General features: G+C 36.0%; 1 protein-coding gene across 2 annotated transcripts; it reads right to left on the reverse strand.

Moving 5' to 3' along the window:
• Positions 1–36,524: 36,524 nt before the first annotated feature.
• On the reverse strand, positions 36,525–97,230 carry BCHE (butyrylcholinesterase). Of its 2 annotated transcripts, none has more exons than XM_027587489.2 (4): positions 97,093–97,230; positions 89,298–90,822; positions 44,182–44,348; positions 36,525–37,143 (listed from the first exon to the last, which is right to left on the reverse strand). In XM_027587489.2, exons 1-4 carry the CDS (start codon positions 97,205–97,207, stop codon positions 37,019–37,021), a joined length of 1,932 nt encoding a protein of 643 aa, XP_027443290.1. In that variant the 5' UTR covers positions 97,208–97,230; the 3' UTR covers positions 36,525–37,018. The 2 variants fall into 2 exon arrangements, with proteins under 2 accessions (XP_027443290.1, XP_027443291.1); XM_027587490.2 differs by lacking the exon at positions 97,093–97,230 and adding an exon at positions 96,896–97,023 and having other exon boundaries at positions 36,782–37,143.
• Positions 97,231–144,179: the final 46,949 nt, after the last annotated feature.

Here is a 144,179-nt window from a genome sequence, read left to right on the forward strand (position 1 = left end):
ATATTCACCACCATAATATTAGTCCAGAGCCCTAAGACACAAATTCTCTCTCCATTTAGATGCTATCCACTTGAATTCATTATGATGTAAACCAGATTATACCCCCCCCAACAAACATGGTTAAATAGTTACCTTATAATTTGAAAGAAATATAGAGGTTATAATTTTGAGGCCAAATATATTTATGGATACACCCTGTTCACCTTTTTATTTACTTACGTGTTTAGATAAATCTTCAGTTTCAGAAAAAGTAGACCCCTCCCAGTAAAACAAATTCACTATAGTCCTACTTTTCATGTTTTCCTTACTATCAAACTTTCTTTCATGTATTAATTTATTCATCTAGTCAACAAAATAGTGATCTCTAATAGATAACATTTTACTCTTTGCTACAGATACAGATATTATATATTATATGATAAAACATAATACTATATATATGATACATACTTTTATATATATTAAACATAATATATACATATATATATATTCCCTACTGACAAACTCCTCAGTGAAGGAGGTAGAGAGATAGCTACATGTCATTTAGGATTAAATGAAGTGTTTTATTCTCTTGTTATTATTTTTTTAATGGAAGAGTGTTAGGCATATTAACTGTTAAATGAAAGTGACTTGTAGAGAGAAAGTTTGAAAGAAAAAGCTTCATGCAAAGGAGCAATCTGGTGAGGCAATAATACACTATAGATTCCAGAGGTTAGGTGGAATTTCATTTATCCAAATTTTATTTATCCAAAATTTAATTTTGGATAGAATAAAGGACCCTTCTAGCACTGATATCAATCAACCATTAATATGGAAATATTTATTAAGGATTTTCTATTCTCAAGGCTTAAATATATGACACTATTTCTGTTCTTGCGGAACTTACAACTCTTTATTAGATGAGGCAGATGTTAATAAAATCACAAACATGTAACATTGCAATTACAACAGAGTAAGATCTATGAAGATAAAGCATGCACAGTGCTATGAGAAGGTAAAGCCCTATTATTGGAGACCAGGGAAGGGTTCCCTGGAGAAATTAAACTGTGATATGAAGGAATAATAACAAATAAACACATAGAGGAGGGGAAAATGAAGGAACATATAAAAGGCTCAATGGGGAAGGATGAGGTTCCATTAAGGAAAGGAAAGGCCAGTGTGGTAGAACATAGATGCTAAAAAAAATATAGCACTATGAGGGTTTATTCAATCTTTTTGTTAAAAATCTGAAGCTTTTTGAGTAAGGATTTTGACCTGATTAGACTTGCTTTGTGAACCGATTGCCTCAGTAGAAATCGGCAAGAGTGAATGCAGAGTGAGAAGTTAATAGAATTGCATTGCAATAACCCAGAGAGGAGATTATAGTAGCTTGTTTTGGGGAGGAGAATGTGGAGATCAAGCAAAGAGGATGGGTTCTGGAGATCTGTAAGAGATAAGCTCACCAGAATTGCTGACTGATGTAGAGAATGAGAGAATGTCGAAGTGTAAACAATGATTTCTAGTTTTCTGTCTTGAGAAAGTGAGTATATGCTAATACTATTCTGAATTGAGTACCACTTAAAGAGAATCAGGTTTCTGGGGGGAGGATAAGGAGTTACTATTCATTTAAAGATGAAATTTGATTTCCTCTCAATTATGAAGCATTTCTGACTCCTGGGATGAGATGGTTGGGAGCACTCAAGTCTGAGGCAACAGGAGATTGGTAATGGCTTGGAATAGGGGATGTGAAGTGCTTATTTTTCCACTTACAAATGGAGTTTTACATTGAAACATGGTGGAAAGATTTCACTCGTGATGGTACTCAGGAATCTCGGATTTATGTAGGGATAAACATGGAGGCATAGGACTTTTTCTACTTTTTGGTTCAACAGCATGGATTTGGAAGTGTAAGGAGAATATGAATTGTTGAAACAGATAAAAAAATAATGGGAAATTTTGGCCCAAATGTAGAATGCTAGATTTGAATTTCCACATTGCCGTTAGGGTAATGTTAAGGTTTAAGTGTTGGCTATAGATGGAAGTGAGCTGCACCTATTTTATTGATACCATCTCTGTCTTTTTCCATTGTGCGACGTTAGGCAACTCATGTAAATTATTGGCACTTATATTTCCAATTTGTCAAACGGGGATAATAACAGCCCTTTCACAGGCTAGCTTGTGTTTTAAATCAATTAGTAAGTAAAATGGTTAGCAAATATCAAAAATGTAATGAATTCCCCACAAATGTTATTTTTATTATATATAAATACATGGATTTCTTTTTTATCTCCGTAAATACTCTGTGATATATCTTGAATTCAGAAAACTTCTGACTCCTAGCACTTAGCAGAAGAAAATAATACAACCAATTTTAATACCTATTTCTTTTGTAAATCTTTCTCTGAGGGGACGCCTGGTGGCTCAGTTGGTTAAGCGACTGCCTTCGGCTCAGGTCATGATCCTAGAGTCCCGGGATCGAGTCCCGCATCGGGATCCCTGCTTGGCAGGGAGTCTGCTTCTCCCTCTGACCCTCCCCTCTCTCATGTGCTCTCTCTCTCTCTCTCATTCTCTCTCTCAAATAAATAAATAAAATCTTTAAAAAAATTTCTCTGAGGGATAAGAAAATAGTAATACTGTACTTGTCAACAAATTAATAGCAGTTTCTCAGTTCGACTAGAATTCTAATGACTATAAATAACAAAATTATTGTTTACCTGTTAGAAGCACTTCTTTTGTATATTTCCATATATACGCGTTATGGTCTCATGACTCTGCTAGTTTTTTCTTCTTATTATTTTAATTATTATTAAATTATTATTGCAAGTTTGATGCCCCTTCACATTTTCAATATGAAAAATTTCTTTTAAAAGTGAGATCACAATTAAACTGGCATTAAATAGCTTCTCCTCATATAAAGACAGTCCTCTGTAAATAAAAGAAATACCACTGCTGAACTACCTACCACTTCTAAATTACCTGTTACATGTATAATCTTATATATAATCCATGTAAGATACTTGTAAGCTAGGCAGTAAACTGAGGAAACCATGGCTGGAGACAGAAGTCATATATTTGACATTCTGTGATGACTAAGTAGTGGGCACAGCATTCAAATCCAAGTGCCTATCTGGTTTCGCATATGATTTCATTGTTACTAGATTTGTCTTTATCCCAAGAAGAATTTGAGCTATCTGTAGTGGAGGTTGGGAGTAATTTAGATAAGAGAAAATTTATTTCATTTTACAAAATATCTTCTAAGAGCATTCAGGTATCATCAAATGTTCTTTAGGAAAACAAAATGCGCTGTGTTGGTAACGCATGGCATACACACCCGCAGACTCTGTAGTAAATGCTGCCGAAATTAGGGAAGTTGCAAATGATATTTTTAGAAGTGTACAAGTGACAGATCAGATTCCTGTAGAATAGAAAGTGGTTGTCATAACACATTTATCGGAAAGGTATTACGTGATGACAAGTACAGGAACAGAAAATTGGTTGGTTTAACATAAATTATAGGGGAACCTATATTAGAAAACCAAGTGGAGAGAATAAATGCTCACAAAGACATGCCACACTCAAAATAAAAAATAAAGTTGCTTCGGTATTGCTTCAGTAACTTATTTGGGTTATTCATTTTAAGACACAGCTTTCAATCACCTGTGCGATAGACACTGACATTTAAGTTTATACTAGTTTCCTACCTAAAATCATGCATTTGTTTCCAATACAGCCAATGTGGTAATGATTCAAAATAAAGTGTATACAGATATCAGTAGTAATCTTCAAATTAAATGTATTACGATGACTTTGTGCTTGTTCTACTCGTAAATATGTTTGGCCATCCAATTATCTAACAAGGAAATGCTAGAGGTATCGGTTAATTACTGCTATCCATCCAACCATCCCAAACACAATGGCTTAACAAAAAATTACTTATTCTCATGCCTTTGTGGATTCTCAGAGTTTGTTGATATAGACTATGCTTTGCTTAAAACTGTGGGCCTGGTTAAGCTTAGCTAGGACAGCTCTACTTTAGGTGAATTTGTCTTAGGGCCTAAGTTATAGAGGTAATAGCTACCAGGTGTGCTGGTTAATTTTAGGTAAGCTTGACTGGGCCGCAGGGTACCCAAATATTTGGTCAATATTATTCTGGGTGTCTGTGAGGATGTTTTCAGGTAAGATTAATGTTTGAATTGATTGGGTAAAGTAGACTGTCTTCCCTAATGTGAGTGGTTTTCATCCAATCAGCTGGAGGTCTGAACAAAAAGCACCCTGGTAGGTCAGAAGAAACTCTTCTCCCTAACTGCCTTAACCTGGGACTTGGGTCTTTTCCTGTCTTTGGACTCTAACTGAAACACTGGCTCTTCTTGAGTCTTGAGTCTGCAGGTTTGATGATTGCAGATCTCAGGATTTCTCAGCCTTCAGAATCATATAAGTCTATATATATATATGTATATATACCCCTCCTATTGGTACTGTTTCTCTGGAAAGCCTTCACTAATATACTTGGGGAAACTCTTCTCAAGAAACCATACATTTTCTTAATGTGTAAACTCAGAACTGGCTCACTGCTACTTTCTTCTGGTTCCTATTAGCTAAACTAATCACATGTCTAAGCCTGAAGTCAGTGGGGGAGAAAAGGACACCATGCTCCTTAGGTGGTCACGATGAAGTGCTAGCGCACTTCTGCAGACTCTAAGCCAAGGGTGGCTGGTGGCCCAGCGAGACAGAAAAAATGACCTGGAGACAGCAATCAAGACTTAGGTTTATTGGAAGAACTTCTCTACAGTCAGTCCAGGAGTGGCAGACTGGACAAAGCATCTGCTGCCGGGATCTATCTGCAGCAAGCCTTCATAGTGTAGCAACTAGCTTAGCAACTCTCTGTAGCCTTTTCCCTCTTTGCATGACAGGTGTTCCAAGGAGATCAAGGCCTGCCATCTGGACATTCTTCATTACAAAGAAGATGCTCTGGGTTGGCGACCCCCAAAGTCCCTGACTTTGAACGCTGAACAACATGTTTCTCTATATATCCTGCTTGATGGGAATGTAGAGGGAAGACAGGATCTGTATATTCTCAAGATAGTGATTATCTGGGGCATTCAGGGTGTGCTTGCACAGACCGGCCATCCAGCACATTCAGCACATCCTGTACACAAGGGTGAAGATTTGGGGCCATTTATTCATTATACTTCAGTAAAGGTCATATGAGGATCCTCATGAGCTTTGATTTAATATCTCTTTGTTGGTTACTTTACTAATGAAGATAATAAAACTGATCACCTGTGGAGTACATTTTCTTTACATAAAATATAAGGATCAGACATGTAATTTAGGAAATTACACTGCAAATGTCATTAGAAGCAACTGTAAAAATTGTCCTGATAAAAACATAACTGTAAAATTAAGAGATATTAACTGCTTTAGTGGATTAGAATCCCTTACATTTGGTTTTGGTTTTAGTAGATATGGTCACTAGACCTAGAAAATTAAAGTTTGCACTAACTTTCACTCACTCCAAAAATCTCAAAATATACGTGAAGGAAATGCTCCAGTATGAAAAATAAAGACAATGAGAGAGAGAGAAAGAGAGAGAGAGGGAAAGATTGAGAGGGCAGAAATTTTTTTCAAAAATTATAGTTTATATTCTCAAAAAGAACAAATATATTGCATATGAAAAAAAAGATCATAATATTACAATAAATCACAATAAAAAGAGAACATTTAGAGAACAAGAAAGAGGTCTTAGGAGTTAAAATATTATGGAGAAATATAAAATTCAATGTAACCCAGGGAAAGTAATTTGAGGAAAGCTTCTGGAAAGTAGAACAACGACAAAAAAGAGATAGAAAGTAGAAAGTTAGAAAAATTAAATCATTGACCCAGGTTGTCCAATATCCAATTTCCAGAAGGCAAGAACATAGAAAACAGAAAGGAAGTCACTGTTCAATGAATTATACAAGAATACTGCCTTTCTTCTCTCCCAAATTCTCAGAACCAGAGAATGGGAATTTTATCAAACTTTTAAAATACTAACATCTGGGGCGCCTGGGTGGCTCAGTTGGTTAAGCGACTGCCTTTGGCTCAGGTCATGATCCTGGAGTCCCGGGATGGAGTCCCGCATTGGGCTCCCTGCTCAGCAGGGAGTCTGCTTCTCCCTCTGACCCTCTTGGATCTCGTGCTCTCTCTCTCTCTCTCTCTCTCTCTCTCTATCTCGTTCTCTCTCTCAAATAAATAAATAACAAATCTTTAAAAAAATAAAATACTAACATCTGATGCTATTTAAAATGTTTTACAATGTAGAAAATGAAAGAAAAATATTTTGAATATTTTTAGGAGAAAAAAACACATAAACCTAACCACGACTTAAAAAAAAAAAGGAAGCAAAAAAAAAAAAAAAGGAAGCCATTGATTTGCAATTGGCATAATTATTACGAGCTAATGAGGCTGAAGTTTGTGTAGAAGAATAGAATGTTAAAAGGCTCTGAGGTGAACAGAAGAATGTACTATCCGGTACTTTAAACAAGGACAGCGTTCAACTAGCAAAGACAGTAAAGTTAGAGAACCGATATGAAAAAAGGTTGGAAAAGTAGGCAGAGGTTGGAAAAGGGAAAGTCTTTTGGGCTTGTTGAGGAAGTTGACATTAACGTAAGTACGGTAGGATGGCATTGGAGACTTTTGAGCAAAGGAAAGAAGTGGTCAGATGTGTCTGATTATGAAATATGTTTGATTATGATGATTTCCTCAATTTGCAGTCTCAGAGAATGCTCTTGGTGTCTAATCATGGGTCACAGAGAAAATGTGTACTTGCTCATGAATCTGATAATGAATCATGAGATTCAAGTTACGTGTAGATAGAACAGGTGATTATCTACATTATATAATTTCACAGACAAATAGAAAGTAATGATAGCTTCTTATTCCTCTGATCCCCTACCCCAATGTGACTTAGAAGAGACAATACATTGTTCTCAATTTACACAAAAGAGCAAAAGACCGTAAAAAGCCTTCAGACTATCTTATCATGGTCACTTTTTAAAGTAAGTTTTTCAAACCCTTCTTTTAAAGATCTGATTCTTGTTTTCCAGGCTTATTTTTTGCCCTTTTATCCCTTATACACCAAGGTCTAGAGCTACTGAGATACTGGTTTTTCCCCTTCACTAGAATTTACATGCCAATTATTCTTTATATACTGTTAGTTGTCTGGGGCCAGAGATGATAACATTTTTATCCTATGATTATTTATGAAATGTATGCCCATCATATTTTTTTGTCAGATACTATGCAATACACCAGGGACAAAAAGATATTAAGATATAGTTTTGTCTTGATTCTAGTAATACTGGCTTATAGCACATGCTAAGTATGTATTTCTTGACTGTTACTATGCACCGAATTAATACCTTTTGAATACTCAGTTTGCTTTTTAACATTTAAAGTTTAATTTTAAGTAGATAAAACCTTATTCCCGGACAATCTCTAATACACTGAGCAGAGAATCCACCTATGCCATGCCTGACTACTAACCCTGTCAGATAACAAATGAATGTAGTCGTAAGCCGCTATATTTGTAACTTGTTATGCAGCGATACATATCTAACACACCAAATCAATCTTCATTACTATTGTGTTTTAGTTCATTACTTCATTTACTTCATTACTTCATTAGTTCACTTACTTCATTACTATTGTGGTTTTAGTTACCGATTTAGTTACCGTTTTAGTTACCGATACTATACTTCAATGTTAAGTGATTTAACCACATAGAAAAATGATACATTTAATTAATTAAATTTAATTGTATGTTTAATTTAAGGAATTATAATAATGACACTGTATTTACAATTAGTGAAAACATAATCAATGTAAGGGCAGTATGCAATTTGCATCAGTTTCTAAACAGGTTTTGTGTTACAATAGAAAAAGCACTGTAACAGCAACCAAAACAGCTGACTTCAAGTCCAACACCAGCCGCGTGTCAGTGAGCAAATCTGTTGTTTCCTCTGCATGCTATATTTCTTGTATTTTAAATGGGTGTCATACTGGCTCTCGTCTCCTCTCAAAGGGCTGTGAAATTCTAATGCGATAATATGTATAAATGCACTTTATAAAGTATAAGACATAATGTAAATGTGACACAATTATTACTAGACTGCTCCTAAATGAAATATTAATGTTTATATTTTCTCAGTTAATTCTGAATAGTTTCCATAATTCCACAGTAATTAAGTTTCATAAGTGATGTAGCTTCCTCAAAAAGGTAAATAGATTGATGGATGGGTAGGTAGATAGGGAGTTAAAGGGATATGTATTCAGATTTAAAAAAAAAAAAGATTGTTCTCAGGAAGATTTGAAATGTACTTAGAAAACCCCTTTTTCTGAATAAATAATTTTAGAGGTTTAATATCATTACAAATATCTCAAGTCATTAGATACCACTGTGTAATTTATATACTTTTTAAAAGCAAAGTTGCTTGAGCAGCACATTCAAAGTGACAAGACTCTCTATATCATATATGTGGCATTATTAATTTTACCACATCTCCAGGAGATGCTAAAAATAGTATGTCATTAAATTATAGATATACACAGAGTTCTCTAAGGTCTAGGTACTCACAAGTAAAAGATGAAGGCATTAAAAAGCTCATTAATATAAATAATAGTGTGAGCAAAACAGATACTGCCTTAGGCAGTACAATTACTGGTCAATAACTCCTTATCAGTTGTCTGTTATCATCTCTTTTATTTTTAGTACTTCACTTCTTACCCTTTGATCTGGTAATTCTTGTTTTACACCTCAGCCCTTTTGTTATTTTCTGGCAAACAAACTGACCTAGTAAAGATTCAACATAATCAATCTACATTTAAAAGTTTTCACTAGGGTGCCTGGGTAGCTCAGATGGTTAGGCGTCTGCCTTCGGCTCAGGTCATGATCCCAGGGTCCTGGGATCGAGTCCCGCATCGGGCTCCTTGTTAAGCAGGGAGTCTGCTTCTCCCTCTCCCTCTGCCTTTCCCCCTGCTTCTTCTCTGTCTCTCCCGCAAATGAATAAATAAAAATCTTAAAAAAAAAAAAGTTTTCACTAAATCTTTATTAATACTGTATGAGAAAGGTTCAAGATTTTTTTTTCTTTTTCAGTGATTATAAAGCTCTGACTGTGATGTACTTCGGTATGCTTTTCTATATTCTGATTGGACTTGTTGAACTTTTATCTGTGGGCTTATAGTTTTAGTCAAATTAGGATATTCCTTGGCCATTATGTTTTCAAATATTTTTTCTTTCCCTTTCAGATCATATGCTCTTTGTACTTCATTTTGTTACCATGTCTTCAAGCACACTGATCTTTTCTTTTGCAGCATCTAACCTGCTGTTCATACCATCCAGTGTATGTTTTGTTTGAAATATTCTTTACACCTCTAAAAGTTCTGTGTTCTTACTCTTTTTTTTTTTTTTACAAGTTTTCGTCCCATTGCTATCTTCTAGTCCATTCCTCATCCCATTCGTAGTATTGTTTATATTCTTGGGTATTTGGGGGTATATATTATAGCTATTTTAAGACACTTGTCTGGTAATTCCCTTATCTCTGTCATTTCTCTATCCCTTTCATTTGATTCATTTTTCTGCTGCTAATAGGCCATATTTTTGCATACCTAGTAATTTTGTATTGGGGACCTAGACCTTATATATTTTACATTGTTGAGTGATGGATTCTGTCTTATTTCATTTAAGAGGTTTGGACTTTTATGTGGCAGAGTAACTTGTAGTCAATTTGATCCTTTGGGGGCAGCTATTAAGCATGATGAGGATGGGTTCAAAGAAGTAATCCAGAACTAATTTGGCTCAACTTCTAAAGTGACACCCATTTGTGAACTATCCCTGAGCCCCCATAAATTTAAATGTATTTCTGCTTCTGACATTTTTTTCAACTCAAGGATTTGTTTGGATTGGTGTTACTCCACCCGCATGGAATTTCACCCTTTTCACCTACAGATGGATAATAAGATTAATATTCCAGGAGACCTCTCTGTAGCCCTCTCTCTGAGCTGTTGACTCTTTCTCCAGTGGTCTTCCCAGCACGGTTGAGCCTTCTTCACCTCCTTTAAATCTGACTCCTGGCTCTTCATTTTATTGAGATTGCTTGGTTTTCTTTGGTTTCTCTTTCCTTGGATGACAGCCTGGAAACTGCCCTCAGAAAATAACCTACTTTAATCATCATGTTGGTTTATTTGTTTCCTTTCTTTCAGGGATGACAGTCCTGTGTTGGCTGTTGTCTAATATCTGAAACCTGTTGTTATATATAGGTATGTATAAACAGGGTCATTCTCATACCAGTGAAATGCCCTTGAAGCTACGAAAAAAAAGTAATTTTCCTATTTCCTTTCACTGAAAAGGTCCAGAAATAATGATATATCATAGACATAAAGATACCCAGTACCTAGATCTTTGTTTTAAAATATGATTAAGGGGCGTCTGGGTGGCTCAGTCATTGAGCGTCTGCCTTCGGCTCGGGTCATGATCCCAGGGTCCTGGGATCGAGCCCCTCACGGGGCTCCCTGCTCGGCGGGGAGCCTGCTTCTCCCTCTTCCACTACCCTGCTGGCGTTCCCTCTCTCTGTGTCAAATAAATAAATAAAAATCTTAAAAAAATATGATTAACCACCAAAATAAACCAGAACTCCTTAAGGCAATGGGTGATTTTAAATATGGGACAAGGAAAGTCAAAAGATTAGCCTGGAAATTCTTGTTACATGAGAATGTAAAAAAATTGTTACAGAATTGGTGAAGGTGTGTCAAATTTTCATAGGTGCCTCGACAGCTCATATGGACATTTGGCAAACACTTCAGGAGTTCCAATGAAACACAGATGGGCCAATGTTTTAGGAGTAAGAATCTTTCTGAAAATAAAGAGCTACATTATAGGAATAATAGAATTAATATAGATTCATCCCTACAAAGACCAAAACAAAACCTTCACAGGATAAAGAAGATCCACCAACAATTTAACTGTCATGTAGAAAAATTCAACACTTTTTCAATGAAGATAACAAAATCAAGATTCCCTACAGCTTTTCATCTATAATGTTTCATACATGATTAAAACTTAATAGACATGTGAAGAAGGAGGAAAATATGATCCATAATCAAGAGAGAAAACAAGTGAAGAAAAAGAAATAGATGGTGGATTTGTTGGATTAGGAGACAAGGACTTCCAGATAACTACTAGAAATATGTTAAATAATTTACAGCAAATGATTAATAGAATGGTGAAGAGACAGGAGATTTCAGGAGAGATAGGAAATCTCTTTAAAACATACATTAAAAAATCTCAGAACTAAAAAGGTACAATACTTAAAATTATTGAATGAGACTGATGTCAGATAGAATGCTGCAGAGAAAGAATCATTATATGTGAATACCATCAAATAGAAACTAATTTGATGCACAAATTATCTAATCTGAAACACAGACAGAAAAAAATGATTGAAAGAAATCAACAGAGCCACAATGACCTAGGGGATAATAACAGGCAGTCTAAAATACTGGTGTCCTAGAAGGAGGAGGGAAAGTGGGGGGAGAAAATATTAGCGCTGCCCTCAAAAAACTATCTAGAACATCAACTCACACAGCCAAGAAGAAAGAAAACCCCAAGGTGGATATACACAGTGAAAACCAACCTAGATCACAACATAGCCCAACTACTTAATCTAAGATATAAAAAAACATCTTGAAAGCAACCAGTTAGAAAGAAAGAAAGAAAGAAAGAAAGAAAGAAAGAAAGAAAGAAAGAAAGAAAGAAAGAAAGAAAGAAAGAAAGAAAAGAAAAGAAAAAGAGAGAGAGCAACGTGTACAATGGAGACACAATAAACAGGATAACTAATTTATCAGCAGAAATAATGGAGGGCAGAAGGCAATAAAATGACATCTTAAAAGTGCTTTAAAAAACAAAACATTTACCGGGCGCCTGGGTGGCTCAGTTGGTTAAGCGACTGCCTTCGGCTCAGGTCATGATCCTGGAGTCCCGGGATCGAGTCCCGCATCGGGCTCCCTGCTCGGCAGGGAGTCTGCTTCTCCCTCTGACCCTCTTCCCTCTTGTGCTCTCTGTCTCTCATTCTCTCCTTCTCAAATAAATAAATAAAATCTTAAAAAAAAAATAAAAATAAAAAAATAAAAACCAAAACATTTACCTAGAATTTTACAGATAGTGAACGTATCCTTGAAAAAGGAAAGCAAAGTAAAGACACGTTCAGATGAACAAAACTCAAGAGAATAGGTTGCTAACTGAGCGTCACTGCAAGAGCCGTTATGGGAAGTGAATCAGCCTGAAGAGAATTGAGTGGAAATAATTCTTGCATTATATGTGAAGAAGTATGATATTAATTCAAGGTAGATGAAAAGTTAAGGAAGCATATTGTACTCCTTAAAATAAGCACCATGAAACTAATTGAAAGATTTAATAATAAAATTCCATATAGGAGATAAAATGGAATACTAAAAACAGTGATTTTAAAGGAAAGCAGCAGGGGGATGGAAACTGGAGACTTGGGGGCTCCCAGCTCAGTGCTTTGCTTTTTTAAGGTGAACTGGACCCTGCTAACAGCAGAAAATTACTAAAGAAATAGGTGACTTTTTAGTTAAATCGAGGGAGAAGATTAAAATTGGAATGCGAGACAGGTAGGACTTTGAGAAAGTGCAGGAGCAACTGGGAAATGTTAGGGTTGAATAGGATTATATTTTTTTTCCAGAAAATGGCTTGGTAGCACACAAAGATGGGAACCTCTGTGTAAACAGAATATTCAAAATCAGCTAGGTGAGGCAATCAACTACTGTCTGACCTACATTGCAGAAACTGAACTTCCAAAGAGGGGGTACTTTCATTGCAATTCTAAATGGGATATTAAATTCAATTCTAAGTGAGATGTCTCCTTTGGAGACACTAACCTGGGATGTCGAATTTCACCGAAAGATCCTTTTTTGTATTAGACCTGGTAGGGCTTCCCAAAGGCATTATTCACCTTAGTTTCTCAGGAATCAGGTAAGAGACTGGATAATTAATAAGAAACAGAGCTGCACTTTATTTCTCTGACAATCTTTTAATAAAGGTGTCCACCCAGACCCTCACCCAGACTTAGACTTAAGGGGTGGGAGCAGCTGTCATGTGACCTTCACTCCCCTTTCCATATTTGGCAAGTTCTTTGTGAAACTGGAAGAAACCTCAAGGCCCTCGTCCATAATACAGTTGAAGAGAGCTTTCCAACTAAAGGGTTCACGGGTCACTTTTCAGTAGTTGGAAATGTTGAGACCCACAAACCTTCCACAGATTCGTGTTGGGGCTAGTTCAATCCACAGGTGGCCTCTGCTGGGGGCTCACCTACCTTAATCCCCAGTCCAGGGGAGCCCCATGTTCTGCATCCAGGACCTCCCAGCGTCTAACCAGGTGCTTTCATCACAGATAAACCTGGTTCCTTCCAAACCTTCAGGCCACTCAGGCTTATCTCTCTCAGGATTGTGTTGTGGGAAAGCGAGAAGAAAAGCCAGCTTGTGGTGTCTGGCCCCCTCACCCACCCCCATTTACCACCCATAGGATGGACATAGCTCAGTGATTCCCAGGACACGACATTTAGTGGCCCTTTTCCTTGTTGAATTTTGCAAATGACACTGGACTGACTCTTCAAAATGAAAAGTAACAAAGCGATTTCCTAAAAAATAAAAAGGAAATTAAAAGAAGTCAGTAGGAACAATGGGACAAAGAACATGGTGAAAAATAGAAGACAAATAGTGAGAACACAAATATATCAATAATTATGTTAAATATACGTGGACTTAATGTGCCAGTGAAGAGTCAGAGATTGTCAATTAGATAAATAAGCAAGACTCATCTATATGTAGTTTACAAGAGATTATAAGAGATTTTAAACACAGGACTGGGTGTTGTATGCAAACCGTAAATCATGGAACGCTGCATTGAAAGCTAATGATGTACTGTATGGTGACTAATATGACAGAATAAAAAAAATAAATAAAAACTAAAAATTTTAAACACGGGAAAGTTGAAAGCAAAAACAACAGAAAAGATACACTATGTGAAGACAGAACATAATACAGGCTGATGTGACTAGTTACTAATATCAGATAAAGCAGACTTCTGGACATAGGGTGTTACCAGGTATAAGAAATATTCATAATGATAAAAGGGTCAATTTAACAAGAGGATCTAAAATATTAAACCTGTTTGTGCCTACTGGCATCTCAACAAAACACGAAGTACTAACTGTTAGAACAAAAGGGATAGCTAGAGAAATCCATCATTATTATTGGACATGTTGTATGATCTTATTTACATGTATTTCTAGAACATACAATGCTAATCTAATCTGAGAAAAATCTCAATTATGGTTGCTTTTGGTGAGGGTTTGACTGTAAAGGGCAAGAGGTATTTTCTCAGGATGATAAAAATATTTATTTTCTTGATTGGGAGGGTAGTTCTACAGAAGTACACATTTGTTAAACTCCTCTAGTTATATACTTAAATCTGTGCACTTTATTGCTTTTAAATTCCACCTCAACAAAACCTCAAAGCACTGCCTGGTATTCTACATAATGCTCTTTTGTCACTCGCCACATTTAATATTGAATTTTCTATATATTTATCCGTATTATTTTCCCTATGAGAAGCAGAGTCCTGCCTGAGTTATTTGTTGACCTTTGCAATTTTGCAATACTTTGCCCAATTTAGATAATCAATTAGTATCAGTCGAACACATAAAAATGAACTATAAATATTGAATCCAATATCTTCAAGAGGATTAACTTGATGGTGTGGTTGTAGAGCAGAAGTTGGCCAATGATGCCCCAAAGGCTACATTCGGCTCACCACTTGTTTTGTATGGTCCACAAGCTGAGAGTGGTTTTTACATTGTAAATGGTAGGGAAAACATGAAAAGAAGAAAATATTGTGTGATGAGTGAAAAGTTACATAAAATTCAAACTTCAGAAACCGTAAAGTTTTATTATAACACAGCAAAGTAAAAGGCTGAGAAGAGATACATCATGCATGGTAAAGCTGATAGGGTTTTCCTAGTATCAGAGAAAGTAGGCTTCATGGTGAGGGTTTTTGCCAGATACAAAGAAGGAGAATTCAGAAAGGTACAAGTTGAAAGTGTTGCAGGCACTGCTGAGCAAGAGCCCAGGAATCTGGAGGGCGGTAAGCCTTCAGACCCTCTGTAACAAAACCTGCTGTAGAGTTATTGTAACAAGATATTTCTTAATCATGAGCCATGCAAATAATCAGCTCTTTCACATGATACAAAGTGACAGATGGGGTCATGCAACAGATTTAGTAAGAGGACTGTAAATGATTACGTAGGCTATAGGAGTGGATAAAATTTGGAGGCTGTGAGATAAGGAGATAACTGGTTTCTGCCTACACAGTTTCAGCAGCTTTGCAAAGATGAGATTTATAAATACTTTATAAATTAAAGAAATTAACTACAGCATCACTAAACTGAAAGTACCACCTACACCACTTGCACAGTTTTCTATTAATAGTGAGTGAAGCATTAACTGCCAAGGCCTTGGAATAAATTATTATGGAATTAGACCTTGCAGAGATGAGTTATTGCCTCTCATATGCACATTACTTGTAGCAAGAAAATACCATATTTGGAGTCAATCTCTTATAGAGTCCAAAAGCTACACACAGTTACAATGACATAAGAGCTTAGACTTACAGCCTTATTAATGTTTTATAGAAATGAGGTGGAGAAGAGAAAATGGGTAATAATTTAAATGAAGATGAGATGGTTCTTCAAGACGTTTTGGCCCTTTTCTGGTTTCTCAGCTATTTCTAAGTACAAGCAGGCATTCCTCGTTTTAAGAAAAACTCACTATTCTATGGCACTAAATCATTAAGGAGAGAATAAATTCAGTTTTAGTTACATGGATGATTAGAGTTAGAAAATGCTGAGGGCCATGTTTAATTAATTGCGGTATATCTTTGCAACGTGGGTGAAAGGTTTCAGATCAGGATCATCTGCCTATAATTAACATAGTGATGATAACTCTTACTACAAAAAACAAACCTGTTGAGTATTGTTTATTGAAAAGGAAATGTATCAGTGGGATGGAATATCAAGGTAATTCACAGTTCATAAGGGCCTCATGTGGCCAGGCCTTATGAAAGAAACTGGAACAACCACGTGATTACTGTTAGGGCTTTCTCTCAATTTTCACTTTAGGCTGTTTCCTTGTTCAGTTGTGCCACTGATCAACATTCACTTGTTGCTGAAAATGGCAGCATTAGCTCTCAAGTTTAGAATCTTCTTTTGAAGAGGGGTGCCATAGTAGAAATTAAATGTCTACATTTCTTGCTAAGGAACTCTTTGGCCCTGCTGGTGTTAGTAAGGTACCACTCCTAGTCTGACCACAGCGGGTCCTGTGGCCCTACGACTGAGCCACCCAGGCGCCCCAACATTCTGAAGTCTTTCTATTCCTTCACACCCTCTATCATAACAGTAAAAAGTTTTGATTTCACTTTCAAAGCATGTTCCATCTTCATCACTATTATTCACTTTCAAGCCACAGTCATCTACTGTCTGGACTATTATAATAGCCTCCATATTGCTCTTCCTGCTTCTGTCTGGACTACCTTTCCTGGGAACCCATTTGTCACACAACAGAATGATCATTGTTCTAGTCTGACCAGTACTCACTAGTCAAACCAGAAAATTTTCTGGTAATAAGGCAGAAATAAACAATGTATCAGTTGTCTAAAGAACGGTCTCATCCATAAAACAAGAATGCTTTGCTTGCCCTGGTTAAGACTTTATAGAATTTTTGAGCAGAAAAATGAAATTTTGTATGTTAGTAATATTTGCAATTTGGGGGCAACAATCCTATGAGCTTCTTTGCTATATTTAAAGAATTTCTTTCTTTGTGGTTCTTGTTGGAAAGCTAAGCTCCCTAAACACACTATAGAAGTTAAATATGCTAGATTCTCACATCTCAAGTCTCTCTAACATCTCAGGCATGAACATGTGACCTACGTGGGCTACACAGGGGCATTCACCAGGGATTGCACATGGTGTGGCATAGTGTTGCCATGAGTAGGATTTTGTGTTGGGCCATGGCAGAACACTGGCCAGGTGAGATGATCCTGCTTGTTACTTTGACCCATGTTTCCATTAGTTTCAAAGCCTGGCTCTTCCAGCCTGCTAGTGCTTTTTTTCTATGCTCTTAATTGAAATATATAAAAGCAATAGATTTTCAATAAATTTCTTTTCTACTTAGGTGTAAAAGATCTAGATATACCTGAGTTGGTTTTTCTTGCTTACAACTTAAAACTCTCGTCAATCGTGAAAGTACTCATAAAATACAATTCATTAATGCTGAATGTTTGATTTCCGTTTGTAGCCCTCAATCCACCAACCTGGAAAGTTATTAAGAAAACAATAAGAAAATGAGCTTACCATGAGTCCATGTCCTTTTAAAATTGACATCTAAATGTACTTTTCAGATTTTATTGAAAGGGCACTAAGGATTTATGCATTTAATTGTAAATCAATTTCACCTCAAAAATAACAACAAAAAAAGCACTAAAACCAAATATTGAACTCTAGTTAATGATGTGCATGTTGAAGTTTTTGTGGGAATATACTGATTCTATGACTTTGTTTGAAATGCATCAAGAAATAAGATAGATGAATCAATGGTCACGGGGATGTGTAGATGAATATGGATGAATAGATATGTGATAAAGCAAATATAGTAACATTAATTTCAGCACTGACATCATGTATATACGAATTTTTACTGTGAAATTCTTTCAACTTTTCTGTATTTTTTTTTAATTTTCCTAATGAAATGTTGGAAAAATAAATTAGTGAATTAGTACCTCATAATATAAAAAATTAATTCTCAATTAATATTTCTATGCATTTGAGAATCTAGAAGAATCTCTATTCCTACTATTTCTATGATACTATTTTACATTACTTTAAACTCACCTCTGAAATTTCTAAGTTCAGTGTGTAGCAGGCTGTTTACAATGGGTCATCTTAATTATTCCTTTCAAGTTTTTAACTCCACAATGAATAATTATGTCTTTCAGAAATACATATGAGCAATATCTGAAAATATAAATTGTCTGTGTACTCACCATTCAGAGATATTTGGTGTACAGTCTTCTAGAATTTGCTTTAATAAATGCCCTTTAAAAAGTTGGAGACACTAAAGCAAACATAGGGAAGCATGTATTATCTTTGTCATTTAATAGATCTGGCCAGAAACCTGGCTTCTTAAAATCCAAATATATCATTTCCCACCTGCACCTTATCGTGACAAATATTTGTTTTTATCCTTCAGATTTCTCATTGACCTATTCCATGGGTATTTTATGTTCTATTGATTTTCTCAGCTAGTACAATATTGTACATGTATTTCATAATACAATATTATTGGATTGTACTGTCTCAATAGCTTAGGGACTGAGATGTTCATCAAGTACTGCCTAATAGGCACCACCATGAATAGTGCCACAAAAATAACATAAAGGAAATAAAACTCATTTTGAGAAATATTAAACAGATCATTTTGTTGAATGGTTAAGATAGATAACTTCTCTGAGCCTTACTTCTTGAACCTTAACAGCTTTAAAAGAAGTAATATAACATACTTGTACACCTCATCCAGTACATGTCAGAAGCTCAGTAAATGTAAGGGGTCATTTCTATTAGTATGTTACTTTTGATTTGTATACTGACGGCATATTGACAGAGTAAAATATGCAAAAATCATTTGTACTCAAAAGAAGTTTCAACATTTTCCCACAAATATTTTTCACATTATAGACATTTTTATTATGCTTTTTTCATTGATAATGCAGTCCTATCATTAGTTTAGACAAGTTCTGACACTACAAAGTCTAGATTTTTTGAGCCTCGGTAAATGAGGTTTCCTTATTTGAGAATCTAAGATAATGAACCTCACCTGGTATTTTGTAGTCTTTGGTTAAGACATCATTCTTCTACCACTATTCTGGACTCTGGTACTCCATTTGTGTCTAATGAGTCATTAAAGAGAGTAAAGGCTTTGTTCCTAAAATTATATAATATGTTTTTTCTTTTTGGGAATTAAAGTTTTCCCATTTGTCAGATAATAGCCATTACTAATCTTTCAAATCATTTATAAAATTCTCACTTTCCATCATTGCTATATTTTTTCATTCACAAAGAACAAATGATATATTAATTTTGCTGTCTTCCTTATCGAATGGAATTTCTTTTCCAACCCACCTTATGTGAGTCAACTGACATGTGGCAAGTACCAGTCTCACAGATGGATCAGTAATGACAATCACACAATTGCTGCATTTTGTAACACAGGTGCTTGGATTAGCTTTGCCTGCCAGCCAGCAATTTACAAATTTTTGGCAGATCCCCACGGTTGTAAAAAGAAGCAAAGAGAGAGCACATACTCGCTTGGCTGGCACTCATCCTTCTCTGCAATGGGCCCTATGGTTGAGCTAGACTCATGACTATCATTATTTCTTAGTCTCTGAATTACTGTCATATTTTTTGACCCCTATCTGCAACTTGCAAGGAAACCATTTTGGCTTAATTATAAATGTGCAAATTTACTATGGAAATAATGTGTTCCTTCATGCAATGTTTGCTACCAAACAAAAAAAGAGTAGAAACTATGACACTTGAAGACAGTAATTTTTCTTCCCAATCCAAAATGAAACATTTTTACAACAAACTTAAAAAATACACTTAAAAAGAGATTTTCTTTGATAAAAGTCATGTATTTGCTATTAATTTTCAAGTTTAATCTTTGATTTTCCAATCATACCTTTGACCTTCAAACTTGAAGATGTATTTAGAGAGAGTGACTATTTATATGTATGTGGGTGAGTATGAAAATAGTGCTTGTGAGCCATTTTTCAGCATGAGTGCATATGAAAATTTGTCTTTAGTGAGAATTTATGCACTGGGCTGGTTTCCAGGAATCTTATTATGAATTGGAGATAGACTCACCCTTGAGGAACTCATGGTGGAGTTGATGAGAATGTCAGTGTGACACCTTTCACTAAAAAGTATGAGCAAAGTGAAGTAATACTGCTGAGAGAGAGAGGGAGTTGTGCCTGAAGTGGGTCAAGGAAAGTAATAGAAAGAAACTAACATATACTTAGGGTTTATAGGGTATGTAGCACTTCATTAGGAAAGTATGCATATGTAAGTAGTTCAGACAAAGGGAAATGAAGGAGCAGGTTTGTTTTGGAAAATGGGATATCTGTATGTTTGTTGAGAATAACTAAAAATGTGGTTGGACAGTCTTGGACCAGGCATGATCTAGTGATTTATCCTAAGGAGTATGGGGTTTACTTAAATACAGGCCATGCAAATTGTAAGCATGTCGAGAATAGAATACTGAATCACACACTGTACTAATAAACTTGTTCCATTTACTGAGCTGCCCCATATCACTGCACCACAGAACATTGAGTGAGTCCAGTCAAAATCGTAAAGTCATTCTGAAGTTTTTCTTTTTCTCTCTTTTTTTTTAATATTTTATTTATTTATTTGATAGAGACACAGGGAGAGAGGGAACACAAGCAGGGAGAGTGGGAGAGGGAGAAGCAAGCTTTCTGCTGAGCAGGGAACCCGATTTGGGGCTCGATCCCAGGACCCGTGGATCATGACCTGAGCCGAAGGCACACGCTTAATGACTGAGCCACCCAGGCGCCCCAACATTCTGAAGTCTTTCTATTCCTTCACACCCTCTATCATAACAGTAAAAAGTTTTGATTTCACTTTCAAAGCATGTTCCATCTTCTTATCTGAACCTTCACCATTATTATTCACTTTCAAGCCACAGTCATCTACTGTCTGGACTATTATAATAGCCTCCATATTGCTCTTCCTGCTTCTGTCTGGACTACCTTTCCTGGGAATCCATTTGTCATACAACAAATGATCTTTTAAAACTTAAATCAAATCACATCATTCTGCTTATTACCCTCCTAAGAGCTCTCCATCTAAAAATCTAGAATAAAATGCAAAGTCCTAACGCTCTTAGGAAACCCTACATGGTTCAATTTGATCTCCTGTGACTCGTGCTACCTGTTCTAAACTCATTATCTTTTCATCAAACACAATAAGCTTATTTTTGCCTTGGGGTCTTTTCACTAGCCTAGAATGTTCTTTCACAGATATTTTCATGACAGTCCCATTCTTGCTATTTTATTTTCTTTCTTTCTTTCTTTCTTTTTTTAAGATTCTATCTATTCATTTTACAGAGAGAGACACAGAGAGAGAGGGAACACAAGCAGGCGGAGTGGGAGAGGGAGAAGCAGGCTTCCCATGCAGCAGGGAGCCCGATGTGGGACTTGATCCCAGGACCCTGGGATCATGACCTGAGCCGAAGGCAGATGCTTAATGACTGAGCCCCCCAGGAGCCCCACACCCCCATTCTTGCTATTTTCATCTCAGATTTAGGTATCACTGACTTAGGGGACCATTTTGAGCATGCAACCGTAGTCATCATCCAGATGTACCTTATCAGTGCTCTTCTAAGTAAAACCTTCTGAGTGGTTGGAAATGGGAATAAAGAAACTGCAACAGGACTGAAAACAATGTATTGCTTTCTTTATCAAGAAAGTTGTGTAACAAAAAAATGTCAACTATATTTTTTTGAGGAATTCCACATTCGCACATAAAAATTACCCTTCCTTTATATCTTATGTATAAGAGTCATACTTGCTTTATTCAGCCACTACAGCCAGTATGGTGGAAATTCTAGGAAGCAGTAGTTTTATCTTGATCTGAAAACAGACCTGATTGGGGTGGGGGATGCCTGGGTGGTTCAGTTAGTTAAGCAAAGGACTCTTGATTTAAGCTCAGGTCATGATCTTAGGGTTATGAGATCAGGCTCAGCGCTGGGTGTGAAGTCTGCTTAAGATTCTCTCTCTCCCTCTCCTTCTGCTCTCTCTCTTTCTCTCTCTAAAACGATAAAAGAAAAAAAAAACTGATGATCTGACAAAAATCCTGTCTGGGCATGTGTTCTGACTTTTCCCCTTTGCTACCCTCTCTTATTTCTTCTTTCTTTTTTTGAAAGGAGAAAAAAAAAATCTCATTTTTATTATTAGAAAATACAAGTAAAGAAAGCTTGCTATTCCTGATTTTTGTAAAGTCCCATTTACACATGAGGATACAAAAATTTATTTGAAATATTAGAAGTACACTCTCTTATTTCTTATCAACAGAAAACAGGAGGAAGGAAGTGTATATGCATAATATGAATATGAAAGAAATTCTGTCTGGGTGAGGTTATGACACCAAAATGTTGCTGCTACTTTTCCTTTATCTTGTGAGAGAAAGGGGAAATGGCCTGGGGCAGGCAGGTCCTCCCAACTATTTATTCCAGCAGCATATGATGTAGATACATTCTGATATTGATTGAAGGAAACTCTAAGTGCCTATTTAAACATTCCATTATAGAAATTAAAAACTATAAATTGTATTTTTATTTAAGGAGTTTATTGTTTTTTTTTGTTTTTTGTTTTTTGTTTTTTTCCTGTAAAAGAATCAATACCTAGGTTGAGATTCTGGAGTTCTGTGCCACAGATCATGGAAGAGCCATTCTGGCATGGAAATGTTAAAGGTAGTTGTTACTGGTGGTTAGTAGATATTGAGGAACTTTAGTAAATCTCTTGCCAAATGTAGAATTTTGAATAACACTGCCTTCATGGGTCCTCCAGGATTAGTCTGCAGCAAAAGGACGCTCTAAGTAGTTGAAGGTATTAACAGGTCGGATGGGATTATTTAGCATCTTCCGTTACATTGCTGAACAATGCCTGCCAAAAGCAACAGCATGGGTATTTGATTGTGGTTCCATTTTCTTCCCTGACAATAATTAAATGACAGGCTTGGCTATCTTTTTAAAAGTACATGTTATTGGGTACCTGGGTGGCTCAGTTGGTTAAGCGACTGCCTTTGGCTCAGGTCATGATCCTGGAGTCCCGGGATCGAGTCCCGCATCGGGCTCCCTCCTCAGCAGGGAGTTTGCTTCTCCCTCTGACCCTCTTCCCTCTCGTGCTCTCTATCTCTCATTCTCTCTTTCTCTCAAATAAATAAAAAAAGTCTTTAAAAAAAAGTACATGTTATTATTTGCTTTGAGTAGATTATATATGCACATGCTGCAAAGTATAAAAGGCACTCAAAGATAGAACATACAAACTAATTCTCAGTCCCACATTTTTATCACAGCCAGCTAGTTCCTTCCTCAGAGGCATTCACTGTTACACTGCTTAGATGTGTTTCCAGAGATAACCTAATGTACATTCAAGCAGACATCCCATGCATATTGGCTTTAAACAGGAATCATAATTCATCTATAATATTGTGCACCTTGATTTCTTCCAATTAAAAACAATCTTGGAGGGGCACTTGGGTGGCTCAGTCAGTTAGGCATATGCCCTTGGCTTGGGTAGTGACCCAGGGATCCTGGGATCGAGTCCGCCTCCAGCTCGCTGCTCAGCAGAGAGTCCCTCTCCCTCTGCCCCTCCCCCTCATGCTCATGCTCTCTCTCTCTCTCTCTCTCAAATAAACAAAATCTTGAAAAAAAATCTTGGAGATTTTTCCATATTTGCACGTGAAAATTACCCCTCTGACTGCTTCATGATATTCCATCTTATGGATAAACCAAATTAGCTTCAATACTTTCTTGTTATTGGACATTTAGGTTGTGTTCTTATCCATCTAATAATTTTTTAAAAGTTTTGTAGAATTCCTAGGATATGTGTACTACTCTTTTTCTTCCCCTGAGAAATAGTGTCCTTTCTCAATTTACACACAAAAGGTTGTATTTAACAAACGTCTTCTTGAATTACATTTTCTTTTATCTCCTATTTCAGTTCTCAAGCTTAGCAAGCTGATTGTGTTTGATCTCCTTTATAAATTTTTCCTATTAACTTTGTCTTTTATTTTTTAACTCTTATTTACCTTTATCTTATTTCACTTACTTTTCAATCCTATCATGTTTTCTTTGTGTTTTCAGCTGGGATAGTTCTTTTCTGTGTTGCTTCTAATATGGGCCTTATACCTGAGATTTTATTTTTTCCTCTTACTTCTTTCCTGTGCTTTGCTAACTTATATGCTGTCTTTCTCTGTTATCTACACATTTGTCCTGGATTCAGGTATCTCTGTTTTGAACTATAGATTATGCCATTTTTTGCTTCATTATTAAGATTTTTTAATAAATGGCAATATATTTGATCACAATTTTTATCTGTTCCATGAAATCTTTTTATTCCCTAGTGTTTTTTGTTCATTTCCCCACTTTCTTCTGTCTTCTTCTAGCATTTTCCTGTAAACGCTGGGCTGGTTTCTTAATTTCAAAAAGTTCAGTTCTGGGACCAACAATTTGCTGAAATTTTAGGTGAGGCAGGAGTTTTTCTTAAGACATTACATTAGAGCAATATTTCCTTAGTTTATCATTGAAATATTGTCAAATAATTGTCAAAATAAATTTTGACATTTACTGATGGCATTTAAAATCTCTTGGCTTAATGGTCCTCCCATGCTTATCTTGGCTTTTATCAACAAGGTTATCTTAAAACATTGAAAAGAAGCAGCACTGGATGCATTTAATATGTCTGGGCAACAAGAGTTGATTTGTTCCAACTTGAGGTTAGCAGCACCAAGCCTCTTGATGCTTAATTGAAAAAGACACCTTGGTGAAAAACAATTAGGAGTCTTCAAATGTTACTGAGCACAGAAGCATATTACATATTGTATTCTGAGAGTTATGGAGCCTTTTGCAAAGAAATAAAATCATTAGTAAAAGTGCTGCTCAAGTTGAAAATTGCAGTGCTGAGATTCAGTAAAAATAATTTTATATTCTTATCTGATGGTGTTGATATTCATTTCTTTAGTAGAACAATTAATATCAATATTGTGATCACCAGCTGATATCACTATACCCAAGTTACTTACTTTTCTCAGACTATATGCCTTCTTGAGATTCTGATGAAAGGTTTTGACACCCTGATCTCCCTATAGTTTTTGAGGATGTATCTCTTCTCTTCTTTTTCCAGCATAGGAAATTCTGCACTGGTGTCACACAGAATTCCAACCTAAACCTTTACATTTTTCAGGATTTTTAAGATCTTTACCTCTCTAGGTCAGCAGCTTTTGGACTCTATCATTTAGACTAATCATATTTTAAATATTGAAAACTGAGCCAGGCAAAGAGTAAACAGACCTCTGAAGGAAAATCCTGGTGCATCCCAAGCCGTGGAAAGCTAAAATAATGGAAAATAAAACAAACAAGTAAAATGAAAAATAAATTGGAATGGGACATTACTATGGCAATTTTCTATCACACCTATCTTGGAGAAAAAAAACTCTCCGTAATCCAGATAAATATCTTTTCTGCGGCAGGGCCCTCCACTAGAATTTCTTCTCAGGCCCTACCAGATGTCAGATTTCCACACTGATGAGTTAAAATTATGTTAAATATAATTTGGCTCCTCTTCCTTTGTCTGTGTCTGGAGGGTTAAACCAGGAATACCTACTTATTTCTGCCAAAATTTATCTCAACATTTATATCACATACTACTGTGTTGGCATAGATTAATAGAAAAATAATTCATCTAGGGGCACCTGGGTGGCTCAGTTGGTTAAGTGACTGCCTTCAGCTCAGGTCATGATCCCAGAGTCCCGTGATCGAGTCCCACATCGGGCTCCCTCCTCAGTGGAGAGTCTGCTTCTCCCCCTGACCCTCTCCCACTCATGCTCTCTCTCTCTCTCTCAAATAAATAAAAATCTTTAAAAAAATTAAAAGAAAAGAAAAAGAATTCATCTAAAAATGTCTATATTCAAAAATAACCTGCTTTTGAAATTCAGTTAGTAAAGAAATAAGAACTTTTAGAATATTTATGAATATAAAATAATCTGTTATTATTTTTTTAAAGATTTTATTTATTTGACAGAGAGAGACACAGCGAGAGAGGGAACACAAGCAGGGGGAGTGGGAGAGGGAGAAACAGGCTTCCAGTCAAGGAGGGAGCCTGATGTGGGGCTCGATCCCAGGACCACGGGATCATGACCTGAGCCAAAGGCAGAATCTTAATGGATGAGCCACCCGGGCGCCCCTAAAAGAATCAGGTTTTTAAAAAAACTAAAGGGATTTTTTTTTGCATTTGTGAAATTATAACAATGAAGAAAGAAAAAGGTGAAGAAAAACTATATGGGATGCAAAACAAAAGTTATAAAATGTAATGAAAATAATGGTGGCAATAAAAATAATGAATTAGCTACAGAAGACAAATCTGAGAGAAGGAACAAACACTGGAGGGAAAATATCCCAAATCAGAGTATTTCTGAGGAAAGGAATCAAGAAAAATGAAAGTGAGTCTGAAGTGGGGCAGATCAGGTAATCAGACTCATGTATAATATACCATGGAGGTGAGGACAGAGTGCACAGAGGACATGAGTCTGAAAACTTCCACCCGATAAAGATAGATTTCAACTAGCAGACTGATAATAGCTTTGGAAACCTAGGGGAAATTATGTTAGATAAATAGCAGTTAAATATATCATGGTGAAATTTTACGGATATGTACTTGTTTCCTATGGCTGCTGCAATCCGTTAACACTGATTTAATGGCTTAAACAATGGAGATGTATTCTCTTGCAGTTCACTAAATAGGAAATTTGAGATCAGTTTGACTGTGTCGAAACCAAGGTGACAGCGAAGCCACCTTCCCTCCATAGGCTCCAGGGAAGAACTCATTCTTTGTCTCTTCTAGCTTCTGGTGACTGTTGGCATTTTTTGGCATTTTTTGGTTTGTGGCTGAATCACTCCAATCTCTGCCTCTGTAGGCACACTGCCTTCTCCTCCTCCTCTTCTTCTTCTTCTTCTTCTTCTTCTTCTTTTTAAGATTTTATTTATTTATTTGAGAGAGAGAGAGAGAGCACAGTGGGAAAGTGAGAGGGAGTCTGCTTCACAGAGCAGAGAGCCCAGGGCAGGGCTCAATCCCAGGACCCAGAGATCGTGACCTGAACCTAAGGCAGACACTTAATGGACTCAGCCACCCAAGCGCCCCCCTACTCCTCTTCTTTGTGTCAACTTTCCCTTTGCCTCTCTCTTACAAGGATACATATAATTGCATTTAGTGCCCTCCTGGATTATCCATTATCTCTCCCTCTCAAGATCTTCAACTTAATCATTTTTGCAAAATTCCTTCATGCAATATAAGGCAACATTTATAAGGTCCAGGGATTAGAAAGTGGATGGCTTCTGGGGGGGGAGTCATTACTCAGCTTGTGATTTATATGTATGTATGCATGTATGCATGTATATGTAATCTTGCAAGCTTCCAAACACACACACAGACACACAAACACACACACACACACACACACACACACACGCACACAAAAGATACATATTACATGCATGGAAACAAAATTCTAGTTGTCCTTAGACTATTATTCTGTAGAGAATGCTTTGGAGTTGAGGAAAAATATATTTAAATGGTGATATTACAAATTCAATCAAATATTCATTTATTTGCAAAGGCAACCAAAAGATTTTCTCAGCTATGAAAAGTCTCGGTTTAGTTTTCCCGAAGAAAAATTTTGTTGAATTACAGATGGATGGGAGATGATTCAAGGTTAGAAAGTTAAAAAGAGGGAAGTTTTTTATAAAAGTCTGGCAATAAGCTCTGTAGCTTAACAGAGACATAAACATCAAATTATAGTCTCCATGCTGGAGTGCAGCTCTGCACGGGCCAGATTTACACTCAGTCTCTAGGTAGCCTCCTTCAGCCCTGTGACTTTGCATACCATCTGTATGCTGGAGACCACCTGATTTATATTTCTAATCCAGGCATCTCCCCTCAAGTCTCCTCTCACTTAACAATGTTTTCTCTCTTTCTTAGATACCGGATAGGCATCTGAAAGCTAACACACCCTGAACCGAACTCGTTCCTCTATTTAGACCTGCTGAGCCTGCAGCTTTCCCTGTCTCAGAATATGACAAATCCATTTAACCAATTATTTAAGCAGAAAGTCTTGTATTCATTGCTTAGTCCTCCCTGTCTTTAGGCAAATCCTGTTGGCTATTGCCTCGAGCTCCAAGAACTATGACACCTCTCACGTCTCTACAGCTCCCACCTGGCTGGAGCCATTCTTCTCCCGTGCCTTGAATAATTAAACAGTCCGCTCTGCACCCACTTTGGCCTTCTCGTGGTCTAGCCTCCAAGGAACAAGAGTGATCTTCTAAACTGAAGTATTATCATGACTATGTTATTTATCTGCTCGGAGCTCTGCAGTGGCTTCCAGTCTGCCCCTCTCCCTTCCTGACTTGTCTCCTACCACCCTTTCATATCCTCCAGCAGCTCAGGCCTCCTGGTTGCTGCCTAAACACAGAACTTAGGAGAAGGTCCTCCCAGGGCCTTGTCACTGTTCCCTCTGAATTGTTCTTCCCCCCGTACTTGCATGGCTGAATGCCTCACCTTCTTCAGGATTGCCTCACACATCCACTGTTGTCCTGGCCCCACCATAAATCTCTCTTTCCTTACCCTGCCATTTTTTATTCCTGGCTCTGACATTATGCAGTTGTGTGTTTATTTATTGTTTCATCGTGTATTTCACACCACTCGAATGTGAGCTTCAAGAGAGCAGAGGGATTTTCTGTTTTGATCATTGCTCTATCCCCTGGGGCCTGAAAGTATACATGACAAGTAATAATAACAACTGTTAATATTTTTGAATAAATACATTAAATGAATAAATAGTGAATAAAAATTATCCTGGTATATCCTGAGACACATTTTAAAAAATATGTGCATCATGTAATCATATATATGTTTTTTACATATGTAATATACAAAAATTCATGAATATATGCATATGAAAGTACACCAAAAAAAATTATCTTTGGTCAGTATGATTACAGCTTTTTTTTTACTCTTTCATGTTTTCTAAGATTTTTTTTTCAATGAATATATATTTTTAAAATTAGGACTTATACTATTAACATTTTTTTTACAGATGAATAAGACAGAAAAAGAGAAGATAATTAATTGAGATATGGGTATGCAATCATTAAACTGTTTTGAAGATGAAGATACCTGCCTTTTTATATGGCAAAGAGTCCTCCTCTAAAGCTACCTTTAAAATTTGTTTAGTGGTAGTACCTTAAATGGGAAAATGTCCCAAAATATTCCACCATGGAATTTCTTTACTTGAATCCAAGCCAGACTCACTTAAATTGACAATGAGGACGGTAATGTGATAAATCAAATACTTTGCATTAGGACATTAGCATGTAATAGTTATGATTTTGTTCTTTCAAGAGATAGTGTAAAAGGGTTAAAAAAGACATTATAGAAAAAGAATGTTTTTCAGGTAATGAAAAATGTATACAGAATAGTGGAATTCCATATAGCAGTGCCAAACAATGATTGAGAAGCTTTGGTGCTCTGGAATTTGATGCATTCCTTGGTACCCTTCAATCTACTCTAACATAAATAAATTTTTGCCTCTGTAACTGACGGTAATACCAGGTAAACAGAGAGAGGACATGATAGCCATTCTCCGCCTTTGAAAGCTTCAAAAATCTTAAAGAAGGAATGGTGTTCTATTAGAATTCTAACTTAATATTTTGCACATAACTTCAAAGGGACAACTCCAAGGGAGATTATTAAAATTTTATCTTTCATGGTTATGTGAAAATGTTAATTCGCTTACCAAAGAGAATATTATACACACATTTGGTTTAAAATTGAAATGCCACAGCAGATGTTAGCATTTGAGTTTTTCACTCACTTATTACCTTGCACAAAGATAGTAACTTCAAAATTAGCATATTACAATGTTGTAAAACAAAGATAACACATTTCAGCTAAAGAAAACCAGGGAAATATCTTTAAGAACAGTGGAAGAAGAGTTCTTTTGGACTAAAAATGTTTTGTGCCTGGGACTATAGACTAAAGGCTCATTTCTGTGGATGGTGAAAAACAAAAGCTAAACCAAATTTTGTTCCTCTCCAAACTCATATCTTTCTGGCAACCTTTTTTTAAAAAAATAATATGAGATTACAAATACGAAATTACATGTAGTGCCTTTAAAGGAGTCCTTGCAAGTGAAGATTGCTGAAGTTTAAGTTATATTGGCTTCATGATAAATATTTTTCTATGAAAATGTTGTTTGTTATCTGTTCCCCAAAGCCTAAGAGTATAATGGAAATTTCCATTACAGATGTAAATGTAATTCTTTATATCACCAGTGACTTCTAGACCACAGCACAAAGATCTGTAGTTAATTTTTGCATTAATGAACATTGGAAAAGATAAGAGGAAAGGAGAGAAGGAAAAAAAAGGAAAAGAAAATAAATCCTATATGCAAAATGGGGAAATCCATTTGTTCATGGCTATTCTAGCAGGAAAAGAGTATGACTATGAAAACTTAAATGTGATGTAGAAAGAAAGAAAAATAGCAGAACATTAAGGAATGCTAAAAATGAAAAATGCCAAAAACTGGACATTAACACAGGAATGCAAATTATTATCTTCCTAAGTTCTAGAGGAAAAAATCACCAAAAAGCAGGTATTCAACACCTCATGAAATCAAGTTTTGCCACCCTTTTCATTAGGGGTAGTCAGGGGAACCGCTCTTTCTGAAGGATATCTCTTATAAGAAAATATTTGCATTTTCCTGATGTGGTCATAGAAAATTGGTAGAAGTGTGAGTGTACCCCAGGCACTTTATAAACAGTGTTGGATTTTGGTTTAGCCTGTTAAAGTAAAAATTGCACTGGACAAAACATAACAGGCAAGCAAGACTTTAGTCAAGACTATTGCAATAGTGGAGAGAGACTGAACTCAATTCTGTTGAAACAAAAGAAGAAAGGGTTTTTAAGACCTGAGGTGAGCTGGCAGAAAAGTCCTGGGGGACATTCAGGGAGGGTGGACCAATGGGAGACATTCATCACACTGAATTATCCTTGAGTTTGCAAATGTTTTTATCTGTGGTTAGGGCAACTGTGTTTGGTACTTGGCTCTCACTGAAGTTTGAGAGACTGGGAGATGGAGACACTATGTATTTTACTGTTGAATTTTAAAGTACTAATTTCCCAGTCATTCAAAGAGGCATTTTCTGAGAAGCAAAACTGGCAAGAGGCAGGGTCACTTTGTCACATAAAATTGCAAGTTTTATAGTTACCTGCTTCTGAGTACTAAAAGAATATGAAGGGCGCCTGGGTGGCTCAGATGGTTAAGAGTCTGCCTTCGGCTCAGGTCATGATCCCAGGGTCCTGGGATCCAGTCCTGCATCGGGCTCCCTGCTCCTTGGGAGCCTGCTTCTCCCTCTGCTTCTCTCTCCCACTGCCCTCTGTCTCTCATGAATAAATAAATAAAATCTTAAAAAAAAAAAAAGAATATGAATATCCTCCCTGTTCTTTAAATTAACTGTCTGGAATGGGCCATTGGTTCCCAACCATTGCTGTATATTGGGACCAGTCAGGAATCATTATCAGGGGCACCTGGGTGGCACAGTTGGTTGGAAGTCCAACTCCTGGTTTCAGCTCAGGTCTTGATCTCAGGGTCATGAGATTGAGCCATGCATGGGGCTCTATACTCAGCTCAGAGTCTGCTCAGGCTTCTCTCTCCCTCTCCCTTCCCATTTGTGCTTTCTCTCTCTATTATAAATGAATAAATCTTAAAAAAGAAAGAAAGAAAGAAAAAATCTTTAAAGAAAAAGAAAGAAAGAAAGAAAGAAAAAAAGAAAAAGAAAGAAAGAAAAGAAAGAAAGAAATACTGGTCCCTGGGTGCCTGGGTGGCTCAGTTGGTTAAGCGACTGCCTTCGGCTCAGGTCATGATCCTGGAGTCCTGGGATCGAGTCCCGCATCGGGCTCCCTGCTCAGCGGGAAGTCTGCTTCTCCCTCTGACTCTCTTCCCTCTTGTGCTCTCTAACTCTCATTCTCTCTCTCTCAAATAAATAAATAAAATCTTTAAAAAAAAAAAAAGAAATACTGGTGCCTCCCTCCCACCCTCACATTGTGATTTAATTGGTATCGAGTGGGACATGGATATTGGGATTTTTTTTTTTAATAACTTCTGAGGCAAGTTTAATATGTAACAGAATTTGGGAATTACTGACCTAGGACATATGATTTTTTTTTTTTCTCTAGAGAAAGTATTGTCCTTAAATCTGTCAAGACAAACAATGCTATCATAGAAAAATAAATCAGTGTCTCAACCTGATAAAATCAGAATCACCTGAGAAATTCTAAAAAATATTGATGTCTAGACTCTACTCTGAGAGATTCTAGTTCACCGGGTCTGGTGTGTGCAGACTGCAGTTATTGCCAGGGATTCATAATGTGTAGCTGAGGATGAAAGTTGAAAATAACTGAATTAAATGCCCCATATACCAATGTAAAATTATCTAATAAATTATATCTATCTATCTGCAATTTCTTTTCTCGTCATCTCTTCTGCCTTGAAACTCTCAAAGTGCCCAGACAGATCATTTGGGTAAATTTGATTCCAGATGAAGGCTTTCTCCTCCTTCTCTGGCTCTTCTTTCTTGTCTTCTATTTTTCTATCTTCATGCTTTCTCTTGGCTTCCTCAAGATTCTCACTACAGGGCGCCTGGGTGGCTCAGTTGGTTAAGTGGCTGCCTTCGGCTCGGGTCATGATCCTGGAGTCCCACGATCAAGTCCTGCATGGGGCTCCCTACTCAGCAGGGTGTCTGCTTCTCCCTCTGACCCAATCTGCTCTTGTGCTCTCTCTCTCTCTCAAATAAATAAATAAAATCTTAAAAAAAAAAGATTCTCACTACAGTTTTGCTCCTATGTAGTGGAACTCAACCATGCTATATCTTATCCTCTCATTCATCCACTCAGTCAACAAGCACCAGATACCGTGTGGTGGCATTGTGCACGCAGTTCCTAGTTGGGAATCTCCACTGGCAGTTAATTGCCTTGGAAATTCAGAATTTTCTGTCTTTCAGGATAATTGTAAAGGGTTAAACTAGGCTGTGAAAATGGGCTATGCCTAGAGAAAACCCAGATTTTTTGGGTGAGGTAAATGAATTTTATGTTGTGTGTTATGGCTATTTGTGTTCTAACTCACCTCTAAAATCTCTATGCCACTTCTATTGCCTTATTTTCTCATCAGCTGGTAACTGTAATGGTGAGATTTTGGACCAGGGATAAGACAGAGCAAGGTAAGCTGAACTCATGGAAGCTAGGGCGTAAGTGAGGAAGGGATTTTCCTTCTTTCCTTCCTTCCTTCCTTCATTTTCTTTCCTTCTTTTCAGGAAAATTGGAATTTTAGATGTTGTTCATTTTTGGATATAATATTAGACTTATGGCTTGGCTATATAAAGGTTTTACTTTTTCTGTCCCCTACAACCTGCATTCCTCACTCAGTAATTGGTCTATTATGTGTCTTTTTAATCAATTTATAAGTAAAACATTTTCTAGTTACAGCAGCTTTTGTCAATGACATGTCAAAGTGATCGTTGTGTTTTATCAGAATTGGCCCTTCCATGACTTACCATGCCTGGGGAAACATCCCAGTAAACCCATCGTAAGTTGAAAATATCATAGGTCAAAAATGCATTTAATGCACTTAATTTACTGAACTTCATAGCTTAGCCTAGCCTATCTGAAATGTGCTCTGAACACTTACATTAGCTTGCAGTTGGGTATAATTGTCGAACAGAAAGTTCATTTTATAATAAGTATTGAATATCTCATGTAACTTATTGAATACTGTACTGGAAGTAAAAAATAGAATGGCTATAAATGGGAAGGATGTTTATCCTCATGATTGCAGCACTGACTGGGACCTGCAGGTTGCTGCCACTGCCCTGCATCATGAGAGAGCCTCATACCACATAGCGCTAGCCTGGGAAAAGATCAAAATTTAAAATTTGAGGTATGGTTTCTACTGAATCTCTACTGCTTTCGCACCATTGTAAAATCAAAGAATCCTAAGTCGAATCATTATAAATCAGGGACTGTCTATACTCCAACCCCCCTGTTTTTCCCCTATCTTGGACGTATTCAGTGAATTCTTCAATGTAATCACCTGCTGGACATTAATAGAGTAGTCCTGTATGTATAAATGTATGTATGTATGCAGGTACCTGAGTGTGTGTATTTTCAAATCTGGTGTTTACTTTATTCTTTAACAATCTAGTTTCCCCCAAGATCATATTGATAAACTGCACTGGGGGTTTACATTGACATTAAGTACATTTAGTTAAAAAATATATATACGTCTTACTTTTCTTACCATCCTAATTTTAAAACAAATTCTTTGTAAAGAGAACGCTTTTGTTGAAATCAGTAAGGCTGCAGACACAACAGGAAATTTTACTAGCTGTTGAGTTTGTCATCCTTCAGCAATGTCAGGGAGGCTCCATTTATTTGAATATTCTGCTAAAAATGTCACAGCTGCAATTATGTTAAGACTTATCCATGAAATTTAATTTCTGATTGACCAGAAATTACTTACCTTGCCTTCATGCTGATAATATTCAGCAGCCAATTTATTTGAAAAATAAAACCAGTTTTAATGGTAGTTTTTTAAAGGTATGTGACTTGTTACCTTAATCCCTATACGTATTACATGGATACCAAACCATAAATGATAATTTTCAATAAACCCTATAATGCAAAGTTTTATGGAGAGTGCCACACTGCAAGAAATGTTTTCACTTAAATAATTGATCAAGCTAAGTGTTGTGATACTGGTTGGACTAATTCCACTTGTTCTATTGTAACCTTAGACATAATTTTCCCTCATACTTTTGAGAGATGTACCTTAAAAATTTACCAGAATTGGGTGAAAGCCTCCATGGTTTTGTGTACGTATGCTATCATCTCCCTATACTCTGCTTTCTGGGAAGGGTTTTATGCCATTTTAGGTTTTAATGCTTCTATACCTCTAGTATCTCAGACAACTGAAAGTTCTTTCATCTGTGAGCCTGCTGAAAGACAAATCTCCAAGTATTCAGAGATACTAATTTCCATCATTTTATGCACAAGTTTCTCCCTTGGCTTGAGTTTCCTGAATTAAAATCCTACACTGCAACTGCCTTTTAAATGTCAATCATAGTAAGAGAAACTGTATAGACACTGTTATACAGTGTTTTCTTGAAAAGCCTTAACCTATCTTCCTGCAATGGTGCTGGACACAGTGGATTCATACTAATTTATTTACAGAACAAACGCAGAGGGGTTTATGTGCTGGCTGACACTTGCTGTATTTGGGTAAAAGCTTCAGAGTAAGTAAAGTGTTGTTGCAGTAAAATTCAAGAACAAACCAACTGGCTGTCCAAGGTGGGACAAAGTGGCCCATGGGATCTTTTCAGATGATTGGAGCCTGTCATTTAAGGCAGGTTACAGGTATTCTATAAACAAAATTATGTTTTCCTAATTATTGGTTTCATCAAGAGTGTCTCTAAAGGATCTTTAATGCTGTTGAAGAGGCATCATCCTGTTGTTTCACATTTCAGAGGGTTCTACATAAAAAGGAGGCTCAAATGATTCAGAAAACCATAATGGATCCTGGAAGAATGGCTCCTGAAACAAAAATGGTGGTGTAGAATGGAATGTCTGCTTATTCGCCTATCATTCGCGGTGCTTTTTGTTGTTGTTGTTGTTGTTGTTGTTTTCCTGCATCATAGGATGAGGGAAGAACTCTAAAGCAGAGATGTCCATTTACAGCAGCACTGAAGTGATATCAAAACTGCCTTGATTTGTATAATAAATTCTCTCTCTAACCAGCTGAAGCTGATAAGGTAGCCTGAAACTTGAATGAGTGAGGACGACGGACCATCCTGGATCTGACTCTGAACATCCTTATGACCAGTGAACAATGGGACACACTTTAACCAACAATCTACAGACCTATATACTAAATACTTTGTCCTATCCTGAGTGCTGGTTTTCAATACTTAATTAACATAATCAACATGCACTGACCTTTTCTGAAACTTAAAATCTCTGACTTCTCCCTGTTAATGAACTACTTGTTTAATTTATTCAATGGATGTGTTTAGTTGCCATGCCAGTTAGTAAATGCAGCTTTATAATTTTTTAAATTATAAAAATAATATCATTTATCTGCAGAAAGTATAACAATTTCTTTCCTGGAATTAAGCAATTTCTCTATTAAAATCCTAGTATTTCTAGGTGCAAGGCAAGAGTTCTCCTATCCCAGCTGGTATATGACTTCTGACTTTAGACTTCTGCTCATCTGCATGTTTTACTTTTCAGTTACAGGAAGAGTAATTTACACATGTACACCTTTGGGAGAGTCAGGGAGTGGGGAGGTGAGGAAGGTCAAGAGTTGAAAGAATGAAGAATAGAGTTTGAGGACTAGGAATGTACATATTTAAAAAAAATAAAAAACAGAAATAATTATATTCTTTTACGTTTTATCTCTTGGGAGCAACATTTTGTTTTAGTCACTAGGTGTTTCAAAGTAACCAAGCCTTTTACTTTAAGATTCCCTCTTGCCTTCCTATAAAAAACAAAGGGAACCAATTATTGTCTGTTTGTTTTAATATCCCATATTGACATTAAATTCCCAAAATTACTTAAAGGAAATAGTATTATAAATTAGTGTCCAGTGTTTCAAGACCTAGTTCCTTTTAAAAGGATACCTTTTTATGAGTGGTAATGAAAATACACAACTAAAAGTAGAATACGGGTATTTTTAAGGAGAAAAATTCATAAAGTTACTCAGGAAAGAGAGTTTGAAGCTGCAAATCATTTTAATATGCATATAATTAATTGTCAAACTTTATATTGTGAAATTTAATTAAACGTGTTCTAGCCATTTGGGTTTTGAAATGCTAGGTACAATACGAAGTGGAAGATGTGAAGAATCGATATTATCCTTCTGGTATTTTTGCTTCAGCTGTATAAGAGCTTTCTTACTAGGTATGTAAGAGAGCTACCGATATTTTTACCTTGATCTACAGGAAAATGAACATTCTATAAAGGGTAAATCTATTAATTAGAGACCCGCACAGCTTTCTTTCTTGCTAGTATAATCGTTAAACTGATTTTTCCAGTCCATCATGTAATTGTTCCAGCGATAGAATCCTGCTCTCCATTCTTGTTCTGCTTCATCAATGTTTCCTGTAAAACATGGAATAAGTTATATTAATCTGAATTTTAATCTGTTTACCTTAATTGAAAAATAACTTTGATCACGGATGCCATTTTTTCCAAGTTCACTGCACAGTAATTTTTTAATTTTTAATTATTTATTAGCAGCTTCTTTCACTACCTGGAAAGCTTTTAATAAAATTTTATACATTATATGAAAATGCAAATTATATATATGTATAAATTGCATATACCATAAAAATGTGAAAATGAATCAATATATTACATCTAATTATATCATATAACATATATTTACTTAAGTTTCTAAGAAGATATATAGTATATAGATATTGCTATCTTTTCCTATGCATAACGGAAATCTTATTTAATGCATCTCTTTTACATATATAATTATATAGCAGACTTACTTCTGATGAAAATATTTATATATATTTATCAATGCCTAAGGGTAACTTTGTAGTTGACACTCCATGTAAATTTCACTCTCACTCTGTATCGGTGTACTTTAATTCCAAACAATGCATAATCATTGAAAGCAGTTAATGGAAGCTACTACATGAAAGGAGTTTATTAATTGCTTTGCGAATGAGAAAGATGATGAAGACAATCTCTGCTTTCCAGTAGCATATGCCTGTGTCAGAGGAGGGGAGTGTTTATGCCAGAAGTAATGTGAGACAATGAACCGAAAATGGTCTATGTACTACAAGCACCTCGAAATCTTGATTTATTTGAAAATGTATTACACTAAAGAGTAAGGTTTGTGAAGAACGGGATCTCTTAAATTACAAACCTCTAAAATCATGTATCTATGTTCCTAATATAAATACGTATGATAAAGCTAGAAGATGGTTTATATTTAAGTCTATTAGTATTTTCCACATTTGTAGTTCTCTTACTTCTTAAACTTTTAGGATGCTGTGCTCTAGTCACTGAATTAAAAAACAACACTACGTTATTTCAGCTGTCCTGAAAATAAGGACTTGACAGTTTTTTAAATATATACTTTATAGTTAGGAATTTTTAAAATTAATTATATTTCTGTAAGATATTAATTTGGAGAACATAGTTTATGTGATCTTACTACTTTATACATGAAAATGTGTCTTCTTTCCGTTCATACTATTAACAGTGGAGCACATTCAGTGATTCCTTTTTAGTTTATATGAAAATGAAAATATTTAAAACATTCATACAGCTATGAAAATATCCCCTGTAATTTAGGATATATGTAAGTTTGAAATGTTCATACTGCTTGGACTTTGGACAAATATTTGAGAATATATACAAAAATGTCCCATTTTAAAAATGGCTTTTAGAATGTCAATGACTGTAATTATTTTTGAATAATAGAACTTTTCTAAAAAACATTAGATGTGAAAGACATTAAATATCACACCAAATGATGCACTCTTTTGGTATCTTTTCAAAATTAAATGCTTTTTTAAATGTTATGCCAAGTAAGGGCTCTAAAGTTCAGAAAGAACAAACTTTTTGATATAACAAATAAGTGATGGTAATCCACCACTTACTCCATGAATTTTAATACTCAGAGAAAAGGTCTTAGATTTGATTTTCCTTTCTTGCGCATAGAATGATACCAAATTCATTGATTCATATAAATGTAAATTTATTTCCTTGAATATCATAATCAAACACTATACAATTTAGTGTATTAAAATACTTTGCTTTTTAGTGTATAAATGCTTTGTAGACCTGAGTAATTTTTTCTTTAATAATGCTGAGCTTTGCTTGAGACAATAAAATATGAAACATTTGATTATTTTCCAATACAACCCGGAACTGAACACACCATAGTGAAAAGATAACAAAAATTTTGAGTCCCATGACATCAATCAAAACCAAACTTAGAAGTTTTTTTTTTTCTTCCCCCTACTTCTCTTTCTCCAAACTGGAATACTACTTAAGTGAACATAGACTTATTATCTGTGAGATGTAGATCTATTTGTTTTGTAGTTAACAAGGTACTACAAAGTGAAAAAAAGGACATTATATAGGCTTTGGAGTGACATGGGTTAAATTCCAGCTTGACCACTTACTATATTAGTGACATAGAAAAAATTCTTAACTTTTGAAATTAGTTTTCCAACTATAATTGGAGTTGGTGATCACTATTTTGCAGTGCTACTGTGAAGGATAAATCAAATGGTGTGTACATTATGAAATCAAGCCCTATACATCTATTGGGAGCTCCACTAATGAATTTACTGCCCTCTTACAAAAATTTATTCTTAACTTTGTTCCTTATTGAATCCATGTACAGCTAGATCGATACCAGTAGTTCATAAACATATCGACACCACTTTTTCAGGACTTTTGTGATTTTTGATTTGTCCACATTGTTGGCTCATTTGGAAAAAAGAAAAAGTCAAGCTTTCTCCCCAACAGAAAGAATTATACTAATAAGGCTACCTTTTGTCTTGTTGATGAAAAAAGAGTGAGAGCAATATTTCACCAGAGCAGAGTCTATTTAATCAAGTCTGAGGCATTGAGAAAGAATACAGGAGAGGTGAGTCTACTCAAAATTATTCATGGAGGTAAAGGTAGAAGAAAAGATTAAATTGGGTATTGACATGTGTTAATCATTATAATAAAAAATAATTCATGTACTTTGAGATTTCGTTGAAAATCTCTTTTGTTCCCATTACTTGCTTATTTTCCTGTTTGTTACACAATTATTAAAGTTTCCAAGGAATGCATAATTCCTTATGGGGCAGATCAGAAACGCATTAGTTGTCCTGTTATGATTCTGAGTGTGGGATGAGAGTGAACTACTCTAAACTCAGGTGAAGCCTGAAGACCACATATAGGTATACCCATTCCACTGCACTTCACTGTATTGTGCTTTGCAGATATTGCATTTTTTATAAACTGAAAGTTGGTGGCCACCCCACCTCAAGTAAGTCTATCCACACAATTTTTCCAACAGCATTTGCTCACTCAAGTCTCGGTGTCACATTTTGGTAATTCTTGCAATATTTCAATCTTTTTATTGTTATTATATTTGAATTGCTGCAATCTCATGATAAAACTTTAAAGGATGAAGAGTTGCTCCCTTTGGACAAGCAAAGAAAGTGGTTTCTTGAGCTGGAATCTACTCTTGGTGAATATGCTGTGAAGATTGTTGAAATGCCAACAGAGAATTTAGAATATTACATAAACTCTGTTGATAAAGCAGAAGTAGGGTTTAAAATGATTGACCCTAGTTTTGAAAGAAGTTCTACTGTGGCTCAAATGCTATCAAACAGTATCACATGCTACAGCAAAATCATTTGTGAAAGAGTCACTCAATGTGAGAACTTCATTGTTATCTTATTTGAAGAAATTGCCATAGCCACCTCAGCCTTCAGCAACCATCAGCCCTGATCAGTCGGCAGCCACGAACATTTGAGGCAAAATCCTCCACCAGCAAAAACATTATGACTCACTGAAAGCTCAGATGATGGTTAGCGTTTTTAGCAATAGAGTATTTTTAAATTAAGATGTGTTCATTATTTTTTAGACATAATGCTGCTACACACTTAACAGACTATAGCATCATGTAAATATAACTTTTATACGCATTGGGAAACCAAAAATTTCATTGACTCACTATATTGTGACACTTGCTTTACTGTGGTGGTCTGGAACCAAACTGGCAATATCTTTAATGTATGCCTGTATTTTTAACATGGAATAAAGCAAAAACCACTGGATCTAATATTTTTCTTTATTGGGAGGATTTGAAGGTCAAAGTAAATTTACTCTTCCACTTTTAGTGAGAAATACTGATATCTTATTGACATTGAATGGGTCATTCCTTTATTTCTTTTTCTTTCTTTTTCAAACAATTGTGAAATATTTTGTGCAGTTACATTTTCTAGTGAAAATTTTGAATTTGAGAATATTTAAAACAAATATTCACATTTTATTTCCTGCAGGTGCACACACTAATAGCACAGGCATATGCTGAAGTATAGTCTAAACGTTAAGTGCTAGAATTCCTGTGTTTGAGCAAGTCTTAAGGATCATTTTATTTGAGAACATTTATTGTGCAAATGTAAACTACTGCTCAATTGGTACTTATAAAAGCTCATTGGCTTTCCATCATGAGTGAGGTAAATATTTCTACCTTTAAGAAACTCAGTCAATAGTTTTCCTTTACAGGGCGCCTGGGTGGCTCAGTTGGTTAAGCGACTGCCTTCAGCTCAGGTCATGGTCCTGGAGTCCCAGGATCGAGTCCTGCATCGGGCTCCCTGCTCAGCAGGGAGTCTGCTTCTCCCTCTGACCCTCTTCCCTCTCGTGCTCTCTATCCCTCATTCTCTCTCTCTCAAATAAATAAATAAAATCTTTAAAAAAAAATAGTTTTCCTTTACATGTAGAGCTGCTTTTTTAAAAAAACATAATACTTCCATAGGAACTTCAGCCCAGGTCATATGAATAACCCTAATTTTCAAAATATCAAATAGTGAAATGTGTGAGGTTTTGCAGCTTGAAATACACAAAATATGGTAAGAACATGTGTTCTTAATCTTTTTAATTCCCTACATTATTCATTTATTAAACCTAAAAACATATAACTTCAAACTGGTTCCGTTTAAATGTAAAACATTTTTGATTATTAATGAGGATATTAATGTTACAACAATTTTTTTGGTAAAGATTTTATTTATTTATTTGACAGAGAGAGAAACACAGCAAGAAAGGGAACACAAGCAGGGGCAGAGTGAGAGGGAGAAGGAGGCTTCCCACAGACCAGGGAGCCCGATGAGGGGCTCTATCCCAGGACCCTGGGATCATGACCTGAGCCAAAGCAGACACTTAATGACTGAGCCACTAGGCTCCCCATGTTACAACAATCCTATCATGCATTTACATTACATTTTTTTTTAAGATTTTATTTATTTATTTGAGAGAGAGAGAATGAGAGACAGAGAGCACGAGAGGGAAGAGGGTCAGAGGGAGAAGCAGACCCCTCACTGAGCAGGGAGCCCAATGTGGGACTCGATTCCGGGACTCCGGATCATGACCTGAGCCGAAGGCAGTCGCTTAACTAACTGAGCCACCCAGGCGCCCTACTTTACATTTTATAAAATATATTTAATATAATCTTTTTGGGGGAATTATCTGAAAAAATGCTAAAGCATAAAATTATGTTTTTAAGGTGCTTGGAACAATCCCAGAGCACGGTACTAATTAGGAGCCAGGCCTGCTATTTCCATACAGCTCAGTGTTGCTCAAACTAGAAAGTGATTCCTCACTGCATAGGAAGGCGTGGCAGCTAGCCAAAATCTTAGGAGTTTGTTTATTCAACATGCTTTATGGCAGTTGAGTATTTAGAGATAGAGATTATGAAGTACATCTTCAAAAACTGCTGATACTTAAATTTTATTCTATCAACAGAGAAATTGCAACAGACCACAGAAGCTCGAACCAGAACAGGTCAGTTTGGCTTGTAATAAGTTAGTCATTTAAAATCCTCCCCACCTGTTCTCATTGTTCCTCAATTATGACCTTCTCATTTAAAGATATTTTAAGTAAAGATTAAGAACGTGTAGTCTGTGTTATGTTAAATGGTACCTCTTTTGGTCTCTTGGCAGATTAAACACATTACCTCATTGTTATTCACACCCCGAGGACACAAGGGCAGCTCTGTAGCTTTGCCAAGGGATGCAGAAACCCATCTCTGGATATATATTATGTCACAGAACATTTGGTAATACACAGAGCACTGGTATATCAGAAACATCTCCCAAACAGATGGAGGACATAATTATAATTTTGGTGAGTAATGTCTGATAATTAAAAAGTGTATTAAACAATCAAAAATAGCTCTAAGATGCCCATGTTTGCCTGAAACTAACCCCCAACCTCTCTAAACAGGAAACTAAAGCATCTACTCTATTGTAATATCTAACTTGGCCCCCAAATTACAGTGTATTATGATGAACAGAGTGGTAAAGTCTAAGGAAACTGCAGCAATATATCTGATGGTTGAAAGTCAATTACTTTTACTTGAAAAATCAAGGTCTGAGGAGTCACATGGGTTAGAAACAGCTGGGCATTTTAAAACTGGCAAGTGAATGAGATATGTATGTCATTTTCCTCACAGAAGAGGCGATCATTCAAGCTGCTCCCTCAAGTTAATTTAAATATTTTCTTACTAATGAATTTTGAAATAACACTAAAATTTGAACCAATTTTCCTAGTATTTCCTTATATAAGCTTAAGGAATCCCTTCCTAAAGATTAATTAAATTACTGTCTGTTTATTGGATTGTGTTATATATGTATGTGCTCATGATACATGTCTCTAAGCTCAAAATATTTAGAAATATTTGGATTGTGTTTTTAAATATTTAAATTCTGGAGTTTTTTCCTCCCTTAGAAATCAAGAGTTCTATTTATCAATAAATTTGTTTTTACCTCTCTTTGAGTATAAATTATATTCATTCTATATTTTATTAATTATATTTTTAGTTCTATACATTATTTTATATGTTTATTTATTCATTTATCCATTAATTAACTCCACAAAGATAAGCTGAATAGGCAAGTAGTGCCCTATTTTAGTTCCATTATGAAGTTTTATGTTCCTCTAAGGGAAAATCTCTACTTTAGTTTCTCTATTTTACTACTAAAGTGCTGCTCATGTAGTAAGCCCTCAAATATCTAAACTTGCTGGAAGAAAAGTTGTGAAAGTAATGTACTCACTGGAATCAAGTAATTGTATTTTTTTAAAAGATTTTATTTATTTATTTGACAGAAAGAGACACAGCCAGAGAGCGAACACAAGCAGGGGGAGTGAGAGAGGGAGAAGCAGTCTTCCCGCGGAGCAGGAAGCCTGATGCGGGGCTCCATCCCAGGATCCTGGGATCATGACCTGAGCCAAAGGCAGCCGTTTAATGACCGAGCCACCCAGGCGCCCCTGGAATCGACTAATTGTAAATTCACTGATTAACACCATCATTGTGCCTTGGATAGGCTACCTTTTCTCCCTTTTACATAATCCACAACCAATTATTTGACCAAATACTAAAAAAACACACACCTGTCATTTCCAAGACTTTGGGAAAAAATAGTGTCCAGAATCGGCATTGTTGAGCACGTAGTTTAGCATATACTCTTGGTGACTCTGTATTCAAGGTTAAATATTTTTGGTCTGTGTTTCTGAAGGCAGGCCATCTTGTGCTATTGTTCTGGGTTCCATCTGGATTTCTAAAAAATTAAAGAGAGACATTATAGTTCTATTGAAATCATTGTTAGAGAGAATAGCGTGCTCAAAAACCAACAACAGCTTTTAAATGTCAGAAAAAATGTGGATTTGTTTTGATGATGTCAAGTAAAAATGAACTGGGTGGAATGTTTTCAGCAACTTGAAGTGCTAAACTAAAAGTGTAGGAATTAAAATTTAAAGAAAAACTTTTACATGTATTTCTGTTTAATATAGAGGGAGAAAAAATATTTTTTTTATTTCAAGAATGCTAATGTTTTATTCACACTTAAACATGCTCGAAGGCGCAATGTTCCTTTTGTCTCCTTTTCTTCCTTTACCTCAGACTCAATCTTCTCACAGTGAACATTAGTACATTTCTGCTGAGTATCTTGCATCCATGTCATTCTATTTGTTCTTGTCATTACTGCCTGAGTTTGTGACTGATTACACATCCTATTATGCAATAACGTCATTAGTGTAGGAAACTTCCTTCAGTCTCACTTTTAAGTTGATCTTACATTCTTGTAGATCTGCTTACTGATGAAAAATGTTTCAATAATTCCCCAACGGGTTCACATAAATTTAACAAACATGGTGCCACTTAGTCTTCGCATGAGCTAACCAACAGGAATTAGGGGCAGTTTCTTAGGAATTCCCTCCTCTATTTCACCTCCTTGCCTTTGTCCCAGCTGTCAAGCTTGGAATCCCTTCATTTCCCAAGGGCATGGGCTAGGTCAATTCAGATTCCCTTTCTCATCTTCTCTTTTTGTGCTGATATTTCCCATATATTTCATTGTGATTTTTACATCAATAACACTTGATTCTATTTTTTTTAGAAATGTATAGTTGGGGGTTTGTTTACACTTTGTAGCACTCAATAATATGGTCTTAACTAGATCACACAAACACAAACTCAAAGAGTAAACATTTTGCAAGTGGCTCTAAGTAGTCACTGGCGATTCTATAGATTTCCCTTTAATATATTTTCATGCTATGATTATGAGTTAGACACTGCTCTAGGATCTGGAAATGCAAATAAACATGGGAAATATAGTTTCCCTTAGGGAATTTACAAGGAAGACCATTCATGAAAAAAAAAAGAACCAATGTATGGTAGCCTAAACCAAACATAAACAAAGGGACACAAATTGTCAGAAGAGGGAATAATCACTACATGTTTGAAAAGAAATTACCTGAAGGAAAGAGCTTCTAGCTGAAGTAAGGAGAGTAAATGAGGAACAGAACCAGAAAGAGAAATTAGGAAAGCTAGAGAAAGGGAACAGAATCGGGGTGCCTGGGTGGCTCAGTTGGTTAAGCGACTGCCTTCGGCTCAGGTCATGATCCTGGAGTACCAGGATCGAGTCCTGCATGGGGCGCCTTACTCAGTAGGGGGTCTGCTTCTCCCTCTGACCCTCCCCCTTCTTGTTCTCTCTCTCAAATAAATAAATAAAATCTTAAAAAAAAAAAAGAAAGAAAGAAAGGGAACAGAATTAACACCGTTCTAAATAATGAGTGTTCATCTTAGGTCAAAACACAATGGAAAAACTAGTTTTCTTGGAATACAGGATAGAGGAGATCCTATTAGAGTGATAGCTTTAGGATATTAGTGTTATCACTTTAAGATCTGACAGCCTAGGAAAATGGTTTAGAGATGGAACTGTAGGCCTTTACTACTCTTGAGGGATTTTTGACTAAATGGCTTATTTTGAAGATAACATTTGAGAAATATTGACCTGGAGGTTATCCAGAATAACCAATAACCAAGAAACTTATAAGATTGTCACAGGTACTTCTATCATAAACGAAGACTAAAGTGATAAGGATAAGTAATTCATTCCTCTCTCTTGGATTCATTCTACCTTAAGTAAAATCATATAAGAAAAACTACAGTTGAACTTTTCTAAAAGTTCAGTGTGCAAATTTCTTCATCATTCAAATAGCTCTGTAGATTGGTAACAAATAGAAAGTTGGAAGCAGTGACAGCAGATACAAGATTTCTTTTGGCCACAAGCCTGTGAACCCAGTAAATTTTGGAAAGAGAAGCAGGCATTCATTGAGCATGGTTGTCTAGAGCAGATTTTGCCATCAAGAACTTGTATTCTTTTATCATAGAAAAAGACATATTCAACCATGAATTTAGGAGCTTTGGAGATAAATAGCTTCTTGATGGACTAGTTGATTTTATGTAGGAATTGGATGATTAAAAAGAATTATTAATAACCAGAGCTATTCAAGCTAAACCAATATCATGAAAGGATTGAAACCTCCTGCTTCAGGGTATTATTTGAGAGAGGTCATGAAGAAAATTTCTCCAGATCACAGATGGCATACTTGTCTAGGTGAATTATATAGTCTTTTCCCTTTCTTTTAAAGCTTTAGAAACTTAACAAGTACAGCTGCCGGAGGCTGGATATTAAACCAGGAGAACCATTGGTCTGATTCAGTACAGCAATTCTTATATTCCTAAATTGCCCACTTGCCTTCTAATTCCACTCTAATTAACTTATGGCACCATTTTAACTGCTCATTCATTTCTGGCTTCTGCAAATGGTGACTTGAACAAAGCTGCCTCGTACTTCAAGAGCGAAGCCCTACTGGCACTGCCCGTGCTCATTTGACAAACTTTGTTCTATGAAATAGCTCATGACATTCCAAAATGCAATCCAGAGATAATAAAATTCCTTTGCCTATGGATATAAATACAGTTTTCAAAAAGCGATTGGAATAGCTATTGAAATGATGGAGCCTTTTACTGTATAATCTGAAGGAATCTTCAAAGAATTTAAAACTTAAGAGATATAATTCTCTTTCTATCTGTATCAATTAAAGACTGTGAAATAAAACACATTTTCCAGCTACACAATTCTGAAACACTATATAATTTTAATCTCAGAATTATAAGGTATATTTAAACATCTTGGCTCTGTTATTTTTCAAAAGTATTTCCTGTTCTCGTCACAAAATAAAGACTTTGAAGCGATAATACCTAAAATTTTCCATGAAATAGAAAAATCTCTGCTCTATTTTTACTATGAGATTTTTGTTCTACTTTGTGGTATACAGAAGTGGTCTAAAGATCATCCATTACACTTTTCCTCTTATGTAGGTTTGAAAAGTTTTGAGACATAGCTTATTTAACCAAAAATGCAGAATATTTTCCTAACATCTGTATTTCAGGAAATTACTGCTTGTCATTGATAGTAGAGCACAGATTTGAGATCTTATTTTATGAACAAATTTATAAAAAAGACATTAATTGACTCAGGATGCCTGATATGAAGAAGTAGTATGCATTCAGCTCCATGCGTCAAGTTTTCTTGGGATTATAAATCCCAGGATTGCCCATCAATCCTAACCTAGGAATTAAGATTCTTTTTGATTAAGAATTCGGAGACAGTGATGTCTAAGAAAGGTATACAATACTTTTAAAGTGAATATATTTCAGTGTGCCTTACAATCTAATAAAATAAAGCCATAATTAGTAGTTGTAAATTGGAAGGCGAGCTGAAATATTCTACTGTCCTGAGAGGGCAAAGGGAATACAGATTATGTCAGATAATTTCTTAGATATACAAATATTCATAGATTTATATTCTATGTCAAGTCACTTGAATAAAATTGTATTTTAATTTAAGGAATAGGGAGGATATAAGAGAATCTGAATTTAGCAAAACAAAATTAATCTATTCATTCAACAAGTATTAATTGAGTGCATACTATGTCAGGCTTATTTAAGTCACAGAAAATCAACAAAGACAAAAATAGAAATTCTTGCCAGTGCAGTTTTCTTACTTTGAGGAAGATAGACAATAAATAAGACAAAGAAGGAAAATATATAATAGCTGCTGGAGAGGGGACAGTGGTGAAGGAGTGTAATCATGAATTTCATTGGCCTTTGTCCATAATTCCTGCAAGGTAACCTCTAAATCTTTGGAATTTTGCACTGTACCAAATTGTTTATGATAACAAGGTGACTCATGGTGGACACCTGCTTGGCTTTTACTTAAGGTCTGACTCAGGGTGGGCCTGCTCACACTGATAATCTTGTGGAAGGAAGGCCATGCCAGAAAGACCAACCATGTGATCAGAAGGGTGGGACTTTGGGGCGCCTGGGTGGCTCAGTCTTTAAGCGTCTGCCTTCGGCTCAGGTCATGATCCCAGGGTCCTGGGATCAAGTGACGCATCGGGCTCCCTGCTCAGCGGGAAGCCTGCTTCTTCCTCTCCCACTCCCCCTGCTTGTGTTCCCTCTCTGGCTGTGTCTCTTTCTGTCAAATAAATAAGTAAAATCTTAAAAAAAAAAAAAAAAAAGGGTGGGACTTTGAGTCAGGTGATAACCTGACCTCCAGGAAGGGGAAAGGTGTAAAGATTGAGTTCAACCACAAAGGCTAATAAATTAATCGATTATGCCTATATAATGAAACTACAATAACACTCTGGATCTCAAGTTCAGGTGAGTTTCCTTGGGCTAGCAATACTCCATGTGCACATTGCCATAATTAATGCCTTGAAGGTAATGCATCTCTGGGGTTACAGATTTACCTTTGGAATCCTGTCAGTACGAGATCCTGTTTATGTATCTCTTCTTTTGACGGGTTCTTTTTCCTTTTTTTTTTTAAGATTTTTTTTATTTATTTTTGCGAGAGAGAGCATGAGTGTGGGGAGGGGCATAGGGAGAGGAGGCTCCCCACTGAGGAAGGAGCCTGATGTGGGACTCGATCCCAGGACCCTGGGATCATGACCTGAGCCGAAGGCAGACACTTAATTGACTGAGCCACCCAGGCGCCCAGACGGGTTCTGATACATATATCCTTTTATTATATAAAAATTGCCGTTGTATTTATAGCACCCTCCTGAGTTCTGTGAGTCATTCGAGGGCATGATTAAATCTGGGAAGTCTTTAGGGATCTCAAATTTATAGCCAGCTAGTCTGAAGTGAGGGTGACCCTGGTGACCTTGAACTTGCAACTGATGTCAGAAATCTTGAGCCAACTTTGGGGCACCTGGATGGCTCAGTCAGTTAAGTGTCTGGCTCTAGGTTTTGGCTCAGGTCATGATCTCAGGGTCCTGAGATCAAGCCCCATGTCGGGCTCAGCACTTATTGTGGAGTCTGCTTGTCTTTCTCCCTCTGTTTCTCCTCTGTTCTCTCTCTCTTTCCCTCTCTCTCTCTCTCTCTCCCATGAATAAACTTTTTTTTTTTTTTTTTTTTTTTTTTTTTTTTTTTTTTTAAGAAAGAAATCTTGAGCCAACTTGGAAATCTGAAGGCCTGAGCCCTTAACCTTGATTTTGGCTACCTCTGTGTAAGGAAACTGCAATATTTGAGAGGAAAGGAACTTTTAAGTGGAGACTTGAAGGAAGAGAGGAGTGAGCTATACAGTGTTTTGTAGGAAGAGCATTTCAGCAGAAGGAATAGACAGCAAAGGCTATTAAGACAGAGGAGCATCTGGGGTTTTCCATGAAAACTGAGTGAGAGAGTGTGGCTAGAGTGGAGCCAGCCAAGGAGGCAGTAGTCTGAGGCATGGTTGGAGAGGTGACAGGAGGCCACATTATTTAGTGACCTGTAGGTCCTTGTAAGCTTTTTATGTCTACTCTGAATGAGAGAAGAAGTAATTGGAGGGTTTGCACAAAGAAAGGACAAGATCTCACTTAATATTTTTTAAAAAGATCATCTGGCTGGAATTCCAGGAATAGTCTACAGAGACTCCAAGGTCAGAAGCAGGGAGACCAGCTAGGGAACTGCGGGAATAATTTAGGTGAGAGAGGATGGTTGTTTGAACCAGGGGGCTAGTAGTAGAAATTGAGAGAAGTAGTTAGATCATGAATGTATTTTGAAGGTAGACAGTGTCCTTGCAATTAGCCAATGGAGTAGAAATAGAGAAAAGGCAAGGATGACACTAAGGATTCTGGCCTGAGAAACTGGAAAGATGAATGGAGTTGCCATTACTGAGATAGAAACTGCTGCAAGAGCATGTTTGAAGAAAAATATTGAGAATTCAGTTCTTCACATATGAAATTTGAGATCCAAATACAGATTGGAAGTAGGCAGTTGGGATTTAGTGGTTAATCTTTATTTTACTGAGGGAATCTCTGCCTTCCAAATGGATTCACAAGCTCTCTAATGTAGTATTCCCCAGGAATACCAAAATTGTGACTCACTTTCCAAATTTCAATACAGGAATGATATTTAAAAATATACACATAGCAATAAATTAATTCACAGGATATACAGCACCTGTCCCTTCCCAGACTGTAGCTTCTTGTTCTATGCTCATCCTATCTCTTCAGACAGGCCTTCTTTGCTGGCTCCACTAAAATAGCCAGTTTTGATTTCCTCATATTTCAAAATTTTAAGTTTTCATTTAAATTCTAATTAGTTGTTAATTTCAAGTATATAATATGGTGATTCAACACTTGCATACCTCACCTGGTGCTCATCACAGCAAGTGCCTTCCTTGATCCCCATCACCTATTTCACCCATTCCCCCACTCACCTCCCCTCTGGTAACCAGCAGTTTGTTCTCTAGAGTTAGGAGTCTGTTTCTTGGTTTGCCTACCTCTCTCTCTTTTTTTCCCCCCTTTGTTCATAAGTTTGTTTCTTAAGTTCAACATATGAATGAAATCATCTGGTATTTACCTTTCTCTGTCTGACTTATTTCACTTAGCATAATAATTTCTAGCTCCATCCATATTGTTGCCAATGGCAAGATTTCATATTTTTAATGGCTGAGTAATATTCAAAATTGATTTTAACTGTAAATTTTCCTTTTCCCTCATTACAGAGTGCTGTGGTCTGAATGATTGTGTGCTCCCAAAATAAGGTGATGATATTAGGAGCTGGAGCCTTTGGGAGATGCTTCAGCCATAAGGGAGGCCCTCGTGAATGGGATTGGTGCCTTTATCAAAGAGGCCTCAGAGGGATCCTTTGTCCCTTCCACCATGTGAGGACACAGTGAAAGGAGCTGGCTATCGGTTAGGAAGGGGTTCCTCACCAGAAGGTGACTATGCTATAGTGACTAAATCTTGGAACTCTAGTCTCCAGAATTGTGAGCAGTAAATTTCTGTTGTTTATAAACTACCACATCTGTGGTATTTTGTTATGGCAGTCAGAATGGACTAAGACAGAGGGTAAGCTCCATGCAAATCATCATTTGGTTGCTTTGTTTACAACTGTGCCTGACTCATAGTATTTAGGCAAGAAATATGAATAGAAAAATAAGAAATATCACAACTGATAGTTCAAGTTATCTCATTTTCCTTTAATTATCGTAAATAATCATATTTAAAAACCACCACCACATGGGAAATTATATTTCAAAAATGACCTTTTCTCCAATTTTAGTAAAATCAGTATTTGGAGCCCCAAGTAATATGAAATTCTTCTTCAAATTAGTTTTTAATAAGGCCATAAGAGACTGTGGGATAGTTTTAACATATGCCTTACCTGTAAACTATTTTTTACCATGATAGTTTAACATTTAAATAAAATAATTGATAAGATAGCATAAACTTGTGCCTAGAAGGTTGACATTTGAAAAAGGTGATGTGCAGGTTTAGTATTCTTAGAAAAAAATTAGGAACCAATTGAGCACAATTGAGCAAAAAGGAAAATAAAAAGGAGACATTTATTTAGTATCATGATAGTAGTGATAACAGCAGTGAAAATTTCAGAAGTTGCTTCTATTATTTTGACATGTTTGTATAAAGAACAAAGCAATTTTCATATAGTAAACAAATTTTCTCTTCATATTTAAGTATATGATGATGAACATGAGTTCATAATATAATGTTTCAGAAAAATATGAAGACACAGGTAAAACAGTGACGCTAATAAATAGCAAAGGATAAATAAAATACTGTTTCTCTCAAGATCATGGGCTCTGCTTCATTTTGTATACAGGAAACTCCTTAGGATAAATATAGACATTAAATACATTTTGAAGTTGTTTTTGATTCCTTTTAGAGGAATTTTCTGTGACTATAATATATTTATAAATTTGATCAAATGCCATTGCTGATTTCCTTTAATTAAGTGTTCTATAATCTGTTCAATCTTTAAAACCTACCCAAAGACAGCTTTCTTAAATTAAATAAATTAATTGTACATTTATTCTTAATTATATAACCAACTAAATAGCCACCGAATTCTATTCAAGCAACTTAGTATTAATTCATGAATGCATTCCCAATAATGCAATCATACTGGGTCCATTTTAACCTATAAGGGTATATCCTAGGTTGATTGATTAGTTTTATAAAATGGGAAGAAACAGAGAGGGAGACAAACCATGAGAGACTCTGGACTCTGGGAAACAAACTGAAAGTTACAGAAGGGAAGGGGCTGGGAGGCTGGGGTAACCGAGTGGTGGGTATTAAGGAGGGCACGTGTTGTGATGAGCACTGGGTGTTATATGCAACTAATGAATCGTTGAACACTACATCAAAAACTAATGATGTACTATATGCCGGCTAACTGAACATAATAAAAAAATTAAAAAAAGAAAAATATCTATAATAAAATGCCATAAATACTACAATAGAAAAAAAACTTATACTGAACTTTATGGTTTCCTACAAGCTTCTAAGATGAATCTTTAAAGACAAATGGAATCATTTAAATAATTGTCCTTAGCAGATATAGACACATAAACACACAAACACACATATTTCTGTGTATCTGAATCCCGAAATTATGTGTATGTGTGTGTGTGTGTGTGTGTATATACTGCAACTTGAATATTAGAGGTACCAAAACAATTGATGTAAATCACATACATATTTAATTTACATCATCCTATTGGAAGTCACTATAAAGTGCCAAATTATATAGGTAATAACTATATTTTGAGCTTTAGAGCAAATCACATATTATTCACTTTTGCACATTCAGCATCTATTATAAGCCTGCACAAAAAGTATATGCTCAATAAATGCTTGCTAAAATAACTAAGTGAACAGCCTTCAGAATTTTGGATATGTTTTAGATCGATTCAGTATCAGTCATAGAATACTAATTTTCACAGTATTAGAAGAGAGGAATTAACTTCATTCTCCTGTGCTAAGATGACAAAAAAGGCTTGTAGATAATACTCTTCTCAGATTTAAAACTTGAAAACTCATTGATTCTTCAAATGCTTAGTGTAATAATGCATTTGATGTCAAAGCCCTACATCAGCTGAGGGGGAGTCACAATATGCATGAGTTTCTTGTAAGCCTTGATCACAAACTGAAACTCAATTCTTTTCCAAGGCTCATTTATGCCCCTCATCTAGCCTTACTGTAGTTTGTTAGAAAGTTTTTTATGATTGTACTGTTTTCCCTCTGTAGGCAATAAGGGCAAAAATATTACTTACTAAAGCAATATGTAGTGTAGAATAATGTAGTTGTGCATAGAGAGTTTTTTAAGTGGATTATTTGCAATTTAAATTATAGTTAATGCAAATATCTAAGTCTAGTTCACTTTTATTATTTGCTTCCTTCCATCTCCTGACATTTCCCTTGTAACCTGTGGGGATGAGAGAAGTAATTATTGAAGAACAATTCCCTAGATTCATTGGTTTATTAAGTTTCCTTCTTACTTCAACAGGTTTGTTTTTCTAGGCAGGAATCTGGGTACCCAAAGGGTCAGGACTGTATTAGTACACCACAGAAGTTGTTGGTAATTCAGAAATGCTCTAACAATGACTTCTTGCATCTAAATCTATTGTGTGGGTAGAGTCCATGGTCAAATTGGTTATTAAATTTTTATTATTTCATCATTCCTAAGTAGTGGATTGGGATATATTGTCAACCTCACAGAGAAATAGGAGTACAGGTCTTTATGAGAGAAAGATCAGAAGAAGGGGAAGAGACAGGAAGGAAAGGGAAGAAAAGAGAAGAATCCTAAAGGAAATATGTAAACTGTATGATCCTGTGACCCAGTCTGCTCAAAAGGCAAAACATATCAATGGGCTAAACCTTCGGGGGAGGAAAAAAAGGGGAAAGATTTATTTTCACTCAACATTAATAAAAAGGAACAGATTACGTTTCAGTTAAATAAATACCATTAGGGAAACGACATATGTTTAGTTGCAGGTCATCTTCTAACTTTGAGAATAATTAGCAACTGTTGTAACTGAAGGTTTACAGGACATGGGCTGAGGTTTCAGCCCTGGCAATAAGCAAAGGCCAATTATGATCTAACACAGCTAGAAGTGTGCTATGAAAGTGAATGCCTGGAAAGTAAGAAAGAAACATCCAGTCTGAAGGATGATCCTAAAAAGTCAAGCTGCTGAATACTGCGCATAAAGGGAGATTTCTTGAGTGCTCCCTGATGTCAGGAAACTTGTCTAAACTTTTTTTCTTTTTTTTAACTAACCCCTAACAAAGAACCTGGTACTGGTTATCAATCAGTGTTGTTGAACTCAATCATATTTACGAAAAAAACGGGGGGTGTAAAAAAAGGCTCAAATACATACAAACATATTTCTCCTTTTAATCCAAATCTAAATCTTCCTACACATTTTCACCTTCGCTGAGATGTAGTATTCTTTTTCTAAATTTATAACTAGGAAGAAGATGCCCACTTTAAAGCACATTTTCTGTTTTGCGAGAACTTTTACATCTCAATTGGTATTTTAAAGTGGCTATTGGACTTAACCCACTCTCCTAAATACTTCACTGAAGTAGTTGGATAGAGTCATGCAAATAAATTGATTCCCAATGCGCAGTTGCCATTTAGCAATTGGGTTGCGCTGCTCATCTTCAGTTGTTCATCAGCTGAAAGGGCGAAAGTTTGTCAAACAAAAGATCTCTTAGATCTTTACTATCCTGGCAAAGTATGGTATGAGGGATAAACAAAGCTTTCATGGTCTGGAAAATTAATCTTCCTTCTGTTCTCTGCATTGTTTGGACAGAAGGAATTGCTTAATTATTTGGAGAGTTAAAGAGGAATACCAGGCAACGTTTAGCCTCCTCCAGCGTTCCAGAAAATGAACTGGGCTGAATCCTAGACTGATTTATTTATTTATTTAGCATTTCTTAAAGTTTTTATTTCAATTCCAATTAGTTAAGATACAGGGTAATATTTGTTTCAGGTGTACAATATGGTGATGCAAAACTTGCATACATCACGTGGTGCTCATCACAACAAGTGCACTCCTTAATCCCCATCACCTATTTCACTCGTGCCCTTAGCCCTCTTCCCCTCTGGTAACCATCAGTTTGTTCTCTATGGTAGGAGTCTGTTTCTTGGTCGGCCTCCCTCTCTCTTTTTTTTCCCCCTTTGTTTCTTAAGTTCCATATATGAATGAAATCATATGTATTTGTCTTTCTCTGTCTGACATTCCTTAGCATAATAATTTCTAGTTCCATCCATGTTGTTGCAAATGACAAGAGGTCATTATTTCTTTATGGCTGAGTAATATTCCATTATATGGATACACTGCCTCTTCTTTATCCTTTCATTGGTCCATGGACATTTGGGCTCTTTCCATAATTTGGCTATTGTAGATCATGTTGCTATAAATATCAGGGTGTATGTGCCCCTTCAAATCAGTATTTTTATAACCTTTGGGTAAATACCTACTAGTGCAATTGCTGGATCATAGGGTAGTTCTATTTTTAACTTTTTGAAGAACCTCCATACTGTTTTCCAGAGTGGCTGCACCAGCTTGCATTCCCACCAACAGTGTAAGAGGGTTCCCCATTCTCTGCATCCTCGCCAATACCTGTTGCTTAGTGTTTTGTTGATTTTAGCCGTTCTGACAGGTGTGAGGTGGTATCTCACGGTACTTTTGATTTCTATTTCCCTGATGATCAGTGATATTGAACATCTTTTGAAGTGTTTGTTAGCCATCTGCATGTCTTCTTTGGAGAAATGTCTGTTCATGTCTTCTGCCCATTTTTTAATTGGATTATTTATGTTTGGGTGTTGAGTTTTATAAGTTCTTTGTATATTTTGGATAGTAACCCTTTATCAGATATGTCATTTGCAAATATCTTCTCCCATTCCGTACATTGCCTTTTAGTTTTGTTGGTTGTTTCCTCCACTGTGCAGAAGCTTATTAGAGAGAAGCAGAAACCTGTTCTTCCTCCCTTCCTCCCTCCTTTTCTTTCTTCTTTTCTCTTTTAGTAGCTTGGCAAGTGCATCCAGATATCTTGCCTAATTTCCAAGTGTCAAAATGCACTATATTTGTACCTATTTTTGTTTTCTAGTGACAGTAGAGCAACTGCTATCATTTGGATATGCTCACATGATTTCCCAGAGAAGCTATTGTCCAGGGGTCTGTAGAAAGTTCAAAGGCACTTTCACATAATGACACCAGAGCACTTATTTTAATAAAGGGCAGACTTAGCATTAATTATGGATAGAAAATAATCCCAAACTTGAAACAAATTGGCTTCTCTTTTGAGTGTTCCAAATTCTACCAGTTTGCTCTAGTCTCTGCCATAAAGTTAATGGCAGCAAGCCCACAGTTTCAGGAATAAGTCTACGAAATGCCAAAAAAAAAGTCCTGGAATCTTAGTTTTATAGTAGCATATATGTCTTAAAATAGCTTGATTTTAAGGGAACACTTAAACATTAGAAGGGACTTGGGAAATCAAATGCTCTAAGAAAATTATATAAAATCATAATTATTGCAATCTTTTTTCCTTAATGGATAGTTTGAGCATATCAAATAATTCTTCTTGAATTCAAAATTATTTTTTTATATCACTATTCACTGGAGGTCCCTATATTTGAGTAATCACCTCCATTAGACCAAAAAGCGCCATGAGAGCAGAGAACATGTTTGTTCATTCCCATAACATAATACAGTCAGTGCTCAGTAAAGCTACTTGGTAAAGGTTTTACCTACTAGACCTTGCTTAAGTAAGTAGGCCATTAAATTGATTGTATCGGAACTTGGTGTAATTTTATGTATAGATATATAAATATAATTTTTTAATGTGCTAAGAAAGATTTAGCTAATATGATGAATATATTGCAAAATAAATTAAAAATTATGTATATGTGATTTTATTTATATATTTACAGGGCATTGTTTCTAGGAAAAATAAAGTAAAATTAATAATACTATTTTTGGAGAAAACTGTCAGCACAACAAATAGTTTAAGTATGTTTTATTGCAAAACACAGATATATGGAGCTTCAAATGATGCTTAATGAATTTTCCAAAGTGAGCACCCAAGCATATTGAATTTCTAATCATTAAAATAATTACACATACAAAATAATTGTTTTTTTAATGAAAGATGAAAATCTTTGATCTAAGTTATATTAAATTTATATGAACATTGGAGAGAGAACAGTAAATACCTGTTTGCTACCTGCTATATAAAATATGATGTTTTTCAATAATTCTTCTATTATATTATTTGATCAATAATTAGTAAATTAAATATTATCCTGTCCATTTTTCCATTATTTAAGAATTTCATGATGCCCCATTTCAGCCTTCCATTATTTCTCATTAAAGTATTATATTTTATTATTTATTAGTGTGGAATTGGAAATGTTTTATTATCAACGATTTTCTATTTTTAAATTAACTCTTTTCTTTTTTTTTAAAGATTTTATTTATTTATTTGAGAGGGAGAATGAGATAGAGAGAGCATGAGGGGGGGAGGGTCAGAGGGAGAAGCAGACTCCCTGCTGAGCAGGGATACCGATGAGGGATTCGATCCCGGGACTCCAGGATCATGACCTGAGCCGAAGGCAGTCGCCTAACCAACTGAGCCACCCAGGTTCCCCTTAAATTAATTCTTTTCTGCATATTTTTTCTAACTTTTCTATTACTTAATTTTTATTTTTTTACTCAAGGTTTCTTGAAATAATGTTGTCTAATCTCCTATTCAGTGTTTCATTTTCTCTAAAATATCTGCATAAAGCAGATATTTTATTATCAATGATTTTCTATTTTTAAATTAACTCTTTTCTGCATATTTTTTCTAACTTTTCTATTACTTAATTATTATTTTTTTTACTGAAGATTTCTTGAAATAATGTTGTCTAATCTCCTATTCAGTGTTTCATTTTCTCTAAAATATCTGCATAAAGCAGATATCTCCATAATGGGATGTGTCTCGCATTCTGGAGAAGGTCATTTTAACCCCAGACCACTTTATTCACTATTAACTCAACTTGATAGAACAGACCTGTATTCAGGCCCTACTAGAGTTCCAGGCATTGGGGCTATTTTTTATTCATTTTCAAAGAGAAATATGTATTTTTTTCTCTTTTAATACTAAATTAAAAATGGTCTCTATATGAATTTAACCAAAGGTTCTCTGCTTCCTGCTCACATAGAATATATCTAAACTCTCCTTTATGATACATTTTTTTTTGAAGCCAGATACACTTGCCCGCTCAACAAACACCTTGTTTTTTGTCCTCCAGACTAATCATAACCTCTTCACTTGTGAGACAATGAGGTTATTCTTAATTGTAGATGTATCACATGATAGTGTTTTGTTGAATTTTTTTAATCCACAATAAAATATCAAACTAATTTTTTTTCAGGAAGCTGTTATTTATTTTGAATTTTATTGCCAGTTTGTTCTGGGAACTCCTCTCTGGACAATGGATATAGCAGTGAATAGGACTGAGAAGGTCCGTGATCACAGAGATCCGTGAACAGGACTGAGAAGTTCCATGATCACAGAGTTCCATTTTAATCTGTGGAGATAGACAATATATAAACAAAGTAACAGATCTTAAAGATTCAGATAGTAATATTGTCTATGAAGAAAGACAAGTAGCACAACCAAACATCTTTGAAAAGCATGTACTAATTCAGAACTACCTATTTACTGAGTCACAGTAAAGAGTTTGAGGTGAGCTGAAGGGTCCTGAAAGCAAACATTACTTTATGTGCTGCTTCTTGGCTATAGTTTCCTGGCTTTTCCTTAGAAAAGGAAATGTGAGAAAGATGAACAGAGTGGACTGTGCAGTTCTCATAGATGCTAAATACAGCTCAGGCAATTCCTTCCAGACTCTTCCTTAGTGACGATGATGAATGTAATTTCTGAATGACTTGCAAATTGCAGCCAAGTCAGTCACAGGATTTTACTTCTTATATTCAAGGCAGATGTACCATAATAAAAGCTAAAAAGATAATTATTTTATACTGGCTAGTATGATTTAATAACTTGTGAATATAAAGGAAGTGTTCCTTGGACACTTTTTCATGAATTTTATGCAAAAATATCTGAAGTAATGCTGAAGAATTAAAAATATTTTTTGTATTAAGTTGTATGCTGTTTTTTGATAAGAGCTACAGAAATAATTATCTTGCTATGATCAGATATATTTTGAACATTTATATCAATATGTAAATATGAAATGTTATGGACTATATAAAATTAATAAATATATATATTTGAAATTAGAAATCTTAAAATGTCCTTAATCTGAGAGGTAGGATAAAAGTTTATTTTCTACATAAAAATAGTAGCTATCTAAAGAAGATAAGGAGTATTCCTGCCAACAATCTATTTATCTCACAAAGTCTTCTAAACTGCTATTTCAGGTACTATAATTTAGAAGCAATTTTAGTATCAAGAAATGAAGCAGAAAAAGTATTTATTAAAAATGTTATTGGCTATGTGACCTTGGGCAATTTGCCTAAACTCTCCAATCATCAATTTATTTATAAAATAAGGATATGAATGTATTTTACATAGATTAGTTGTAAAGAATGCATGAAATATCTATGCAGAATACTTAGAGTCATACCAGGGTCTTGATAAAATATTTAATAAATGCAAGAGTGATGATGAAGTGGATGACGATAGCAACAGTAAAGATAACAGCACTGTTCTACAACCACCAAAACCATTCTGGCTGTTTCTTGTAGGCTTTCCATAGTACAGTAAGTATGACTATATGACTCACTGGACAAGTTTTCCCAAAAAGGTGTGAGGTAGGTTTATTAGGGAAAGAGAGACTCAGAGGAATTAATCACCTTGGAAACTACATGGTAAACATGGACTTCAGTATCAACTGTATCTTCTTCTAATGGCCATGTTCTTTCTGATCCATCATAGTCAGCTGGAAGTTCAACAACAAAGCAAGGCTATTTTTTGTTGGAGGTGAAAGAAAAACCAAGAAATCCAGAGTTCAGTGTGTGTTTAGATTTTCAACTTTAAATGTGATCTATTTTAATACTTTTAAAATTAAAAAGTAATGAAAATGAAAGTGTTTCATCTTTCAAATATACTTGTAATTTAAAAAATCTTTATCCCAACTCTTTTTTTTTTAAGATTTTATTTATTTATTTGACAGAGAGAGACACAGCGAGAGAGGGAACACAAGCAGGGGGAGTGGGAGAGGGAGAAGCAGGCTTCCCGCTGAGCAGGGAGCTGATGCGGGGCTCGATTCCAGGACCCTGGGACCATGACCTGAGCTGAAGGCAGAGGCTTAACAACTGAGCCACCCAGGCGCCCCCCCCACAACTCTTTTTTAGATAACACATTCCTTTAGACATGCATTTACCAGTAATTTATCTCATTTGCACATTGATGAGCATGTTATCCATGATAGCACTTATTTTTTTTTTTAAGCATGGGTAAGGGAGGAGAATGAAGACAGACTCTCCAGCAGACTCCTTGCTAAGTGTGAAGCCTGACATGGACTCAATCTCAGGACCCTGAGATCATGACCTCACCCTAAATCAGGAGTTGGATGCTTAACCAACTGAGCCACCTAGGCACCCCCATGACATAGTTTTAATTAAATAGGTATTTTTTATGTTTCTTTTGCTACTATCATCATTTTCTCTTATATTAACCTGCATTTTGTCTGTGTAGCTTGAAAAAAATATTTTAAGTGTGTTTCTGTCTCCTAAGCTATACAGCAGTGATTCTTTCTCTTCATTAACATATAATGTATTATTTGTTTCAGGGGTACAGGTCTGTGATTCATCAGTCTTAACACAAATCACAGCGCTCACCATAGCACATACCCTTCCCAATGTCTATCACCCAGCCACCCCCTCCCTCCCACCCCCTTCACTCCAGCAACCCTCAGTTGGTTTCCGGAGACTACAAGTCTGTTATGGTTTGTCTCCCTCTCTGGTTTCCTCTTGTTAAGGCAGTGATTCTTAATGGGAAGAGAAATAAGAGAGGAGAAAACGGTAGTGATAAGGAGACACATCTATTTAGGGGTTGTTCAGATTTATTTGCAGGACTTTTAAAATTGCACATGCTCACCTAGAGATTTTGATCAGGGTGTATGTCCTCTTCCTTATTTTTATAGTCACTGTCATTGTGATCCAATATTCCAGAGGCAAGTAAGACCTTGTCATCCAAACGTTTGCAATAACTTAAAAATCAAACTGCTATTTGGTTCTGGGCTTATAAGGGATAAGTTTGACTCAAATTTTCTTTCTGCCTCTATCCACTCCCTTGACAAATGCGTCCATTCTCAGTTTTAACTGTTCTTGTACATGATGAACTCATAGGTCTCTCTCCACATTCTTTCATCCACAACACCTTACTGGGCTCTAGTCATGAAATCCCAGCCACTGCATATACACCTACATTTATAATTCTGCTTTTCCTTCAACTCTATGGGACCACACCATATTTAAACTCCACAAAGTCACTCTCTGTGTTCTCAGATTCAATTAATGTCCCCAACTTGCTCCCAGTATCACATTACACCCCGAGGGGCTGCATAATACATGGTTTGAAATCACAAGCCTCGAAACCAGACTCTACTACTAAAAACGGCTTGAACTTACATGATGTTATTCAACTTCTCAGACCCTGTTTATCCATACATTTTTAGTGAGTGATCTCAAGAGGACCACAAGGTTGGCTGGAGCATAGTAAGCAGGGAGAGAATCTTAATAGAGATAGCCAAAGAACATGTCTTATAGGCCCTTTTAGATAATGATAAGAAATTAAGATTTTATTCTAGATAAAAGAAGAAATCACCAGAGAGCTCTTATCTAGGCAGCGACGAGATCTGGCTAACATTTTGAAAAGATAACTGCAACTATAAAGAAGGAGAATAAACTACAAAGAGACAACGGAGGGACCAGGGAGACCGGCAATTGTAGTAAACCAGAATTGGTATCTCGGTGGTAGAGAACAGGCTTGTATCTGAAACAGTGAGACCTAAGTTATATTTGGATCTATTTTGAAGATTGAGCCGGTAGAATTTGCTGATGTAGGATGGAGAAAATAAGGATTTAAAGATAGGGTTTAGATTTTGAGCAACTTATACACGTGAGACATTTACAGACCTACAAATGGAATTAATGAACGTATATATATATAGTGTTTAACAGCACAGAAATAGATGAGATTCCTTAGGAAAGAAAATAGAAAAAGAAAAGGGAAGAGATCTGAGAACTAAGCTCTGGAGAGCTTTAGTGCTAGGGAAGTTGAGAAGAATCCATTCAATTAGTTCTTTACTCCATTGAACAATTGTTCATTGAATACCTATTATGTGCCCAACAATGTTACAGGTACTGGATATACAGTTCTGAGCAAAATAAACAAAATCCCTATTTCTCTGGATCTTACATATTGGTGGGAGAGCAAAAAGATGAATAAAATCAATCTGCTAAATAATACGTGTAAAGAGGACAAACATGTGTAGAGAAGGAAAATGTTAAATGCATAGAAAATTGAGAATGTGTTAAGACAGCCAGGAAAGGCTCCCATGAAAAGGTGACTTTTGAGCGACCTGAAGAAAATGAAGGGTATATTCATGCAAATATCTGGAGAAGAAGGCAAAGAGATCAGTGGGAAGAACTCTGCACGAGTTCTGAGGATAAATGTATTGAGTGTGCGCCATACGTTCAAGAAACAGTGAGGAACCAGTATGGTGTGGAATGGAGACACTGTGCTGAGAAGAGATGAAGTTTGAGTGAACACAAGAAAACAAACACCAGGCAGAAAGCTAGAGAAAAATACATGTGGGAGATGATGGTGGTTTGAACCAAAGGAGTAGCAGTGAGGCAATCAAGAGTCCTAAACTTCTGTTTATTTGTTTTATGCTGTAGTACAGACACTACATTCTTCACCTAAGCAATTTAGTATGCATCTCCCTCTCCCTGAGATGGACGTATTCCTACTTAGCCAAAACAGCACCATCATACCTAATAAATTTAACAATAATTTCTTAGTATCACTGAATGCCCAGGCTCTATTTACGACTATTTTAGATTCAAAGATATGCAATGAGCATTAATCATTATAAGCAACATGTACTCTTCAAGAGAATTCTGGCTTGGTTATTTTCTTAAAGGTAAGTTGACAGAATTTACTGACAACCTGGATGTGGGGAAGGATAAAGAGGGAGACAGCAACACTGATCCTGAGATTTGGGGCTTAGGCAAATGGAAGAATGGAGTTGTTCTTAACTGAGATGAGAAAGCCTGTGAGGAGAATATTACAAGAAAATTATAGTTCTTTTGTTTATGATATTACTAAATACCTAAACAGATACAGACATTAGGTCTAGCGGTTCAGGGAGAGGTCTGGGCTACAGAGACAACTTTGGAATCATTGGTATATTGATGGTAGTTAAAGGGATGAAACCGGATGGGATCGCCTATGGGGTGAAAATGTACGTAAAAGAGAACACGTCCAAGGACTAAGTTTGGAAACACTGCAACATGAAGATGTGAGAAGAGAAGACACACCAGAGAGGACAAAAATAGGTTTGGAAAGGTGAGACAAAGCCTGGCCATGGCTGGGTTCACAGAACCCAACTGGAAATGATGCTGCCAGGAGGGGAGAAGGCAGCAAGGTCAAACACTGGTGACAGGGTTAGCAACAAGATTGAGAAATGATTACATAATTTGCTGACCATTATGAGACCGGTCAATTTGAGGTGACTGGGGTAATGGAATAGTTTAAATATAGAATGAGAAAAGGAAAGTAGGCAATTGGTAGAGAGAACTCACGTAGAGAGTTTTGTTGTCCAAGAGAATAGGAAAATGAGAAAGTAGCTATTGAACGATGTGAAGTCTTTCTTTTAAGATGAGAGATAGTATACACTAATAAAACAATGGGAATGATATATAGAGAAATAAATGATGATGAAAGAGAGAAGGAAAATAATTTTAAGAGCTAAGTTCTTGCATAGTCATGAGTGGATGGGCTCTACAGAATCCCACTTACGGGGGGATGGGAGACAGAACGTTAACTGCAGAAGGAGGAAGGTAGGGTACATAAGCATGAATTCTAATAGGTTGATTTGGTGAGCTGACTGAGTCTGGGTGTGTGTATGTGTGTGTGTGTGTGTGTAAAATGCAAGTTTATAACTGAAAGTGTGACTGGAAGAGGAATTTTTAAGCTTTGAAGAATGAGAAAATATATTCTGTAGAAAAGCTGGAGAAATAAATTGGCTAGCGACATTTAATTCTAGGCAACGTTAAAGATTTTGAGTTTAAAGTCTTGAATTTATTAGCACGGTGTGTGTGTGTGTGTGTGTGTGTGTGTGTGTGTGTGTTTACAGGCACATTAAACTTTTTGGTTGCAATTGTATATTTAGACATAAATAGAGCTGTGATTCCTGCATGTGAGAAAGATTGAATGAGTTAAAGCATTGGATGGATTACTGTTATGAACACCAAAATAATTAAAAATGCTTATGTGATTTATGGTAGAGAGAGGCCAAGTATGCTAGATGCTAGAAATCTCCAGTGAATGAATAGGATTCACTTGGATTTAAGCAGATGACTACAGCAAGAATGGGGAGTGGGTAGCATAGTTTGACAGTGTTTCATAGTATTTGCTTCAGACTTGAATTATTCTGAGGGATGTGGAAGGAATGGTGTTTCAGAAATGGCGATGAACATTCAGGTAGGTATTTTACAACTTCTATGGTACATGAATACTGGAATAAAGACAGCCATCACTTGAATGGGCTGAAGGTAAAATAGAATCTTCAGGATCAGCCAGATATCAGTTAATGCCAAAGAATGAAGGAAATGTTTAAAAACCAAAACTGCAATGAATTTTGTTGCCACTCTGGGAATCCCAGAAGGGATAATTGAAGGCGTTTGGAAGCTTAGGAAAAGTGAAAATTTGATTAGTGCATAATTCAGTATAGGTTATTAAAGACACACAAATACATTTCCAAAGGGATTTTAAACACAAGATTATTTCATAGTGGTATAAGATGTTTTGTTACATATTTTGAAAATTTAATGCCTGCACACTCATATGTATACAGGCAGAAGAAGAGACATTTATCTCTCTTCAAGTGATTCTGGAAGATCTAAGATACAGCACAGATGAATGACACCAAGGACCTAGATCATTAAATATAAAGGTCATTTTTTGGTGCTTATTTTGCTAATTTTTTACCTTTCTTTTTAAGAAATTTATTTCCATTTCCTTCAGAAACACTACAAATTTCTTACTTTCTCTTTTCCTTCTAATTTTCTAGCCACTCCTTCCTACTCTGAATTTTAGGCTCCTTTTCCTTTTTGTCTTTCCTAACGTTGGTTATTGTCAAATATCATAGGTGCTCATTGTACATAAAATATCTTAATGATCACACCCAATGTGGTTGATTAAATTACTATTTATATCCAAGTACCTATCAACCTATTCCCCTGGGTGTTTCTTAGGCACTAACTCAATGTATGAAGGACTGAAATCAATTTAACCCTGTCATCCACATGTACCTAGCTCAGGAAGAGACCCTGGTTAGTTGAGTTGGAAAACTGGGTAACATTCATTGATTTCTCCTTCTTCTCCAATACCCTTTATATCTATCTAAGACTTATATCCACTGAACCTCTCAAATCTAGTGTCTGGCCTTTTCATTCGCAACAGAACCCTTCTAATCTACGCTTTTTATTGTTGCCCTGGACGATTGAAACATATCTCCAAATCATCTTCCCCGTCACTTTCTTGCTCATCTCTAGGCCATCTTTTCCCCTGCAGACTGGATGATCTTACTAAAATGCTAATTTAATAGTATTCTACCCAGACTTAAACAAACAAAGAAGCAACAAAACAAAATGTTTCCACATGGTACCCTTCTGATATGATCCCAAACTAGTAGGGTTGACACATTTAGGAACTGGTTTCTGCACGTCTCTCCAGACTCAAGTCTCCCCACACCTGCCTGCCTTGTTTTCTCTTGCCGTCTCTATCACCTTTGGGTCTTTGCAAATACTATGTCATCTTCCCAAAGGATTCTCTCCTTGAGAAATTTCCCGTAAGGCCCAAGGACTGACTCGAGGTCCTTCTAAGTTGTATTCCACAGAAGTCTGTTTTTCATTCATGGTGTAGCCCTTATCTCTGTGCATGGTAAATTGCTCTTTGCTGCTCTCTCTCAGCAGTAAGTGGTATCTCCTCGATGGTAGGACTGCATTTTTTTCTGCTGTGTATTTCTATCGACTCTACAGCATTTAGCACAGTGCCTGGCTTATAATTAGTACTCAATAGTTTTTTTCAATGAATAAAATTATAAAATATTATAGAGATGTGGGGGAAAATTTAATATAAAATATTTGATTTTTTATAATCATAATTTTTTGTTCATAATATTGTATGAAGCAGAGAGGAACTAGAGCCAGATGCCCAAATAATGGTGTAATCATATCATGACAATAATGATTATGTAGTTTATTTTAATCTGCCTGAATAATAGTCAAAATGGATGAATTATTGTTCTGATTGTTTTAATGACCAAACTGGGTTCTTCCCGTGGCTGTGTTGATTGAGTATGCAAAACTCAGTTGTTAAATTAGAGAAAAATACAGTGTGACTCAAACACTGTAATCTTATAGAAACAACTATCATTTTATGTGGGCTATTTGGGGAGGTGGATGGATAACATTAAGCCCATATAACTGAAAATAGGTACAAAAAATAACGAAACCCAATTTCTATGTGGTTTCAATTAAAAAAACTTTGAATTTTTTTTCAACTTTTAGGTCAAGACCACACTGTTGCCAAATTTGAATATTCATGGCTCTCTTGTATAGTATACTAAATACAACTTAAATACAGGACATTTTTCAAGTTTTTGTTGTTGCTGTTATATAATAAGAACATAGGATGAATGAGTAGATTTTAAAGATTTTTTTTGACATTCAAGATGCTTTAAAATGTTACTTCCCTACCTCTGAAACTAATAATATGCTATTTGTTAATTAATTGAATTTAAATAAAATAAAATAAATATCTTATTTCCCATTTTGTATGTATCTATATAATCGCACATGTATAACTGTTTAGATCCAATGCTAAATCCAATATTTAGCATAAGTTTAGCAAGGGTACATAAGGCCAATATTTGTTGGGTATATTTTCCTCTATCTCATCCATATTACCATGCATTTTTATAATCCAAGGACAGCATACTTTCATATTATAGTATCTTTCAAAGTAAAGTACATAATATGATAAGTTCTCTAAGAAAAGTAACATGGCTTTTGTGATTATAACTTATAATAGTAAAAGTTGACTTTAAGCATGTCTAGTAGAGCATGGCACTTAGTTAAATTTCCTGAACTGTTAAGCTTCAAAAACAAAAAGTGGGTGTGCCTGCGTGGCTCAGTTGGTTAAGCATTTGCCTTCACTCAGGTCGTGATCCCAAGGTCCTGGGATCGAGCCCCACGTTGGGCTCCCTGCTCCCCGGGGAGCCTGCTTCTCCTTCCCCTTGCTCTTGCTCTCTCTCTCTCTCTCTCTCTCTCTCTCTCCCTCTCAAATAAATAAATAAAATCTTGAAAAAAAAAGTGCTACCAAGCTAAGTATTCTTTTATTATCATAATTTATTGGAAAATGCCCCTATTTGGTATTTTAAAGAAGTTAGTAGGGTTTTAAACATTCCTTGGATGATACCTATATTTATGATTATCAATAATATTAAAAATTGCTGTTCTTTATCATGCTTACTATATGATAGACATTGTATTAGGTGATTTTGAAAAACAAATCTCTAGTTTTACATCAATTATAGAAATTGATATTTGTTTTGGAGACAAAAATAGTTAAGTTTCAGGCAGGCTATATTCTTGCATGCTGAATTTTAAAAAATAAATCTCCTATAATAGCAGTTTTACTATCTATAGTTATACTCAGTATGAATTAAGGATAATATTTTTCTGTTCAAGTAGTGATTTTCTAGCAGCCAATTCCAATTCACACAGCAAATGTTTATGAAAGTTTTACATATTGTCCGGACTGAGAAGACTATGCCCCCATTCAAAATATCTTCGTATATTTAGTGTCTTGGAAGTGTGCAGATTCCTAGTACTTACACTTCCTTCATTTGTGTGCTAATGTATTTTGATGGATTCTCCCTATACTTGGCATAGTTTTCTCACTTTACAACATTTGTTTCCATTTTCTCCTTGGGTGTGTTATTTTGTTGCCAGCGTTTCAGTTTTGAGGCTAGGCTGTGAAAGTGGGACAAATACCACTAGCCACTGGGAGCAGGATGCACGGTATCATCAGCCCTGCCTGGGCGGTAGTTAGGAGAATCAAGTTTCTCCCCTTGAAATTAATAGTAAGTTGTTAGGTATTGTTTTCCTTAGCAGTATCTGAAGCAAGCTGTTATTTCTTCTGTCTCTTTTAAAAAGTCTTGTTCTTGGTGTGGATCTCTTAGCTCAAAGGACAGACTGTGGAAATGTCAGAAGATAAAAGTAAGGGGAAACTTTTGGAAGACTAGAAACAGTGAACTCAGTGTTAATGCATTAAAACACTCAGTTAGTAGTACCCCTCTTTTTGAAAAACAAAACAAAACATTTTACTTAAGAGCTATGAGTTAAATTGGCTGACATTTATCTCATAGTGATGATAAAAACAAAGCTACAAAATTGATAGCTAAAATAGATACCATAAATCATTATTTTTAAAAAGAATCAGTCATGATAACAGCAACAATGTTAAATATTAATTAGTAGAATATACCAACTCAAGAAATGAAGCAATCTTGCTGGAAGTGGAAGACCCAAACTGCAAATGAATCTAAAGTTGAGAGATTTAGATCTCCATTTAATATGCAGTTACAATCGCCACAGAAAAGGTGAAATTAGAAACAACTGTATTTGCAGGTGGAGGTCTAATTCTTTTTTTTTTTTAACTTTTAAAGATTTTATTTATTTATTTGAGAGAGAGGGAGAGACAGAGAGATTACAAGCAGGGGGAGAGGCAGAGGGAGAGGGAAAAGCAGACTCCCTGCCGAGCTGGGAGCCCGATATGGGGCTCGATCCCAGGATCTGGAGATCATGACCTGAGCTGAAGGCAGACGCTTAACCATCTGAGCCACCCAGGCACCCCCTAATTCTTCTTTTAACTAAATTTTCATTTAATACCAAAGGACAACAATCTGAACAAAAGTGAAGACATATCTACCTATATATTCATGAGCAGATGCCCCACCTTGTGCAAACATGCCTAACAGAGTGTAAGTGTGTGGGGGTGTAGAGAGCAAAATGGAGTCTCTCATGTCAAGCAGGAGCCCGTTTCAAGCAATGACACAAGCAGTTAAAGGTACGGCAGTTAAAAGATATTGTCGGGACCAGCATCAGCTGACACCCCAGAACTGATGACAAGCAGAACCAGAGGAGGTCTGCAGGGGCCCAAGACCAATTAAATCCCTTTAAAAATGGGAGGATTTTGGCAGCAAACTGTCTGACTCTTCAGACCTGACCTATGTCTGACCACTTAAAAAAGGCAACTGCCACTGAAGGCTCTGTCCAATTGATCCCCAAACAGAACTGAGATACTTCACTGCTTGAACATCAGAAGCAGTAGGTGCCCAGAGCTGACCTGAGCCAGACCGAGACCTTATCTCAACTCTGCGCCTACAGACTAACTTTGTGTTTGGTTCAGTTAACTTCCTGCACCCTCTGTTATCTTGTTGGTTGTGTGGTTTGTCTTACGTCCTACTCTGTGTGCTGTGTAAGAAGCCAAGTTTTATCACAGAGTGAATTGTCATTGAATTTGCCATCCTGAACCTGCTTTATAATTGTGATTAATTTTGCTTTATGATTGAATAAAGCTGACACTGTGGAAAGACACAACTTGTTGTGTGAGCCTTCATAGCGTGCTCATGACGGGGAGATTCAAGAATGTGGCATAAGTGGAAAAATAATAAAATAATGTTACTGACATGAGAGAAGTCTTGCATGAACAGACAATGGTAATGTTTCAGTAATAACTGAATTCTCTACACCTACAAAAAACAAAACAAAACAAAACCCTCAACTGGCTAAAGAAATTAATTTGATTTTTCTCTTCAAAAATTCCCTTTTTGGATTTCTGTTTTTAGCATTAAAATTTTAATTTGTAAATTTGAAATAAAGACAATTTAATCTGATAATTAACACATTATTTCCTCAGCAGGTTGGGAGGGTACATGGATAGCCATTGATTTACCTTCCCTTTTTTTTTAAGATTTTATTTATTTATTTGAGAGAGAGAGAGGGAAAGGGAGAAGGCTGCTGAGTAGAGCCTGACTTGGGACTCCATCCCAGGACCCTGGGATCATGACCTGATCAGAAGGCAGACGCTTAACCGACTGAGCCACCCAGGCGCCCTTGTTTTACCTTCCTGTTGCTTGGAGTGCCAGTCTCATCCCGGAATTATGAGTAAGTACTGAGCAGAATGGGGATTAGAAAATAATAGTTAAAATAGTAAAATCTAGAGTGACAAGTTGGTTAGGTGATCCAGTGGAAATAAATGGGCTTTGGTGTCAGAACAACTTCCTCAAATTTCTCATTTCAAATCATGTCCAGCCATTTGACTTTGCCCACCTTAATTCACCCCATCTCTTCATTTAATTAGTAGAGATAATAACATCTTAGCATATCTGTTATGGAAATTAAGTGGGTTAATATGTGAAAGCACTGAGTCCAGAGCTAGAAACCTGAGAAAGTTTCCTTTATTTCCTTTCTTCTCCTTCTCATTCATTCTCTATAGACTCTTTTTAATATAGATTGGTTCAAAAGTTTAGAGTATGTTCAGGCTGGATCCTGAAGTCTCTGTGAATACCAACTTTCAAGAACAGATAATTTATCAGGAAGAAACAGAAGTTTATATAAATACAATTTATATATATATATATATATTTATATATATAAATAAATAATTTTGGTCTTTATCCATTCTTAACACTTTGGTACCACATCTGAAATGTACAATTTTAGAATAGTTAAACAGTTTGAAAAGAAAAAAATACTATAATATCCTCATCCAAAGATTTCTTAGATATGAATCCATAACTGGATAAAAGCTGGATCTCATAAATCTTTTACTTTTTTGTTGTTCTACTACAAATCTTGACATACAAACATATTTATCACCATTTATATTCTACGTTTAAGTTTTAGTTATTAATTTGCTCTTGTTGACATGACAATCTAGTTACACTTATTTCACATGCTAGATACAGGAAAACTATAAAACTATTATAGTTTCAAATAAACAGCATGTTCAAATTTTAAACTGTGTTTAGATAGGCATTTCTAATTTTGTGGATTATAATATCTTTATCTCTTTTTAATTTATCTCTTGCATTGTGTTCATAACTCATCTAGAGGACCAGAGAAATAAAAAAGAAAATTAACTATTTTACATAAATGTTTCAGTATGTACTTGTTTACTAGTTATTTATAATATAACTATTATTTATTTGCACAGTCTTTAATGTGGTATTTTCCCATGATGAAAAATGTTTAACTAATACTCCATAGAAAGAAACATAATACCGTGAATAGGCATGCACTCTAATAGTGTGGGATGGTGTGCCTTCTTAAATAGGGAGTATACTGTAGTCATGAACAGACTGTGCTGCAAAGCATTGAACATTGGCATTAGTTCCTCCAGATTTTGTTCAGACCCCCTTTCCCTGTATCATTTCAAGTTATTAAACATGCTCGGATGCTCTTCATAATGGCATAGGATTTCCACAATTCTCTAATTGCTAGACAATCTTTACTTTCATTTTCAGCTATTCAATGTATTCTCCACATATATTTTTTTGTCAGGGTTTTCGTTCAAAACTTTTTTTTACCAGGATAAAAAAAATGATAGAAAGAGAAGCTACTGTGAATTAAACAATACAAACTGCAAAATTATGATCAGTCAGTGCTCTATGGCATGTTGATATTACTTTGATGATTTACCAATACAATTTCAAAGATACTTTGTAGGTAGAATCTTTTTGATGTTGAAATAATTTTTATATTCTTTTAGGTATTGAATTGTCAAATATTTATGTTGATCATTTTCCTATAATCATCTTTTATCTCCTCTGGTTTTCTTCCTTATTAAGTAAATAATTTTTGGTTCCTAATCACTAAAGATTGAAGATCAATTCTGATTTTTCCATCTTATTTTCCATTTGTAGATATCTGATTCTATCAAGAATAGGTTCACAATGAGAGAACTTAAATATGTATACCAATATTTGGTAAAGTCAATACTGCTTTCCAAAATAAAGGTTAAGTGATCTTTAACTTAATCACAATGAAAAGCAGGTTGAGAGCATATTCTGTTTAAACCATAATTGATCTACCATTTAGAGTCACTTATTTACACAAAGTCTTTCCCTAGTCCAAAACATGAAGAAGAAAAGAAAGCTAAAACACAATGTCGAAATAAATTTCTAACCCCAAAATGGGAGTTGTTTCTGCTTGGGGTGCTGGGTCAGCAAAACAAACTCATAATTTTTGTGTCCCTGTAAGTACTCCACTTGACCAGAAACATCCAGTCAGCTGATCCCCAAGTACCAAGCTAACTCTTGGCTTATTTCTTTTGTTTCTTGATCTTTCTAAATAAAGTTGGATATGCAAACCCAGCCAGTAAAGTCCCATCTCCACGTTGTTGCTTCTAAAGCTCTAGAAAACTTGCTCTTGCCCAAACATCCCTGGGGAAGAATGGTCCAGTGCTTGATAGATAGACACTATATACTCCCCCGCCCAACCCATGGATTGTTTTCCCTTAAATAAAGGACATCAAACTTGTTACGAAATTCTTTCATATTTGTTATTTGACAATAAATATAAATTCATAAGTTTTAAACCAATTTTCTGTAAATGTCTTAACATAAGAAAGGCCAATTATAAAGATGATGTTGAATTTAATATTTAAAAAGGTTCATAATTTTTCTCACTGTTACATTACTTATTCATTACATATAAATGATCTCTATTGTACTAATAGTAGAAAAGAAACTTAGATAGAGAAGGTATAAAACAATCAATGTGGCTCATTGTAATAATTTAGGTAGAGATCAAAAAGCCAATCTTAATTTACACGTAGTCTAATATAATCCTAAGTAATAGAATATCTGAACCCAAATTTGATGGAGATGACAAGATTAGGACTTGTACTTCCTTGAATTTTATTCATTTTTATAACCGTTAGGTTTCTTTGACTTCCACAACATTTACTTTGTAATAAAACCCTTTATATAATTACAGGGTCTGAATAATTTATTTCTAATAACTCAAACTTATAAGTAAGCAGAGCATTGTAAATTGTTATTTTTAGTGATAAATAATTTGAAAATGAAATTTGAGATTGCAAACTCCAGTGTTGTAAATAGAATTAGTTTGAAAATCCTGCAAATAATGTGTTTTCTGGTTTATGTTATTTTCCCCTCATTCTTTATTTCAGCGTTCATTAATATGATTCAAAAGTCTTAAAAAAAAGTCTTCATGAATAAATTGTATTATTTTATGAAACATTAACTTCCCAGAGGTTATCTTTTCTTAGGTGGAAAAGGAGAGTAAAAGATTCAAAAATAAACAATAAAACAAACGCAAATGCATATTCGGAGCTTTTGAGATTCAGGCTGAGGGAGAAGAAAATCTTATTTCTGTTCTAATGTTAATATTTAGATCAACTTTTGCCCTTATGACGTTAATCTTTACTTACCTCAGCTCAGGACACTTAAATCCTAAACTTGCAAACTGAGCCCTGTCTAGCCCTAGCGCTAATCTTGAGAAATGTAGCTAGGACTTTAGAAATGCAGGGTGTCCCTTGGAAGCCCCATTCTCCAACCCCTGCTGGTCTGATACAGTTGTGAGGGCCACCTCACTACAATGTTCTGTATTTCCTTCTGTTTTTCCTACCGACTTAATGGGCCCTTTGCTGAACTTCCCTCTGACACCTTTCTCAGCTTTTGCCAAACCCTGCTCCAACTCAGAACACTTTCTGTAGGCCATCTGACTTGCAGTTAGAGTTACCAGATTTAGCAAGAATGCAACAGGACAACAACAGAACAGAACTCCCAGTTAAATATGTATTTGTTGTTTAGCTCAACAACACATAATTTAATTCTTTTAGTATAGTATGTATGCCCCGTGCAAATTTATGGGACATGCTTAACACTAAGAAGAACTATTTGTTGTTTTGCTGAAATTCACATTAAACTAGGTATCCTATCCTTTATTTGGCAATGCTACCTGTAATATGTGTCTGGAAATATGTCAGCTATTTTGCAGAGAGTTTTTTTCGAATTACCATGCCCACCAGGAGACAGGTATTGGCACTCCTATATTAAAGATGAAGAAACTGAGGACAAAAGGGATTCAATTATTTGCTCTTTCCCTTTCCCAATGGCACACACAAATTTTAATAGAGAGGGAGCAAAGTATGGGGAAGAGAGAGGTACCTGTGTTCTCCCATCAGACCATCGGATTCAAATTGGATTTCTGGTTTTCAATAATACCTGTAGAATTTGGGGCAGCTGGAGCTCTGTAAGTTTCAGTGCCCTATCACACCACCTGTTGGTCACCACCATACTTCCTGAGAGAGTTGCATGATGGAAATGAAGTCCGAAGCGGACAGCGAGCACATGTTATTAGCATAATCTGAAAGCTAGTCAGTACTTTCTTAAGTAGATTTTGACCACACAATAAGGCCAAATTATTATTACTTATAAGTCACGTGCACAGTGTGTTGCTTAAGGCCTCAGTTATTTTAATTATAACCACATTCATCTTATTTTAACAAATTAATTTTCCTGGCAAGCATTGCACAGTATTTCCTTGAAAGTGAAAGGACACCTAGAAGGCACTACACAGCATGCTATTTGATCTCAGGGTCAATAGTGTTACCACGGGCACTAGCTGAATAGGGAAAGGATGGGACTTGGAGTAGGGAAGGAGTAGTGGCCCCAACTAGGCTCTGAGGGTATTTCAGGTATACAGACACTGAGACAGAACAAAAATAAAGACAAGGAAGAATATCTAGATGCCCTGTCCCAACTGCTAGGGTTAAAATGTTTTTCTAATAATTACATTGTAACCACAGAAAATTGAAAATAACCGCCAAAAAAAAAAAAAAAAAAAAACACAAAACATCAGGCCTCAAAGTTAACAATAAAGATTAACCAGACCTAGCAAAACCTATCTATAGATCATAGATGTCACAGAAACAGAAGTAGAGACTCTCATACAATGTATAAGCATCATGTCTGGCTCCAGATCACTGACCTAACCACTGGCAAATTCCTGGTAAAATTTTAATAAAAGGCCAGAGATAAAAACACTTGGTGGCAACCTGGTTGACCCCTCTCACTCCTGAGATCTTTTTCTATATCCTTGCTTAATAAAACTCTATGCTCTGCTTACTCTCCTTTGTCCTGGAGATTCACTCTTAGACTCCGTGAGACAAGAACCTCTCTCCCCTGCCTCATAGCTAGCATATCAGAGGCTATTTTTCCCCCTTCTTGCTTGTCTTGCTGTCCCTATGACCCCTCAGACTGTTGCAAAGTTGCTTGCTTTCTGTCTTAGCTCTCAAAAGACTGCTGCTTCTGATTTGTCTCTCATTTTAAAAAATAAAGGAATAATCCTTTTAGAATTTAGGGCACATTACAAGCCAAAAGATTCCAAATGATGAAATACCACCTTCTCGGTGGAATAAATATCAAAGAAGTATTTCATGATAGCTTTTTTTTTTTTTTTGATGTGCAGAATATTTGGGTGGTGGTTTTGTTTATTTTCCCTTTGTTTCCCAGCTCTTGATTCCCTTAGTTTGTGCACTGCTACATCCAAGTTACCAACAGCCTGACTTCTAACCAAGTGGTTTGCATTATATGGAGATGCATCGTTTTCTAAAACAAAAAATAAATAAATGAATACAATTAGGTAGATGATTATGATGCTGATACAAAACCCAAATAGTCACATTAATCACTCACTGTACCAGTCCCATCAGCACACAGACACATTTCAATATCTCCCATTAAAAAAGTAAAAATAATTGTGAGAAAAATTGGTGTCACTAGAGCCATTTTAAAATAAAGCCTAAGCAGCCACCGCAGAGAAACTGCCTTATGTGCCTTTGTTTGCTCTGGGCCAAACTTTTGTACTGGCTAAAAAAGCAAGTGTTGTAAGCAATTGTTTCAGAAATCAGTGGGACAACAGATATCCTGGTCACAAGACTGAGACTTGTGGACTTTCTGAAGATAAAATCAACAGTCCATTAATGTATAACCCGGAGTAGTTTGCGACTTAACAGCCATACAAAGCTTGTTAACACCCATAGAAAAACTTTGTCTTTCCTTCAACTCATGTAATTGCCCCCTTGCCTTTCCTCATAAAACTGCCCTGGTTTCACCTGCAAGTGAAACACCATTTGGGTCTCTACCTGAGTCTGTGCTCCCTGAATTGCACTTCTTTGATCCCAAATAAACGCTCCTTTGCCTCTCATCCTGGCTTTTTTTTTTTTTTTTTTTTAAGATTTTATCTATTTATTTGAGAGAGAGAACGAGAGAGAGAGTACATGAGAGGGGAAGGTCAGAAGGAGAAGCAGACTCCCTGTTGAGCAGGGAGCCCGATGCGGGACTCGATCCCGGGACTCCAGGATCATGACCTGAGCCGAAGGCAGTCGCTTAACCAACTGAGCCACCCAGGCGCCCCTGATCCTGGCTCTTAATTTTAAGTTGACACAAAGAGGCTCCTGCCCTCTCTTTTCCCTATATCCCAGACTTGATCTCCCTGCTCGACTTCAGGGAAAGTAAAGTCTCATCCTTTCCCTCTTTGAAAAATTGATTCAAATTGAAATTTCTAATTCCTCTTCTCCCTTTCTCTTTGGAATCTATCCATTAAAGCTTTCGTTCCCAAACATTCCATCAAAAATCCCACATCTTTGCCACCAATAACCTCCACATTTCCAAACCCACAGACCTTTGTGTACAGTTTCATATAGTTTTCATTACACTCAGTCTATATTTGATACTTTTATTACCCCTTCCTTGAAATGTTCTCTTCATTTGCTTTTGGGGAGATTATTTGTTCTCCTAGTTGCCTTTCTAAGTCATTGGCTACTCATTCTCTCTCCTGGTTGCTCTTCTTTCTCTGGGCCTCTAGCCTAGGAGTGCTCAGGCATCTGCTCTGTCCACCACCTCCATCCGTCTCATGGCTTTAAATACCATCTTCATGCCCTTAGATACCAAATTTATATCTCAAACATCTACCTTTCTGGTTCTAGAACTAGAACCCCTGAGTTCTAGACTACAGTGTTGGAATTGTTATTTTATTGCTAAAAGTGTCTGGTAAGATAGACACTTTAAACTTAAAATGTTTAAAATAGCACTTTTGGTTACAAAATCCCATTGGCATCCTTATTTCAGAAATTGGCACCTCTGGTGGCTCAGGTCAAAAACTTTGGGATATTCTCGCCATCACTTACTCTCTCATATCCCACACCCAATCTATTAGCAAATCCTGCCAGATCTTCCTTCAAAGTATGGTCATACCTTGTTTCTGTTTTTAAGATTTTATTTATTTATTTGACAAAAAGAGATAGCAAGAGAGGGAACACAAGCAGGGGAGTGGGAGAGGGAGAAGCAGGCTCCCCACCGAGCAGGGAGCCCGATGTGGGGCTCAATCCCAAGACCCCGGGATCATGACCTGAGCTGAAGGCAGACGCTTAACGACTGAGCCACCCAGGCGCCCTGGTCATACCTTGCTTTATTGTGCTTTTCTTTGTTGCCCTTTACAGATACTGCATTTTTTACAATTGAAGGTTTGTGGCAACCCTGCCTCGAGCAAGGTTATTGGCGTATTTTTTCCAACAGCATTTGCTTACTTTGTGTCTCTGCGTCGCATTTTGGTAATTCTCACTACATGGCATTTTTTTTTTTCATTATTATTCTATTTGTTATGGTGATCTGTGATGAGTGACCTTTGATGTTACTATCATAACTGTTTTGGGCCACCATAAATGGTGCCCAAATAAGACAGAGAACTTAATCAAGAAATGTATGTATTCGGACTGCTCTACTGACCGGCTAGTCTCCCATTTCTCACCTTCTCTTCAAGCCTGCATAATATATGCCCAACCATAAAAAAATTTTTAACTTGTCATTAACAAGTGCTCTATAAAAACTGTAGATTTTCATATCAAGGAGTTTTATGAAATGTCTAATTTTCATACCTCCAGAAACATTATGAAACCAGTAAAAGCATGACTGAAATTTTGGCTTTTAAACAAAATATGGAATTCTAACAGTGATATCATTAGGCTATTATATTGGTTTGTAATGGTTTATCAGATAAAATATATTTTTGTAGCTAATATTTTAACTCTAGTCATAAAAACATATTATTTTGGTATCAATCCTTAAGAGACTGATACACCAAAAAATAATGTAATTTGTATAAGATAAAGACTCAGTTGCTTTTATATAACAGAGGTCAGTGGACAAGTTAATACTGACATTTCATTCATAATAAATCTACCGATTATCCTATCAGGTTCATAGTATTTATCATGTTATTAGGAAGGAGTCTAGGTAAAATATTAACACAAAATATAAAAATAGGGTGGAGTTATGCTTTTTAGCACTTGGATCTTTTTTTTTTTAAGATTTTATTTATTTAATTGACAGAGAGAGAGAGAGAGACAGAGAGAGAGGGAACACAAGCTGGGGGAGTGGGAGAGGGAGAAGCAGGCTTCCCGCCGAGCAGGGAGCCCGATGCGGGGCTTGATCCCAGGACCTTGGGATCGTGACCTGAGCCGAAGGCAGTCGCTTAACCATCTGAGCCACCCAGGCGCCCCTTAGCACTTGGATCTTGAGTGCTATTGACTGGGAAGGAAAATTGAAGCAAGAATAATTTCTTGGAACTCATAAATCTGACCAAACACATTTTAGTTATATCTGACTGTGAAACAGTCAGAAAAATAGTATTTTATAGAGTAAAATATATTTTTTTAAAGATTTTATTTATTTATTTGACAGAGAGACACACAGTGAGAGAGGGAACACAAGCAGGGGGTGTGGGAGAGGGAGAAACAGGCTTCCCACTGAGCGGGGAGCCCAATGTGGGACTCGATCCCAGGACCCTGGGATCATGACCTGAGCTGAAGGCAGACGCTTAACGACTGAGCCACCCAGGTGCCCCTATACAGTAAAATATTTAAAATCACATTTTGGTTACTGCATTTTATTACTTAGTGAAATATGACATATTATTTCATACCTGATAGGTCTTTTGAAGTATTACATTTATATGTTACTGAAATTATGACTTTGATTTTTAAAATAATAATGGATTAATTCCAATTCAGACTAAACTTCAGATTTACAAGTGCACTGAATGTTATAATTTTTTCCAAAAACAGAAAACATTTGGAAAATCATACAGAACTAATCACATTGTTATTTCCAAGTAAATGGATGCTGTCAATGTGATTTTTCCATGTTTTAATGAGCCCCCTTATACTATAAAAACATTAGTTCTCCCCTACTTCACTGTGATAAAGTATTTCAAAACACTTAGTCAAATGTATTTTAGTTTTATAGCTATCTTCATAGATGCAGCCCTCTGGGGGGATCTTGTTTCTCCTTCTCATACCACTGATGGTAAAATACCACTGCACTCTGAAATGGTTTTGCAAGTGATCTTATGTATACCCTAGACTGTCCCATAATGTAATTCCTCCTTCTCAAATAAGTTACACTAATGCATGCATATTTTTTTAAAATCTACTTTTATATTTTATCTATTAAATTTAAAGTACTTTACACTGCAGCTACTACTCATTGTTTTATTCCTTATGGAGTAATTTCTCACCTAATTCTTTGGCAGGGTCGGGGGAGGCAGGTAGAATTTGAAGTGAGAGAACACTGATGCTGTCATGATAGCAATAAAATAAATCCAAGGGGATTGGAGCCCTGACCCTTTTGCAAAGTCATCAAAATGTTTCAGTTAGGTTAATTATAATAATGTACCACAAATAATTATAGAATCAGAGGGTAAGGATTTTTTTTCTTCACTCTGGAAACCACATGAACTATTATGTCAGGAAATCTAATTATAAGCCTGATAATAATTACACTAGATGGCCAGATGACAGTCTTTCACAAACTTAAACTTGTCTCTACATCTCATGATGTCTAATTTTAGTCTGTTCTCTGCCCTTACCCTTATAATATTAACCAGGCAGGTATCAGCATGCTAACATGTTAAAATTATTAGTTTGCAATCAAATGCATTTCCTAAGACTGTTTAATGCCTCCTTTCAATAATTCATGGTGAAGGCAGCCTGGTGAAAGAATAATAAAAGGAAATGAAAGTTAATAGTTTCGAGTCCTAGTTAATCTTCGTTCTGTCACCTATTAGCTCTAATTCACTTTTCTTCTATGGACCACACACTTCTCATCTGAAATGTTAGATAGTGTCATCATTTCGGCATTTTTTAATTCTAATAATAGAATCCATACACTTCATACCTTGCCAGTGTAATGGTATCATTCATGTTAACACAATCTTTAACTGCTATCCTTTTGCTACACTTAAGGCATCTCTTATTGAGAAAGGTGTTGTGATGAAGTCCTAGAATATTTATTTTGTTAAGTTAAAACATATAATAAAAATAATTTCAAGTGTAATTTGAAAATTAATTTATTGGTGAAGGGATTTGTACAAACTTTACATAATGAATAGGGACACATATTAATTCCTACAGAGATTTAGAATGAAAAAGCACTGATTCTTACACTTTCTTTGATTTTCCTCAGTTTTTCTATTATCTTTTGAAAACACAAAATGGTTGCAGGAGGGGGAAAGACAAGAACACACAAAGAAAATACACTCACTTAAAAAATAAATGGGGTTGAAATAATTGTTCTTTCAATCACTTTATTTCCTGTGTCATATATAAGTAAATAAGAAGGAATCATACCTATTAAACACTAATATTATTAAATCCACTTTGCATTATAAATATTAGAAAATACATTATTATCGCATGTGTTCCTACTAGTCTAGTGAAGTTACAGCAATGTCTATGAAGTGCCCACCCCTTAATGCATGGGTGTATTCAGATATATATATATATATATATATATATATATATCCCAAATATTCCAAATCAGAAACAAAGTTCATTGCATTAGAAGTCTAGCAAATCTGTAATTTGTAATCATTATAATTACAATTTATTATATGGAAGCATGCCTATTTTTATTTTTTTATTTTTTAAAATTTTTATTGTTATGTTAATAACCATACATTACATCATTAGTTTTTGATGTAGTGTTCCATGATTCATTGTTTGTGAAGCATGCTTATTTTTAAATTGTCTCAATTATTTAAAAAAAATCTTGTACACTAAGAAATTATGGCTTAACATTTAATTTAATCACACCTACTTCTTAGTACAGAAATCAGGAACTATTCTTATTTTTTTTAATAGATCAGTGAATCATGGGACTGAGAGTTTAGTAGTATATTTTTGTTTCCACTTAATAAATTGTTCCATCTGTGATAAGATTTCTTCCAGTGTAAGGGAATAAATAAGAAATAAAATACACAAGGGTAGCAGCAGATAAGCTACAATGAAGTTACAAATACTTCGTTAGTAATTTTTTTGGTTTCATGATATCAAAATAGGACAAAAGAAAAGTGTGACATAACATTTATGTCTGGCAAAAAAATGTGTTAGGAAACATTAACCACTTTAGAGGGATTCTGAATAAATGGATTATCACCAAAAAGACAGAAGCCAGTCAACTGCCTCAATTTTATTTGATCTTTATTTGTTTGAAAACCTCATTGATTAATTCCCGTGGAGCTGGGAAGTGAAACAATTGTATGTTTTTTGGGAGAAGGCAAGTTTGATCTTAGATAAGAATAGATTGAAGCAGTTTTTGCCTGGTAGGAGGAAAATATATATTGTTTTAATGGGAAGGAGGAATGCAATTCTCTGTAAATGATAAGGTAACATTTGCATATGTCAGCGAGGGAGGCATATTTATATCCCCATTTTACAGATAAGGAAAAACAGTAGGGCGTTTTAAGTAAGTTGCCTAAGGTGATATAAATATAAGATCTGTAGAAAGATGAACACTGGACACATCAGGGCTGTCACATACAATTGGGACAACTATGTAACTGCGCTGTGAATGGCTTCCCTTAAAGTTATACACTGGTGGAGCTCTGAATGTAGCACCTGGAGAGGATACAGTAAACAAAAGATGATCTGACCCAGTGGGAAGCAACGGGAGGGGTCCTGGAATAATGATCCTCCACTATCTTACATTCTGCTACTAATTATATTTTGGCTATTTACTTTCTTTAGCTGCTCTGGTCTGTCTGATAAATCAAGTTTGATGTCACCAATTTCCTGTATAATTGGGATAGTACTGAATGGATGGATGTCATTAAGTTCTGCTTAATTTAATTTCTTGGCCATCAAGTTATTGCTTGGATGAATGATTGATGGATATATATGTGAACTGATATTTCAACATATATTAGTATAGAGTATTGGGTGTAATGCACATATGGACCTGTGTGCTATTTGGGTAAGGTTTTAAATTCATTTTCAAAGGTGGGATTGAGGGAAAGCAGGAACAAGCAAAGTACACATAGGTGGTAATTACAATCAGCAAAGGTTTACATGATAGTGTGGCTTCTGTTTTAGAAGGAATTTAAAACACTACAACTAGAGATACCAAATCTGAATACAATTTAGTGCTACCACAGAATAATGTTTTCTTATTTTTGCCCATAAGTCAAACTTAAAAGGCTTTTATATGTCTTGGAAATTGAAAAAATATTCTAAAGTAACTGCAAAAAAAGGTGTTTCATGTAACTGAATGAGAAATATAAAGGTTAAGATTCCCTTAAAATACAAATTGGAGGAGTTTGGATTTTTATGTTCATCCATGACAGAGTGATTTAAACTGGATTAGCCTTCCCACCATAAACAATTATAATACTGGACAAAAAACAAAACAAAAACAAAAGACAAGGCAATGAGTTTCAAGAACCTGAGAACAGGCAGCACAAGTCTGTGTTATTTGAGAGCAGGGAAGTCTAAGGTGAGCCCGTGTTTACTGTGGTTACTCATCTGCAGAGAATTTCTTGTCCAAGATGCAGGGAGTGTGAGGCTAAGCAGTTGAGTAGCTTCACTGAGGTCGAGAGACAGAAATAAGAGTTCCCGGATACAGAAGCTGGAATCTGGGGCAGGACTCCAGAGAGGAAGGAGTGAGGCTCAAATTCTCTGCAGGGATTCCCTGCAGATTTTTGGCTGAGGCTGGGCTGAATATGTACAGGGTGAGTGTCTAAGAGGCAGACTAGAGAGAAGATGCTGCAAGGCTGAGAGCAGAAGAGAGATGGGAAAAGCTGGAGAGTGAATAACTATCATAATGTTGTCAACACTTCATTTACATCTCATTAATACCTCTTTAAAACTCAGTGTCCAGCTGGAGGCAAAGACAAGCCTTAGAAGTAAGGAATACAATGAGACCTGGTCTGTCCCATCCTAACAGACCCTGAAACCAAGTCCCTGCAATACCCTCAGTGAAGACAGACTTTTGAGTTTTAGTCCTGCCAAGTTGGAGGATCTATAAAATATCCTGGACCTCCCCTGGGTCCACTCTAACAAAATATAAAACCATGCCTATTACACATTTGAGACAAACTTAAGTGTATACACATCCTTTAATTGAATGGCCTGGTAAAATAGAAAAACATTCTTCAGTGCAAGCATACTTCTTCCAAGAGGGATAAAATAATATAGATTTTTTTCTGCATATAATCCACAAAGTCCAGTATAAATTTGAAAATTATTAAGCATGCAAAGAAATAGAAAAAGAGAAACTGAACCTGTGAACCAGATAGTGGATGAGCAAACAAAACCTTAAAACTATTTTAAATATGTTCAAGAACTTAAAAAATAATATCTTTTTAAATAGGAGATAGAGAGGGACTCTTGGCAAAGAAATGAAATTATTTTTAAAAAAGGAAGTTTTTATCTGAAAACTAAAATGAAATAAAATAGTCATGGGGTGGGTTCAGCTACAAATTGGAGAAGGTTAGAATGGTCAATGAGCTTGCAGAGAAATCAGTAAAAAGTACTTAATTTGAAAAACAGAAGCAAAACTGAAGAAAAGGGAGCAGAAATTTAGTGACCTGTGAAATATTAAACAACCTAGTACATGTATAATTGGAGTTTTAGAAGGAGATGAGAATGAGAAGGAAGCAGAAGAATATTTGACGAAATGCTGACCCAAATATCTCAAATGTGACATGAAAAATCAACAAGAAGAACCTTAGTGAACCCCAGACCAAATATATATATATATATATATACTTAGAAACATCATGGACAAACTATAGAAAACCCAAGATAAAGAGAAAATTTTAAAATCAACCCAGAGGGGTGAAAAAAAAAAGATATTGCATACAGGGGGGAAGTCATATGAATAAAAGCGCACTTCACATCAGAACTAGAGAGACAAGAAGATAATGGAAAAGAAAAAAAAAATCAATTCAGTATTCTATATTCTTAAAAAATATCCTTCAACAGAGGTAAAATAAAGGCATTTTCAGATAAAAGAAAGTTGATGAATGGCTAGTTGTAACTAGCCAACCTACACAATGAGAAATCCTAAAGAATGTTCCTCGGCACGAAGGGAATGATGCCAGATGAAAACTAGAATCCATAGGTAAGAATAAAGAATGTTAGAAATGGCAATTCTGTGGGTAAACATAAAAGACCATTTTTCCTTTTCTTTTATGAATTTACATAAATATAACTGATGGTTTAAAACAAATGATATTTTAATGATATTTAATATTAAGTGAGATTTTATATTACACATTGCCTAGCCATATGACAGCAATACAAAAAATATCGAGTATACGTGAAACAATATTGTTAGTTTCTTGCATTTGTGAAGTAGTAAGGGTGATGGAGAAAATGGGAAATGTGAATTGTGAAGAAAGTGGGAAATGTCAGTTGCAAAATGCAAAATGTTTCAGTATTAACTATAAGTTGACTTTCACAAGTTAAAGAAACAATTGCTAGCCCTAAAGCAACCATGGGAAAAAATATTAAAGGCAAATTAAAATGTCTATATAAAATGACATTTTAAAAAGCAAGATGATGTACTTAAAATCATATTGATAAATACATTAAATGTCAAATGGATTAGTCATACCAACTCAACTGTAAGGAAGATTTCTTTAGAAATATAAGTGGAATAAAAGAATAGAACAAAATGTGTAAACGTAAGTATGGGAAACTTGACATGTCTATCTTGATATTAGACAAAGCCAACTTCGGGATAAAGAGACATTTCATAATGATAAAATGGTCAATTAATCAGGACTATATGATCCTAAATATGCATAGAAATTAATAACATAGATTTGAAATACTAAAAGAAATTAGCAGAGCTAAATGGAGAAATGAGTAATACCACAATTACAGTTGAAGATGTTAATACCCCTCTCTCAGTTTTTGAAGCAAGTAGAAAATATATTAGGGAGAATATTAGAAGACCTGAATGACCGTGAACTAATTAATTTACAGAACACACCATACTATGTAACGGAAGAGCACATAAACTAATAACCCATACAGTCATATGCTGGGTCATAAAATAGTTCTTAATATATTTCAAAGGGGAAAATCTTACAGAATATTGTCTACTACTAGAATGGAACTAACCTAGAAATCAATAACAAAATATCTAGAAATTATCCAAATACTTGGGAGTTAAGTAACAGTCTACTAAATGACCCATTGGCAAAATAAAAAATCACCAAGAAAAATTCAAAATTATTTTGAATTTAATTTTTTTTTAAGTAGGCTCCACACCCAGCATGGAGCCCAACAGGGAGCTTGAAATAATGACCCTGAGGTCAAGACCTGAGCTGAGACCAAGAGTCAGACACTCAACCAACTGAGCCATCCAGGCACCCTTATTTTGAATTTGATTATAACAAAAAGTACAATTTATGCTAGATATTATTTAAGAAGGAGAATTTGTTAAAATGTATTATGAACCATGAACTTGAAAACTCATTTTCCTGAATAATTATTACTGCTCCTAGTTCTACTTTTTTACTTTCTTAATGTGCCATTTTTGGGATATGAAGAAGTAGAAAACTGCAGTTTCTCAATCTTGGAATAACCAACATTTGGAATGAATAATTCTTTGTTGTGGGGGCTGCTCTGCACTTTCCAGGAAGTGTAGGAGCATCCCTGGCCTTTACCTTGTTAGTAGCACCCCCACCACCAGCTGGGACACTCAAATACAGATCCAGACATTAGTGAATGTTCCCAGGGGTGGGAAGGTGAGGGGTCAGGGGATTAATCTCCCTTCACTGAAAACCACAGAGCTAGAACATAGCTTTTGTGGTCAGATAGAGGTGGATGGATTTACAAACTGTACATTTACCAACTTTGTTTCCACTGGAGTTGACTTAACCATTCTAAACTTCTATATTTATTCCTAGGTATACTTTAAAGAAAGATAATGTATACCAGGAGATTAACATTATGTTTGCCAACAAGTCAACTCTCAACAGGTATGAAGTATTATTACTTCCGTTCCACTGTGCAAATGTTGCCTGTAAAGAAACTCCCCAACTAAAATGACATTTTGTGAGAGCCAAACTACTTTAAAAATGAGATTATGGTTTATAATCTCATTTGTGTGAATTTATCATTATAACTGAAATGTGTCAATCTTCATATCTATTCTGTTAAGCATCAAAGATTTGCTTCTTTGATCTGTTGCTGTGTGTCAAGATATTAGCCACATCCAATTCTCAGTATTCTCCATTGTGACATGAGAAAGTATAAATTCCTTGATGATTTCCACATGCAAAATAAATTCCTTTAAAAATCACAGGCATCAATAATTTTAAAGAATGTATCTCCTTAAATTCTTTACAATCTCTAGAATTGTAAGAAAGAATTTAAAACATATTAAAGCGATTTAATATGGATATAGCCTTTAGGGTGAGAAGAAAATGAGATAGAAATCACTCTAAAGCTGCTCTGGAAATGATGATTCTTCTTCAGCAGAAATTGAAGCTGATGTGGAGAAGTCATAAGATTGTGCAACTATAAAAAATGGCTAACATATCTTGAACATATGTACATTTTTTACTCATTCTAGCCTTTACCTGTTTTTGTTCAATCATTTGATAACCAAATAATTTGATAAATATGTCATATACCCACACTAGTACTTTAATGAGTTTCCAGTAAAACCAGTTTCTCTTTTCAGAAGTTAGTTCAGTCTAGCTTGGGAGGCTTAGCATACAATGAAAAATCCCACAGAGACAAGTTACAGTCAACAACTTCTGTTGAGAGTGAAAAAGAGGACTGAAGCAATTACAACCCTAAGAATTAAAGATATGCTTGGTGAAACATGTGGGTGTGCAGGACCTTAAAAAGGAGTAGGACTCGTGTCATTAAAAAGGAGACGGGTAGCTGTTCTAAACAGGGTGCAGAGCAAGAACAAGGATGGAAGGTTATATTAAGCTTAAAATCTTTGGCATTCGTGAGATAATTGGCCTGCCAAGAAGCCCGGTATTGTTGGGGAATATGGGTTGCAGTAAGATTACAGAGGTCTCTTAATGAGAGAAAGAAGAATTTTTGCTTTAGACAGAGTGGATAAACATTAAAAATTTTTGAGAAGAATGACATCATACAAGTACTTTGTAGGAGATACATATAGTGACATGAAGTAATAATGAATTTCAAATGGAGGTTGGAAGAGAAAACTAGAACACAATATCACTATCAACATTCTTTCCAATTATAAAAGATAACATGACAGATTGGATTAATGCACCTATCAATTTGTGAGTTTCTGCAAGTACTCACAGTATTTTAAAAACAGATGCCCAAACTTCTATTTCTTTTGTTTTTCTCACTGATACCAATTATCCCAATGTATAAAATTCTTTTGTGGGTTACAAAAAAATACCCCTTATTTTCTATACACATAAATTTGTATATTTAAGAGATACAAATTAGAAAATATATTTGAACAGATTGTTTTCTTCTGACTCCTGGGGGCATAATATCACAATATTTATAACATATAAGGAAAAATAAGTTCTACATACTTCGGATTAGCTAATGTCAGCTATATGGCTGCTCAAGCTGAAAGCAGCTTAGCTAAACCTGACGACCCTTGCAACTGCTCCTGTCCAGTCACCTGAAAGCTCTGAACAAACCTATTAGGGGAAAAATTGATAAAATGCTGAACTCTGCATTTGTATTTGAAGTAATCTGAGGGCCAACCCCATCACCATCTTGCCCTTTGATTTTCCTGAATGGTAATGTGTTTTCCCACCTATCAGTTACCACTACCTCTGTTTATGAACATGAGGAGAATATATATTTCTACTCTTCCCTAAACCTATAAACACTATAAACTTTCAGGTTAAAAAGTATGGTTACAATAACTTTAGCTTTCAAGGTAAACATCTATTTGCATATAAACTTTGGCTAAGATTACTACTACAGTACTTTGCAGTATTTTGGAAATGAAATGAGAAAATATTTTTTCATAAAAGTTCTTCACTGATTTAAGCACCCTGATGCAAGAAATTGAAATTCATTATATAATAGAAACCAAAAGTAGCTTATGGTACAAAAAGAATAAATAATTAAAACATTTCTGTGCTTTTAATGAAGTCTATACCAGAGAGCAAGCAAAGCTAAGCAAAACCAAACAAAATCAAACAAGAACCCTGACAAAAATCAGCACTTACCCATATTTTGCAAAATTTGCCCAGTATTTCATTATGGATCTACTCAAAATTTCCTCAGCTTTTGTGTAATTAGCTCTTCTTTCCAGAGGTAAACCAAAGACAAATTCAATTTCATAACCATGCATCACTCCCATCCATTCTGGCCAAGGAAGTTGGGAGGATCGGTGCTCAAAATAGTAGAAAAAGGCATTATTTCCCAATTCTGAGAACTTTTTGGTGAACTCCAAGGCCGGACATATGATATTGTAGTCCCCAAGAACATCATCCAATGCATCACGATATTTTTCAGCTCTCTGATCATCTAACAAGTCCACATAATAAAAAAGGATCGATTCCCTTCCAAATTCACTCACTCCTGGAAAATACTTTTTTAAGCCTACTTGAAAGTCTTTTCTAGTTATGATACTGTCGTTATCTTTGCTGAAACCAGGAGCACCATATACTAAAAATGCTGTCCCTTCATCTTTATTAACACCCACCAAGATCTGGGCTTTTTTGAACTGTCCAAGTTGGAGTAGTATGTCTGGAATGTCAGTGAGAAAATCACCATCCACAACTGGACCAAAGTTTACAGACAAAAGAGTATCAGAGGGGACAACCAAGATTTCATTCAGTAGAATTTCCTGGGGATCTTTGTTTCGAAGGCATTTGATTATCTCAGTCTCATTTTCTCTAGAGCAACCAATAAATTTAGCTAAGGTCAATGTTCTGTTCCTGGCTTCATCGAGAGACATTACTGCCCAAGGGGCATTAGAGGATCCACTTTGCAGAATGGCTCTGGTAAACAATGGCTGGCTTCTAGGAGAAAGTAAATGAAGGCTAACTGAACCTGCTCCTGCACTTTCTCCAAAGAGAGTTACACTTTTAGGATTTCCACCAAAGGCAGCTATATTTTTTTGGACCCACTGAAGTGCCAACTGTTGATCAAACAAGCCCATGTTCCCTGGTACCTCGGGATTTCCTGGTAAAGCTAAGAATCCTAGGGCACCCACCCTATAGTTCATTGAAACTACAATAACTCTTTCAACCCGAGCCAGAAATTTGCCATCATAAACAGGTAAAGATGATGTTCCGGTTTGAAAACCACCACCATAGATCCAGATCATTACAGTCGCATTTTTTGGTTTAGGTGTTGGAACCCACACATTCAGATATAAACAGTCTTCACTGAGATCGGTGTTTGGGTTCCACATCTCTGATCCAGGGAAACCTGGGAAACTTTGATCTGTGTTCTGATAGCAAGAATTTGCATATTTTGTGGCATTCCAAATATCGGACCACTTGGTCAAGAACTGTGGCTTTTTGAATCGAAGTCTACCAAGAGGAGGCTGTGCATAGGGAATTCCAAGAAAGGCTGTTACTGTGCCACCAAGAACTGGCAAGTTCATTCCTCTGACTTTTCCATTCTTGGTGGTAATTATGATGTCTTCTTCCGTGAGTGACTTCCCAATAAACACCCAGAGCAGAAGAAACCGGAAGAGAAATCGGATGCTTATGATTGTACCCTTGCTCTGCATATTGATTTCTGAAAGAGAGGTAATTAGGAAGTTTTAAAAGCCTCATGCATCAAGTATTATATTTTATTTATGATAATTAACTGAAATAAAGTAATTCTTATTAACCCTAACAATTATGAAAACTAATAAATCTGTTACTACTATAAAGGTTTTGTTAAAAAAAACCACACACACAGAAAATGCTTGGAGATATTTCAGTTTTCAATTTAGAACAGGAATAAGTGGAATGGAAAAGTAGAAATTATTTCACTTGGAGAAATTCATTATCAGGTCTCTGTAAGGAAGATTTAGTATTTTAAAGAGGAAGTTTGTCCCAGGCATATATATATCTATATGTAGATATATCTATATCTATATCTATATAGATATAGATATATTTTTTTTTGACTGACCCACCAAAAGTGGCATTAAGTAGTAGTCAACTTATGAAGATATCATTTCTACCTCGGTTAGAGGAAAAAATATAAGCTCATGTATGCTCTGAAATGTGTACAGTTCTATTCATGGTCAGCTGACTCTTGACAGAACTGTGAAGTAGATTGAGAACCTTTAAGGATCCTTAGACTTATGTTACTGGCTTTTTCTGTTTCCATGGTCCCTTTGTGGTTCTTTTTGCCTCATGGTTTCTTCCTCAAAACAATCCAGAAGACAATTTGGACAATCTATTCATAGAATATTAAGTAACAAAAATACAGTAGTTGTCATTGAACCTAAAAATTGTGAAAACTAACAAATCTGCTGCCACTGTAAAGAACTATGGGAAAAACTGGAAGAGAAACTGAAGATATATACCAGAAAAGGTGAGTAACAAAGAAAGCCTTCTCTACCTGAATTACAATGTCAATGGAGAGAACCAGCAGCTGATAATATAATGTGTGAGAGGAGATACTTTGAAGGAATTTTACACTCAGGGATTACTCAATGCACATCTGTTATTTGTTAATTGATTAAAGTATATGCAACTGACAAGGTTGCCTATATGTTAACATATGACATGCGTTAACATGGTCAGACTACTTGCATTTTGATAGTGGACAAAATAAGTGAGATTAAGAGGGCTAATGCTGAGGAATTACTGGAAAGAGTAGAAGAAAAAGGAATCTTTGAGACCTACAAAATTATAACTATTTGACATTTTATTAAATAATATTTATTGATGACATGAAAAGATTGCTTGTGGAAATCAAAGTTTTACTAAAAATTCATAGTGTGGCACCTGGGTGGCTCAGTGGGTTGAGTGTCCTACTCTTGATTTCAGCTCAGGTCATGATCTCATGGGTCATGAGATCTAGCTGCATTGGGCTCCAAGCTCAGCAGGGAGTCTGCTTCTCTCCCTCTACCGTCTTCTACTCCTCCCCCCAACTCGTGCTTGTGTGTGCTCTCTCTCTTCCTCTCAAATAAATAAACAAATTCATAATGCACACCTGAATTTCTTTAAAATTAATAAAACCTAAAAATCAGATTCTTAAACTTCACATAACAAAGAGGGACCCAAAAATGTAATGCCCATATCATTTAAAAGAACTAACATCTTTATATAACTGAAAGAAAACCTGATTAAACCAGTCAAATACAAACACTGATTCTCATCCACATGATAATAACAAAGGCCCATAAATGTAAAAAAAATTTTTCTGTATTTTTTTTGATACTGTAATTATAAATACCAGCTATGTGTCTAAGAAGCTAATGCTGTGAGCATTGAGAATCTGTATTAGTGTTTTTATTTTTTTTAATTTATATTGTCTCAGAAGGTAGAGGGAATAAAGTATTACCCTGAAAACTGTTCCAGAGTTAGGATTCTCACATTTTAAATCAATTGCATTCACCAGTGCTAATGGTACAGCTAGTGATCAACAAGTATTTTTTGAGCCCCCCAAAAGATCTGGATAACCTGATCAATTGTATTTTGTTTAGTGTGCTTATGGATATCTCAATCTCTGTCTCTGTCTTTCTACCTATATATCTAGATCTAACACTATCATTGTCCATGTATATGCATGTCTATATATAATGATTATAAAAATAATAAGGTTTTAAAAAATCAAACTGTGAGATTATTTTATGTTATCAGTTTTGATACTTTTGAATCTGTGTTGACTGTTAAATACATTATTGAATTACATAATATTTTAATACTATTTCTATACTATTATATTTATGATTTCTATATTATTATAATATGATATACTATTTATGATAATTAGAATGATATCATAGTATTATGATAATGTAACAATAATGTAAAGGTTCTTGTAGACTTAACACTTACTAATGAAATTTTATATTTCTGACAGTTCAGGAATTTTAGAGGTATAGATACTACAGTCTTATTTTTTTTTCCTTCTGATAATTTCTAAGCCCTTTCTTTTAAATAGATGGAGGTGACATTTGGAGAACAAAGTGCTGCAGCATTTTGTTTTGTTTTGTTTCTTTTTAAAAGCCTGCTTTGGAAAGAAAAGAGGAATTAAGACACAAAGCAGGTTTACTCTAAGATGCATTTCAACACATTAATTGCAGCATCTTTGATTGTACTCATTCCTCTCTGTGGCCCAGTTCAAGCAATGTTCTTCTGAATCTCAAGTAAAGATCATTCATTTGTGTGTGTGTGTGTGTGTGTGTGTGTGTGTGTGTGTGGTTTTATATAAATATTATTTTGCCTTTGTAAACTAAACACCTAATGCTAATAATTTTTGTTCTCTGATAATTTTCAAACGTTTATTCTACAGTTTAATAATTTTATTGCACAGCAAGTATAATACTACCAAAACATTTTGTTTTTATATGTAATTAGTAAATTAATAATTGTCCTTGAATATTTTAAAAATTATCTACTATAACACGTAAAAGGTTAGTATCATTTGTATGTCACTTAGTTTGATTTTCTTGTATGTTTTTATTTATATTTGTGCTGACTAGGTGTCAATGTTGTATAGTATGATTTATGCAAATAATAATCTTGCTTTCTCAACAATGACCTATGAGTCATCATCTCACAAATAATGTAATTAGTAACACTCAAAAAAAATCATCGTAAGCATGTGGTCACAGCAAGAATGGCAATATAATCCCAACTCTCCATCATGGTACCTGTTGGAGAGTTTATATACCATATTATGAAGCCTAGACTTTAATATGAAAGTATGCATGTGCTCCTATATACATTGTTAGTGTAGGGTAATATTTTTATAGTTAGCTGCAGTACTGATTTAAATAAGCCATTATGTTGTCCTTTTCATAATCTGGTATTCTCTATTCTAACAGGTTGCTCTGTATTTTTAGTATATGTTACCACATGATTAAATAATCAAAAGATGAATAAAGGAGACTAAGAAAATGTTATTAGTCTATATATCTAAATCTTTATTAATAATTAAAACATTAAATAAAACTTCATTTGTTTTTTCAATAAATTCTGGTGCGAGTTGGCTAATGTCACATTAAATAAACAACTTAAACTCTGAGAATACATAACACATCATAAGGAATGGGGAAATTTTTCATACCAACTACAACTGAGTATCTGAATTAGATCACTTAACTTACTGCCATAGTTTTGGAAAGAAAGGCAAGACTCTTTGGAATTGCAAGAGAAAATGAATGATGGGTGTGGGAAGAAGGAAAAACCTGAAAGATAATGAAGACTATAGTATTCCAAAGTTGTCAAGTGCTCTGGGATATCAAAATCTACTGGCAATCTTTGGAAAATATTTCAAACTTTCAACAATATAACTTTGAAAGTAAAAAAAGGCAAAAAATTACTTTTTTCATTTTTGATTTAATTTTGAAAGTATTATCAACTTTTTAAAAAGATTTTATTTATTCATTTGACAGAGAGAGACACAGCAAGAGAGGGAACACAAGCAGGGGGAGTGGGAGAGGGAGAAGCAGACCCTCCATGGAGCAGGGAGCCCGATAAGGGGCTCGATCCCAGGACCCTGTGATCATGACCTGAGCCGAAGGCAGATGCTTAATGACTGAGTCACCCAGGCACCCTGAAAGTATTATCAATTTTAAGAAATATATGTTATGCCATAAGACATGGCTATAATAAAATGATTGACAGAAAGCTACTTATTTGCCATACATTTGCCATAGCTGATTATCAACCACATTTTCAAAATAATTGGCCACCCAAGGACTTCTTAAAAGATGGGCAAGCAAATATTGATAATAGTTTTCTGAGTGTAATTTTCCTGTTTTTTAAAAAGTTATAATATGCATTTCTATATAAAAATAAACCTTAAAATAGTGGGGCAAGAGCCATCTAGATAATATGATCTAAAACAAGCGCCTCTAAAATATATTTGGTCAAATTAAACAACTAAGCCTTTATACCAAACCTAAAAAGCTTGTTTTGTTGTAGGCTATCTGAAGTGGGGAACTGAGGAAGTCTATTTATAAATAGACTATACCACTGTCTTTCAGGGATCCTTCAGATACCCATTAGTCCCTAAAAGAATGTGTACAGATAGAAGACACTATGTTAGGTATGAGAAGCATAAGATCTTTATCTGTCCTCAATCAGGAAGAACATTCACAAACTTTTCATTGTGCGAATAATTCAAACATTTGACATTAGAGAGGTATCTTGGGTCTTCTTTGAAAGTTAAATCTGGTGTTAGGTTGACATCTATTCAGTTATAATCCTCTAACATCCTACAGTTTTTATAAGAATGAGCAGATTTTGGCATGAAAGCATTAATATGAAGACAACATACAATTTAAATATGTTATTATTATCAAAAAATGATTCAGAGCAGAAACTAAATTTATAAACAAGATGTGATTTGTTAAGATATTATTAGCCCATATTTTAAAAACTGAAATGTGGAATAGATCTCAAACATTTTCTTACAGTTAAAGAAGCAGGACATTAAAAACAACAATAAAACAACTTAGCAAATCCAATTAGCAATTTTGTCATTCAGAGGTGATGTTATTTCAAAATCACAGAGAATTCTAAAGATGTTCATTTAAAGTATAAAGCCACTCTTTAAAAACTCATGTTCATCCTTAAACAAGTAACTATTTACATAAGTGAAATATATTTATCGTAAGTATGAGATAGTTTATATTATGGAAGGCATTATACAGACTAGTGATAGTACCTCCGAGTTGAGTTTATTATTGTGTAATATGTTCCTAAAAATTGGGAAGGCCTACTTTTGAAATAAAAAATGAGGGGCGCCTGGGTGGCTCAGTTGGTTAAGCGACTGCCTTCGGCTCAGGTCATGATCCTGGAGTCCCGGGGTCGAGTCCCACATCGGGCTCCCTGCTCAGCAGGGGGTCTGCTTCTCCCTCTGACCCTCTTCCCTCTCGTGTTCTCTGGCTTTCATTCTCTCTCTCTCTTTCTCAAATAAATAAATAAAATCTTTAAAAAAAGAAATAAAAAATGAATTATAAACAGAAATCATAAACAATGAAATAATTTCATCCACATTTCAGTTTACTTTTAATCATTCACACATTTTATACTCAATGCTTAATTCTCTGATTAAACAAGAACTGATATCATCAAAATAAAGGTAGGTGTACAAGACTATAGGACGAGCAGAAAATCTATATTTGCTAATTGTTTGTATAATAGAAATAATAGCAAATTTACAATATTATGCTATAATTTAAATGCACATATTTTAAAAAAAGAGGACAACTAGAACCAAGGGGGAAAAGTTTGTATATCAAGTTAGAAAACAGAATTTTCTTTTAGATATAAGAAACTTAGACTTTATTCTTTGCCAATTGATATTGTTTCAGATGACAAAATGTTGATTAAGAAAAGTACCCTGCCAAGCCAGACAATAAGAGAACTATTCATTTCATGCCACTTAAAAAAAAAAAAAAAATTAAGAAAGAAAAAGGAAAAAGGAAATAGAGTAAGACTGGTCAAAAACCACTTTTGTTACTCTTTTTAGGAGAGAGAGAGATTCACTGAATTGTGCATTTAAGCGTAAAATACAGCATAAAATGTTTTCCCTTAGGGAGCGCACTGAGAAGATACATCAGTGATTCCACAAGTGCTATGGTTACACAAAGTTGAATAAATTCATTTTTTCCTCAGCAGTTAAATGGACTCACTTTGCGTTCCTTGAATAATAGGCAGATTTGATGCATGTGTCTGCTCGCTTGCTTCATCTGTCCCATTGGCAATAATTGTTCTCCACAGTGCACCAAAGGGGCACAGCAAACCAGTGAAGGTATAACAATCCTCCTACAGAATGAGCTTCTCAGTAAGTTGCATCTCTACACGAACATGTAAATTCAGAGCCGCTTACCTGACTCACTGCAACAAAGATGATAAAGTTTGCAAGGAGTGGAAATCATGTAATACTTCGGGGAAGCGCAGGATGCAGCTGCTGCTCCAGCCTGTAAATTGGACGGCACTGACATTACAATCAACTGTTACTGACAAAGCTCGCGAGAGTTGGCAGCCGCAACTCGATCTAGAGGCAGCCAATCTTTACTTTCTGACATCTGTTCAGAGGCTAATGGTTATGAATGCACTAGTGATTCATTTACAAAAGTATTACCAGATTCATGCTTTACGATTGCAGGCGCTCATTTCAGAGTGAAGGAAAAAAAAAAGACACAGAAGTTTCTTTAACAGAAGCTGAAACTGAACAGAAAATGCATGTGTTTTCCTTTTTAAATACTACCAGATATTTTAAGGTCTTTTCCCGTTTTTATAGAATATAATTTTTTTGGGGGGGTGCTCATTTTAAGATTTAAAGACGTATACATGGTTCTCAAGAAATTTGGTATTGAAATTCTTTGTACCTTTAACCTGTGCCTTTCCCGTAGTTATAAAGGAGTGCAAAAGAGAAAACTGGAAACAAAATAATTACTCTGTAGATAAAGCCATGCAAATCAAAAGATTAGTTAGGTTAACTGAATGAATGTCTCTGTTATGTATGTCCTTCCAAGCCCTGTGCCCCAATACTTATTTAAGTTCTATAAATCTCAGCACTGGTAATTTCCTGTCAGGGGTCGCGCAGGCAGACAAGTGTGACGAGAAGCCACAATTTTCTGGTCAAGACAAAAATACAATGAATAATCTTCACTAAACTCTTAAAAAGATACATTTGTTGGCTGGAAGAATGTGAATTCTCAGGAATGTATTTATAACTTTCAGGCTTATCTGCCTTGAAATATATATTTGGGAAAGTGAAAAAAAAAACTTCTAAGGCTTGATTTCTCAACGCAGTTACAGTCTTTATCTTTTGCAAATGATAGCTTTCACTTTTAAATCTCTCACTTTTTGGCTTACTATGGACTAATCAGTAGGCATGTAATTGTAGGCAAACCTGTTTTTGTTTTTAATATTGTGTTAAAATTTCAAGCGTGCAAGTATAAGAACAGTCATTTGTTATTGATACTACTTTGTGCCAGTCATTATAATTGACAGTTACATAAATTATTTTACTTTATTCCAAAAGTATATTAGTTAAATATCATTAACTATATTTTTCAGATGAAGGAGCTAAGTCTTATAAAGATAAGAAACTTGTTAGATATCCTACCACTAGTAGTGGTTGGAATCAACATTTTAACTTGATCTGTCTGATGTCATTTCATGTTAATTGTTTCCAAGTAATACCCACTTTGGTCTTCAAAAATGTATTTTCTGCAAAAATTGCTACTCAGGAATTATTTATGAGATTAAAAAAAACCCTCCCAATCACAATGATTTGTAATGCATTTAGAATATAGTTTATATAATGACAACCTAGTCACACAAAAGTTACAAAATACATGGTCTATCTAAAAGGAGGAAGGGCTTTTTAAAAGGTGTATAATGACAATTAAGCAATGCTTTATAAAGTGATGGCATTTCTGTTTAAAATGCAGTCATTCTGGGGCGCCTGCGTGGCTCAGTTAGTTAAACATCCGACTCTTGGTTTTCAGCTCAGGTCTTGGTCTCAGGGTCATGAGATGGAACCCCGTTGTGGGCTGCGCACTCGGCGGCGTGGAGTTGACTTGAGATTCTCTCTCCCTCTATCTCTTCCCCTCCTGCTTGTGCTCTCTTTCTCTAAAATAAGTAAATCTTAAAAAAAAAAAAAGTAGTGAAAGAGAGTTCATTGGTTTAGTAAGTGTGATTTTGTATGCAAGTGTCAAGTGTCAAAATTCTCTCTGAGACAGCTCTGCTGCACTGTTTTCCGTGCTGGTATGGCTTATTCTCAAATCTGGCACTGGTCAAGGGATGTTTTTGATGTTAGTGAACTTCAGCAGAGCATTTTGCATGCTCCTAATATCAACTCACCACCACGTAAAATATATCACATATATACACACATTTCCTTTTCATTGTTAAATAGGAAGCTAAGCAATAAAATAATCGGCTACAAGCAGATTTTTTTTTAACCCATGTTTGAATTGGCTGACCAGCAATATCAAAACCTGCCAGTTTGTTCTCAGCTCAGCACTTTGGCTTCAGTGGACCCCCTTTAGCTACTACTGCCCCTTTAGTTTGTTTTCTCTGATTTCTCAGCAATGCCACGTTATCTGATGCATTATTTCAGTGCATTTTTTCTCCTGTTTTATTTAAGGGTCTCTTTCTTTGTGCCTCAACATACAACAGCTGTTTTTTTTTTACTTACATCACCATTTTTTTTTTTTTTTAACATATATCCAGCAGACCATGTAGGTCCAAGGCCATGAGAGTCTTGTTTCAGGGTTAGGGAAGTGTTACTCTGCTACCTGACACCCTGGATGATTAAGATCATGCTGTTAACTGTCGGGTAGGGTATGCCTCTTAAGTGGCATTGCTAAAATACCATAAGACTCTTGACACATTAACACGGCTCAGGTTTTGCAGCCATATATGCTGAACTCAGGCAAGACAACCATTATGGTCTTGACCCTATGCTCATTTTCAGTTAGCCTATCATGGTGGCTTTATGCTTTTAAGCTTTTATTTTAACTGAGTTACCATTGGGCTGGTTGTTTTCAAGAGAGCAGCGGTTCAAGGAGATTTGAAAGGGTGGGAAATACCAATCCCATATTATACATTAGTCTTCCTTAGGCATATTGGTGTCCCAAGATGCCCTAATCTTTTATTAATCCTCTGTGGGGTTTTTTGACAAGAATAATACCGTCTCTAAAGAAAATATGGATTACCAAAAAGTATATTTCCACATTTTACATATCACAGAGATGAAAAAGATCATTTGTTGTATTTCATTCTAGCCTTCTAAAAATGTATGTACATAATTATAGAGTTATATATAGCAATAGTCAAATAGGTATCATAATCTTGTTTCCTGTTTTTATTTTATTTCATCATATTAATTTTTATTAAATACTTTAATGACTAAGTGATGTATTATAGTCAGTATACCATAATTTATTGCACTATTTGTTATTTTTATGATAATAATTTTAGCTAATAACTACTGTTTGCAAATGCTGTGCTAAGTGCTTTAAATATATTAACTCAGGGCGCCTGGGTGGGTCAGTTGGTTAAGCGACTGCCTTCAGCTCAGGTCATGATCCTGGAGTCCTGGGATGGAGTCCCGCATCGGACTCCCTGCTCGGCGGGGAGTCTGCTTCTCCCTCTGACCCTCCCCCCTCTCAGGCTCTCTCTGTCTCATTCTTTCTCTCTCAAATAAATAAATAAAATCTTTAAAATAAATAAATAAATAAATATATTAACTCATTGAAAACTCAAAACCACCTTTTAAATAAGTATAATCATTATCCCTATTTTATAGATGAGGAAATTTAACCACAAAGGGTTTAAGTAACTTGCCAAAAAATCATCCAGGTAATAAAAGTACTTTCTACTATATTTTTTAATGTAAGCATTATTACAATTGGCATTTTTGTGTATGGATATTTAGGTGTAACTTTTGATTATTTTCTTAATTTATTTTCCCATATGTGGAATAACTGAATATGACTAGTACAAAATAACTTTTTTTTTTTTTTGCAATCTTCTGAGATCCTCCATAGACTGTTTCCAACTATTCTGGCGAAAAGGGGAAATCTTAATCAGAATAAATCTGACGAAGTCTCTGGAGCTAAGAGACTATACATTCATACCTGGATGTGACAGGTGTTTAAATGTGGATTTCTGGACAGATTATAGAAGTGGGTCCAGCACAGCAAACAATAAAATTATCGAAGAGTGTGGTGGCAGCTAACCACCTGCAGGTGGTTAGAGATGCAACAAAGATCTTTTGGAGTTAAGGAAGACTGGATGATGGGGAGTCTGAAGTAGCCCTGTGCTATTTATATGGGTATATAGGGAGTTTGTGTAAAGGAGTTCTCGAGAGAGGATTCTAGGCACCAACAGTTTGGTTAGAATCTCGAACACTAGACTCTAAGAAGATAATTAAAATCAAGAAAAATTCATGGCTTCTGAGGATATGTGGTACCAAACTGACTTTCATGGAAATTGCAAGGGTGGGAGAATCAAAGTAGGGAAATACATTCTGAAACTAAATCACACGGTCGTTGAGCAAAGAAAGAAAGAGAAACTCATTGTTTGAAGCATGAAGAAAGAGAGAAAAGCAGCAGCATCCTTCTTTGTTTATAATCTGATTTATTGAATTGGCTTAAATTTACTCTTGCCAAACATTCGATTAATCCTAGAGTTCTACTTTCAGAAAAACTGTACCTTAACATGCCACAGAATCAATCCAAGGGCTCTAAAAATCCTGATTCCTGGACCCCATCCTGGAATTTGGCTCTAGTAGATCTGCAGCGGGATCTTCTAAACTATCCTCCTACAAACCGTAAGAGATGCTGAACTATAGGACACAAACTGAGGGTTGCTGGAGGGGGAGAAATTCTTGATTCTTGATTAAAAGAAGTGGGTCACAGAACACTATGAAAATATGATGCCATTGTGGTTTGTGCGCACACACACACAGATTTGAAAGGATAAGCATTAAGATATTAATGGTGGTTGTTGCTGCATAGAGAATATATGTAATATTTACTTTCTAAATGTTTGCTTCTCTCTGTTTTCTAGTTTTCTGTAATGCAAAACTAGTGTTCCTGTAATCCTATAATCATTATTTATATATCACTAGATGGAGTAGTTAAAAAATTCTCCCCTGAACCTCATGCTCAGGTGATCTAATGAGATTTTAGCTTGTGTTACCTGGTTTAGAGAACTGGAAAGAGGAAAAGCTACCCATTTGATATTATTAAAATAATACAAACTTCATGGCAAAATAAGTTAAAGACAACAAAAAGAAAAAAAAGAAGTTGTAGTTTGAAAAAGTGGAGCTAGGAGATTTTAGGGTGGGTAAGGTGAAAGAGCTAACAGGAAGGGGAGTGCTTTGGTGAGCTGCCCTAAAGAGTACAAATGTGGAATTGTGTGCATAGGAAAGACTTTTGGAAGGGGTGATGTTTGTAGTGAGGTTTAAAGGTCTCCTGAGAATCCTTGAGTTTGTTAGTATGGACTAGCATTGTTTTTCAATGATTCTTGAGCAAATGTGTGTGTGAATGTGAGAGTGTGTATGTGTGTGTGTGTGTGTGTGCGTGTGTGTGTGTGTAAGTAGTAGAGAGACACTGGCTGCAAAATATGCAGAGCGAGGCCTGAGATGGAAAAGACAGAGATTTATGGGCTATAAAATAAAACAGTTACGCTACTATATTTCTGAGGTGGGAAATTGTAACCTTTTGTTTTCTTCATTTCCATAATTTGAAAAATTTCCTAATTTGCATATAACATGTAATAAAAAATAAAAGTAATAAAAAATAAAATAAAAAAGTAATAAAAAATACACTTCATATAAAATAATTTTGATCATTATAAAAGCACGTTTTGGAGTCATACAGGGACTTCTGAGACAAGGGTCAAAAAAGAGCCACTGGTGGCACCTTCCCCGCAGGCTTGTGCCTTCATTCCCAGGGCCATTCCTCCTCAGCTTTTCTCCCCCTAACTTCTGTCTCCTATGTCTTCTTTCCCTTCATCCTCTTTGCAGTATTTCTAGATTCCTCTGTCTACTTTTTAGAAAAAAAAAAAAAACAACTTTATTTTTATCACCTTGGGATGACTTTTCAAATACCAGTATTTAAATCTTATTTTTGGAGAGAGTAGGGAGAAAGAGAGGCAAAAGGCACAATGTAAACTGTTGACATTCACCTTTGTTGTGCAGCTGGAGTACGAATGGGCTGCCAAGATAGCCTGACATTTAGCAAAGTGCCGGATTGCTGGGGCATTACTGCAGTTACTAAATATAATCAGGCAAATAATAATTAATCTTACCATGTCCTAGTACCATCTGCATCTTAATATTGTTTTTCAGTCTGTTCATATTTGGTGATCACATTCACAGAATAATTTGACCATATAAAGGAAGTTTATTCAGAGTATATTCTTAAATATGGAGAAGCTTATTTTGGCCACAGGAACACTTAAAATAATTTGCTGACTCCAAGCAATGGTTCCACCTTTGATTTCTTCCCTAAACCCATCAGGTGACACTTTAGTTCTTCTCTGTGTAATCATTCCTCTGATGTCAAATTTCTGACTCTGTTTAAATAATCAATGTTGACATAAAACATAAATTAGTGCTACAAATCCTAAGAAACATAATATGAAAGGATGACCTATTTGTAACCTTACAAAGTATTCTTCTACAAATAGATTATACATATCTAACTTATTTTTATGCAGTAATTTTTAAACTTAAGGATGTATAAGTTTATGTAAATCTGTATCACTAGGCATAAAAAAGACCCAAAGAGCCTTCAGCAGAGACTATGTACTTCTGTTTTGTCTATTTCATTTGATTTTGGGAAAAATCACATGAAGTGATGCATGGAAAGCATGTAATAAATTATCATATTGTTACATAGCTCTATTTTATAGTTTATAAATGTAAATAACCAGAAACTGTTTTTATTTCTGTTGTTAATCATACTATATTTCCCAAAGCACAATAAAATTGTAGCACCAATAATGATTAGTGCCACTCTTCACACTTGGTCTTACAAAAGTGAGAAATGCCCCTGTTTCTGTTATGATACCTTTCGGTGGAGGATTTCCAGAAGTAGCAACGTCCAAGTACAGGAGCAAACACAACCACAGTTAAGGGCAGTCACCACGATCTTGAGGAAGGATGGCCATATCATATCACAAGAATATATTACTTTTGAAGCGAGGATGTGAAAATCGAAGGATGGGTGCTTAGTCCATTTCTATTTTGCCTCCCTTTGATATCACTCAAATAAACAGTCATTTTGAAGTGAATGTTGTACTCATTGATTACTTCAGTTAAAACATCTAAATAGGCGAGGGTAAGTGGTCAGAGAAAAAAAGAGAGGGCATGATTTCAGAGTAAATACCTTACCATTACCTTGAGTTAATTTTCTTGGGGCACCCTCTTGTATTTGAGTTTATAAAACGAACCTAATTTTATCTTTGTATTCTCAGCATCTTGCAAATTCCTTGGCATATAGTAAATACTGTATAAAAATTTAGTAGTTGTCTGAATGTATAAATGAATCTATAAAACATAGAGAGCAATTTACTCAAAACTGTTTGAATGTACAGTGTGCCTATTTTTCTAAGAGTTTCATTGTTAGAAAGAGAAACTACATTTTTTTAAACAAGAAATGTTTCCCAGCACTGGGGATACCTTTGAAACTTTCAACTGTTACAGGTGGTTATCTACCACAGGAATTTGTCAGTACCTCTCCCGAAGGTATTTTCTGAACACCTTCTATTCCAGCTGGATACACTCAATGCAGCAATTTATTTGAAGGTCAGTCGGGTGTCTTTTGTCTAAGGAATGCAATAGGAGATTTTAAAGATCAAATTCAAGATATTCTTGAACTAGTCAGGCATATTCCTGAGGTGGTAGGAATGCCGATTGTGGTATTACGAAACATAATTGCAAAGAGAAACTTCATGAAATGTATAGGTACAATGTGACTATTGATCTAATGCATGAGTAATTATCACTGAAATCAACACCTTACTGTTACTGCTTTGAGAAAGATTTGTGTAAAATTTCACCACCCAAAGCTTAACAACAGCTGATTATTTATGATGTTCTGAAAGCAAACAATTTGTAGTATTTTGAAAACATTTTGATAAGAACTGAAGTTTTTACTTGAATGTTACAATGTTTAATGGGACCCCATTTCCTCGAATTGCAGACTTGTATTACATTTCTCTGGAACACTCCTAGTATATGCCCATTTTCCCTGTATGCTGCCTTTTACTCTCAGAAGTTTAAAAACAAGTAATATAGGCCCCTACTGATAGATGAAAATGAGTCAGTGAGAGATATTAAACGTAACTAAGTGGTAAAGAAGCAAATAAGAACTCAGAATTTTCAGTACCATCTTTTTATGTAGTGATATAGATGTTAATGAGTTTTAAATATTCAGTCCCAAGTAAAAAACAGTATCCTTTCTTAGAGGTCACTCTATATAAAGCAAGATCTTCAAAATCTCATTGGAATGATTACTTTTCATCATATTTTCTGCAATGCATTGCCAAGGCATTTCTTCACTTGGTAGGATAAGCCTGGCATACCAAGGATTTATTGACTACATAGTCTGGACTGTGACATCGTGATGAACACAAACCCTGCCTCCTGCCACTCACACTTCACCTTACAGTGTTGCAGCTGTGCTTAGCAACAACATGCCAGATGGCACAGACACATCAATTGATTAGTACTCAAGAACAATGTCACCTACCAGAACGGACTACAGACAAATTGACAAAGACAATGCTATGTTTGCAAGCCTGAATGAAGAAGCCCTTTAAGTAGACTTATGGCTGCATTTTTGTACTGTGTGCTGTTTGGAAATTTTTGTTTGGAGGCTAAGGCTGCCGTCTTAATTATATAACCATGCATGTTTTGCTGGAAACTTTTTTTTAGTGCTTAATCCTCTTGTCTACACAACTAGAAGGATAATATAACCTAGTAAAGCTCTTCGTTGTCACCACTGCAAATCCAAAATTATCCAAACTCTTTTTAAAATGCATTCTTAGTCACCTTTTTTGTGATGATCAATTAACATTGTAAACTTGGGCCAGAGAGACTAGCCAATGGAAGTATTGCCTGAAGAATTTTGGAATTCACAAGTTTTTCAGCATGAGTTATCTGTCCACAAGGAATGTCTTTTATGAGTAAGTCTTATTTTTATAGAGGCATTTATTATCGTATTTGGCATCATTTTATAAAGCAGATCTTGAAGTGTTTGCATTCAAACATTGGCTATAAGCTGTAACTGATGGTCTTAGACTGGATGCCAATATTTAAAAAACACACATGTTAGATTTCTCACCTTAGCTTTGGTAAATAAGTCATATTGATTTTTCAAAAATATCCCTGGGAGACTTCTCCATTATTGCAGGTTGTTAAATTTATTTTAAGAGATGTTAGTATGATAGGGAAAATTCTACTTCAACAAACACAATTAATTGCTTTTATTTAAAATGCATGGATTGCCTGTAATTTTTTTTTAAAGGTAGAGTGTGCATTTACTTAAGTGCAAATATAATACGACTTTGGACATGGAATTGATCTATTTATCTGAGATGTTACCAAAATACCTCATTTGCAGCCAGGGAAGGCTTTACTTGGAAGATCTAAGAAGATTATTGGAAAAGAGCCATGAATCCTGACTCTTTCTGTGTTTAGTCACACATTTTAACTCTGAAGATATGATTTTATTATCTGTAACTGAGCTCTGGTCTCTTGAAGCATATATTCCTGCTGATGGTGTTGACAAAGGAGTGGACCTTACACTGGCTTATTAAGTGTAATCTGATCTCTTCTGATTTGAAGTAGTTGCTTTCCTTTAAATATCCCGTGCATAAAAAGTTTAAGCATACTATCAGGGCTATTTCCTCCTTCAGAAGGTCTCTTCCCTCCTTCAGAAGGTCTCTTCTCATCATGACTTTCTGTTTTGATACCTTGGTTCAAAATGAAGTTTTCTAATCTCCGCGGAAAGTATTGTCTGTACACACCTTCTTGAACTCCCTGACCTCTGCCCTGACAGTCACTCTTGAACCGATGGCTGCTCAGGTGCACCTGGTTTTTGACCATCAGGCTGATACTCACTGACGATGACTGGGCAGCTCTCCACTGCCTCACGTCTCACGGTTACCAGGTTCTGCTACTCCCTTATTCCAACTTGAGGCACCTTGTAGGTTACGAGGGCTCATAGTTACCTCATGTGCGCATGCTCGGAGAGTGATTGAAGGGCTCCGTAGCTCTTGCGTGCTTCAAGAAAGCTCCGAGGTAGATCCCTGGGGCACCATCTCCAGCTCTCCTTCTGCCTACCGATTGTCAAGCTGCTGCTTCTATTTTTCTGTGGTTATAATGTGCCCCAGGTTCCAGGTCTTCACTTTCAGCTTTCTCTGTGCCTTATCTTGTGTCTATTTTATCTTTTCCTCACCCCCAAGTGGGGGGCTTTGGTCCCTTATCAGAGACCTACTCAATATCTTAACAAGCCCAGCCTTTGTAAATCAAAAGCTTTGACTTTAAAATAAACTCTTAAAGGCATATATTGTGAGGATATTTTTATTTCTTTCTTTTTCTATTCCTGCCATAATAAAGGTTCTCAAGGCAGTGTGCATAGCTTGGGTGTGGTCTGGAACTTCTGTAACTAAGGCAACGTGACCTTAGGTGTAGGAGGCAGTCAACTTGATTCATTGCTATAATTCCTGATAAGGAATAGCTAAGGCATAAAAATTAATATAAAGATGCAAAGAGCAGTAGTCAGTAAAAAATGCTTCAAAACAGATGTGTGCTACAATTTCACAAGAGGACACCTCTTAGTTGCAAGAACATGATAATCCAGGACACAGTTTCCTTCTGTGATAGACATAGGGTCTTATTGATCATTCTAGGCCCAGTGCTTAGCACAGTGATTTTAATATTATAAATCTCAGTTTTTCAAAAAATTGAATAAATGAACAAAAGAGGTAGACGTATATACTAGGGCATCCTGGCCACTTTAGTTTTTTACATTTGTGGAAAATGGCAATAATCTCAGGTATTGGCAATTCATTTATGATAGAGTTTCTTAAAGTTTTGGAATTTTGGATTCTTCTATATATCTAAAAATAATTGAGGGCGCCTGGGTGGCTCAGTCATTAAGCGTCTGCCTTCGGCTCAGGTCATGATCCCAGGGTCCTGGGATCGAGTCCCACATCGGGCTCCCTGCTCAGTGGGAAGCCTGCTTCTCCCTCTCCCACTCCCCCAGAGCTTGTGTTCCTGCTCTCTCTGTGTCTCTCTGTCAAATAAATAAATAAAATCTTTAAAAAAAATAAAGAAATAAAAATAATTGAAAATTTCAAGGAGTTTTTTATGTGAGTTATATCTATTAATATTCACAGTGTTAGAATTTAAAATAGAGAAATGTTTAAAATATATATTAATTCATTTAAAATCATAACAAACCCATCACATGTTCCTTTAAATGCATTTTTAAACAAAATAACTCGACTTTGTAGATTGCAAAACAATTTAGTCAAAAGAGTAGTATTACGGAAGACAGTAGGATTCTCACATCTGCTTCCACATTCAATCTGTTGTGACATCATGTGCCATGTAACTCTGGAAAACTCCACTGTACACTCATGACACAAAGAGTGTGAAAGAGGCAAATTAAATCTCAGTGTTGTGAAAGTGGTTTGATATTATGGAGCCCCTGAAAAAGTCTCCTAGAAACCCAGGGATCCCCAGAATGTATTTTGAAAATGTTGGCCAGGTTATTTCTTGATAGTTTTCTTGTTTTGTTGTAGCCCTTAAACACAATACCTCGACAAAAGAAAAGTAAAAGAATGAAAGAAAGGAAAATGAAGAAAAATACAATAAACTCAAGGAATTAAAAAGTAGCTCCTACATTTTTCTATTGACTCAGTAAGAGATGATTATATTCTTCTTAATCAGAAAAATGACAATTTATCATCCACATAAGAGAAATCAAAATATTGTGGAATTTGTAAGTTCTAGTTTTAACATTGACTATCACAGTTTGTCTCAAGGAGAGTCCCCGATAAGATTTAAAATTTTTATAAAAGAGACATAGAAGTTATTGTACATCAATCAAATTGTAGCTTGTTCAGGCAACTCTTAAGTGTGCCTAGGTAAAAAGTGTTCATAATTCAATTGTCTAGAAATACACAATTGAAAGACAGGTGGCACCTAATTTAGCTTGTGATTCATCACCATTGGTTTCCAGATGTAAAGCTCAGTAATGACTGCCAATATGATAAATATGCGGACAGATGAGAATTTCTCATGTGTAATTTAGAAATACCTGCTATACTATATATATAGATAGATAGTGTATATATAGACATATATCTATATTTGCTCTACTGAATTTTTAGAAAGTGTGTTTGTATATACATGTGGTATATATGAGAGACACACACAGACAGAAAGAAACGTACAGAGACAGAGCGTAAACATAAGTAAATTAGGGCCTGGAATATGCTAAGATCCATGTGTTTTTCTCCGTATATAAATCAGAGAAAGTCAGAATTTGTGTTTGGAGTTGAGACTCGGGTACTAGAATATTAGAGACTTAAATATTTCAGTAGTAAAAAACCAAGAAATAGATTGTTATGATACATATTTCTGCCAGTTATTTGTATTCATATTATGTCAAGTGATTTATCCGCCTTCCTTGGGAATCATCACTCAACATTCCAAGTCACTAGCTCCCTATTAATATCATCTTAAAGTCCTTTACAACTCAAGTTGAGTGACTCTGTGCCTTTGGAATAAAAGATTTTTTTCCAGAGTGGTCCAGTTAACCTGCTGTTCTGTGACCTGTATTTCAAGGAGAATTAACATAGCATCATAATTCATATATCGTGATATCAACATTTCGTTCTTCACTTGAAACAATATTTTCTCCCTGTAACAAATTTAAGTTTTTCTCCTGACAGCCTGGAGAGCACTGTGGTTGAAAATTAAAATCATATTGAGATCTGGAAAGCTAACTTTGTAAACTCCTTTAAGCCAGAGTATTTTCAACTCTTTATTAAAATGAATAAATTCTAAATTGATCTTTGCCATCAAAAATTTCTCTTAGAAATATTTTAACTGAAAGATTGAGACTCTAAACATATTTACTTCCTAGGGAACACATCACCCTTAATGTAAAGCAGCATCCCTAAACATTGCTAAAAGAAATCTCACCATAGAAATGTCTTTCACAACAGAAGGCTCTGTCATTCTCTGAATGTGCAAGTGGTATGTGATCATGAACATCTCATTATAAGCATCTGTGCAAAGTTTCCAGATTCATGCCATGATTTCTACATATTGGATAATTTATCATAGTGCCATCTGTTTAAAAAACCTAGTTGCCAACATGGATGGATTATCAATAAAATAAATTATTTTGTGTCTTTATGTAAATGCTTTTGATATATGCATGTGAAGTCTGCATAGATCGTTAGCTTTTAAAGGCCAAATAACATTGCAAAGATGGAGTAACCATTGAAAATAAACATAATTTCAATCAAAGCAATAACTCTTAACTAAAATGATAACCAAGTGTTAGCTGTTCTGGTCAGTTCATGAAAAAAAAAGCACAGTATAAAACAATAACAAAGTGGTAATATTTTGGGAAAAATCTGTGTATCGAGTTTTTTTTCTCTCGCCATTTTTACTGGTATCATGTGCATAACTTATTTCCTTAGAAACTGGGTATATACACATGATTATTTAATTTGTATGTAATTGTAACTTTTACTCCTTATGCACACTGTGAAAAGAGAATGCAGCTCATCTAAGATTTCACATCTCACAATTCTTTGAGAACATGACCTTAAATTGTAGCTCATAGGAAGTCTGGCTATAAGGAATTTTGAAGACATGTGGTCTGGTTCTTTTATTTTATGGATGGGGAACTTATTATTCAGAGCAATTAAGTATTCATTGTGACAAAGACAGTTGTATTAGTTTGGGTTTTCTAGAGAAACAGAAACAGAGAGAGAGATAATTTATTTTAAGATTTTAAGGAATTGGCTCACATAAGTGTGGAGGTACAACTCTAAAACCTCCAGAGTAAACCAGCATGCCAGAGATCCAGGGTAGAACTGCAAGCTGAACCCAAAGGCAACGCACTGACAGAATTCCTTCTTGCTCAGGAATGGTCAGTCTTTGTTCCTTTGAGTCCTTCACCTGATTGGATGAGGCTCACCCATATTATAAAGTAATCTGCTGTACTCAAAATTTAATTATTTAAATGTTAATCTCATCAAAAACACACCTTCACAAAACCTCCAGAATAACGTTTGACCAAATATCTAGACACCATCACTGAACCAACTTGATGCATAAAAATTAACCATCATGTTAATGTATATGCTGAACCTTCAATGCTTTATTAATAGTGATTGGAGAACTGTTTGGGCTTTTACATATTTTCTTCCACAAGTATTTGTTACACAATACCCTCCCTTTAAGGAATATAGTATGAAATTGCCATTACAAGTATGTTTTTTAAAAATGTCTTAAGTACATGACTTCTCCATCAACTACACTAAGATGCCTCCCTCCTTAAGTTAAATAACCACTTTTAGGGTGTTGTATAAGTACTAGATAATACTTTTGTCTAGAAACTTTTACACTGCTTACAAAATGTGTATGTGATCTTTACTCTGGATCTATTGTGAAAGAAAAGAGACATTAGTTTATTAGAGTAAGAATATTACTAAAACATTTGCACCATAAATCACAAATGTTGAGAGGAACCTTCTCAAATAGACTAGGTGACAACATATTTTGATTAAAGTATATTTCAGCCCTTAATAGACCATTCTTTTATATTTCTGTGTCTATTTCTGCCATTCTTTCCCTGCTTTTCAACTGAGGATTATCCTTCAAAACAAAACTTAACCATGTTCTGCTCTTCTATTTTCTGTCGGGCCTTTTCTCCACGCTCCCAGGTTGTGATCCTGCCAATCTCCCGTGACATCGTTTACTAGTTTAAGCAGCTCATTATTTCCTCAACAAATATATATATTTTTAAAGATTTTCGTTATTTATTTGACACAGAGAGAGAGAGAGAGAGAGCCTGTGACCCCAAGCAGGGGGAATGGCAGACAGAGGGAGAAGCAGGCTCCCTGCTGAGCAAGGAGCCCGATGCGGGGCTCCATCCCAGGACCCCAGGATCACGACTTGAGCCGAAGGCCGACGCTTAACTGCCCGAGCCACCCAGGCACCCCTCCTCAACAGATATTTTAACACACTTATTTCCTTATAAAAAGTATTTATATTATCAAAGTACTAAGTCAAAAATGTCTGGAACGATGAAAGGAAAATTTTCAATCACTTAGGACTGGTCTTGGGGAGTTTATTAACCGAAATAGACAGAATTCAACCTTCTAATGAGAATAAGTGTAGATTTCACTGTGACCAGGAACTGGGGCAACCTCTAGGAACTACAACAACCTCTAGCAGGATAACCTCCAACCTTTAGCCAACTAGATTGAGAGGGGCACTCAATCCTACAGCTGCGAAGAAATGAATTCTGCCAAAAACCCGAGTATGTTTGAAAACAGATTCTTTCCCAGCCAAGCCTCCAGATGAGAATGCATCTCCAGCTGACCTTTATTGCTGCCTTATGAGACCGTGATATTTGGTTATTATATCATTATAAGCAAATAGTTTATAACTTTTAAGCGAATAAGGTAGCTAAGCTGGGTCCAGACTCCCGACCCATAGAAACTTGCAAGATGACAAATCTGTGTTGTTGTAATCCTCTACATTTGTGGTAATTTGCTACACAGCGGTGGTTAATACACTGACTTTGCAAACCCTGGTGGGTTTGCCCGTGGTAAACTAGAGGATGTCGCCGTGTCAACAGTCCTCTGTGATTTTTACAAAAGTAAGCCATTTTCCCTACTTTGTTATATTTGTTAATGTCTCTTCCTTCTTTATTAAAACAGTAACATTTATCAAAGGTTATATTTTAAAATACAAAATCAAAGTTTCCTTCAAGTCTCTCTCAATAATAGTTGAAGCATATGTGTTTGATTTCAATGATTCTATTAAGGACTGAACGAAATATATTTGAGATATATAATGTTTATTACTCTAGGATGTAAAATATTTGATGAAATGTATTGTGTCTCATTCATCTTTTCCTTAGTGGCACCTGTCATCTGTTATAATTGGCAGTACTGGACAACTGTTATTTTAAAAACACTAAATAAATCAGATATACTATGTGACTGCTATTAAGAAGACTTGATTTTGGGTTTCTACTAAGGCTAACCATAATAAAATTACAAATTTATTTTTCTATACCCTCAGCACTTTTTAAGCACTCATTTTGCTACTAACAAATATTTATACATCACTAAATTCAGGGGCCCCATGCTATCTTTGTTTCTTCCCATTGAAAAGAACTCTCACTAGCAAGTGTTTAATAATATAAGTGGATTCATTACCAAAGATTTTAAAAAATATATCTAACATAGAAAGCAATACAATGTAAATTTGTATATAAATTGTGAAGGCTATATTTGACATTTCGGTACCTCTTATTTCGAAAATGATGAGAATAAAATATTAACACCTTATATGTGGACAGAATTGTATATTGTAGTAAACACATTCACTTATGCTCTCAAACATGATCCTCCTCCGAAAAATCTGTGAGACATTTAGGGCACTACTTAGTGTTAACTGTATGAAGAAATTCTTTTCTTTTTAAGATTTTATTTATTTATTTGACAGAGAGAGAGAGAGAGACAGCGAGAGAGGGAACACAAGCAGGGGGAGTGGGAGAGGGAGAAGCAGGCTTCCCGCCGAGCAGGGAGCCGGACGTGGGGCTCGATCCCAGGACCCTGGGACCATGGACCTGAGCCGAAGGCAGACGCTTAATGACTGAGCCACCCAGGTGCCCCATATGAAGAAATTATAATTGGCATAGTTTTCATAGTTTTCAAGAAGGATTACCAAAGTCATATCGTTTAGTTTAGGAGCTAGCAGTTGCCCAATCCTAGTATGGCAAAATGTGGCCTGGGAAAGTAGGGAAAATGGCTTACTTTTGTAAAAATCACAGAGGACTGTTGACACGGCGACATCCTCTAGTTTACCACGGGCAAACCCACCAGGGTTTGCAAAGTCAGTGTATTAACCACCGCTGTGTAGCAAATTACCACAAATGTAGAGGATTACAACAACACAGATTTGTCATCTTGCAAGTTTCTATGGGTCGGGAGTCTGGACCCAGCTTAGCTACCTTATTCGCTTAAAAGTTATAAACTATTTGCTTATAATGATATAATAACCAAATATCACGGTCTCATAAGGCAGCAATAAAGGTCAGCTGGAGATGCATTCTCATCTGGAGGCTTGGCTGGGAAAGAATCTGTTTTCAAACATACTCGGGTTTTTGGCAGAATTCATTTCTTCGCAGCTGTAGGATTGAGTGCCCCTCTCAATCTAGTTGGCTAAAGGTTGGAGGTTATCCTGCTAGAGGTTGTTGTAGTTCCTAGAGGTTGCCACAGTTCCTAGTCATGCTGGCTTTCCCAACATGCCATTTAACTTCATCAAGCCAACCAGGAGAGTCTACAGCAAGTGTGCTAGCAAGATGGAGTTTTATTTAATGTAACATACCCATAGGAGTGACATCCATCATCAACCTTTGCCACCTTCTATGTTGGCAAAGCATGAACTTCAGTCGGCTGGGATCATAGTGTGGGAGCAGAGGGACCTTAGAATTTGTCAGCTGGATTCAGTCAAGATAGATTTTATCAGCCCCAGATGAAAACACCTGAAGAAAAATCTTCTCTCAAGTCTTACACCACTAGCAAATGATGATGCTAAGACTTAAAAATAAATCTCTCTTGTTCCCGGAATGAAAACCTTAGTATGGTGGAAAGTTTCTATCAGGCTCTTTTTCTGGGCTCTGTGACTTCTATTCCACATTTCAGCATCCTAATCCGGTTTCGCCCTGGCTTCAACCCCCACTCCAGCTTCATCATCCCTGGCCTCCCCTCACTACTCACCACGGCACCTTGTTGGTGGATGACGTGTTTCTGATGCCCGCACTCCACACCTGCCTCTGAGATTTAACATACAGAGAGGCAAGCCGCGGGAAATAGTCCCCTAAGATACTGTCTGGGAAGAGAGACCTCAAGGCAAGCAGAAAATAAAATAACTCAATAGAGAGCAGAGGAAAATTGAAGAAGAGAGAAAATGATATGATTAAAATGAAATAAGACCTCTCCTTCTTATGTTCTGCATGTTAGTTCTGGGATTTTAAAAATCGCAGACGTGGCTATAAGTACAAAATTGTAGGTGGCAAATGACTACCCTGAGGCCTGCATATTTTAAAAATGTAAAAAGGAAGCAGGCTGCTCTCTACTTCTCCCCCTTTGTGCAGGATGAGAGGTGACCCTGGATGGAGGTGAGTGTGGACGTGATATAAAGATCTGGATGAAAGGGCAAGAAGTCCAACTAAAGCCCAAACCAATTGTTGACGTGAAAGGACAAGAAGCTGAGGTACAGGCCTGAAGTATGAATCCAGGGACCAAACAGACAGGTTCAGAGACATAGGTAAGCACTAGGGCCTCTGTAGTGTTATCCTAGGAAAATACCTAACAACTGGGTTGTGCTTCTGGGTAATTCCTTGCTGCTTGATTAGCCAGCTGCAAGTGTCAGGGGTATAACAGAGCATGGCAGACCCAAGACAAAAGACATGTATCCTGCAGCACCAGGGAAGCCTCAATGTCCTTTGCTTTTGTCATCCTACGTGTGACTACTCATTCATTCATCAGATATAGCAGTGAACAAAAGAGACAAAAATGCCTTCTCTCCTGGAGTTTCTATTCCAGTCAGGGGAATCATACTCTCACATAACAGACGTGTATATTATACAGTGATAGGTGATGTGTTCCATGGGAAACAAGTAGTAGGGCCAGGATGTCCAGAAGTTTTGAGCTCATTATTAGGCTTCACTGAGAAGGTGACATTTAAAAAGACTCTTGCAAGACGTGAAGGTATGAGCTAAACAGATACACTGTGAGGTGGGGTCATACCTGCTATGTCTGAGGAACAGCAAGGACGTTCGTGTGTCTGGAGTGGAGCGAATAACAGGGTAAGCGGTGTTAGATTAGGATAGAAAGGTAATGGGAAGCCTTGTCACAAAGGATCTTGTAGGCCATTAGCAGTGTTTGGGCTTTTACCACGAGTAAAATGAGAAGCCATTGGAAAGTTTCGGCAAACAGCAAGAAACCCGGAGATTTCATTAGTCATGTTATACCTATAAGCAGGCTTCCGTGTCCTCCCGCATCAGTTATTTCTGTCTCTACTCCTTTCTACCTCCAAGTAATAATAATCCCCTCAGATATACAGAGAAGTCTTCTGACCTTGTCTTTGCCCAGCAGCAGAGAGCCACATGTGTCCTTGAAAATGGTTTGGAAAATAATATGCAGGGATTGACAAAGATCTTCATAACCAAGCATTGCTGGACGGGTTGCTTTATAATTTTATTAATTTTTCATGTTGATATTTGGTATTGTAATAACATTTTAAAAATCTGTCTGAGTCTGCAAAGAACTCTTTCGATGAATTTGTACATCACCAAAAGCCAATGATAGTGATCTGTGCTATATAAGGTCCAAGACTGGAGCCAGGAATGCCTACAATTCATATCCTGATTTCACATAGTTTCTGCTTATGTATTTTATCTCTTTCTGAAATAGGAAAGACCCTCTTTTGCACTCCTGATTTCAATGGTCCCTGAATATTTCTTTCTTCTTCTTCCCCACTTACTTTTACCCACACAGGTAGAGCCAATTGTCTGGTTGCTGGGTAAAAGGTAAGATGATGGATTTTTCAGTTTGACGTATCTATCAGAAGATATAGGCACTGGAAATTTTATCTGCTCTGCCATCGTCATTTCAAACCAGTGGAAGTAACACAGACAACAGAATGAGAGCCTCACCCTTTCCCAGCTGGAACTGAGGTCGGTCTTTTGACTCTCGTTTAAACTGTATCTACCAAGGTAGCCCCAGAAGGCTGACATTTTGGGCTTTTTTGTCTTTTTTGCAATGTTAGGAGTCTTGGCGGTGGTCAGAGATGTTGATTAGGTCTCTTCAAATCCCAGATACTCTTCCAAGATTAAAATCTTTAACTGGTCTCAAGACATAAAATATTTGGAAAGGCAGTAACTAAAAGAGGATATCCTTGAGAAGCCATGATTTTCCATTGTTTGCAGCTCTGTGCTGCAATTTTCCTTGTAAATCTCATTTTTGCAATGGTAGTCTATTGCTACTAGGTGAGAATATTGCCAGAGTCTAGACTTCAATGCTTCATCTCTTTTGATTGAGCTAGAAGTAGGGATATAATTTATGACACAAAAAAAATGGCCGGTGTAAAACTCTATATTAAAATGCAAACAAAAGGATCAACATAGATCACTCTCTTTTTAATCGATGAACATTTATATATGGGGAATTTATGCAAAGATCTTATTTGTGTAATTCAGTGAGTTTTTACCAATGCATACACCCATAAAGCCAACACCCCAAATGAGATGCATAACATTTCCATTACCTCGGGAATTTTGAGGTAACTTTTACATTGTACAATTTTTTTTACATTATCTGGTTTTTTAAGGGGACAGGGTATACACAAAAGTGGGAAACCTTATTTAGAAAATATGAGAATATCCAGGGTTAAGTATAGTTCAAAAGGCATCACTCCTCACAAATCACATGGAGGGTAGGGGATTTATGTCTTAACTCTGCCTGTAGAGTGTCACTTATGAAACTGTGTTGTGCAAATGAATGCTCTGAATGGAAAAAGTGGGTGAAAAACATGGAACATTTAATGAAATAATAAGCCCCCAGAAACAATATGACACTTCACTATTTCTCAACTGGTATCTCTTGTTGAAACATTAATCTTAGACACAAATAGACTATCTATCTGTTGATCTGAAGGCACAAGTCTTCCCCTGGGATCTTTAGCCTTGTTGGTAGACCCAACTGCAGGATAGATGCAGTGTAGCTAAGGGACAGGGTATCTCTCCATCTTCTCAGTTGTCTCCCATGTGTGGCACAAGTGAGTAAAGAGCTATCTGTGTGGGTGGTTCCTGTCTGTAGAAGAACTTCTATTACTCTTGGGATATTTCTCCCTTCTCCCAGCTTTATTGAGATATAATTGACATACAAGATTGTATAAGTAAAAGGTATACAAGGTGATGATTTGATACCAGTATATATTGTAAAATGTTTACCACAGAATTAGTTAACACATTCTAACATCTCACATAACTACAATTTGTGAGTGTGTGTGTGTGTGTGTGTGTGTGTGTGTGTGTGTGTGTGGTCAGAACATTTAAGATGTATTCTCCTAGCAACTTTCATGTATATGATATAGTATTGTTAACTTACAACCAGTACACTCTACCTGAGATCCCTAAAACTTACTCATCTTACAATTGGAAGTTTGTACCCCCTGACTAACATTTCCTCATTTCTCACAACCTCCAGTCTCTGGCAACCATTCTGTTTTCTGTTTCTGTGAGTTTGTCTTTTTAGATTCTACATATAAGTGATATCATACAATATTTGTCTTTGTCTGAGTTATTTCACTTAGCAAAATGCATGCTTTCATCAAAAGGAAGGAAATATCAATTCCCTCTTGAAGATTAAAAAATTACTCTTTCTAGACATTTCAGCTGAATTTTTCCAGCTAGACATATTTTGATATTTTATTTTTTGCTCCCTTAAAGTGGCTTCACAATCTGCAATATTTACAAGAATGCAAATTGCTTTTGTAAAATAGCTCTAAAGATTTTATATGTTAAGAAAATGATCAACCAAGAAACAAAACAAAACTCAAACAACTCAAACAAACAAATTTTAAATGAAATACTATCAAAAGAAATAGTAAGCATTAAGGGAAGCTGCTTCTATGTATCTTTAATATAAAGTGCTATTCTATGCCTGCTAGGTGATGATGATGATGATAGCAGAACTTAATGGCTCCCTCCTAGTGCCAGACTCTGAGCTAAATGCTTTGCATGAGTCACTTCATTGCATCCTCAGCTAGAAATAGTTGTGGTTAAATAAACTGAGACTTAGCTGTATTAAATTAAGTAATGCCTCAGGTGGCTTAACTGAAAAGTGGCAGATGCGGTAATCAAAACTAAACAAGGTCCAAAGACCTTGAACTCAACTCTCATGGCAATGTTTCTCATGGCATGGTTCAATATGAACCATGAACCATTTGCATCAGTGTTAATGAAAAATGCAGGGTCTTTGGCCTCACACAAACCCTTCTATGTATATGTCCAAAGCTAATAATTGAAATTGGCCAAGTTCACAGTAATTCTTAAAACACAATTTCATTGTATATGCTCTCATAGTTCCGACATATCTGCAAAGACAAAGAATGAATAATAAGAACCATTTTATCTATTCCATCAGTCTTTGGAATGGGGTAGAAAGAATTTGTGTCCACTTCCATTATCTATGAAAATTGCCTAAACATAATGGTATTGGAAGAAGTGACTTGTTTTTAATAAATATGGAATTCTTTTTAATGTATTATAATCCAATGGTTCACAAATATTTGCCTGTCCCTCCACACACCTAAATAATAAAATGCACTGTTAGTAAGAGTGGCTGACTGAAGCAGGGAGATGGAATAGGGTGCGTATAAAAAAGAACACTGTTGGCGGGGGGCCTAGTTAATTAAAATGATCTCTCTAGATCATTTTGATGCAACCCCTTGTTTAGCTGAGAATCCTTGATGTCATTTTTGTCAACCACTACTACTGTTCATTTCAATACTGTGTTATTTTTAATTTTAGGTAAAAATAATCATGGAATGTATACTGGCAATATTCATAAAAGTATTTATTTGTAAATCAGACATCATATATGTAGTAACTGAACCACAAGATATTCAGAAACTAGCCAAGAAGAAAGTCCATTTTATCTTGTTTCATTAAATAAGGATCAAAAATTATTTGCTATTCAATGATGGGGAACACAAAATTATAGTTAATAAATTTTACTATATGAATTAAAATATGCAAAAAAGAGGGTTACAAAATATTGTCTATGCTGCTATAACATATTATGTTTGATATGAACATGTAATTTCTAGAAAAAGTTCAATTATTTCAGAGATCATATTGCACTCCATCACTAAAGTTCTAAATATTTTGATGCTGCAAAATTAATGACCAGTTCTAGTTTGGACTGACAGATATCCCAAATCCCCAAATTACATTGTCAGATATTTGAGTTATTTTTTCTGAATAAAACCACAATGCCAAATGTTGCTACGGAGTGTAGAGGAAAGTGTCGTATCAATTAAGATGAAATCAGTAATGATCCATATGTTAAAAAGCCATAACTGTTAAGGCTAAGTCATTACTTAGGAACTTGAGTTTTATATATTCCTGAATATATCAATGACATATTAACTCTTTTCCTCTTTTTGGATCTATAGAGAAGAGTGATATAAAAGAAAAAAATACTTTGTCACCAAATTTCAAGCATTTTTTGAATTAAAAAAAACCCCACCTTATTATAAATGGATGTCCCTTATACATGTCTCTATAAACATAGCTCTACACTTCCACAGAGATATAGGTATTGTTACAAGAGAGTGTCAGAAATCATCATTTTCTTGTATCTTTTACACAGTGCATTGCTTCTTGAAATCTTGTCTGTATCACAGCTGGTTGTGAGCATCTTTTATCAATCCCACCAAACTATCAGCTCTTTGAAGGTAGAGTCATAGTGTTATCTTTGTTTCCACATTTGTAGCATAGAGACTTGACAGGGGCAGATTCCGAGTAAAAAATTGTACCTTCCTGTATTTGTTCTTCATATGAATGACCTGAGCAGAGAGGTTATGAAAACGAGCATTCCATTTCCATGCTGTCAACCATGGGAGAGCCAGGACCTGTGGTTTCTACAAGCCGTTCTCACAGAACGTGGTTATTTATAGTTGTCCTAAACACTGGTCTCAACAACACAAACATTTAGAAAGTATTTTCTCATGTGGATATGACTGCATTAAGATTTTTCACGTTTTTCCCTCTGATCCATTGTAAGAATTACTTAATATCCTTATTCACCACCTGCTCTATGCCAGGCACTGAAGGGAGAGGAAAATGTAAGGGTGTTCCCTGCAGCACACGCAGACCTTTCTGAGCCTCTCAGAATTGTAGCAATCAGGATTCAGCCTTAGGTTACCCAGTGAAGAGCACTGCAATGTAGGCTGGAGTGAGTAGAGGTAGAGTCCAGATGCCCAGCTAGAGCAGGGCTTAGATGTTGCTGAAACATAGTGCATTGTTTCCAACAGAAGATTGGGGGTCATGCATTTCATATGAAGTCAGCTCTCTCCTTGAACATTTTCAAACAGAGTCTGAATTAGTTTTATTTTTATGAAGGATCTTATAGTAGAGATTTTATGATAGAGCATTAGGGGTGATGTTCAGTGTTATGTGGGATAGGAAGGGAGAAGAAGCTGAAGTAGTAAATCTTCCAATGTCTCCCCTGACCATGTTGCTAATGTGTCTGGAATCAGGTTACCAAACCAAAGTCAGAAAATCTGGGCAAGATTCACATCTCTAAACCTAGGTCAGAGACAAAAGATATGGAAGTACAAAGATGGATTCAGTAAAATCCTAAGTTAAATACATATTCTCAAATAGTATTAATTTATCTCTATTACTGCATTTGTCAAATCCAAATTGGACTAACATTTTATATATTAGTGATCTCAAATTATACTTCCATTCTATGGAAATAATTGATAACACAATATTTTGATTATTAAACCCCAACAGCTAGAACTTTCAGCTAAATAAAATTTTCTCTCTTTTACTAAAAGAGAGCTGTGAAAGAAAATATAATAAAACAAACTGATTTTTAATTCCAAACTACAGACGATTTTTGCATTTAGCCAATCTACCAAACAAAACAGAGTGTGAGCTTAAACAGCTGTTCAAGAATGTGAACCTAAGACACTTATATAATATAAATTACAAAAAAATTTTATTAACTTTTACCTGCAGAGATGGGAATGTGGTTTGATATAATTGAACAAATATGTTCAATGAGAGCTGGAACAATAAAGAAGGAATCTGTTTTAACTTATGATGTTTCCAGAGAAAAAAAGAGCAGGAATTATTTTCTTTCATTAAGAGAAAATGAACTGAGAGAATTTTCTAGTGCTGGTCCTTAGGCGGGAGCTCACCTCATTTGTACCAGTAATTTTTTGTATCGGTTATCACATATGTTTTCTCTTGAATACAGGAAAAGATGAGCATACTATGGAAATTTGAAACAAAATTATCACTGCTAAAAAAGAAGTTTCCCACATACCTTAATTATAATTCATCCTTCTTTTTGCTCCCATGACCTATTTAATTTATTTAACACTCTATTTTTTTATTCAACACTTTAATACTTTCTGCTTTTTACTGAAATAAATTGTCCTTAATATTAGTATCTAAATATAATAATCAATATAGTTTTAAAAGTCAGACTAAGAGTCTATCTTATCCTCCCTTATCTTTCCTACATAACTTATTTTGGGCTCACAAAGGACCTCATAATTGTTAACAGTACTTCAGTGATTTCCCAATAGTTGGCTAGTGTAGGAAAAAGTGTGGGAGGTAAAGAAAATAATGCTCTCATGCATTGAATATTGTCATAATCTGAAATGATCCTCAATTTTCAAAGAAATAAGAATTAAATAGTTACTAATAAAAAGAAATTGGGTGTAATCTTCTCCTTATTCAGAGGCAGACCTGAGAATCAACTAAACAGAACCTCCTGATTCTGTTAATCTTGCATTAATCAGCAGGATTACCTTAGAGAGAAATTACTGTGACTCTAGTGGTGAGCCAGACAATTTTACCAATAAAGATTCAGTCGTTCTTTGAACTATTTTAAAGTATTTGCATTGTGAATGTACTTAACACATTCCAGCGTTTCATCAATATATACCCAATTTGCTAAAGTGAAGAAAATGTGCAAGCTTTTAGTCACTTCAAAAAAGGCTGATTTAAAATTTAGGTGATAGAATCAGCTAGTAACTGGCATGGGTGTTTTGCTAAATCTAGGTATTGAAAACAAATTATCTCCTGTAGTAAAAAGATAGACTATAAATACAATAGATCAAAGCAGAGTTCTACTGAGTCATCTTACAAGGGATGATGGCACTAAGGTGTGGTTGACCAGATTAAGCTTTAATAAAGAATTTTTAATAGAGAATGAAGTAGAAGGTGGTTACTGAAAGAAGAATAATATATCACCAAGGCAAATTAATTAATTAATCCACATACTCTATGGTCAAACGGCTGTGCTAAATTTTGAGAATACGGAAGTAAATCCTATCCTCATGGTCATAAAATTGAATGAATACACAAAAATCAAGTAAAAAAACATATGATAAACAAATGTGTTTATAAAATAATCATGTACATATAATTCATGTATATATCTTCATATATTCAAATATATTCCCATATGTATGTATGTATGTATGTATGTATGTATATACATGTGTCTGTATATATGGGCATATCTTGGAGACACTGTGGTTCAGTTCCAGACCACTGTTATGAAGTGAATATTGTAATAAAGTAAGTCAAATGAATTTTTCTGGTTTCCCAGTACATAAAAAGTGATGTTTACAGTATGCTGTAAGGCTTAGTCCATTAAGGGTGCAATAACATTATGTTAAAAAACAATGTACATACCTTATTTTAAAATGCTTTATTGCTTAAAAGTACTAGCCATCATCTAAAGTTTTAGTGAGTTGTACTCTTTTTGCTGGTAGAGGGTCTTGCCTTAATGTTGATGGCTACTGACTGATCAGGTGGTTGCTAAAGGCTGGGGTGGCTGTGGCAATTTCTCAAAATAACAATAAAGTTTGCCACATCCTTTAACTCTTCCTTTCATGAATGATTTCTCTGTAGCACGGGATGCTGTTTGATAGCATTTTACCTACAGTAGAACTGCTTTCAAAATTGGGGTCGATCCTGTCAAACCCTACCACTACTTTAGCAACTAAACTTAATTAATGTCCTTAATAGTTTGTTGTCATTTTAACAGTATTCACAGGATCTTTACCAAGAGTAAATCCATCTCAAGAAACCACATTCTATGTTCATCCATAAGAAGTAACTCCTCATCCATTAAAATTTTTTCATGAGATTGTGGCAATTCAGTCACATCTTCAGGCTTCACTTCTAATTCTAGCTCTTTTGCTACCTTCACCAGAACTGCAACCACTTCCTCCACTGAAGTCTTGAACCCCTCAAGTCTCCCATGAAGGTTGGAATTAACTTCTTCCAAACTCCTGTTCATGTTGTTATTTTGACGTCTTTGCATGAATCATGAATGTTCTTAATGACATCTTGAACAGCAAATCCTTTCCAGAAGGTTTTCAATTTACTTTGCACAGATTCATCAGGAAAATCACTATCTATGGCACCCTACAAAATATATTTCTTAATAAGACTTGAAAATCAAAGTTATTCCTCGGTCCATGGGCTACAGGATGGATATTGTGTCAGCAGGCATGAAAACTACATTAATTGTATTATATATGTCCAACAGAGCTCTTGGGTGACCAGGTCCATACCAGGTCTATTGTCAATATGCAGTCATATTTTGAAAGAAATCATTATTTTGAGCAGTAGTTCTCAACAGTGAGCTTAACATATTCAGGAAACCATGTTGTAAACAGATGTGCTGTCAACCAGGCTTTGTTGTTCTATTTATAGAGCACAGGAAGAGTAGATTTAGCATAATTCTTAAGGACCATAGGATTTTCAAAATGGCCAATGAGCATTAGCTTCAACTTATAGTCACCAACTCCACTAGCCTCTAACAAGAGGGTCAGATTGTTCTTTGAAACTTTGAAGCCAGGCATCGACTTCCTAGATGAAAGTCCTAGATGACATTGCCTTCCAATATACGGCTGTTTTGTCTACATTGAAAATCTGTTGTTTAGTGTAGCCACCCTCATTAATTATCTGAGCTAGATCTTCTTGATAAGTTGTTACAGCTTTGACATCAGCACTTGCTGCTTCACCTTGCATTTTTCTGTTATGGAGACGGCTTCTTTCCTTCAGCCTCATCAACCAACCTCTGCCAGCTTCCACCTTTCCTTCTGAGCTTCCTCACCTGTCTCAGCTTTCACAGATTGAAAAGAGTTAGGGCCTGGCTCCGGATTAGGCTTTCGCTTAAGGGAATGTTCTGGCTGGTTGGATCTTCTATCCAGACTGCTCAAACTTTCTCCATAACAGCAATAAGGCTGTTTCACTTTTTTATAATTTGTGTGTTCACTGGAATAGCATTTTTAATTTCCTTCAAGAACTTTTCCTTTGCACTCACAGCTTGACTAACTGTTTGGTGCAAGGGCCTAGCTTTCGGCCTATTTCAGCTTTCAACATGGCTTCCTCACTAAGTTTAGTCATTTCTAGCTTTTGATTTAAAGTGGGAGACAGTGCGACTCTTCCTTTTACTTGAATACTTAGAGGTCATCATAGGGTTCTTAACTGGCCTAATTTCACTTGTGTTATGTGTCAGGGAATAGGGAGGTCTGAGTAGAGAGAGAGAGATGGGGAAATAGTCAGAACACATGCAACATTCCTTGATTAAGCTCACTGTCTTATATCAGCCTGTTTTGTGGTGTCCCCAAGCAATTCCAACAGTAACATCCAAGATCACCGATCACAGATCTCCACAACAAATATAATAATAAGAAGAAATTTTGACATATTGTGAGGATTACCAAAAATGTAACATAGAGACATGAAGTGGGCAAATTCTTTTGGAAAGATGGTGCCAAAAGACTTGCTGAATGCAAGGTTACCACAAACCTTCAATTTGTAAAAACAAACAAACAAACAAACAAAAAACAAACAAACTCACAATATCTGTGAAGTTCAATACAGCAAAACACAATGAAATGATGTATGCTTGTACCATAAGGCAGAGTAGGTGAGTTAAAAGTTAACAGAACGTTCTACTTTAGACTGGGCCATTCAGGGAACATAGCTCTTGGGAGTTAATATTCATGCTAACACCTGAGGGGCGAGCAAAAGCCAGCTAAAGGAAAAGAGGGAGCATTTCAGGCAACTGAACAGCAAGTTCAAAAGCCTCAAAGTGAGATAGAGATTTATCTGTGGGATAAAAGGAAAGTAGGTCAGTGTGACTGGAACCTAACAAGGGAGAGACCACTGAAAGGTAATTGTCTGCTTTTTGGTAAAGCAGTTTTATCGTTCCAATTATTTGGGGGCAAAAATAGTGTTATTCTTGGCTCTTCTGTCATATTCCATATAAACTGTAAGTAATTCTCATAGGAGACACCTCTAAATATTTCCCGTTTCTGCCTGCTTTTACCACGTGTCCCAACTCTCATCATATTTACGTGGATTATTGCCAGGGCTTCTCAGCGATCTCTCCGCTTCACACTTGTTCGGCTCCAGTCTATGTTCACTGCAGCAGCCTCTTCTCTGACCTTGTCTGTAATTCTGCTGTCTCTTCTCTGCTCACACAGCTATCTCCAGTCACATGAAAAAGCCATAAATGCACACAAAGCTTTCCAAGCTTTAGTTTCACAGATTTAGTTTATGAAATTATTTAAAGAAGTTTCTGAAAACATATATGTAATGTTTACTATCATGGTTCCTAAGTTCTAATGAAATATTAGTAGCTATAGACATTATTATTGCTGATTATAAAATTGGCTAGTCAAGAGAAACAAAACGTGCCATTCACAGAGACTTACTTTTCTTGTTCTATTTCTAGTTGTTGCCATAAATTAATACAATACCATTTGAATTTGAACAGTGCATTTTCTTTTATAAGGCACCTAGTCCAAGAAGTTATTACTTTTGTATTAATTTTGTAGTACATCTGGAATGAGTAGAAAAACAATACTTGTTTTAAAACGATTTTATTTATTTACTTGAGAGAGAGAGGGAAAGCACAGAGGGCCAGTGACAGGGAGAAGCTGACTCCCCACTGAGCAGGGAGCCCAATGTGGGGCTCGATCCCAGGACCCTGAGATCATGACCTGAGCCGAATGCAATCACTTAACTAATTGAGCCAACCAGGCACCTCAAACAATACTTTTTTTTAATTGAAGTATACAACACCAATGTTCAACAACTCCAGAGGTTGTTATATTCACCACAAGTGTAGCGACCATCTGTCTTGAAACAACACCATTCCAATACCATTGACTATATCCTTAGGCTTTACCTTTTACCCCGTAACTTATTCATTCCATAACTGGAAACCTGTACCTTCCACTCCCCTTCACCCATTTTGCCCATCCCCTCAGCCCCTGTCCTCTGGTAACCATCAGGTAGGCAAATATCACTGAGACTCACTTTTGAGATGTTAAGTGACTTGAAAAGACACAAAAACAGCATCCCTTAAGGAAAACTGCACTATAAGCCATGGGCACACAGACTTTACACCGTGTGTGGCTCCTGTATGTTTTAGAATGAGTGAAAGTAACACGAGTTAACCTCCACAAACACTGATGCTGAAGGGTGTAATCAAGAGGATATTGCAATAAATGTATGGCCTTCCTTTATTACTTATTTGCAATTTTTCACTTTCCATTTCTTATCCTTGTATTGGGCATCTGAAAGGAAGTACAAAAGGGACTTGAAGAAAACAACTAAGTCCAGGGTGACTCTCCGTATATTATTTTCAGACTGTTTTGTTGCTTTTTAGATTTTTTTATAGTATTTTTATTCTTACTACTTAAAGAATGGATAGAAGGCACTTCATGATAGGGACCAATCATGCTTAAAAAATAATGTTCTGTGTACAGTAGTGAGAACACTATCAATTTCACTCTCTGCACTATTTACCACTTACTTGAAAGAAGCATTATGGGGCTTACTGCCTCATCCGGTTCATTTTAAAGCTGGAGAACTATCTCCAGTCTCTATGCATTCAAAAAAATAAGACATCTCCTATGCTCTATATTCTAATTAATCAATTATTTATGAAACGATAGCACAAAAGAGAAATATGCATAACAAGCTTCTTAAACCCTTTTCAGGAAGAATTTCCTGCCAAGAAAGAATTTAACTGTTTGCGTAATATTATAAAATACACTTTTCTGTGCTGGTATTTGAGCTCTACAAGAAAAAAGGTACATTCCTGATAAATAATGATAGAAACACATTATCATTTAAACTCTCCATAATAAGACATTCATAATGGGTGCTTCATGTGAATTCATGCTCCTTTTCTGGCAAAAAAATGTAATTTGCTAGACAAAATCGAAGCTTCATTATATATGAATGTAAAATATGTCTATTGTAAAGCAGATTATTTTTCTCCAGCATGTTTCACAAAATTTACCATGGCAAAAGTACAATTTTTAGTTTATCGTAGAGTCTGTTTCTCCTTTTAAAATAAGACATATTTAAGCATATAAATTAAACTAGATATATTCACTGTTTAGGAAACAATGATCATTTATTTTCCAGTGACATGGAAGGCATCATATAAATGGGACCTTATAGAACATGAGTAGGGTATAAAAATATAGAGAAAAAATAATCAATGTCCATATTTATATCAACATTATCATGTTACATGACTTTCAATGAAGTTACACATATTGTCATTAATTTAAAAAAATATGACCATAGAACAATGTGTAATTAGGGATAGATTTCTTGTATACTATAGGAAAGTGCATAAAATTCGTATCTTCTTTTTTTTTTAGATTTTATTTATTTATTTGAGAGAGAGAGAGAGAGAGCACATACAGAGGGAGAAGGAGAGGAAGAAGCAGGCTCCCCGCTGAGCAGGGAGCCCTATGTGGGACTTGATCCCAGGACCCTGGGATCATGACCTGAGCAGAAGGCAGACACTTAGCTGACTGAGCCTCCCAGGTACCCAAAATTCGTATCTTCTAATAACATAGATACTTTTAAGTTAAAATTCTTTTTAAAAATTTTTTTAAAGATTTTATTTGTTTGAGAGAGAGGGAGAAAGAGAGCATAAGTGGGGGTGGGGGACAGAGGGAGGGGGAGAAGCAGACTCTCCACTGAGCAGGGAGCCCGATGCGGAGCTTGATCCCAGGACCCCAGGATCATGATCCGAGCAGAAGGCAGATGCTTAACCGACTGAGCCACCTAAGCTCCACTTAAGTTAAAACTCTTAATGAAGCACTAACTTTTAGATATTTTAACTGGGAAATCAGTGAGAATATACATATTTGTTCAATTTGAAACATTATAAATAAACCATAGAACCTGCTTTCATTTATATATACATATAAATGTATATTTTCAATTATTTACCTATCAACATGTGTATAGTTAATACATACACACATGTATCTGTTTATTACATATGTTACATATATATCTGAAAAATGATGACAAAAAATTGTGGTACTCATCATTGACCTTACATTGAAGAAGTGGCAGACTTGGCAGAAATATATTTTGTCATTTTCTCATTCATTAGTAGGATGGACGGCAATACTTTCGATCTTAAATGACAAAATGATTAAAACCTTGGTATCTGGGCCCCAAGCTATATGATGGTGGGTTGAATACAGCATAGTATTTGGTCCTAGACATCAAAGTTCTTGTAATCAGATTCTGGAAACAAAGCATAAATGTGTATACATAGTGAACTGAAAGTCACATATGTGCCAGAGAGAGCCAAGCCAGTAACTGATGACCAGTTACAACTCATAAAGAGACGTGATATGAAAGCTGAATCCAAATAGAAGCGTCAAGGAGAATCTGGGCCACTTCTATTCTCTTCCTCCGTATATTGACCTGGAGATGTGGAGACAAGGACAGGCATTTGGAAGCAGAACTAAAAGATAAACAGAAATGCCAGTGGATAGACATGTAGGTCAAAAGCACAAGAAGGTGAGGCAACTGATGCGTAAACAGAAGCTAAGAGCAAGCAAAAGCCATGAAGTGCAGGATGGGTTTGCCGACTAAAAGGTGAAAAGTTAATAGTAGCCACAGGAGGGGTGTAAGTACAGACAAAAAGAACTGACTCAATTTTAATGATAAAGCATAGCATTTTCCTGCTATTGTGGAGAGGCTTGAAGTACATTCAGAAGTCCATGAGACAGCTTAAGTTCAAGCTGTGGGGGCTGGTCATGTTCCTGGATCCCATGACATGAACTAAAGTTGGGTGAATGACACACCGGTCCCTTTAATTCCATGTGCGTCTTTACAGTGAAGCACTCGTCTCATTATTATATGTGGTTACCTCAGGTATTATTTTCCTATTGCTGTTGCAACAAATTGCTACAAACGTAGTGGCTTAAAACAACCATGAATTTATGTCTTATAGTCTGGAAGACAAAAGTCCTAAGTGGGTCTCACTATGCGAAAATCCAGGTGTTGGAAGGGCAGCATTCCTTCAGAAAGGAACGCTCTAAGGGAGACTACATTCCCTTGCCTTTTCCAGCTTCTCACCTTCTCATCACTTTCTTCTTTTTCTTTTTTTTTAATTGAAGGATAAGTGACATATAATATCCTGTTAGTTTCAGATGTGCATCACAGTGATTAAATATCTTTATACATTACAAAATGATCCTTGTGATGTCTAGTTACCATCTAGTGCCATACAAAGTTATTACAGTATTATTGCCTATATTCCCTATGTTGTACATTACATCCCCGTGACTTATTTATTCTATAACTGAACATTTGACCTCTTCACACCCTTCCCCGATTTTGCTTACCCCTCAGCCTCTCCCTCCTCCGGTCACCAAGTTTCCCGTGCTTATGAGTCTGTTTCTGTTTTGTTTTGTTTGTTCATTTGTTCTGTTTCTGTAGATTCCACATATATGTGAAATCAAACAGTATTTGTCTTTCTCTGTAAGGCTTAGAGTAATACTTTCTGGATCCATCCATGCTGTCGCAAAAGGCAAGATTTCATTCCTTTTTACGGCTAAATGATATTCCAATATATATATGTATGTAGATATTTGTAACACATCTTTTTAAGCCATTCATCTATCAAAGGACACTTAGGTTGCTTGTGTATCTTAGCTATTTTAAATAATGCTGCAATAAAATAGGTGTGCATATATCTCTTCAAATTGGTGTTTTTATTTTCTTCATAACAATACCTGAAGTGGAATTGCAGGATCATATACATCTTTCTTTCTTTCTTTCTTTCTTTCTTTCTTTCTTTCTTTCTTTCTTTCTTTCAACATCTTATTTATTTACTTGAGAGAGAGAGAGAGCACAGAGGGAGAGGGAGAGGGAGAAGCAGACTCCCTGTTGAGCAGAGAGCCCGATGCGGGGCTTGATCCCAGGATTCTGAGATCATGACCTGAGCCAAAGGCAGACGCCCAACTGACTGAGCCAGCCAGACACCCTACATCTCTCTTTCTGTGTGAGTACATTAGACGCACCTGAGCCATCCAGTAAAATCTCCCCATCTCAAGATAACTTAAACATACCTGGAAAGTCCCTTCCAGCATGTGAAGTAACATATGCACAGAGTTGGCAAATTAGGAGGTGAACATTGTGAGAGAGCCTTTATTTTGCCAACTGTACCTCACATAATGCAAGTTCCAGGGTCTAGTTGACAAACACTTTTTCAGAAGGCTACGTTATGGGACTTTATTAGTAGGAGAAAAACCTTTGGGTTTGGCTAACCAAAGAAGTCATTACAGAAGAGAAGCAAGTTGGGTAGGTAGAATGATGAAGGTAAGATGAATTTTTATTGTTAAAGAAGAGGATGAATTCAATTCCAGGGTGTGTGTAGAAAGAAAAGGTGGAAGAAGAAACAGGGTCAAAAGAGGTATATCAGCAGGTTGGTGGAAGTAGAATATTCAGAAGAGAACAGACGGAAAGCAGCTGGAAAAGTGAGATTTGGAAAAAATGTGGAATCTTGGGGCGCCTAGGTGGCTCAGTCGTTAAGCGTCTGCCTTTGGCTCAGGTTGTGATCCCGGGGTCCTGGGATCGAGCCCCGCATCAGGCTCCCTGCTCGGCGGGAAGTCAGCTTCTCCCTCTCCCACTCCCCCTGCTTGTGTTCCCTCTCTCGCTGTGTCTCTCTCTGTCAAATAGATAAATAAAATCTTAAAAAAAAAAAAAGAAAAGGAAAAAATGTGGAATCTTATTGATGGGGTTTTGGAATACAGGTGAGGTTCGGTGGGGGTGAGGTCTGGAGCCAATGGCCAAGAAAGAATTCTTGAGAAGTCTCTGGTGCAAAAATGTGGTTTTATTAAAGCATGCGGACAGGACCCGTGGGCAGAAAGAGCTGCCCCAGGGTTGTGAGGTGTAGCTGATTATATTGGGGGAGGTATGGAAAAGGGAGATTTCCCAAAAGGATTTTTGTATGTTAAAGAAGACTCACAGGATAGGAGGCCTTGCCATGGTCAAGTAAAAGTTGTTTTTCCTTCTAGTAAGGCATTAACGGTAAGCTAGTTGGGAGCTTCCTGGAGGAACATTACACTTTGCCCACTTCAAGTATCTGTCAATGGCTGCAGATTATAAGGTCATTTAATTCTATCTACAGTCCCTTCTGGAAGCTAGGCCATTGATAGAAATGCTTTGTTCTTGTAAATTGCCAAGACTTTTGTAAACTGAAGGAGACTCAGTGTTGTAGGATTGTAATCTCTGTAAGTTAACTGTTTTTCTTTTAGGGCAGCCAGGAGTGCCTGAGGAATGTCGCATATATCCCACAGGGGGCGGGGCTAGGGTTGTGGGGTGTCAAATTCTGCCTGTCCTCAGCTAGCCTTCTGCTCCCTCATCATTATGAAAATGTAACAGAAAGGTTTTTGTTTGAACACATAATCATCGACTAAACACAGTGTTGAATGGAAAATTCCAGGTACCGGTTGCAGTGTAAAGTCATGAAGTATAACTACCTGAGCTAGGGAGTAACAAATACAATGGAAATTGAAGGGGAAATATAAAGAAAAATTTTACTTGATAAAAACAGATATATGAAATATTTACTTGCTGAATGTAGTTAGATGTCATTAAAACACATTTTATTTTTGGGGCGCCTGGGTGGCTCAGTTGGTTGAGCGACTGTCTTCAGCTCAGGTCATGATCCTGGAGTCCCGGGATTGAGTCCCGCATTGGGCTCCCTGCTCAGCGGGGAGTCTGCTTCTCCCTCTGACCCTCTCCCCTCTCGTGCTCTCTCTCTATCTCATTCTCTCTCTCAAATAAATAAATAAAGTCTTTAAAAAAAAAACACACATTTTATTTTTACTTTTAAGTATCAACATTTATTTTCAATTAGTATGAAGTAATGGTATGAAGAAATCATGGCAACAAATATAAAGTAATATTTACATCTCATTATAATTTATACTTCAACATAAATATACATTTATATCTATCATTCTTACATATGAACATGAGTAATATTACTGATAGTCAAGGTAAAAACTATAGTCTCAAAAAAGAGACTTTTACATTTTGATTGTATTCAGAAGGCTTTATGTTTCTTCTTGGCTTGGTACTGATAGTTTCATCTTCACGTATAGTCTCAATCAGAGTTTGCTCTACTGCAACTATATTGGTGTACTATATTCTCACAGGAAAGGGGGGGGGGGAGAAAGGAAGAAAGGGGGTGGGGAGGGAAGGAGAATTCTGTTTCGTTTATGAAGCCCTGTTTAGGAAACATTCTTGTTCTACTAAGGCAGAAGTGATATATGTTCATGCCAACCGAAGCCACCTAACCTCTAATATAAGAAGAAAAAAAAAAAAAAAAAACAGTGGGGCGCCTGGGTGGCTCAGTTGGTTAAGGGTCTGCCTTCAGCTCAGGTCATGATCCTGGGGTCCTGGGATCTACGTCGGGCTCTCTGCTCAGTGGGGAGCCTGCTTCTCCCTCTCCCTGTGCCTGCCGCTCTGCCTACTTGTGCTCTCTCTTTCTCTCTGTCAGATAAATAAATAAAATCTTTAAAAAAAGAAAATAACAGTAACTATCTGAAAACAAGATCTATCCTGAATACTATTGTCTTTGAAACTAGACAGTAGATGATAAGGTACTCTCACTGTAAAAAATGATGATGAGCAGTTCAAAGAATGATTTGCTATGTGCCAGATCCTTGACATGATTTAATTTCATAACAGTACTACATTCTCATGTAAGGATACTGAGATTCAGAGAGGTTAAATGTTTGTGGTCACATAGCTAGAAATTGGTGATTGGTGTGTGGAGGATCAGCCGTGGTATTTTCATTCTTGCTACCCCGTCTCTGGAACTCTATATTATATAGCATTGCTGCTCTAAAACTTAGAAGTTGAATCACAGTGTCCACTCCAGTGCCAGTATTTTATAAATATTAGTGTAGCTGGGATAGGAAACAACTCTTATTTTTCTTGCGATAATATAGTCTTTTATAACACTGGTTTTTTTATTTGACTTAATTTGATTTAGTCTGACCTGATTCAAGAACAGGCAAGCACAACCATGAGGTAAAGCCTACTTCTTAGTAGCTAATTGTTTAAGTAGTTGCATTGATGCATGCCATTTAGTGATTTTGATCGAACTGGTTATGATGTACATTTTAAATGTAAACACCCAACAAGGCCTTATGGTATCCAAAAAAGCTAAGAGTCTAAAAGGAAACAGTAGTTCTCTGCACCCCAATCAGCATTAAAAAAAGGAAAAACAACAAAAATAGAAACGAAAACTCTGTTTCAGTCATCTTGTTGGTGTGTGTAAGTGGTTCTCAAACCTGTCTGCACGTTTGAATGATCTAGGGTATTTTTTTTAAAGACCGATATCTGGACCCCTCTATCATGAAATTCTGATTTAATTGGTCTGTTGTGAGGATGGATGATCTACATTTTAAAATATCACTTTGTATTTATATCTATTATGGATGCTGCCTTAAGAACCTCATTATAAACAGTAATGTTTCTCCCTGCTTGGCAGCACCACAGTACTTATTGCTGTTACAGTAAGTTATTAAGTTAAGAAAGCATTCTTCAAAGGACAATAGACATGCTAGACATTTCAGAACAGGAGAGGTTCTTACTCTATGCCAAAATAAAGCTCTGGGACCATATGATAAAAACACGAGCATGGGTTATTTTCTATGAGGGCTATAGAAACCAATGCCATTTAAATAATGTGTCTTTTCATCCCATGAATATCTATTTTTAAGTTTTGCTTTGTTTTTCAGTAGTGGCAGTGGATGAAAATATTTTCAGATTACAAATTTCCAAATGGGCAACACTGAAAACATTGTTTCTACTTGACCATTTGATAGAAGGTAAGAGGCCTGAGGGAAGGAACAGTACAAGGAAATTTTGCCTTTGTTGTGAGGATTTACAATCATAGGAGGGCCGTGTCTGGGTTGAGTTTTCTGAGATGGCTTTATATTTTTATGTGCTCCTTCCAGGCTTCTCAGAATGTTAGTACTCATCCTATTAAACAGACAAAGGGAAAGACAGAAAGGATATAATTGTTCTTGGATTGGTTTCTTCTGAATAGTGTTCAATTGGGTTTTTGCTTTATAATTTAAATGTTAGCATTACTATTGTAACAACCTTTGTAAAGCCCTCTAGAGAAATACTTAAAATATTGCATCACGTGTAGGTTCCCCCCACAAGCCAGTGTTTCCAAATCTATGGTTTTATTTGAGAATTGACTAGCTCGTGTGGTTAACTCCCTTAGATAAGTGATGTACATTTGAACAAATCATTCCAAGTTCAAAGCTACCACCCAATGCCTCAGAAAATAAAGTAGGAAGATGGTTTCTTTAAAACAAAAATTGAAGCTGGAAAGGAAATGTTTTTACTGGTAATGCTGGGTAAATAAGGGTGGAGAGTTTCGAGCCCTCTCTAGACAAACTAAATCAGGGGAAAAAAAAGGCGTTTATCTTATGAGTCATATGTGAAGTTAATAGAGATCCATCTGTACTTGTTTGGTTTTGACCTTTTTCACATAAAATAGGAACTAGAAAGCTACTATTTTTTTAAATTTTTTAAAGAGATTTTACTTATTTGACAGAGAGAGACAGCGAGAGAGGGAACACAAGCAGGGGAAGTGGGAGAGGGAGAAGCAGGCTTCCCACTGAGCAGGGAGCCCGATGCAGGGCTAGATCCCAGGACCCTGGGATCATGACCTGAGGAGCTGAAGGCAGATGCTTAATGCCTGAGCCACCCAGGCGCCCCAGTCAGATTTCTTTTAAATGCAAAGTTGCTTCATCCCTTAAAATTTTTTCAGCTATGCGAAAAGCAACCATATGGACCATAACAATTTGTACTCAATAGATTAAGAATTTTCTACTAAGAATTTTCTACATACCAGAAACCACTCTCCTTAGGATGAATGGAATATTACAAATGCCCCCAAGATTGTTCAGCTACAAAATTATTCCTTTTCCATCCTAAAGTCTTTCCTTCATTTGTTCTATCCCAACCTCATTTAAACATGCTTTAACGGCTTCTACATGAAGGGATAAACAAATAGTCACACATTTGAACCTGTACCCACATGCATGTATTCAGTCCATGGGCTCAATTACCACCTGTCAACAGATGGTTCCTTAATTCCATTCTCTATGTGTTTAATGGACAGCTCATATACCTCAAACTCAGAATGTCCAAAATCAGATTTATTAATTTTTCTCACAAATTTGCCCCTTCTTCAGGTTTCTCTATCTCATTAAATAACCTACAATTACTCAATCTTGGAAATACCTTTGATTCTTTTTTCTATGCCCCATTTCATTTAACAATCACCAAATCCAGGGGCACCTGGGTGGCTCAGTCACCTGAGCCAGCTGAAGGTGCCTTCAGCTCAGGTCATGATCCTGGAGTCCCGGGATTGAGTCCCACATCAGGCTTCCTGCTCAGCAGGGAGTCTGCTTCTCCCTCTGACCGTCTTCCCTCTCGTGCTCTCTATCTCTCATTCTCTCTCAAATAAATAAATAAAATCTTTAAACAAAAAACAATCACCAAATCCAGTTGATCAACTCAACCTCTTCAAGGTCTCTTAAGCCATATACTGTTTCAGCATACTGCCACTAGCATGACTTACCACATCTTTGCCCTGACCTCTGCAATAATCACTTATTGGTTCCCTTGCATCCACTTGCCCTGATCCAAAACATTATTTTCAATTAAAATTCAGTTGTTAGTTCTGCTTTAAAAATTTCCAATGAATTCCCATTGCTCTACTTATAGAATCTGAAACATTTAATGCAGCTTATAAGGGTCTCCACATGAAGCCTTAACTTACTTCCCAGACCCATTTCACCAGACTCTACACCCAGATATTCTAGACTCTTTTACAGCGCCTCAAAGAAGACACATTCTAATGCTAGTCCACTGCTTTGCCTATGCCATATTCTCTGTTTAGATTGAGCCAATCCATCCAATTTTGTATTTTCACCTTAATACTGTCTACTTTTCCTTATAATCTCAACATAATGCCATTTTACCAGAAAGTCTTCCCTAACCCCATAGACTAGGTTAAAGCCCCCTGATATATCACAGTGCTTCTCTCTGTACATTGCACATGCAGTTATTCTGTCTAGATCATCTACTCATGAGGACAGTTACTCTCTCTGTCTTATTCTTGACAGTATTCCAGTGCCTAGGACAATGCATAATTTATAGAATTAATTTTATAGCTGGCCATAAGGTCTAAACACATAGATATTAATTATATATATGTATATATATATTTTACAGATCAGATCCCTTCAGTGGTATATTAAGGCATGTATCTTTTTAGTGAAAATCAGAGACACAAATCTGAGGCAACCCAGGGTTTGAAGGGAATGCAGAGTCGATGCACTGAGTTTGCTACAACTTTGTACCATACATTGTATTATGAATTGAAAATAGAAAACAACACATCAAACATATCATGTAATATCATTCGCCACATTATGTATTATAATGCAGTGATGATTGATATTTTGCTATGTATATTGACTTATGTTTTCAGACTATGGCCATACTGTAGAATAAACATTTTCAACTAAAAATTGTGCACTTGCTTATAGTCTTCACCTGAACAAACACTGGTTCACTGCTTTCTTTTCACCCTAATAAACTTTCAGGACTAAGTGCTGAGAAGACTGGTTTCCTTGGACAAACAGATCAGTGAGGCATAAAGACAGAAAGGTAAGGATTTGACAAGTTGCTTTTGGAATAAAAGAGGAGTACAAGAGGGAGTTTTGGCTTCCAGATATCATCTTAAAAAGAAGTATTAAAGAGTATATGGAGAGGAATGCTTTTCTAGAGATCACATTTATGGTTCCTTTTTTTCTAAGACATACTGAGACAAGATTTTGTTTTAGCCAGGGATTCATTTGCAGTGTTTATTAAATGTGACTTTTTTTTTTTTTGTAACTTGCACCTCATCCTGAACTTTGTAGCAAAGGTAGAACAGGAAAGAATAGTCAGTTACAATTGAAAGCTTAGTTTAAGTAGAGGGGAGGGAAATATTGGCACTGTTTTATAAGCCCTTGAGTTAAGTTCCAGTATAAATAGTGCTTGCATCCTTTAATGGCACTGCTGGCCATTGTCATCTGGCACAAATGCAAATATCTATGATATGAGAGATATTTAAGCATTGGAGGGCTTCTCCAGGGCAAGCCCCACATGTCAGAGAGGCCCAGGCATGCATTGTTCCTGAGTCCCACCTGAGTATGTACCTGACAAATTTGCTTCAGAGATCCTAATCCTCTGGAGTCGGGGAGGCCAAAACAGGGAAGTAGTTCACATAGAAGAACTAGGCATTGTAGCCATAGTGAGGGGTGGGTTGCAGGTGCCATATGTTCAAGTTATTTTCTGAAAACCATTTCTTATGGCAGTTATTGATTGGATCATTTCCTTGAAGCTCAAATACTGAAGCCTATCGTCACCTTAGAGATACAGTAGCTCTGAGAAGAGTCAGCTTCTGCTATGTCCAAACAAAGGGCTCATGCAGAGAATGCTAGACGTGATTAGGACATGCTCCAACTTTGAAAAAGTACTGTCCAAGGACTTCAGGCAGCTCGTAGATATTGAATCACCAGAGGTCATTCCCATCTACATTCTATGGATGGAAGATGTCAGAAAGTGAAAGTGTAACAAAGAAAAATGACACTATCCCTCCTCTCCTAGGTTTCCACCAAATGAATATCCCCAAAGTCCCCAATCTAGAGAATTTTTTTCCAGGATACCCTGAGAAAGGAGAGGTCACAGAAGGCTTTTTCATATCTTGAATGTGCTCAGAGAAAGTGACATAAAATAAGGCTGCAAGATGTTTGACTCTGTAGGGAAACATGCTCTTTGAAATCAATAATTTGTGAGTGCACAGAAAACATACTGATATACTGCATATTCCCTAAATTCCATGGCCCGGTGCCTTCACATCCTACAAGTGCATTAAAAAAAAAAAAAAAAAAAGCAAAAAATTTCTATGGCTGTGAGTGGTCTGAATAGGCCCATTATTAAATTGTCACAATATATCACGAATTCAGAGTGCCCTAGGATGTTTATGAGGAAGCAGCTGATTTTCAGCACGGGATTTGAAGAACAGATAGAATTAAATACTGATGGCTAATGAGAATAAAGAAAAATGCCTTTGTTGTCTCAAAGGGTTTTATTATTTTGACAGGATGCTCAAAGGCAGTTCTTCTCAATCTTCTTCCTGGCATGGTATGCATAGAGAATAACACTGCTACAGGGACACAAGAATCATTGAGAGGAATTCTTCCAGCAAGAAGGTTGCCAGGCCAGGTAACCCCAGAAGCCACAGGTCCAACATTCAATAGTGATGAAAAGAAATGCATCAGCACTTAAAAAGAAAAGAAAACAGGGATGCCTGGGTGGCTCAGTGGTTAAGCGTCTGCCTTCAGCTCAGGTCATGATCCCAGGGTCCTGGGATCGAGCCCCGCATCGGGCTCCCTGCTCGCCTGGAAGCCGGCTTCTCCCTCTCCCACTCCCCCTGCTTGTGTTCCCTCTCTCACTGTCTCTCTCTCTGTCAAATAAATAAAATCTTTAAAAAACAAAACCCTCTTTATTGAGGTAAGGTTGACATACAAAAAGCTGAACATACTTAATGCATGTGATTCGATGAGTTTGACAATAAGGATACATTGTGACACCATCACTACAGTCAAGGCTGTAAGTTTATCCATCACCTTCAAACATTGTCTCCTCCTGCCTTGATTTTATTATTTTTAAAATTAATCTTATTTTCTTTTGTAGGAAGAGCGCCTAACAGAAGACCTACTCTCTTAGCAATTTTCTAAGTATGGGATAGGGCATCATCAGCTATAGGTCCTATGTTACAGAGTAGGTCGCCAGAAGGTATTCATCTGGCACACTGACATTTTGTACCCTTTGACTGACACCTCCCCACCTTCCCCTCCTCACAGCCTCTGGTAACCAGTATTCTACTCTCTGGTTCTATGAGTCTGACTACTGGGGGTTTCTCATAAAAGCGGGATCATGCGGCATTTGTCCTTGTGAATCTGGCTTATTTCACTGAGTGTGATGTCCTCTAGCACGTAATCATCCTTGCGTGCCAGCCTGCCCTTGTCCAGACTGGGGACCTCCAGCCCCAGCTATTGTTATCTCAACAGACATGCTCGTTGGGATCATGATTTCGCTGGAAGGTGAGTTCAAGTACGTTTTCAAGTTTATCATGGCATATTAGCTTGTAATGCTTCCTGTTGCGATATTTTTCTTAAATCAGTAGTTTTTCCTACTTCGCTCAATAGATTATTTACAACTTTTCTCTGCTTCTTGGTTCAACTTGCCAGGATGTGTATCTAACTTAACAAATCTTTTTAAGGATCCAGCTTTTGGTTTATTTAATTTTCTATAGTTTGTTTCTTGTTCACTGTTTCATTGATTTCTACAGTTACCTTTATTGTTTCACTTCTTGTTGTTTCTTTTGGTAGACTCTGGCCTCTTTATTTTATTGATTGATTGATTGTTCTTGGCTTTTTTAAAACAATTTTATTTTCTGCGTTGAAAGTCTCACTCATTTAAGAAAATTTATTGTGATTATGGAATAATCGACATATAGTAAATTGCCCTTCTTTGTGTAAAATTCTCTAAGTTTTGATAAACACATTTAGTTGTGTTAACAACCACAATCATCACAATACAGAAAGTTCCATCACTCCTCAATTTCTCATGTGCCTCTTTATAGTTGACAATTTCCCTATTTCCAATCTCTAACAACCACCGTGTTTTCTGTCTCTATTGTTTTGTCTTTTCTACAATGTAATATAAATGGAATCATACAGTACGTAAGCTTTGGATATGGTTTCTTTCACTTGGCATGATGAAATTATAGCATATACATGTTCATGTACTGGTATTTATTTCTCTTTATTGCTGAATATTCTATATATGGATATGCCATGATTTGTTTATCCAAGTAAGAGACTTTGTGTGTCTCCCCAAGTGAGATACTGGTGATGTTTTCAGTTTTTGCTTAACAAGCCATCAAAATCATTTAGTACAGGTTTTTGTACTAGTATGAGTTTTCATTTCACTAAAATAAACCCTTGTAGTGAGATTGCTGAGTTTATGTTAAGCATATGTTTACTTTTATTTTATTTTTTAAAGATTTATTTATTTATTTTAGAGAGAGGCAGACAGACAGACAGAGAGAGAGAGCAGTGGGGAAGGACAGAAGGAGAGGGAGAGAGAATCCCAAGCAGACTCCACACTAAGTTTGGAGCCACAGGGGAGTCTGGGTCCCACGACCCTGAGATCACAGTCTGAGCCAAAACCAAGAGTCAGACTGGGCCACCGAAGCACCCTGTTTGTTTGTTTGTTTGTTTGTTTTTATTATGTTAAGTTAGCCACCATACAGTACAACATTAATTTTTGATGAAGTGTTCAATGATTCATTAGTTGCATATAACACCAAACTGCTATCCAAACTGCCTACAATATTTTGTTATTAGCAGTGTGAGAGTTCCAGGTGCTCTGCATCCTTGTCAGCACTGGGTATTGTCAGATATTTTGTTTTTATTTTTACAACTATTCCAATAGGTGAGTAGTATTATCTTATTACAGTGATAGTTTTTTTTTATTTTTTAAGAATGGGAGACATAATAGCATATCATTTGTCAGACCAGAGGAAAGTCAAAACTTGGTTCTATAGGCAAAAATGGGGGAAATATTGCAATGTCTTTAAATAGAAGAATCAAATTTAGTTCACAAGTAAAAAGACTGGCTTTTAGTTAAGAACTTTTAGTTCATTTATGGTGAAAATACGAACAGACATATTGGGTGGTTTGAGATGTTTATATGCAAGTAAATTTACTGAGACCTTGTCGAAATTCTCTTCTGATTATTAACTGTTCTTAGTAAGCTAGGATGCAATATCATGAGCTGAAAGTAAATGAATGTAAGAAGCATTGTTGGTTTGAGAGAAGAGGTGATAGTAATTAATTGTGATACAGTAGAATGAAAGCATGAATCAAAAAGAGCGGATATCTGTAAAGGAAGAGATAGTAAATACTTTAGATCTCGCAGGTCATGTGGTCTCTGCTGCAACTATTGAACTCTGCCACTAGTGTGAAATCTACCATAGACAACAGCAAAAGAATTAATGTGGCTGTGTTCCAATATATATTTATAGGTACTGACATTGGAATTTTATGTCATTTCACATGTCACAAAATATTATTATTTTGATTTTTCTTAACCGTTAATGTAAAGACTATTTTTAGCTTGCAGACCATACATATGATGATAGTTACCAAATATTTACCATTGTCAAATTTCTGAACCTTACACATTAAAGGCATACATTTTATTGACTATAAATTATCCTTCTAAGAGCTGATTTTTTTGTAGTGTTCAACAATTTATCTGTTGCATGTAACACCAGTGCTCATCACATCACTTGCCCTCCTTAATGCCCATCACCTAGTTACCCCATCTCCCCACCCACCTTCCCTCCAGCAACCCTCAGTTTGTTTCCTATAGTTGAGTGTCTCATGGCTTGTTTCCTTCTTTGATGACTTACCATTCAGTTTTTCCTCCCTTCCCCTATGATCCTCTGTGCTATTTCTTATATTCTATATATGAGTGAAACCATATGATAATAGTCTTTCTCTGATTGACTTCTTTCACTCAGCATAATACCCTCCAGTTCCAGCCATGACAATGCAAATGTTAATTATTCATCTTTTCTGATGTCTGAGTAATATTCTTATGTATATTCTTATATATATATCATATGTATGTGATGTGTATGTATGTATATATATATATATATATATATATATATATATATATATATGCCACATCTTCTTTATCCATTTATCTGTCAATGGACATCTCAGCTCTTTCCACAGTCTGGCTATTGTGGACATTGCTGCTATGAACATTGGGGTGCAGGTACCCCTTCGGATCATTACATTTGTATCTTTGGGCTAAATACCCAGTAGTGCAATTGCTGGGTCATAAGGTAGGTCTATTTTCAACTTTTTGAGGAACCTCCATACTATTTTCCAGAGAGGCTGTACCAGCTTGTATTCCCACCAATAGTGTAAGAGGGTTCCCCTTTCTCTGCATCCTCGCCAACATCTGTTTTTTCCCGTCTTGTTAATTTTAACCATTCTGACAGGTGTGAGGTGATATCTCATTGAGGTTTTGATTTGTATTTCCCTGATGCCAAGTGATATTGAGCACTTTTTCATGTGTCTGTTGGCCATTTGTATGTCTTATTTAGAGAAATTTCTGTTCATGTCTTCTGCCCATTTCTTGACTGGATTGTTTGTTTTTTGCTTGTTGAGTTTGATAAGTTCTTTATAGATCTTGGATAATTTTTAAATAATGTCATAAAGTGTCTAGTAACTACTTTTCCAAAACATACAAGACCCTCTCAGAGAAAAGTTTGTAAATGTGATAAAGGACATAAAAGATTATCTACAGAGACATAACCCATGTTCTTGGAAGTAATGACAGAATAACATAAATAAGTTCAATTCTTTTCAAAGTAATCTATAAATTCAACTAAATTTTCATCAGAATTCAACTTTTTTTTTCAGAAACCTGATAAATTCATTCTAAAATTTATGGAGGAAAAAAGGTGCAAGAATTGTTAGCTCAGCTTTGAAAAGTAGAATAAAAAGAGGTTATTTGACCCAGCATAAGACATACTACAAAGACACAGTAATAGAAAAGTAGCAGAAAGACAAAAGAGAACTTGGAAACATTTTATTTATAAGATACTTAGTAAATAATGAAGGCAGCACAAATCAATGGAGGAAGAGGTAAATTCTTAGGTAGACTGTGTAGAAAACTGAGTTAATGCATCCAGATGACCAACAGACACATGAAAAGAAGCTCAACATCACTCATCATCAGAGAAATGCAAATCAAACCACGATGAGATACCACCTCACACCTGTCAGAAAGGCTAAAATCAACAACTCATGAAACAAACAGTGTT

The sequence above is a fragment of the Zalophus californianus genome, chromosome 1, assembly GCF_009762305.2.
Source record: "Zalophus californianus isolate mZalCal1 chromosome 1, mZalCal1.pri.v2, whole genome shotgun sequence".
Taxonomy (NCBI): Eukaryota; Metazoa; Chordata; class Mammalia; order Carnivora; family Otariidae; genus Zalophus; species Zalophus californianus.

What these genes read in the sequence shown, in the direction of transcription:
- BCHE (XM_027587489.2), bottom strand. Translation starts at nt 97,207, where the DNA reads ATGTCAGTGCCGTCCAATTTACAGGCTGGAGCAGCAGCTGCATCCTGC. An exon ending in TCTTTGTTGCAGTGAGTCAG is followed by an intron (nt 90,823 to 97,092) that starts GTAAGCGGCTCT and finishes CCTCTCTTTCAG; the next exon opens with AAATCAATATGCAGAGCAAG. An exon ending in GCAAATTTTGCAAAATATGG is followed by an intron (nt 44,349 to 89,297) that starts GTAAGTGCTGAT and finishes TTAATTTTTTAG; the next exon opens with AAATCCAGATGGAACCCAGA.